Source organism: Peromyscus eremicus, chromosome 1 (assembly GCF_949786415.1).
Source record: "Peromyscus eremicus chromosome 1, PerEre_H2_v1, whole genome shotgun sequence".
Classification (NCBI taxonomy): domain Eukaryota; kingdom Metazoa; phylum Chordata; class Mammalia; order Rodentia; family Cricetidae; genus Peromyscus; species Peromyscus eremicus.
The window spans coordinates 174568534-174712712 of record NC_081416.1 but is presented as its reverse complement, the minus strand read 5'-3'; the positions used below and the strand labels follow the sequence as shown (position 1 = coordinate 174712712).

Here is a 144179-nt window from a genome sequence, read left to right as displayed (position 1 = left end):
TGTGTGCTAGGAGGATGGTATATATATATTTATATACATTAGAAGCCTTCCCCATTATTGAATAAATGAGTTTGCTGTTTGCCTTTCATCTGACTCTTGGTGTCTGTGCAATTGATGCTGCACCTTCACATCCCCTCCACTGAGGGAGTCATTAGGACCCAGAAAAAGAAATTTACAGTGCGATTGTGTAACAATTTTAATTGCATTCCTTTTTTAATATGTTTAAGTTTATTTTACTCTAATGTTTTAGTGTCTTACTTGCATGAATATCTGTGTACCTCTTTCATTTCTTGTACCTGTTGAGGCCAGGAGAGATCACTGGATTCCCTGGAATTGCAGTTATAGATGGTTGAAAGTAATATATGAGTGACAAGGATTGGACCTGGGTCCTCTGTAAGAGCAACAAGTGCTCTTAACCACTGAGCCATATTGTGCCTTTCACATTTTAGGGTCTGCTTATAAATAAGAAATCCAGTTTTCCAAAAAATGGAAATCTGTCTATGGAATCCTGACATCTCTCAGGTCTAATCTCTTATTTCTCATCACAAATAAAATTTGTGTATTAGTGTTTCTATTGCTTTGTAGAGACACCATGACCACAGCAACTTGTATAAAGGAAAACATTTAATGGAGTAGCTCACTTACATTTCAAAGTTTTAGTTCATTATTGTCATGGTGGGAAGCAAGGCAACATGCAGGCAGACATGGTGCTGAAGCTAAGAATCCTTATATCTTGACCCAAAGGCAATAAGAAATGGTCTGAGTCACTGGGAGTGGCTTAAGCATATATGAGACCTCAGAGCCCACCCCACAGTAAAACACTTCCTCCAACAAGGTCACACATATTCAAACAAAGCCATATCTGCTAATATTGGCACTTCCTTTCAGGGGGCATTTTCTTTCAAATGACCAAAATTTGGTAAAACAAATGAAGGTTAACAACTCAACTTTCATTTGTACCTGGTGGGAGAGGGAAAATCAGTTTTCTTCAATGCAGTGACACTGGATATATCAACCACTCTAATGCAGTCTTCATGTTCAGGAGGAGCTGAACAACGTATAATAGACTCCACAGTTTTATTTTGTGTTAGGGGGCATGCTTTTACTTGATTACAGTTCAGTGTTTTCATTGTTTTTCATTTTATGTATTGTTTTATTTTGTCTTCTTTCAGGGAGAATTCTGTTTTATTTGGATTTTGTTTATTTTTCTGAAAGAATTTAAGGTTGGGTGGGTAAGGAGGAGGATAAAATTTGAAAAAATTGTGAGAGGGAAAGAATATGACCAAAATATATTTAAATTGAAATTTTATTTTAAATGTTAAAAAATGTAATAAGAGAAATAAAATGAACAAAAATTAGTTACAACTCTCAATAACCTTCGTCATCACCAGAGTCTACTTCTAAAAGGTAAACAGTGGTTGTAACACTGCTTTTTTTCCTCCTTAACTAATATTTTGGATTGTTCTAAGGATGGGCAAGTGTTTTCTCTGACAGACTGCGTGCTCACTACAATTTTTTCTTGTTCAGTATAAAGTGAAATTGATATCTTTATCTGTAATATGTAAATGATGGATACCTTTCACTGATAACTTCTATGTAAATTATGTGTTACATTTGTTTATGCTGCATTTGTTTAAATATGTACTTATGTGTTGCATTTGTTTTACTTTGCCTTCATAATATACCTCATTGATCTAATAAAAAGCTGAAAAGCCAGTAGCTAGGCAGTAGAGGTATAGGTGGAGCTGGTGGGAAGAGAGAATAAATAGAAGTAGGATTCTAGAAAAAAAGAGTGGAGGGAATAAGGGAGAAAGAGAAGCAGGTGCCAAGGGCCAGCCAGTCAGACACAGAGCAATCAGGGAAAGTAAGATATACAAAATGAAAGAAAGGTAAAAAAAAAAAAAAGTCCTGAGGCAAAATGTAGCTGAAGAGAAACAGTATATAGAAACAAAGAGAACAATACAAAAAATTAATGAAACAAAGAGTTTCTTTGAGAAAATCAACAAGATAGACAAGCCCTTACCCAAACTAACCAAAAGACAGAGAAAGAACATTGAAATTAACAAAATCAGAAATGAAAAGGGAGACATGACAGCAGACAATGAGAAAATCCAGAGAACCATCAGGTCATACTTCAAAAACCTCTACTCCACAAAACTGGAAATCTAAAAGAAATGGATAATTTTCTAGATAGCTACGACATACCTAAGTTAAATCAAGACCAAAAAAACTATTTAAATAGTCCAATAACCCCTAAGGAAATAGAATCAGTCATTAAAAGTCTCCCAACCAAAAAAAGCCAAGGACCAGATGGTTTCAGCATAGAATTCTACCACATCTTCAAAGAAGATTTAATACCAATACTCTCTAAATTGTTCCACATAATAGAAACAGGAGGATCATTAACAAACTCCTTCTATGAGGCTACAATTACCCTGATTCCTAAACCAAACAAAGATGCAACAAAGAAAGAGAACTATAGACCAATCTCCCTCATGAACATTGATGCAAAAATACTCAATAAAATACTGTCAAACAGACTCCAAGAACACATCAAAACAATTATCTATGATCATCAACTCAGAAGTTTGAGTAGTATTATTTACCATGATCAAGTAGGCTTCAACCCAGGGATGCAAGGGTGGTTCAACATAAGAAAGTCCATCAATGTAATACGTCATATAAACAAACTCAAAAAAAAAAAACACATGATCGTCTCACTAGATGCAGAGAAGGCATTTGACAAAATCCAACACCCCTTCATGATAAAGGTCTTGGAGTGATGAGGAATACAGGGAACATACCTAAACATAATAAAGGCAAATTACAGCAAGCCAACAACCAACACCAAATTAAATGGAGAGAAACTAAAAGCAATTCCACTAAAATCAGGGATAAGGCAAGGCTGTCCACTCTCTCCATACTTATTCGATATAGTACTTGAAGTTCTAGCCAGAGCAATAAGACACCTCTTGGATATCCTACTATTGCTCAGAGTCATGAGTATCCTGTGACTAGGTTCTCAAGGACCAGCCCTTTTCACCTTCTCCACCAGCTCATACATAGGGTTAATGTTGGGGTGACCCAACTCAAAGCCCTAGATCTGAGTCTTGGTGGCTCCTGATTTTGATGTGTAACTTGATCTTTTTCCAGAGCCCTAAAGTGAACCATTAACTAAATAATTAGAAATCTCTTTGATTTCATAATGTAGGCATGTTGACCTTTAAACATCTCTCTTAGGACTATTTACATTGCATCTCACAGATTAAAGTACATTTGTTTTAATTTTCATTTTATTATAGGTATCTTTCTGCTTTTGATTTCTTCATGAAATCATTCATAATTAGGTTGTGAGTTGTTTAATCTCCTTGAGTTTGTTTACCTTTTAGAGTTTCTCTTATTTATTTGTAGTCATTTTATTGTTGTCAGGTAGAATATAAGGGAATACTTCAGTTTCCCCATATTTGCTTGAATGTTCTTTGTGTCCTAATATATGATGTATTTTAAAGAAAGTTTCATGGGCTGCCGAGAACAATTTATATTCTGCAGTGTTTGGATACAACATTCTGTAAATTGTCTTTTCAGGCCATTTTACCTTTGATTTCATTTAATTCTGTCTACTTTCTATTGGGATGAAGGGTTAATCGTTGGGAACAAAACTACTATGACACGTGGTGATAGCCAATGGCTTTACATCTAGTAATATTTTCTATGTAGAACTGGGTTCACATTCGTGTGGAATTGTACAGTTGTCTCCATGAATTGTTCCCTTAATCAGTAGGAAGTGATATTTATCATTTCTCATTAGATTTGATTACAAGTCTATTTTGTCAGATTGCATCAGCAACATTAGCTTGTTTTCAAGCTCCATTTGCCTAGAACATCTTTTTTCATCACTTCATTGTAAGGTTACATCTCTCTTTTATGATGGAGTACAGCAAAAGAATACTTCCTACTTTTTTATTCTAATCTCCTAACCTGTGTCTTTTGATTAAGGAATTGACACCATTAACAGTAAAATACTACTGAAAGGTGCCTATTGATTATTGTAATTTTGATGATTTTGCCAATGTGCTCGAGCTGTTTTCATTTTACTACTTGCTTAGCTGTTGTTCTAGTTTGCTTTATGGTTTCTGTGATAAAACATTCTTGCTAGAAGCAATGTAGGGGAAGAAAGTATTTATCTGGCTTACACTTTCAAGTCGCAATCTATCTATGGGAGAAGTCAGGGTAGTATTTCCAGATGGAACTGAAGCAGAAACCATTTTACTAATCTGCTTTGTTAACTTCCTCAGTGTTTCATGCTCAGTTAGCTTTCTCATACAAGCCAAACCCAGCTACCTTTGCTGTGGGCCCCAAAACTTCAATCGTCAATGAAGACAACAGCTGAAACACCTGGTAACATGTCAATCTGATGGGGACAATATCTTAACTGTGGCTTTCTCAGATAATTCTAGGTTGTGTCAAGTTGACTAGGGAAGCTAACTTACACTTGTTGCAGTCTTAAGGATACATCTATTTTCCTCTTCAGTATGGACACTCCTATAAATAAGTTTTGTGGAGCTGTGTTGGTGGTCATAAATTCATTTCACATATTTTTAGCATATAAACTTTTATTTCTCCTTGAGTTATGACAAATAGCTTTGATGGGTACAGTAGTCTAAGTTGTCATTGGTTGTCTTTTAGAACTTGAAATAAAGCTTTCCAGTCCCTTCTGGTTTTCAAAGTCTCTTCTAAAATCTTTTACTCTGACAGACCTTCCTTAACATTTAACTTGGTGTTTCTCTCTTTCCAATTTCAATATATTTTCTTTGTTTAAATACAATATTTTGAGAGGTGGTTCTTTTATGGTCTTGTCTATGTGGGATTCTAAATTCTTCCTGTATCTGAATTTGCATCCATTCTAACAAAAAGCAACTTAGAGAGAAAAGCACTTGTTTTGCTTACAACTCCAGAGTACAGTTTATTACTGATAATAAGTCTTGGTAGGAAGTTAAAGCACTGTATTTACAGTCAAAATCAGACAGACAATATGTTTACTCTTGCTTTCTTGCCTGCAACTAGCTTTCTCTTCCCTTATAATTTTCTGGACTCCCATGAGTAGGGAATAATGCTGCCCACAATGTTCTAAATCATCAACGAATTATCAGGACACCTTTTCAAAGACATGCCCAGAGCCAATGTAATCTAGATGATTCCTCATTGAAAATCTTTTCCAAGGTGGTTATAGGTTGTGCTAAGTTAAAACTAAAAGCTACTAAACACAACATCTCTTTTCCTAACTATAGGAAAAGATCATAAAAATGTTTTTTATACCTATGAACCTTAGATTTCATCTTTGCATAGAGTGACAGATATCTTGGTGACAGATATTCCACTCCTATCTTCTTATTAAATAATCTTTGTAAGATTGTCCCAAGTCGACCGGGTCCTGTGCTCATTGCATGAGTCGGCTGTTTGAAACCTGGGGCCTATGCAGGGTCGCTTGGCTCGGCCTAGGAGGAAGGGACTGGACCTATCTGGACTGAGTCTACCAGGTTGATCTCAGTCTGCGGAAAAGGCTTTGCCCTGGAGGAGATGGGAATGGGGGGCGGGCTGGGGGTAAGGTGAGGGGGGCGGGAGGGGGAGAACAAGGGAATCCGTGGCTGATATGTAGAACTGAATTGTATTGCAAAATAAAAGTTAAAAAAAAAATTCTCTAAGAATTAGTAAAACATACTATTTTAAAAAAAAAAAAAGATTGTCCCAAGTCTTCCATCTTGCCTTTGAACACTGATTTTTTCCTTAAAAATATCTTATTTATTATGATCTGGTGTGTATGTGTGCATGAGTGGCTATGTGGGTACACACATCTCAAAGAACATTTGTGAGAACTTGAGAACAATGTTGTGGAGTCATTTGTCTACATGTAATTTATGTGGATTACAGAGACAGTTTGGTCACCAGGTTTATATGATAAGTACTTTTTCTTTACCCACTTTTATCTCACAATGTCACCATTCCCTTTTGTATCTCTATTTCATTTGCAATTTATTTGTTTTTAGATCATTTTTGCTAGTTTCTACATTTCCTTATGCAATAAAGTTATTTTTATAACTTACTCTTCAAAATTATGTCATGAGGGGATGGATAGATACTTCAGTGGTCAAAAGTACTTGAAGATTTTCAGAAGAGTGGCATTTGTTTCCCAGCACTCACATTAAGTGACTCACAATTTTCTATGACTCTAGCTTCAGGGGAACTGACAATCTTCAAATTTCACTGGGCACACACACACACACACACAGAGAGAGAGAGAGAGAGAGAGAGAGAGAGAGAGAGAGAGAGAAACTCATACTCCTATGAAAATACACAAACATATACAAAAGTAAAAAAATAAATCTTTTAAAATAATTTTATTAACTATAAGTTTCTTTTGCCTTGCATATTATCTGATTGCCCATGTATAACATTCTCTCTCTCTCTCTCTCTCTCTCTCTCTCTCTCTCTCTCTCTCTCTCTCTTTCTCCCTCCCTTTCCCATTTCATCTCATCTTCTCCACCTCTCTCTCTACCAGATGACTTATTCCCCTCTCTCTGTTCATTGATGTGACTATTAACGATGTCATGCAACCTTGATTTATTCCATCCTTGGATTTTACTCAAGAGGTTTTTGCATTGATGGTAATCATTCTTCCCAACATCATACAAAATACCATTCTTCCCATCTCTGTTATTGAATCATTCTATCTTCATAGCACACTTCACCAGGAGGCAGGTACTTACTTGTCTGCTTATTGAACATTACTCCTGTTAACACTCAGATCTTGTGGTTATTTGTTGTTGGATACAGCCAGTAGGTCTCATCACTTGATACACATCAATTAAAATGTAACAAAATAATAAATATCCAAACTGATTATTATGGTGCAAGCCTGCAATTACAACATTCATGGGATCTATTCAAGTGGATCAATAGTTCAAGAGCAGCCTTGACTACATGCCAAGCCTGAGGCAGCCTCGTTGGCATATCCTTTGCAATCCCTGCCTCCAAATAAACAGATATATTTTAAAACGACTTCAAAGGCAGAACCACTGTTAATTATAAGCTATGTATATGTCATTGGCTTATTTTTAGTGCTCAAACCTACATGGTTTTGGCTTTTTGTTTCTTTTCAGACAGGATCTGTTGTATGCCATGGTGGCCACAAATTCTCTGTGTACTGGAAAATGACATTAAACCTCTGGTCTTCTCTTGTCTCTACCTCTCGAGTTTTAGTATTGCAGATGTATGCCACCATATTCAGCTTGTCTTTTAGCTTTTCTTTGGATTTGCATATGTGTGTGTGTTTACCATGGTGTGCATATCAATGTGAGAATGTGGCTGTTCTTGTGCCAAAGCTTGAGGGTGGAAGACAAACAACAACATCAGAGGTTGAGCCTTAATTTCTACCTTGTTTGAGACAGAGTCTCCTTCTTCTTGTTCAGCACTGTGTGTGCCAGCTTAGCTGGTCCCAAGCTTCTGGGCATTCTCCTGTCTCCACCTCCCATGTCATAGAAGGAGCACTAGGGTAAGAGATAGAGACTGCATCACCATCTTTGAGTCCTTCCAGAGGATTCAAACTCAGGTCCTCACACATGCAAGGCAAATGCTTTCCACTGAGCTATCTCCTGGGCACAGCTGTTAATCACATTAAGTGCCTTAACTCTGTTATGTGTTGTGCAATTCACTTTCTCTCTACTAATTCTCTGTAGATCATTCACCCCCTGCTTTCAATCAAATCTTGTATTCCTTGAATTCTCGTATCCTACTGCTCTGACCATGGTGTAACTCTTAATTTCTCTCCAGACTTTATTCAGTAAGTTCTACAAATAATGGTGAAGAATCCAAGTGTGCAATGGAGGCTGAGACATGTACAGAAAGTCTTAGACCAGGAACAGTGAAGACACTGTGACTGTTGAGAACACATCACAGTAGCCCTCGGAATGTAAATGGGGCTTTGAGGTGAAGCTCTTGGGCTATGCCTGGAAGGTCTTTAGTTGTCTGGGTCTTGGAAACTTGGGTGTTGAGGAGTCACTGTTGAGAAGTGGTGGAAGCTTAGAGATGGATAACAGAGTCAGGGGATCTCTGTCAAAAGGATTGAGATAGTTCTTTAGACTTGATGATAATAAAAAGTCCCAAACTAGCCATGCCAAGACCTCTCTGGCTTACTGTATTAGTATGACTGCTTTTCCCCAAGACATGTCTCTATCATTGCAGCCCACCAGGAGAATGACTCCATGTGGCATCGGGGGTAAAGCTGTGAGGTGATGAGTTTACTAATGAGCATGATTTACTCAGCATACTATTTGTATGTAAGTGTCAAATGTCACTTTGAATAGTGTAAATACTGGTTTGATTTTTCTTAGTAAAGCTATCTGCTATTTGCAGAAAAGTGACTAATATCAGGAAGACATGATTTTCCTTCTTTATAAATGACACGTTCCTCTTCCCTTCACACAGTGGCATATGGATCATGGTTTGAGCACACCCCTGCCTGGATATCCATGAGAGAAAGAGACAACTTCCTGCTACTGAGTTACGAAGATATGAAAAAGGTAATTGTCATTCTTACAGCAATCACAAAGCCTCTCAGAAACTCACCCCATACAGCAACCCATATTTCTCAGTATTGGCAAGTCAGTTTTAGGGTCACAAAGAGTCAATAAAAAGTGAAATTATGCCCTATGTCCTTTATTGACCTACAGCTGGCATTTTCTCTCCAGCCTCCTTATCCATCACCCCCATCTTTACCTTATTCACCCTGGGGTAGGGTGGGCTAGCTCACACTTGTGCTAATGGTTTTATTAATTCTGTCTATGCAACACATTTAATACACCTAATAACCCATTGTTCAGTGGGGAATGCATAAAGCAGTTTCATTCCACTGTTGTGCCCAAATGTATGTCACTCCCCTGTACTGTAAGAAGAGGAACAAGGGCGGGAAATCCATCAGTGAATTCTGGGAGAGCACAAGAAAGTGCTGAAGTCACATGAACAGCACTTAGTGATACTCACATCTGACCAGGCATGCATAGAATGCAGCCAGTCAGGGGGGATCATGTCCTGTGCTCTGAAGTACAGAGAGTTCTACATGGTGGGCTAGAATACACTAGAGATTTCAAAACTCTTGGTAAAGAATATCTAAAATGTTTCAACATTAAGTAATGACATATGTCTAAATAGACTGATAGGCCACACTCTTAATCAGATCATTGCAGGTTCCATTTCATTGAAATGTTCCCACTGAATGTTATAAACATGTTTAAGCACTATACATGTGTCTCAAATATCTCTTACTTTAAATTTTTTTTTAAAAATCTGGGCAGGGTGTCACATGGCATGACAGTTTCAGGGTTTCTAGATCATCCTTGTGTGTATGGTGGGTTTCAGGTCAATCTTGGCTACGAGAGACATTGTTTCAAAAAACCATTGAGGAAAATAATGTTAAGTTCATTTATGTATTTTATTTTCATTTAGTTAAAAAATACTCCCTCTACTAATGGGCACACACTAATGACACCAAGCATATAAACATAAAAATGTTCTCATATGATCAGCAACTCAAAAGTTTAAGTAGTTTGGAAATTATAAGTGAAAGATAACCATCATTTACATATTGCAGATAAAGATATAAATTGTACTTTATACTGAACAAGAGAAAATTGTACTGAGCATGCAGTCTGTCAGAGAAAACACTTGCTCATACTTAAAACAGTCTAAAATATTAGTTAAGGAGGAAAAGAAGCAGTGTTACAACCACTGTTTACCTTTTAGAAGTAGACTCTGGTGATGATGAAGGTTACTGAGAGTTGTAACTATTTTTTATTCATTTTATTTCTCTTATTACATTTTTTAACATTTAAAATAAAATTTCAATTTAAATATATTTTGGTCATATTCTTTCCCTCTCACAATTTCTTCCAAATTTTTTCCTCTTCCTTATCCACCCAACCTTAAATTCTTTCAGAAAAAACAAACAAAATCCAAATAAAACAAAATTCTCCCTGAAAGAAGACAAAATAAAACAATACATAAAATGAAAAACAATGAAAACACTGAACTGTAATCAAGTAAAAGCATGCCCCCTAACACAAAATAAAACTGTGGAGTCTATTATACGTTGTTCAGCTCCTCCTGAACATGAAGACTGCATTAGAGTGGTTGATATATGCAGTGTCACTGCATTGAAGAAAACTGATTTTCCCTCTCCCACCAGGTACAAATGAAAGTTGAGTTGTTAACCTTTAGCCTAGTGGCTAGATTTTGATTTATTTATTCATTCATTCAGTTTCTAAAAATATAACAAAATAAAGTACAATATGTTGAAATAATATTATCACCTCAAAGTTGGACAAGACAAACCAACAGAAGGAAAACAGCACAAGAGAAGGCCACATCCCCACATGTTTGCACATTTTAGAAGCCATAAAATCACTAAACTTATAAACAGAGGATTGGTGCAGACTGGTGTGGGACTATGCATGCTGCTCCAGTCTGTGGGTTCATATGAGCTTTTCTTATGTTGATGTGGAAGGCCTTGTTTTTGGTGTCAAGAAATTGCCATTTGGAACACCATCTCCCCCATTATTAGGTTATACTATTTAGATGGTCTTTATATGTATAAAGAAGTTCCCTCAAATGTCCATTAATTTTATCTATGCCTCTCCATATCCCCTCCTCAAGTCTCCTTTCCTCGTCCACACTTGGTCCTTCCATTCTAGTACTTAACTAGTCATCTATTATTTGCCTTATAAATTTAGATTTTTTTATAATTATTACAAACTGAGGGAACCTTCTTCCCTGACACAGTCTGTTTGGTGTTCTGTATGCATCATTTACTTTGATAGGCATCTCTTTCTTTAAGTTAGGGAAATATTCTTCTATGATTGTGTGGAAGGTATTTTCTGTGCCTTTGACCTGAGTTTTCTTCTTCTTCCTCTATTCTTATTATTAAACTTATTAATTTCATAGTGTCCCAGATATCCTGAATGTTTTGTGACAGGATTTTTAGATTTAACATTTTCTCTGACAAATGTCTACATTTCTTCTATGTTGTCTTCAATGCCTGAGATTCCCTCATCCATTTCTTGTATTCTATTCCTGAATACCATCTCTGAGGTTCCTGTTTGATTCCCAAGTTTTTCTTTTGCATTTCCTTCAATTTGGGTTTTCATGATTTCAACTTTCAGGTCTTGATGGTATTTATTTCCTTCCGTGGCTTGTGTTTTCACAGATTTCTTCATGGAATTTATTCCTTTTTTCTTTAAGGACCTCTATCATCTCCATACAGGCTTTCTAGGGTCCTTTTCTTCTTCTGCAATTATGTTGGAATATTCAGGGCCTGTTGTAGTATAGTTGCTGGTGAAGACATGCTGTCCTGGATGTTATTGGTTGTGCTTTTAGGCTGGCATCTATGAATCTGAGATTGAGAAAACTGTAATTCTACATGCTGATATCTAGTCTTGTCTTTGCTGGGTTGATGCTTCTTTCCTTATTTTCTCTTACTCTGTCAGGTACTTAGGAGAATGTGGTGGCTGTGCATTGCCTAGTAGGAACTTCTGGGATCCTGATAAGTGTGGCCACTGGGGATTTCAGGTAAAATGTTTCCAGATATAGAAAGCTGACATTTAGGAATGGAGATCATCTAGGAGGGGAGTATAAGCAGATCCACAGAAGAGAAGAGTACAGAGTATTTCACAGGAGCTGCTTAGTCACCTGGGAATGGGACCACTGAGTGAAGTCAGGCCACAGGAGAAGGTTTGATATGATGGTATGAATGAGACTGAAGACTGGACTTAGAAGAATGGAAGGAGAGATGAAGATCTGCAGTTAGCATACTTGCTTTCCTGGTTAGAGTGGCAAGCTGGTTCTTAGGAAGTGGCTTCTGGATTTCAGGATTTGCTAGGACAATAAAATGAGAAGGGAGAAGGGATTTTGTTTGTTAAAATCTGTGTTATCCACATGAGACAGGGGCATATAGGGGAGAGGACTGCACAGAGCTTGAAATGAGACTAGAAGACTGGACTTGGAGGAACAAATGGAGAGGTGAAGATTTGCATTTAGCCTAACTGTTTCCCTGCCCAGCTTGTTCTGTAGGTTCCTAGGGAATGCTTGAAGTAGTTCAGGTGTGGGATAAATCAATGCATTGTGGTATGGATGTTAGGAGGGATCTGGAAGATCCACTAGAAATTTGGGTGGCTAAGTTAGGTGTTCTGCTGCAGAGCTGGGAGCAAGACAGGGGATTGGACTCAAAGGAATGAGGAGGGTGAAGATCTGTAATTAGCTTACCTCTTCCCTGGCCACAGTAGTTTGTGGATTTGTAAGGAGGGCATATTGGAATTGGATGTTCAGATAGTATTATGAATTGGAGGAGTGGGGTTAGAAAACCTAGATGATGAGAAATGCCACAGATTATCTATGGCATAACTAGGGATGAGACAGGAGAATTGGATCTGAAGGAGCACAGGGGAAGGTAAAAATCTGAAGTCAGCCTACCTGCTTTCCTGGCAGGTATTGTTGGATTCTTAAAAGTCTTATTAATAGAAAACCCTGAGCCAGATGTTGAGGTAAATGCTGATATCAGAGAAGCAGAGCAATCCACAGCCTACCTCACCTCTCCAACTCCTCAGCTGTTCCTGAAGGCCTCTGAGTCATTAGCTGAAATGCCTCAGCCAAAAAGTGGCTTTAGTTCCTGTCTCTTTATGCCTTATATAACTTTCTTCACCCTGCCATATTACTCCTTGGGATTAAAGGAATGTGTGATTCCCAAGCAAAATCATGATATCTCGAGTGCTGGGATTAAAGGTGTGTGCCACCAATGTCTGGCTCTTTCCTAGACTGAGTCAATCTCATGTATGTAGTCCAGGGTGGCCTTGAACTCACAGAGATGCAGACAGATTTCTGCCTCCAGAGTGCTAGTATTAAAGGTGTGTGCCACCACTTCCTGACCTCTATGTCTGATCTAGTGGCTGGCTCTGTCCTCTGATCCTCAGGCGAATTTTATTGGGGTATACAATCTATCACGTTTTCCACTTTTGTCTAAAATAATAGATGATTATAACTAACATAAGAAAAAGTATATGCGAACTATGAACCAATGGCTGAGGGGTCACCAACTGGATCAGGCCCTCCGAATGGGTGAGACAGTTGATTGGCTTGATCTGTTTGGGAGGCATCCAGGCAGTGGGACCCGGTCCTGTGCTCATTGTATGAGTCGGCTGTTTGAAACCTGGGGCCTATGCAGGGGCCCTTGGCTCGACCTGGGAAGAGGGGACTGGACCTACCTGGACTGAGTCTACCAGGTTGATCTCAGTCTGCGGGGGAGGCTTTGCCCTGGAGGAGGTAGGAATGGGGTGTGGGCTGGGGGGAAGGTAAGGGGGGCAGGAGGGGGGAGAACAAGGGAATCCGTGGCTGATATGTAGAACTGAACTGTATTGCAAAATAAAAATTAAAAAATTTAAAAAAGAAAAAGTATATGCAATATGTACAATCAGTGTATATAATATATACAGTCAAGAATTACATTAACAATGTCTAGTCCATTAACATTTGACAGATTCAGAGAAAATATTCCATTATTTATCCTATTTTGGTGAGTTCAAAATGTTGTACCTAAGTCACTTTCTATCCTAACTTGTATTACCAAGCAAATACTATCTTTTGATATCTTTCAAACTTACATAATTTACAACTCTTTAGTGAGTTTCTTTTCTGAATTAGTTAACAAAAAAACTGTAACTATAACTACCTGGTCTTCAACTCCCTCAGAGACCCAAGAAGGAAATAATAGTACCTAAAGTAAACAGGAAGTACAAGCAACATCTAAAAAGTATGAGAAATGATAGAAACAGCTGATTGCCTGGCAGTCACCCAATGTTTCTCTTCAATGTTGTGGCATCTGTCTTCAACCTACAGACCTAGCATATTTGACAGACTCATCTGTAACTCAGGATTTTCAAAAGGGCCTTCCTACCTTGTCTTGGCAAGGTTCAGCAGTACTTTCTTTTGTGTCCTGCTTGTTCCTTTGGACATTGTACTGTCAGCAGCTGAAGCAAGGCCACTTTCTTGCCCAGTGGCTAACTTTTTGCCACAAAGAAAGTAATCTCCATAAGAGTTTCTTCCATGCCCCTCATCTTCTCTAAATTAGATTGGTGCTGTTAGGAGCAGACATATCTCATAGTCATAAAAAATCATCTATGTTATTAAAACATCTCAAATGACATATTCTGCAGATCTCTGAAGTGTTTGAAGATGACCCGTCTATCTAAAATATATTTCTGTTTGACCTTGAAAACATACCTACAAGTTCAATTGTAATAGGTGACTAGCTACTAACTTGCATTTTTTATATTATAATTGGTTGGTAACAATAAATTTCAAGGACTGGCAATTTGCACTGCATTGTTAAATGAATTGTATAGGTACTTGAACAAGATTAGAATTGTTATGTATAGTATGTTTCAACAAAATTAATCTCAAATTTGCATTAATATACAAAATTTGTGTACAATGTACAGAAATCCAATCCAATGTAAAATATTTAAAACTAGTAGTTGCTTTTTTAAAGTAGATTAAATAATCTACCCACTTATCCTATTATTTCTATGTCTTCATTTTTTAGAGAGGATTCAGTAACCTACCCCTTATCTATATCTTCTTTTTTTCCTGTTCAGAGTAGATTCAATAATCTACACTTTTATCTTATCATTTCTATACTTTTTAGAGTAGATTTAATAATGTAGCTTTTATCTTATCATTTCTGTATAATATGTTTCTATATCATATCCACCTTACTTCTTTTAGAAAGAAATTGACTATGACCAAAAACCATTTTTAACCAACCCCTAAACAGACAAACATCCATAATCCATTTTTTGTAATGTACCATTGTTTTCCAGGCTACTTCCTGCTGATTGGGAGCACTGGTAGTCTTGTGGAGGCACAAAGAAAATTTAGGATTATGGTCAAATCCTGATTGGAGTAGTCTGTGAGGCTGTATCATCTCAGCTAGCTATCTTGATATTGTCCTGAGCAGTTTTTAGTCCAAAGCCAGTCATCGGGTGGTGTTTGTCAGCTTGGTGGCATTATCATTGTCCTGACGAAATCGTCATTGTGCGGCCCCATCATCTTTTTAGAGACTTCAAAGTTGCTGTTAGGAATGGTCATGGTTCACTGCAGAAAACTGATGGAGACTAAAACCTGAAATCATGTACAGGAAGCTGCATGAAGCGTTTTTTATAGAATTAGTTAGTATTCTATATGACCATTAATGTCATGATAAAAATTTAAAATATATATATATATACTAATCTTATAAATTTTGATATAAAATTCATACCTTAAGAGGTTTTTCTTCTGTCCCATATCAGGTGGCCCTTGTGACATGATACACAGATTTTGCATTTTCTTTTAACAAGCATGCTTGGGTTTAGAGAAGGAGAGAAGCACATTCCAATTCCAAAACCAGCTTTGATTTTTAATTGAACTATGACTACATGAAGACCACTCATGTTATGTATCTGTAGAGAACAGCAAAAACAAACATTTAGAAAGACTAATGGAATTTTATCTTAGTAGATATGTGATATACCAATAGGCCAATTTACTCTTTTTCTTGGGACATTTTTTCTGGATGATTTGTCCTTTTTCTTCAGATGTCTCATTTGTTCAGTGTTCTTCAGATTCCTCAGCCTTCATTCTCCTGAATGACAAAAACAAAACCCTTCCTTAGTCCTAACTTTGGGGAGTTTCCATTTTCTAATGTTTATCAATTTTGATTTATGGTTTCTCCTTAAAGTTTTGTTTTATTTTCTAAAGCTGTAATTTTTATTCTCTTTTCTATGGCTATTCTATCACTCCAAGCAGTGTGGATTTTTACAATAAGCATTAGGTTCTTTAATTGCTCTAGAAAGGAGTTTACTACAGGATTTCAGGAAAGGATTCAATGGAATTTGACATGGGGGCCTGCAAGAGGCCCCTGAGGGAGTTTCCCAATGGCAAAGCCAAGGGATTACCTTGCCTGTCCCTTGTTGATGTATTCATTAGTCCAGTGTCTGTCTTTGCCACACTTTCTGCATAATCCAGAAGGGAGGGGTGTTGGGATTATTCCTTGAAAAAAAAACATTATTTCTAGGAATGCCCTGTTTACAGTCCCTTTTTAGGTGACCTTGTTTACCACAATTAAAACATTTGACATTACTATTTTTCTTCAAACCTCTGGAAATCACCTCTCCTACTAAGCATCATCATAATCATGAGATTTGATATTTATTGTATCTCAGATCCATTCCTCCAATGGTGCTGACCTTGTCTTTAACAGCCTAATTACCCTTTTTCATTGTGCATTAGCATTTTCAAGAGCCATGGATTTAATTATTACCTGTCTAGCTTCTGAATTTGGTATCATTCTCTTTACTATTGACATCAGTCTTTTTAAGAAATCAGTGAAGGTTTCTTTTGGGCGCTGTATAACTTTAGTAAATGATTCAATTTTCTTTCTTACTTTTTCAATTCTGTCCCAAACATTCAAGGCTGTCATTTGGCATAAAGCCAGGGTGTGGTCATCCTATAAACTTTGTCTTTGTATATAAGCATAATGACGATTATCTCCAAGAAGTTGATCTTGGAAAATTTCCATACCTCTATCCCTACTTCACCATTTAATGGTCTTAGTCCCATCTTTCTACCATGTCCTCCATTGTAATTAGGGACTGCCCTCTAAACTGCTGTAACCAAACCTCTCCAGTCTTGAGGGATAATTTTATTACAAGCTGATCACAAATTTAACATCTGCTTCATGAAAGACGAGTGGATACCATAAGAGAATGTTGCTTCTAAGAATTTCCTTAAGCCTAACATTTGCACAGGATTCAAGTCAGCTCTTACACAGCATTGAGGATATCTATCACTGAGTAGTTCCTGTAAGGTTACTAGATAGAATAAGGTTGGCTGTTTGAAAGCCCTAGGCTGTTTCTCTGTAACCTTATAATGCAATGTTGAGATTGGTTCTCCATTAAATTCTTTTGTCTGGGTCTGAATTTCTCTGTGATTTGTTTTAACAAGTTTTTCTAAAACTTATATCTTGGCACTCATATTAACCGACTTTATTAATGATAAAACAGAAATGATCAAAAAATAGTATTTATAATTGATGTTATGTAAATCCCATCAGCATTAATTACCCTTTCATTTAATTGGTCCATTTTCAGACTATCAATTGCATTATCAAATAGAGACCAAAATCCCTCCATTTTAAAAACGCTTCCCATTTTCTAATGTGAGAAAAAATTTCTATTAAGTAATTCCTCCTTAAGAAATCCCAATTGACTCACTAACTCTGCTGACAATGAAATTCAGATGATGGTGTGGCAGCAGCCTGAGGAGGAGGCCCAGAGAAAGCTAAAACCCACCAGGAGAGAAAAGGAGCAAATGATCCAACAGTCTGCATGGGGGAAGTCTTCCAAAGTGGCTAACTCCTATGGTTTTTGGAGCCCAAAAACTTGTGGAGTTTGCTGCACAGGTTGCAACAAAAACTTAGCCAGTTGGTTAGAGAGTCCCACCCACATAGGGTGGAGACTCTGGCCACGTGCAGCTGAGGCCTGAGCGGGGAACTGCAAGGCTTTTTCATGAATTCATGCCCCAAAAGTTGGATGCCAGATGTTACTCAAATTCTCAAAAATCTTTTAAAGAAAACCTGGAGCCAGAAATTGGGGTAAATACTGAAAGATCAGAGAGACAAAGGAACAAACCACCTCATACAGCTAGGACTCCTCAGCCTGAAAAGCTTTTCTCAGCCAAAATATTTTAGTTATTGTCTCCTCAAGCCCCATATACCTTTCTTTGCCATTACATATTACTTACTGGAATTAAATATGTATGTGCTTCCCAAGCAAAGGCATGAGATTTCAAGTGCTAGGATTAAAGGTGTGTGCCACCAATGTCTGGCTCTGTTTCTCTGCTAGACTGAGTCAATCTCATGTATGTAGTCCAGGGTGGCCTTGAACTCAGAGATGCAGACGGATCTCTGCCTCCAGAGTGCTAGTATTAAAGGTGTATGCCACCACTTCCTGAGCTCTATGTCTGATCTAGTGTCAGGCTCTGTCTTCTGATCTTCAGGTAAGCTTTATTAGGGTACACAATATATCAGCGCAGGTAGTAACAACAAAAAAATTCATTTTAATGAAAAATATTAAGGAGCATCAAAAACAGAAAAATTGGATCATTAAAAAAATGTGATCTCTTAACCTTATCATCCAGGAACAAAGAGTTTCCATGTAAGTAGCAACACCAAAGACTGTTTTGTATTTTGTAAAATATTTTACTTTCTCATTATAAAATTCAATATTCCCCAGGAAGCTTCCTTACACAGCTGTCTCTGTTGTATGGTATTGCAGTTTCTCAAAAGTCTCCTGTCCAACCTTTCAACACATCCTTTTCAGTTATTGCCATGGTTGTTTCCTTCCCATGAAACTCAACTTGTCATAAATATATAATAAAACTATTGAGCCAATAATACCTTTAGGGCTCAGGACAATGGCTAGAATTCAAAGAAAAGTCTTCAGTGTTCCAAAATTCTGCCTTCTTATGACTATCTTATTGGATAGCCAGTTGTGGCAGTCAACGGTTGTAATTCCAGAATACAGGCATCTGAACAGGAAGACTGTGAATATGATGTCTATCTTAGTTACACATGAGCTCATAAATCAAAACAAAATAAAACCTCCCAGAACTACCCCAAGTAATAATGACTGAGATCATTCTTATGAAAGTATCTTATGAAACTATATTATTCTCAGTTACCCACAGGAAACAATATTACATGGTGTAAACATTAACCACTCTTAAATTATTTGTGCACATTCCTTTCCTTCCCATTTATCACTGTCCAGAATTAATTTTCTAAGTCTTTTTAAACATCTCAGGGTAGTCTGGGTATGGTGGTGCACACCTTTAATGCCAGCACTTAGGAGGTAAAGTCAGGTAGGTGGATCTCTGACCTCTTTGAGTTTGAGGTCAGTCTAGTCTCCAGAGCAACTTCCATCCTACTAGTCGGAGCTCCATTGTGAGATGCTCTCTCAAGAAAAAACGTTGCAGTGCATTTAGTAGGTGGGTTGGCACACACCTGTGAACACAGCACTACAGAGATGGAAGCAGGAGGTTCAAATGTTCAATGACTTCATCCACTATGAAGTAAGTTTGAGAACACCATCAGTTATATGAGACCCTGTCTCAAATATCCTCTCCTACCTAGAAGAAATTCCAGTCTCTCTTTTATGGTCACAGATCAACCACATTTCAAGCCCACTCAATATACAAATGCTAGGTGGGACTCTTACCCTCTCAACATGGCCTGTTTCTGCAGGAGCTAGGTAGTAGTGATGCACGCCTTTAATCCCAGCACTCAGGAGGCAGAAGCAGGGGATCTCTGTGAGTTCAAGGCCAGCCTGGTCTACAGAGCAAGATCCAGGATAGGCACCAAAACTATGTGGAAAAATCCTGTCTCAAAAATCCAAACAATCCAAACAAAAAAAAAAAAGATGCTGCAGAAAATGCAGACCAGAGACATGGTCATTCCCATTCATCCACAGTTTAGTTGACAGAACTTTTTTTTTTTTTTTTGGTTTTTCGAGACAGGATTTCTCTGTGTAGCTTTGCGCCTTTCCTGGGACTCACTTGGTAGCCCAGGCTGGCCTCGAGCTCACAGAGATCCGCCTGGCTCTGCCTCCCGAGTGCTGGGATTAAAGGCGTGCGCCACCACCCGCCCGGCTGACAGAACTTTTTATAAAGACATTTTCTCAATGAAGACATGTGAAGGGAAACATCTTCCGACAAACTTCAAAAGATTTGGACTTCATTCCTTCACAGTGAATATTTCCTAAACAGAGTGCTTAAGCCATTAATCATTTTCACTGGTGTCCTGAGAAGGTATTAATCTGAGACACAGAGGGAGGAAGACCTAGAGAGATGCCCACTATCTGCAGGCCAGGGAAGACTGGACAACAACCTTTTGTGAGACCTGCAGCATAAAGAACTATGAGGAAGTTCCTTTCCAACAAGACAAACCACCAAGCATTAGGGTTATCCTGTCCCCTGACAAAATGGAGTTTGAGGTCTTTAGAAAGTACAAATGAACAGAAATATGCTTGTAAGGTGCACAGGATTTTGACATAATTTGACTTAAAACTTTATGTGTGTACCTGCAAAGACATGCTTCTCTTATCTGAACTGGTTCAATCTGTGAGCAGCCATATTGAATTTGCTGAGATTCTAGTAGCTTGACATGCATTCTGGCTTTCCAGTAGCCAGTAGTGCTGTGGGAAACAATAACAAAACTTGTTCTAATAATGAAGATAGTAATGAAGTTGACAGTAGCAATGGACACCTATAGGTTCCCATCTTAAGAGATGACACTTTTATACTTGTATCAATGGTATATTTTTTGAATATTGTGTATCAATAGTTACTATTTAATTATAAATATTTTGTATATTTTCTTTAATAATACAGCTGGAAATTTAAAGATAACTTATGTGATACATAAGGAATATAATGTGATAAGGAAAATATGACTTCTATTTTTAATCTTTGTTACATTAAATCCACATCCATCGTTATTATGCTGCATAACATCTCAAGGACTAATTTTTCCTCATCTCATTTCCTGCAAAATGAGAACAAGGCAAGTGCCATCCTCACTCATTCATGAATGTTTTCAACAATTCCACACTAAGTAAGTTCTATATGTCTGATATGCTTTGATAAAGGAAGCCTTTGGTGATACAAGAAATATTTTGCTTTTCAAATGCATTAGATACGTATTTCAGGTATCTTTACAAAAAGGAAATTCATCCAAGTGTCACACTATGAAATAAAAAGCAGCAAGTATGTGGCCTGCAGAGTTCTAAATGGGAGGAAGATATGAAGATGTGGCCATAGTGGCATAAATTAGGAAACTAAAGAACAAAAAGTGACTATATGGAAGACATCAGCAATCTAGGGTGAAGGAAAACACAATGCAATGTGAGCAGCTGGACAATTTGACATCTCTAACGTCAAAACTAAAGACAGCCGGGCGGTGGTGGTGCACGCCTTTAATTCCAGCACTCGGGAGGCAGAGGCAGGCGGATCTCTGCGAGTTCGAGGCCAGCCTGGGCTACCAAGTGAGTCCCAGGAAAGGCGCAAAGCTACACAGAGAAACCCTGTCTCGAAAAACCAAAAAAAAAAAACTAAAAACATATTAGAATGGAGTGATAAGAACCAAGAAATGGTAAAAATGTATGATTAAAAGATCATGTAGATCTTCATACATCTCTGAGCACCATACTGACTGAAAACAGAAATCTTGAGATGTTTCCAGCTGGCAGTTGCTGGGTCTCCTGTATCTGATGAAAGCATCAAGATGGTTGGCATGTAGCTCACAACAGTGTGTATCTCCAGCTCAAGGGGATCTGAAGCCTCAAAGCTCTGCAGGCACCTGCATTCATGTGCACCTATACACACACATAATTAAAATTAACATTAAAAGATGTTTTAAAAATTGCTTGCATGCTTTGCAGAACTTTTATAAGTAAATCCTAAAAGGTAGAACAAAGAATTGAAGACTGTTCGGGTAATTAAAATGAGAAACTCGGTTGGGTTGGACAGTGTGATGGAAGCAGGTGTAGTGAGAAGCAGGAATAATCTCAACATCTAAAAGGTAGAGCTAGTGTTAAAGCTGTTGATATGGTGTGATAGAAAAATGGGGGGCATTATTGCCACAGAGGTAGAAGTCTGATGGATATTACTTCAAGGCATAACGTGTGTTCTCCAGGAAGTCACTGGTTCTTCCACTTTATTAACTCTGTGGTCCTTGTCAAGCAGATGGTAAGAGTATGTTAAGGAAGGACTGAGAGCAGTGTAGTGTTGAGATCATCATTAAACCATCTATGTGTCTGTTTAACATTTTCCAGGTATGACTGGGGACTGGAAGAATCACTTTACAATAGCCCAAGCTGAAGCCGTTGATAAAGTATTCAGGTGAAAATGGCCGGTTTTCCCACAGGGCTTTTTCTGTGAGAATAAGTTCTTAATACTTTTAAATCATATATGGACAGAGGGGTTTATTTTCCTGTCCTTATACATGTGAATGTCTGGATTCAGTCATAAAATAAATCCTGTTATTGAAATGTGGAGTTATGCCGGGCGGTGGTGGCGCACGCCTTTAATCCCAGCACTTGGGAGGCAGAGCCAGGCGGATCTCTGTGAGTTCGAGGCCAGCTTGGACTACCAAGTGAGTTCTAGGAAAGGCGCAAAGCTACACAGAGAAACCCTGTCTCAAAAAACCAAAAAAAAAAAAAAAGAAAAAGAAATGTGGAGTTATTTTTAAGATATTATTAGTAGCAGCAGTGGTAGTGGTGGTAGTGCTCATTGTATTGTGTGTGTGTGTGTGTGTGTGTGTATGTGTGTGTGTGTGTGTGTGTTTCTGTATTTCTGTGTACAGTGCCTTCAGAGGACAAAAGAATGCATTGGTTCCCATGGAGTTGCAGTTACATGTGCTGTGCGCCTCCTGCTTTGTGTCTTGGAACTGCACTCAGGTCCACTACAAGGGCAGTAAAGTGCTCTTTACCTCTGAATCATATCTCCAGCCGTAAAATTTAGAGTCTTGAGTCATCAATATTTGCTTCTTTTATTACTAATTTGTTATACATTATCACTAACTCCAATATGCTTCATGGAATTCCAGCTTAAAACACTCACTGTAATATTTTAAACATAAAGAAACACTACAGGAAACTTTAAGAAATTACTACTCTGTGACACTGGGGCAAAGGAAATAAATTGTATTTAAAAGACATTTAAACCTCATTCCGATAGCCTATGGTATAAGACCTTTATAAACTTAACACTTCTGCTCAGTATTTCATACTTGTATTTCACTTTTTCTTCTTTGTCTTGGTAAATTTTTAGCATGTGTATAAAGTAATGAGTTAAGTTAGGGAACTTTGATATAAACATGCACATCATTGTAATTTACTCAGTATTTCTCCTCTACTGCCGTCTTGTCCTTATGCTCCTGTTTGTACTTTCTGTTCCCAAATGGTCCTCTCTCATTGTGTGTCATAGAGACACACTTATATTTAATTATATCTGTACAGATGGGAAAATAATGCATTATTTCTTTCTTCTTTTTATGGACTTAAACAGGGCTTAAATACCTTCTCCAAGGTGAAAATTCAAAAAGCTCCACCCATCCTTTGGCTCCTCCCACACTTCAGGCTATCTAATCCATTACTCACAACCACCAGTTTATGCTCCCTCAGTATCAGCCCCACTCCAGAGAGTCCTAATTTTACTGATTCAATCATAATTGGTTTTTTATGTCAAGGTCTTTCTATGACCACAACTGACCTATCATTCACAATGTTGACCAGCCCCTGGCCTCAAACTTACAGATATTAATTTTGATCATGCTCCTGAAGGCTAGCATTAAAGGAGTGGGTAACCAGGACCCTGGGAGGTTTAAACATTGTTTTCCAAATGATTATGGAGGGAGTGACAGCATTGTGTGAAAAATGGAAACAAAGAGAATATTGGTCCTACCATCTTGGTTCTGATATCTAGAATGAATTCGTGCTCCAATGTTGCCCTGTTTGGCAGCCTTTACCATACCTGCCAGATCAGGGAAAAAATTATGGAAGTTAGGACCAATTACTGCTCCTACTGTGAAACATGGTAAAAACAAGGTGGGACAGTCCTTCAGGGTTCCTGATTCATGAAAGAGTTGCCAGACATTCTGCAGGACACAAAAGAAAGTGACTGATGAATTTTGCCAAAATAGGTGAGACAGTCTTTCAAATTTCCTTCTTTGCTGAGAAATCTGCCAGACACTCTAGACCTGTAGGTTGAAGATGGATGCCTCAATATTACAGAACAATTTTTGGTGACTGTCCTGGCAGTCAAATGTCTCTTGTCATTTCTAGAGTTTTGGAAGTTGCTTGCAATGTACTTCCTGTTTACTCAGGCAATATTGTATCCTTCTGCAGTCTTTGATAGAGTTGAAGACTAGATAGTTATAATTAGAGTTTTCCTAGTTATGACAAAATTTACTCAATGGGACCTCATGAAACTGAAAATTTTTCTTATTCTTAATTTTAAAATTTATACAATATATTGTGATCTGTTTTACCCTCCAAACCACTCCCAGATTTACTCTCTAATTTTTCATTTACATTAGCAGCAATCCAAGAATGAATTTATCTTTCCCAATGGTATGAAGTAGGAAATTCAAACACATTAAATTACTCTCAAAAATATTTTACTCACTTGAAGAAAAAAAATAAATCACACAGGGTGATGGTTACAACAATTTAAAGCTAAAAGAAGTTTCTGGTGAATGCTGGAGTATTAGCTCCCACTTGGATCTCAGTATACAAGGGATAGAAAGAGAAGAAACAGACCAGGGGTTCCAGCTTGGTCTGCACAAAGAGACACTGTCTCAAAAAGAACTGAATGTCCTAATGGGATTGATAACAGAAAATAATAAAGCAGTCTGTCAATAATGGGAAAATAAATACATATATATATGCACAAATTCATAGAATTTACATTTTAAAACCTGAGGAATTTTCTAATTTGGGGGTTTGTTTCAAAACAGGGTTCATCTGAGTAGCCCTGGTTTCCCTAGACCTCACTCTGAAGAACAAGGTAGCCTCAAACTCAGAGAGATCCACCTGCCTTCCCAGTACTGGGATTAATGGCATGAGACACCACAACCAAGCAGAAATGTCTAATTCTAAAACTCATCTTCTCAGTCACCACATAGAAACTCAGCCTTCAGTGGATGAAATCAAGATCTGCAAATATTCCGAATAAGATGGACAAAGATTCGGACTGAAAGTGGGTGGGTGGGGGGCATTTTACCATTGAATGTTGCTCCAGAGCAGCTGTTCTGAAAAAAAAATGAAAAATGAGAATAAAACCACAAACAGGATTAAGTTGCCAGGTGAAAAACTTTAAAAACCCACTTGTGAGTGGAGCAACATCCACATCTGCGGAACTCCAGTCCAGGACCTGGTCGAGATGGAGGCAATGCTTTCTGCAGGAACACTCCTCTACTACTATTCCATTCCTCTCTCAGTGGCCAACTTCTCCACTGCATGTCCTAGAAATCCACTGTCTTTGTTGCTGTGACCATTGTCCCATATGACCAGTAGTGGCATTCATCTAGACTGCCTCAGTGAAAAAAAAATGTCCCCAGGCATCAGATCAAAGTTAATGCATTCAGAAAGTTCAAACCAACACCAGGATATGACGTGTAGTCCTTAGGAAACAGGAGCACTCCTCTCCCTGCCCCCTCTCCTTGCTACACACTGATTTCTTGCTATGAGCAAGATCCTTGGTACAGGGTTGAGATGTGCTGGGTGGGGTCAGGACTTAGCAGGAGGTCTAGAAGAGTATCCATGTCATGAAGAACTCTTGGCCAGAGCCCTCAGCAGATGGACCTGGGTCTTGAGCATTCTCTGGGATTCAGGATCAGCTGAGGTGGGAACTGGAGCTTCAGCTGAGGCTGAATCTTCAGCTTCTAATGGCCCAGTCTCTCCTTCAAGTGCTGGGGTTGACATGGGTCAGCAGCTACAGCTGGGGCTAGGCCACACAGCAGGTGTCCTTAAGGACTACACACAGCACACACAGGGGCCTGATCATCATGGTGAGGAACTTCTACAATGGGGATGAGTTTGGAATTGGAGCCCACTCAGGATATGCCCAGAGACTTGGAATCTACTTTGACAAAGACAAGGACAGTTAAGCAATCAAGAAAATGGGATGACTTAGAAAACACTTTCAGCTTGCACCTGTCATAGGCCCTTTTCTGGAACACCGTGAGAATTGTCCCCTATGTACTTACCACCACGGTTCTTGATCCAGATCTAGAAAGACAAAGGAGAAGTCAGAGGAAGATCTGAGTGTCCCCAACTGGGCCACATGGGAAAATCCTGGATGGAAAGCTTGGCTACAGCCACACACCCACACAAAGAGTTTTCAGGCTCTTGATACCAAAAATTAGGTAGGAAGGTAGGATGAGTAAGACTTAACACCAAAGGACTATGAAAGCATCATCTAAAACAGTGGTTCTAAAGCTGTGGATCAGGACATTTGGAGTTGATGACCCTTTCAAAAAGGTAGCCTAAGACCATGGGAAATATCAGACATTTATATTTATGATTCATAAACAGTAGTGAAATTACAGTTATGAAGAAGCAATGAAAAGAATTTTATGGTTGGCAGGGTAAACACAACATGAGTTAAAGGGTAACAGAATTGTGAACATTGAAATCCTCTGAGCTAAAAATCCAGGGATTTCCTAGAAGCCATGACATCTACATCTCTGAGACCCTGTGGGAAATAATGTGAATCCAATGTAGTAATCCACTTTAAATATAATGCAAGAAACAGCCCAAATGCATATATATATTCTCTAACTGTCTCAAGATGCCACAAACAGTAAAGTATCACAAAGACTAGAAGATTCTGATATGTGTACTGATGGTGAAGGAGAGAGCAATTCCAGCTGGAGGAGAGAAGGATAGGATAGGGTCAGACCTGGAACTGTCAATCATGAGCATTCTACAGGCCAATACCTTGCATTGCTTTAGGCAGGGATACACACGCTGAATATCAAAATATTCTTGCAGCACAGTTTTGTTCCTTGGTGTACACACTGTTACATTAGAGTCTTGGGACAAACTTGCCAGAGGCAGGATTAGACTGTGTGCATTAGAAGCCCAGGGAAGCCTACCAAACATAACTCTTTGGGGAACATGAGGACATTGGTGGACTTGGGACAACTGGGAACTTAACAGTGTTTAGGAACCTGGGAAAAGTATGGGACATACTTGCACATGAAAAGTGTGTTTCTCATGTGCTCCTGGGGGCACTTGGGGACCTTTTGATGTTTCAGGGTCTGGATGCCATTGGAAAATTGGCAGCATTTGGGTGCCTGGGAACACTGGAGGACTTTGAGCTATTAAAAGACATAAGTTCCTAATGTGCTCTTAAGGCATTTGGAAACTTGTTGCATTGAGTGCCTCTGAGGACATCTGGTAATATACAGGCATGGGGGGATCTTGAGGCATTTATGGAAAAAGGGTTCTTGGGTAAGATGGATCCATTGGGGAAAATTCAGGCAATGTTAGACAAGAAAGCATACTGGGATGTGAACCTACCGTGATACCTTCCTGTATCAGTGAAGCTGGAAGGAGAGAAATGGACCAGAGTAACTCCAAACTCCCTAGGTCTTCACCATGAATTTTAGCAGAAGATTTCTTTTGTAGCATGGATGACTGGGGTACTCATCGTTTGTCTCCAGCTGTTGTTCTGTCTACTGAGGAACTATGTTTTCTCAACAGCGGAATAATTATTCCTATGTTAATCATTCCTGTGTTAATGCATGACTTTAGCCCAATAACAGACTGGCTCACTGAGAGTTATGATTTTTTTTTTTTTTTGGTTTTTCAAGACAGGGTTTCTCTGTGTAGTTTTGTGCCTTTCCTGGAACTCATTTGGTAGCCCAGGATGGCCTCGAACTCATAGAGATCCACCTGGCTCTGCCCCCCGAGTGCTGGGATAAAAGGCGTGCCACCACCACCCGGCGAGAGTTATGATTCTTAAGTACTCTCTCCACACTCTGGTGACCTCTGTCTCTGATCAATGATTGAAGACATGCTGTTGGAGACAAGAACAAGGTCTCACACTCCAACTTTAAAAATCTATGCAGGAGTTTATTCTTTCTTCTGTTTTATTGAGACTGGGGGCTATCTACATAGTTCTGGCTGCCCTGCAATCACTATATAGACTAGGCTACATTCAAACCCAGATAAATCCTCCTAACTCTGCATCTTTTCTGCTGGGAATAAATGTTTAGTTCACACGGATCAGCTTAATGAACCCTTTGAAATACCCAAGGTCATTCTCAGTATTCCAATGTTTTAATTCTGTAGAAAAATGCAGTATGTGCACATGGCACTGTAGATGCCCACAAGGTCCAGGAGAGGGGGGGTCAGACCCCTGCAGTAGAAATGTGGGCCCACAGAACATGCATGCTGGGAATTAAAGTGTGTCCAAAGTACATGCTCTTTTCTTCTTAGCCATCTAACACACCCAAGATTTTAATTTTCTCAGTGTTGTAGCCCATTATAAACTAGTAAGAAATACATGTGGAATTTGATTAAAATCACTTTATTGATTGAAAGATAAGAAATGAAAAACAAAGTGGATTAATACAATTCACTAATTAGGAGAGAAGTTCACAGACCAGATATATTAGCCTACACCTGGAATATCATAACTCAAGGGGCAGAAAAGAGGAGAGCCAGAATATATAGTCCAAACTGATCTACATCAAGGAAAGCTCTCCCATGATATCTGCACAATTGTTACATATTGCATGGACATTAGACACAGTTAACTCCAAAATAAACAAAAACAACAAAAAATACTGTCACTGAAAAACTTCTAGTCTTATGTCCAAATTCTCAGCCATCAATTGTGATCACACACACACTCTGCAATAAAAGCAGGTGGATCCCTGACCATTAAAGGGCAGCCTGGGGAACACAGAGTTAGAATTTTGTCCCGGCAGAGGACAACAGTGTGTGGCAGCAGCAACCTGTGTTCACTTTACTCTGGAAGTTGAAGACGGGGTGTCAGGATGCTCAGGATCAAGAGTTCTTAAAAGAATTCAAGGAGAGAGAAGTTCTCAAAGAAGTCAGGTGGGGACAGTGGGACTATGGAGGCTTCCAAGTCACACAAATGCTGCAGAAACAGCTGGTCCTGGATGGCACTGGAGTCTTGATAATCCTTTGTTTCTGGAATGTTCTTGACTGATGGAGTCTCCTTTACTCTTTCAGCCACCTTGGTGGCTGTCTCTGGAGCTGGTTTTGAAGATGTCCTGGATTCCACAGGTTGTGTTGAGTCCGCATCATGGGCTGGAGTTGGGCTTGCAGAAAATGCACAGTCTGCTGACTGACCTGGGATTCTGTCTCCTGCTGCTGGGACTTCATTTAAGAGACACTCATTGGTCTGAGTAATGTAGGAGATGGATTGAGGTTCTGTGAAAAGAGTAGTGTTGAGTGGAGGAGAGCTGACATCCAATGGTCTCTCCTGCCTAGGCTGTGAGCTGCCAGGCCAAGGAAGAGGGACAGAAACTTTACCAAGGCCAGACCTACCACTTGATTGGTGGCCACTCTTCCCAGGTAGTTCACTATCCTTTTGGCTCTCCCTCTGCTCTCTGGCTGGACTCTTCGTGAAGCCAACCTGCTCAGGGACCTGACCAAGGGTGCAAGAGTTGGATTCCTTGTCTGGGGACTGCTGGTCAGGCTTCTGGAAGAGGGAATCTGCACTCATAGATGGGGCAAGACAGGCACAACTATCAGGGAGAGCTGGCCTATCAGGAGGTCCACAGCCAGGATTCACAAAAAGTTCTTGAGCATTCTTCTGTTTCCTCTTAGCTCTTCTGTTCTTGAACCACACCTGGAAATACAAGGGAGAGTGGAGATCAGGAGAGGCCAGGTGCCACATGGAGGTTCCTATCTGAAGGCACTAGATGAAAGCCTGGACCTTGGTCTACACCCAGCACCTAACCCAGATCTCTAAGGTTCCTGGAATCAAGAAGGAGGAAAACCAGATGATCTGAGCCTGAGATATGATGGAGCTTCTACTAGAAGCTTGGAGTTTGGAGTCTTCCCAATAAGACAATTTGGGAAATCATTATCCCTCTGCACCACATCATCAGACTGCACTAAGGGGCATTCCAACTCACCCTGGGATACAGCATCGTTACCCTGCTACAAAGTGTTTCTGTGTCAAGTAGCCCCAATAATGCAGGGCTACCAGAAATAGAGGATTCAGGGGTGTGTTGGTGGCTCCTCGGTGGGGGATATATGAGGGGGACATACCTTGATAGTGTTCCCCTTTAAGCCAAACCTTTGAGCCAGTGCCATGCATTGCTCCTTGCTCACATATATGCAGTTTTTAAATTGTTCCTCAAGGACAAGTTTCTGTTCCTGGGTGAACACAGTGTGTTTCTTCTGTTGCTTCCTAGGTTCACCAGATGAATCTTGTGACCTTGGTGTGACTTGAGATGCCAGGAAACCCTGTTGAAATGGTGGAACTGAGGCACTTGTAGAACCTTGGGTATCTGAGTTCACTGGAGAACTACAGCATTTGTTTCTGGGAAGTACACTGGGGCATCCACACTCTCCAGGTGGCAAGGGAGATCCTTGGGGGACTTGAGAGCCACTGATTGCAGGAGAATTTGATCCCATTGTGAGATCTTCCTACACTCGGGAACCTGGGATTAAAAAACAGACATCAGAGAAGCCCCACAGTCACTAACTCCTACACTAATTCTTTCCCATCAGCTGCTACAGGCTTGTTGTGAACTTCAAACTCCAAACACCCATATTAGCTCCACATGCTACCAAGCCAGCTTCAATAGCTCCCACTCTCACCCATCAAGGTACCCCCCAACCTACATTGAGGCCTCACCTCACCAGGAAATCAGTAGGTTGCTGCAACTTGCTAAGAGCCCTCTCAGTGTGTGAACACTAGTCTAAGAAGCAGGGCTTAAATACCTTCTCCAAGGTGAAAATTCAAAAAGCTCCACCCATCTTTTGGCTCCTCCCACACTACAGGCTATCTAATCCATTACTCACAACCACCAGTTTATACCCCTCAGTATGTGCCCCACTCCAGAGACTCCTAATCTTACTGATTCAATCTTAATTTTTTTTTAATTCAAGGTCTTTCTATTATCCCAAGAGACCTGCCATTCACAATGTTGACCAGCCTGGCCTCAAACTTATAGATAACAATTTTGATCATGCTCCTGAAGGCTAGCATTAAAAGAGGGAGTAACCAGGACCCTGGGAGGTTTTTTTTTTTTTTTTTTTTTTTTTTTGGTTTTTCGAGACAGGGTTTCTCTGTGTAGCTTTGCGCCTTTCCTGGGACTCACTTGGTAGCCCAGGCTGGCCTCGAACTCACAGAGATCCACCAGCCTCTGCCTCCCGAGTGCTGGGATTAAAGGCGTGTGCCACCACCGCCCTGCCCTGGGAGGTTTAATGATTGTTTTCCAAACAGTTATGAAGGGAGTGACAGCAATGTGTGAAAAATGGAAACTAAGAGAATATTGGTCCTACCATCTTGGTTCTGATGTCGAGAATGAATCTGTGCTCAAATGTTGCACTGTTTGGCAGCCTTTACCTTAACTGTTATATCTTGGAAAAGTATGGAAGTTAGGGCCATTTATTGCTTCTACATGCCAGTTTGGGACACCAGACCTGTTTGTATTGGAGATAGGGAAACAAATTTCAGGAGTTGATGGCTAGCCTATACCAACGACATAGTAGCTCCAAATCCCGCCTGGGCTACATGAGATCCTGTCTCAATAGGAAAAAGTGCATGTAACAACAACAGACAAAACACTCTCCATGTGTCTCTAGATTTTCACAAGAGAAAAAAAATTCTGAACCATTACTGTTACCAAGGGCAAAATCTGAGGACATAGACCTGTAATTCCAGCTACTTATGAAGCACCAGAAGAATTGCCAGTTCAAGGACAGCCTGGGCTACAAAGTGACTTTGGGGTCAACCAGGGGTATGTGGCTTGAACTTTTCATTTGAAAAAAAATGGGATGAACATTTGAAATTTATCTCAGTGAAACAGATGCCTCTTTGCATTTTCATTATGTATAGGACCCTAATTCAATCACCAGTCTTTAGAAGATCAGGAAAGGAAGGAGAAGAGAAAGCAAGGTGTTATTATGTTTTGTGAGGAAGGCCTGACAAGAGACAAATGGGATGGAATGTCTGAGGTGGCTTGAGATGAAACTTCCAACCTTTGCTCCTCTGCCAGCACCCCAATTCTCAGTGATACACCCAGTCCAAGAAGATTTCTTTTAAAGTCTTTATATAACTTTTAAAAATTATATTTTATGTAGTATAAAGGTTCTGGAGTCACATGGGGAGGTCAGTGGACAAGTTTCAAGAATCTCTTTTTGGCAAATGCCTTTTCATAGTGAGCCAACTTGGTGGACTCAGAAAAATAATTACTGGTTTTTATTTTTAGGAGAAAAGTGTATTAAATATATTTAAATTACCTTGGCATAGGATCTACCTTTAATCCCAAGAATCAAGAAGCAAGATGATCCCTGTGAGTTGGGAAGTCTGATCTACATAAGACTTTCTAGGAGAGCTTGGAGCTCCACAGAAAGACATTCTCAAGCAAAAAAAAAATGTATAGATAGAAATAAAGCTAGCCTGAAGATCAGAGGACACACCTAGCCACTAGATTAAACATAGAGGCCATGCAGTGGTGGCACACACCTTTAATCCTAGCACTCTGGAGGCAGAGATGGATCTAGATCTCTGTAAGTTCAAATCTAACCTAGATTACATGTGATTGAGTCAGTCTAGGAGAGAAACAGAGAAAAAAAGCCAAGCAGTGGTGGCACCCACCTTTAATCCCAGTACTTGGGAGTCACATGCCTTTAATCCCTGCACTTGAGATTTAATGCCTTTGCTACTAGTATTTCGGAAGCACACATGCCTTTAAGCCCAGCACTCAGAAGGAAGTGATATGGCTGGGTGGAGAAAGGTATATAAGGCCTGAGGAGACAGGAAATTGAAGCTTTGGCTGAGGACTCATAGGCTTGCAGTCTGAGGACTTGTGGACACAGGATCTCCCACCCTTTAGGCCTGAGGATTAGTGGTGAGAATTTTCTCTAGTGAGTGGTTCCTTTGTCTTTCATCTTTCACCATTTACCCCATTATCTGGATCCGGATAATGTATTGTAAGAACATTTAGAATTTGGGCAATAGCTTCCTGTAAATAAAAATCACCTTTCCCACATTCTGAAGCTCCTCTCAGCCCACTTACAGTTTCCCTGCTGTCAAGATGCCTTGGATTATCAACAAAGGGGGCATGTGGAGAAATACCGAGGATGAAATTCTGAAAGCAGCAGTAATGACATATGAGAAAAACCAGTGGTCTAGGATTGCCTCATTGTTGCATAGGAAATCAGTAAAGCAGTGCAAAGCCAGACTATATGAATGGCTGGATCCAAGTATTAAAAAAGTCGAATGGTCTAGAGAAGAGGAGGAAAAACTCTTATACTTGGCCAAGCTGATGCCAACACAGACACTACCTCTGATAAAATCTGGGTAAAGACTTTCAAATCAAATGGACTTACAAAGTAAGCTGGTATAGCTATCCTAATATCTAATAAAGTAGACTTCAAACTAAAATCATTCGAAAGAGTTCAGGAAGGACATTTCATATTTATCACTGCGAAAATCTACCAAGATGAAATTTCAATTATGAACATTTATGCCCCAAATAAAATGGCACCCACATTTGTAAAAGAAACATTACTAAAACATGAATCACACATCAAACCCCACTAGTAGTGGGAGACTTCAGAACCCCACCCTCACCAAATTACAGATCTGCCAGATAGTTCCCTTATTTCTCTGTTAAGTTTCTAACAGATACTATGACAAAAATGGATTTAATAGATATCTAAATCTCATGGAAACTGAATGATACCCAACTGAATCACCAAGAGGTCAAGGAAGAAATAAAGAAAAAATTAAAGATTTCCTAGAATTCAATGAAAATGAAAGTACAACATAACTAAACTTATGGGACACTATGAAAGCAGTACTAAGAGGAAGATTCATAGCACTAAATGCCTACATAAAGAACTTGGAGAGAGACCAACTCCCAGCTCCCATCTGGCACAGTGCTCCCACCTGACACAGAGGTGAGTGACTGGGTTCATACCCAGGGAGGCCTGACCCTAGATCCCATACCTGGGCCCCAGCCATTCCTGGGGAAGACCCGCTCAACTTGGCACCAGTTGCCAGCCAGGGGCAGGGCTCTCATGGGAAGGTTCCTTTTCTCCAAGACTCCCCAGTGGAACCTACAATCTACATACCCTACCCCCACACCCATCCGCCTGAGACCCCCGCCACTTCCTGAGACTTGGAGACCAGACCGCAGTCCCATCCAGACCAAAGCTCCCATCCAGCAACCCAGAGAGCTCCCATCCAGCCCAGAGAGCTCCCACCCAGCCCAGACAAAGAGAGAGCTCTCATTGGACAAAGAGCCCTCATTGGACCAAGAGTAAACTCAGGAGACATTGAATCTGCCAGCCCTGATTAGACCAAGAGTGGCTTTCTGAGAAGTAGAATCTGCCACTTTTCATTGGACCAAGAGAGGCTTTTTGAAACGCTGAGTCTGTAAGCTCTGACTGGACCAAGAGCCCTGATAAGACCAAGAATGAATCTATGAATCACAGAATCAGATAGCTTGGGTTGACCCAAGAGCAGCTCGCTGAGACACAGAAGCTGCCTGCTCCAATCAGACCAAGAGCTAAGATTAGACCCAGAAGGGCCCCCTGAGACACAGACACAACAAACACAGAGTGGACCAAAAGCAACTCACTCAGACACAGGCACCTCTTATATCTATTAGACAAAGAGATGGGCAGACGTCAAGGCAGAAGTACATACAACAACATAAAGAGCAATAGCGCATCACCAGAACCAGACCCTCCTCCAACAGCAAGATCTGAACATCACAAGGTGGAAGAAGCAGAAGAAAGCAACCTTAAGAAGAACATCATGAAGATACTAGAGGCCTTTCAAGAAAAAATAAAGAAATGAAATTGAGGAAAAGATAAACAAAAAAGTGGAGGAAATCAATAAAGAAAATGAGAAAAGGTCAAACAAAAAATGGGAAAAATCTATAAAGAACTAGAGGAAAAGACAAAAAGTGGAAGTAAACAATAAATCCCTTAAAGAAAACCATGAAAAAGCAATGAAACAGGTGAGGGAAACAGTTCAAGACCTGAAAAGGGAAATAGAAAAATGAAGACACAAACAGGAGGAATGCTGGAAATAGAAAATCTGAGTAAACAAACAGGAAACACAGATGTAAGCATAACCAACAGAATACTAGAGATGGAACAGAGGATCTCTGGTATAAAGGATACAATAGAGGAAATGGATTCATCAGTCAAAGAAAATACCAATGCCAAAAATATCATAACACAAAATGTCCAAGAAATCTGGGACACCATGAAAAGACCAAACCTATGAAAAATAGGTATAGAGGAAGGAGAAGAATAAAAACGCAAAGGCACAGAAAATATATTCAACAAGATCATAGAAGAAAACTTTCCCAACTTAAAGAAGGAAATGCCTATGAAGATACAAGAAGCCGATAGAACATCAAACAGACTAGACCCCCAAAAAAAGTCCCCTTGCCACATAATAATTAAACAACTAAATGTACAGAATTAAGAAAGAATATTAAGAGCAGCAGAGGAAAAAAGCCAAGTGACTTATAAAGGCAAACCCATCAGAATAATACCCAATTTCTCAATGGAGACTTTGAAAGCTAGAAGGGCCTGGACAGATGTAATGGAGACACTAAGAGACCATGGATGTCAGCCTAGACTAATATACCCAGCAAAACTTTCAATCATCATAGACGGAGTGAACAAGACATTCCAAGACAAAGCCAGATTTAAAAAATACTTATCCACAAACATAGCCCTACAGAAAGCACTAGAAGGAAAATTCCAACCTAAGGAAGTCAGATACACCCTCAAAAACACAAGCAATAGATAACACCACTGCAGTAAACCCCAACGAAGAGAAGTACACACACACTACCACCAAAAGATAACAGGAATGAACAATCACTGGTCATTAATATCCCTTAATATCAATGGACATAATTCAGCTATAAAAAGACACAGGCTAACAGAATTGATACAAAAGCAGAACCCACCTTTCTGCTGCATACAAAAAACATACCTCAAATTCAAAGGCAGACACTACCTAAGAATAAAAGGCTGGGAAAAGTGTTTTCAATCAAATGGTCTTAAGAAACAAGCTGGTGTAGCTATCCTAATATCCAGCAAAATAGACTTCAAACTAAAATCAATCAAAAGAGAACAAGAAGGGCATTGCATACTAATCATAGGAAAGATCCACAAAGATTGTTTCAATTATGAACATTTATGCCCCAAACACAAGGGCACCCACATATGTAAAAGAAACATTACTAAAGCTTAAATCACATATAAAACCCCACACATTAATAATGGGAAACTTCAACACCCCACATTCACCACAGGAGAGATCTGCCAAATTGAAACTTAAGACAGAAATAAAGGACTTAACTGATGTTATGACTCAAATGGATTTAATTGATATCTACAGAACATTCCATCCTAACAAAAAAGAATATACCTTCTTCTCAGCACCCCATAGAACCTTCTCTAAAATCAACCACATACTTTGCCACAAAGAAAATCTCAAAAGATAAAAAAAAATTGGAATAATTTTGTGTGTTCTATCAGACCACCATGGTTTAAAGTTAGATTTCAACAACAACAAAAACTATAGAAAACCTACAATCTCATGGAAACTGAATAATTCTCAACTGAATCACCAATGGGTCAAGGAAGAAATAAAGAAAGAAATTAAAGACTTCTTAGAGATCAATGAAAATGAATATACCACACACCCAAACTTATGGGACACTATGACAGCAGTGCTAAGATAGCACTAAATGTCCACATATAGAAGTTGGAGAAATCTCACACTAGTGACTTAACAGCACATCTGAAAGCTATAGAACAAGAAGAAGCAAAGTCACCCAGGAGAAATAGACACCAGAAAATAATCAAATTGAGAGCTGAAATCAATAAAATAGAAACAAAGAGAACAGTATAAAAAATTAATGAAACAAAGAGTTGGTTCTTTGAGAAAATCAACAAGATAGACAAGCCCTTATCCAAACTAACCAAAAGGCAGAAAGAGAGCATCCAAATTAGCAAAATCAGAAATGAAAAGGGAGACATAACAACTAACTCTGAGAAAATCTAGAGAATCATCAGGTCATACTTCAAAAACCTCTACTCCACAAAACTGGAAAATCTAAAAGAAATGGATAATTTTCTGGATAGATACCACATACCTAAGTTAAATCAAGACCAGATAAACTATTTAAATATTCCAATAACCCCTAAGGAAATAGAATCAATCATTAAAAGTCTCCCAACCAAAAAAAAGCCAAGGACCAGATGGTTTCAGCGCAGATTTCTACCAGATCTTCAAAAAAGTGTTAATACCAATACTCTTTAAATTGTTCCACACAATAGAAACAGAAGGAACATTACCAAACTCCTTCTATGAGGCTACAATTACCCTGATTCCCAAACCAAACAAAGACACAACAAAGAAAGAGAACTACAGACCAATCTCCCTCATGAACATTGATGCAAAAATACTCAATAAAATACTGGCAAACAGATACCAAGAACATCAAAACAATTATCCACCATGATGAAGTAGGCTTCATCCCAGGGATGCAAGGGTGGTTCAACATATGAAAGTCTGTCAATGTAATACACCATATAAACAAACTGAAAGAAAACAACCACATGATCATCTCACTAGATGCTGAAAAGGCATTTAACAAAATCCAGCACCTCTTCATGATAAATATCCTGGAGAGATCAGGAATACGAGGAACATACCTAAACATAATAAAGGCAATTTACAGCAAGCCAACATCAAATTAAATGGAGAGAAACTCAAAGCGATTTCACTAAAATCAGGAATGAGGCAAGGCTGTCCACTCTCCCCATACTTAGACAATATAGTGCTTGAAGTTCTAGCCAGAGCAATAAGACAACATAAGGAGATCAAGGAGATAAAAATTGGAAAGGAAGAAGTCAAGCTTCTGCTATTTGCAGATGACATGATAGTATACATAAGTGACCCCAAAAATTCTACCGGGGAACTCCTACAACTGATAAACTTCTTCAGTAAAGTGGAAGGATACAAGATCAACTCAAAAAAATCAGTAGCCTTCCTATGCACAAATGATAAAAGGGCTGAGAAAGAAGTCAGAGAAACATCACCCTTTACAATAGCCACAAATAATATAAAATAACTTGGGGTAACTCTAACTAAGCAAGTGAAGGACCTATATGACAAGAACTTTAAGTCCCTGGAAAAAGAAACTGAAGAAGATGTCAGAAAATGGAAAGATCTCTCATGCTCATGGATAGGCAGGATTAACATAGTAAAAATGGCAATCTTACCAAAAGCAATCTACAGATTCAATGCAATCCCCATCAAATACCAACACAATTCTTCACAGACCTGGAAAGAATAATACTCAACTTCATATGGAAAAACAAAAAACCCAGGATAGCCAAAAGAATCCTGTACAATAAAACAACCTCTGGAGGCATCACGATCCCTGACCTCAAGCTCTACTATAGAGCTACAGTAATAAAAACAGCTTGGTACTGGCATAAAAACTGACATGTGGACCAATGGAATCAAATTGAAGACCCTGGCATTAATCCACACACCTATGAACACCTGATTTTTTATAAAGAAGCTAAAACTGTGCAATGAAAAAAAGAAAGCATCTTCAACAAGGGTGCTTGGCAAAACTGGATGTCAACATGTAGAAGGCTGCAAATAGATCCATATCTGTCACCGTGCACAAAACTCAAGTCCAAGGGAATCAAAGACCTCAACATAAATCCAGCTACTCTGAACCTGCTAGAAGAGAAAGTAGGAAGTAGCCTTGAATGCATTGGCACAGAAGACCACTTCCTAAATATAACAGCAGTAGCACAGACACTGAGAGCAACAATTAATAAATGGGACCTCTTGAAACTGAGAAGCTTTTGTAGGGCAAAGGACACAATCAGTAAGACAAAATAAAAGCCTACAAAATGGGAAAAGATCACCACCAACCCGACATCTGACAGAGGCATGATCTCCAAAATGTATAAAAAATTCAAGAAACTAGACATCAAAATGCCCAACAGGCCAATTAAGAAATGGGCTATAGAGCTAAACAGAAAAGTCTCCACAGAAGAATCTCAAATGGCCAAAAGACTTCTAAGGAATTGCTTCACATCCTCAGTCATCAGAGAAATGCAGATCAAAACAACTCTGAGATAACATCTTACACCCGTCAGAATGGCTATGATCAAAATCACTGATGACAGCTTATGTTGGAGAGGATGTGGAGCAAGGAGAATATTCCTTCACTGTTGGTAGGAGTGCAAATTTGTGCAGCCACTCAAGAAATCAGTATGGCTTTTTCTCAAAATATTGGGAGTCAATCTACCTGGAGACCCAGCTATACCACTCTTGGGCATATACCCAAGGAATGCACAATCATACCACAAGGACACATGCTCAATTGTGTTCATAGCAGCGTTATTTGTAATAGCAAGAACCTGGAAATACCTAATACCCCTCAACCAAAGAGTGGAAGGATAAAGAAAATGTGGCACATAACACAATGGAGTACTACTCAGTAGTAAAAAACAATGACATCATGAAAATTGCAGGTAAATAGATGGAACTAGAAAATATCATCCTGAGTGAGGTAACCTACACAGAAGGACAAATATGGTACTCACTCACTCATAAGAGGAGACTAGATGTAAAGTAAAGGATAACCACACTACAACCCCGAGCTCTAGAGAAGCTAGCTAACAAGGAGTATCCTAAGAAGGATGCATGCATTGCCCTTTGAAGGAGAAATAGATGAGATCTCTATGAGCAAACTGGAGGTAAAGGGGGGCAATTTAGAGTAGGGGTTGGGGGATGAGAACACAAGGTAATGACAGGTTTGAGCTGGAACAAGGACAGAATGGGAGAGCAAGGAAAGAGATACCATGATAGATGGATATATCATGGGAATAGGGAGAAACAGAGTGCTAGGGAAGTTCCCAGGAATCCACAAGGATGACCCCACCTTAAACACTAACAATAGTGAAGAGGATGCCTTAACTGGCCTACTCCAGTAATCAGATTGGTGAATACCCTAACTGTCATCATAGAGCCTTCATCCAGTAACTTATGGAAGCAGATGCAGAGATCCACAGACAAGCACCAGGCCAAGCTCCAGGAGTCGAGTTGATGAGAGAGAAGAGGGATTCTATGAGCAAGGGACATCAAGATCATGATGGGGAAACCTACAGAGACAACCAAACCAAACTATTGGGAACTCATTAACTATGGACCAATAGCTTTAGAGCCCCCATGGGACGGGACTATGCCCTCTGCATAGGCAAGACAGTTGTTTTGCTTAAACTGTTTAGGGGGCCCCCTGGCAGCAGGATCAGGATCCATCCTGATCTTTTTGGAGCCCAGTGCCAATGGTTGAACAGCTTATACAGCCTTGAGATGCAGGTGGAGGGGCTTTGACCTGCCTCAACTGAATGTACCAGGCTCTGCTGATTCCCCATGGGAGTTCTTGCCCTGGAGGAGGTGGAAATAGGGGGTGGGTTGGGGGAATGCTGGGCGGAGGGGAGAGAGGGAAATCTGTGGTTCATATGTAAAATAAATAGAAATTTTCTTAATAATAAAAAAGAAAGAAAAAAAGAAACTAGAAAACCAACTGCATTATTGTCATACACATCTTAACATATTTTTACATCTTTGATGGTGAGTGGAGGACAAAGTGATTGTCATTGATTTTGATGGCTTAAAATTACTAATTCTTTAGAATTACCTTTATATTCCACAACTCAACTTTAGATGAAGCCTTTTTTAATCTACAAAATGCATATTGGCTGTGATTACTCTACAGAATAATCCAAACCTATCCCTCAAATGTGGGAAGTAATTCTATTTTGTAAATATATTAGATTTATTAAATCTGAAACTGGAAATTCTACATTTCATACCAGGTGATCTTCATATGAGCACGATAAATCACCATGGCTTTGTAATCCTCTGAATGAGGTCTGCATTAAGCTAAGTGATCTATAAATATTTAATGAGTTATTTTAAATTTTGTATGATATTTGATGAAATTTTGCAAAAATAAAATGTAGATTAGTTTTACACATAAAAAATTTTCTTAAAAACTATGTTTATGTGTTATATGTTGAGTTCTTTATAGTATGATTCCTTATGATATTTTTATACATACTCTTAATTTATCATTCTTTTTCCTTCTTCTATATAGATCTACATCCCCTCTGTAGTTAGTACACAGACTTGTTTTCCCCATTTAGCTTTAGATTACTTGTAACATGGTATTTATATTAATATTAATTTAAAAGAAGTATGTTTAATCATCCAATACTGATACAATAATAATAACACCAATATGAGGAAAAGTTTGCCAGTATTTTCAGATTCCACTTCTTGTATATTATGTCACTATTTCCAGGGATTCTCAAAAACATAAAATTTTGTGTCATTTTAAACATATTTCTAACAGGCTTCATGCTTTATTGTTTTAATAGATAAAATTGTTTAAGGAATAAAATATACTGAGACTGGATATATGACTAGAGGTTAAGATTGCTTGCTGCTCTTCCAGTGGACCAGAGCTCAATATCCAGAACCCAGGCTGGGCAGTTCACTACCTTCTATAAGAACAGCTTGAGGGTGCTGTGGGATGGGTGTATATCAAGTGTGTTGCTTATTGGTCAATAAATAAATCACTGATTGGCCAATGGCCAGGCAGGAAGTATAGGCAGGACAAGGAGGAAAATAAAGCTGGGAAGTGGAAGACTGAGTCAGAGACACTGCCAGCCGCCACGATGACAAACAACATGTGAAGATGCCGGTAAGCTTTGTGGCAAGGTACAGATTTATAGAAATGGTTTAATTTAAGCTGTAAGAACAGTTAGCAAGAAGCCTGCCACGGCCATACAGTTTGTAAGCAATATAAGTCTCTGTGTTTACTTGGTTGGGTCTGAGTGGCTGTGGGACTGGCAGGTGAGAGAGATTTGTCCTGACTGTGGGCCAGGCAGGAAAACTCTAGCTACAGGGTATATGAGGGCTTCTTCTGGTCTGCTTGTGTAAATGTACTCATGTGTACAAACCTTCCTCCAAAACCCCCTCAGCCCTGTAGCTATAATTTAAAAATAGCCAGGTATGGTCACCCAATACCTAGAATGTTGAGGCAGGAGGATCTTTATGAATTCAAGAGCAGCCTGCTCTTCATTGAGGTTTGACAACGAGCCAGGGTTATATAGTTTGTCCTGGTCTCAAAAATCATTTAACAAAAAAAAAATCCCTAGATGATGTAATGAAGAGAATATATCGAATTATAATATATAAAATTAAAAGGAACTACTAGACTAAGAATAATGGAAAGATCAGACCTAAGCTTAGGGTTCTGGATAAAGAGAATATTTATGTTATGGATGTTTAGTAAGAAATGGGTTAAGGGTCAGAGGTTATAGGGAAACCAAGAAGAAACCATTTGTTGAACAATTAATTTCCAAAAGTGCTCATAGTATATCTTCATGTGTTCATCATGATGTAGGAAATGTGAAATCACAAAAGCTGTAGACACCTGCAGGAGGTCAAGCAGCAGAAGTCTGTCATCGATGGGGCACATGATCTCTAGGACAAGTCCCATATTGAACAGCTCTAACTGCTTGGAAGGGATAATTATTCCCTTTTGGAGTTGTGACTAAATTAGGACATCCATGCTACAGTGCATAGCCCCCCCATGCTATTTCACAGGCAACATCACTCAGCTGGTAAAGGCGGTTGTAGCCAATTGTGAGGATCCGAGTTTGACCCCCTGAACCTATGTGGAAGGAGAGAACTGATCCTGCAAACTGTCTTCTGACTTCTACTCATGTACATGCTTTATAATCACACTCAGATATACAAATAAAAGTAATTCAGTGTAAATAATTTAAAGTCTGAAGGATCCCTCTCACTTCTTTCCATGAGAGATCATTATGTGTTTGTCAAAAACATTTCATATTTAATTGTGTGTGTGTGTGTGTGTGTGTGTGTGTGTGTGTGTTTGTGTAGTTCCCAAGGAAGAGTGATTTGGCATGCTACATTGGAGTGTAAGCCATAAGTATGCCCTCACATGAAACAAGAAGAACACAAGATCAGGGTAGAAGACATTCAGTGTGTCCCTCTAAATATATCTTTTCTATAAATATTTTATTTAGCTGGGTGATGGTGGCACATGCCTTAAATTACAGAACTTGAGAGGCAGGAGCAGGTGGATCTCTGAGACTGAGGACAACCTGGTCTACAGAGCAAGTTCCAAAACAGCCAGGCCTACTCAGAGAAATCCTGTCATAAAAAACAAACAAAAATTTTAGTTTTTAAATATGTATATGTATTTATTTATACACATATTATATACATATAGATATATTTAGTTTTCAATTATGTATGAATATATGTGTGAGTGTGGGTTTGCACATGAAAATTTAACACATGAAATTTACAGTTGTAATGTACATTATATTTGACCCTAAAGATGTTAATGTGTTGATTTAGGGGATTTTATATTTATGAAATTAATGTACAAAATATGTACTGTATTGATTTAACATATTGGGGCCAAATGACACCAAGAATGAGTTAACTATGAAGGCTTGTTTTTAGGGCCTTGTCATTTTTATGCTTAATATGGCTATCTTATAGTCAACTGCAATTTTTGTATACATTTTGATTTTTGTTTTCTTTATTGGATTAAGTTTAACATTTTATTATTAAACTTGCACATTTCTTTTTATCATAACATTTCTCCCTCAAGGATCTTGGACACAGCTGCTTGGAACATGATATGACTTCCATTGTTGGCCGATTTGAAGCTAGATAAAGGTATTATTTGTGTATGCTCAAGCTATACCCAGCATAGGAGACAGTTTAATTCCTGTTCTCTGCAGATCAAGATGATAAATTCTCTGGGTGAGACAGTTGATTGGCTTGATCTGTTTGGGAGGCATCCAGGCAGTGGGACTGGGTCCTGTGCTCATTGCATGAGTTGGCTGTTTGAAACCTGGGGCCTATGCAGGATCGCTTGGCTCGGCCTGGGAGGAGGGGACTGGACCTACCTGGACTGAGTCTACCAGGTTGATCTCAGTCCTCGGGGGGAGGCTTTGCCCTGGAGGAGGTGGGAATGGGGAATGGGCTGGGAGGAAGGTGAGGGGGGCTGGAGGGGGGAGAGCAAGGGAATCCGTGGCTGATATGTAGAACTGAATTGTATTGCAAAATAAAAATAAAAAAAATTTTAAAAAAAGATGATGAATTCTCAGCTCCTTCTCCAGCACCATGTCTTCCTACACACCTCCATGCTTCCCATCCTGATGATAATTGACTAAACATTTGAAACTGTAAATGCTTTCCTTTAGAAGAGTTAATGTGGACATGGTATCTCGTCATAGCAGTAGAAACCATAACTGAGAAAGACGGTCTAAGAAAGTAATTGTAAGTGTGTAAATGCAAGTTGTAAAGGTCTGAGGATATGAATGCTTAAGTTGTAAGGGTCTCAGAAAGTGATTCAATGCACACGAAGGGTATTGGGGAAAAAAATGAGAAATGTTTCATATTTTTCATTCTTTTATGCTATTGTTTTACTAAGATTTTAAATGTTAAGATGTTTAACATTAATTGATGGAGTTCTGATAAACTGTTAATCTCTTCCTGGTAAAGTACTGACTACTATCATCATAGTCATAAGCTCAAAATTTAAAATTCCTTTGATTGTTTTCTAGGTATAGACTTAAAAGTGCTTCTCATTGTGCTGAAAACATCTCATTCTAATCTTTTTATATCCATCCCTCTCGATAGAGAAAAAAAGTGTTGAAGCTTTTACCCCAAAACCACAGCTTTTGGTATGACTCTAAGACATGAGTGTACTCTAGCTGTTTTACAGACACCTGTTAACTGCTTTCTCTACAGTGAGAATTTCAGTACAGATTTTAATCAGAGGCAATGATAATATATCAAAAAAACTTTCATCTCTTTTTGTAAACTTTAAAAATTCATGTAAGCTTCAATGAGTCATGACTTGGATCCCCCTGTCACAGGTCAAACAGACTCCAGGTGTGTACTCCTCTCAATCAACAGCTTAAGCTTCCCCACTTACCTACTGTCTATACTTAATTGTTCTCTCTCTCTCTCTCTTTCTCTCTCTCTCTCTCTCTCTCTCTCTCTCTCTCTCTCTCTCTCTCTCTCTCTCTCTCTCAGTTCCTCTATGTTGGTCCTGCTTTCTTGCTCCCCACCCTATGGCCTGGCCTATTCTACTGGCCATGTTCAGTCTACTACTTTCTCTCCCTGCTCTGGACTCTTCCAGGTGCCCCTGGCTGTATTCTCCATCATGTCTATCAGAAAAACCTCCCACTTAACCATAAAAGTAAAGAGAATAATGCGTTCTTTTCCAGTCTGCACATCTAGATTTAAATATAAGTGTGTCTCTATGACATTCAAACAGAGGGGACCATGTGGAAGCAGAAAGTACTAACAGGAGAAAAAGGACAGGACTCGACAGTAGAGGAGAAATACTGAGTAAATTACTTGATGCTCATGTCTGTTTCAAGATTTCCTAACGTAACCCATTATTTTATACATCCACTAAAATTACAAAAAAATGAAAAAGTGAAATACAAGTATAAAATGCTGAGCAGAAATGTAAGTTTATAAAGGTCTTACTAAACCTTAGGCTATTTGAATGAAGTCTCTATAAAAACATTTTTATTTCTTTTGCACAAATGTCCCAGAATAAAAATTACTTAAAGTTTCTTGTAGTGTTTTATGTTTAAAATGTTACAAGGATTGCTTTAATTTGAGATTCCATGAAGCATATTGGAGTTAATTTATAATGTATAACAAACCACTAATAAAAAAAGGAAATATTTGTTGACTCATTTCTCCAAGATTCAGAGCTGGAGAGATGACGCTGAGGTCAAGAGCACTGTACTACCCTTGTAGAGGACCTGAGTTCAGTTCCAAGACACAAAGCAGGGGGCTTACAGCACATGTAACTGGAACTGCTTGGAAACCAATGCACTCTTCTGACCTCGAAGGAACTGTACACAGAAATATGGACACACACACACACACACACACACACACACACACACACACACACACATACACACACACACTCACACTCACACTTCAACTACCTCCACTACTATTACCACTACTAATACTTCTATCACTTAATACCTAAAAAAACAAAACTCTGCAATTCAATAACAGAATTTATTCTGTACAAAAACAGGAAAATAAACCCCACTCTCCACAATTTTTTTAAGTTTTAAGAATTTATTCCCATGGAAACAGCCCTGGAGGGAAACCGGCCATTTTCTCCTGGAATACTTTATCAAAGGCTTCAGCTTGGGCTACTGTAAAGTGCTTCTTCCAGTCCCCAGCCATGCCTGGAAAATGTTAAGCAGACACATAGATGGGTTAATGATGATCTCAACACTGATCTCAGTCCTTCCTTCACATGCTCTTACCATCTGCTTGACAAGGACCACACAGTTAATAAAGTGGAAGTACCATTGACTTCCTGGAGAACACATCTTATTCCCTTGACATAATTTACATCAGTCCTCTACCTCTGTGGCGATAATGTCCCCTCTTCTCCTATCTCATCATATCAGCTACACACTCTAAGAGCTTCCACACTAGCTCTACCCTTTAGATGTTGAAATTATTCCTGCTTTCCACTACACCTGCTTCCATCACACTGTCCAACCCAACAGAGTTTCTTATCTCAATTATCCAAACAGGTTTCAATTCTTCTTTCTAAATTTTAGTGTTTACTTATAAAAGTTCTGCAAAACATGCAAGCAACTTTTAAAAGATCTCTTAAAATTAAGTTTAATTATATGTGTGTAGGTACACATGAATGCAGGTGCCTGCAGAGCTTTGAGGCATCAGATCCCCTTGATCTGAAGATGCACAATGTTGTGAGCTACATGCCAATCATCTTGATGCTTTCATCAGGTGCAGGAGACCTAGATAATACCAGCTGAGAACATCCCAAGATTTCTGTTTTCAATCAGCATGGTGTCTGGTGATGCATCAAGACCTCCATGATCATTTTCCCATATCTTTTTACCAGACTTTGGTTCTCATCACTCCATTTCATATGTCTTTAGGTTTGACATTAGAGATGACAAATTGTGCAACTGCTCTCATTGAACTGTGTGTCCCTTCTTTCTAGAGTGCTGATGTCTTCCATGTACTCACTTCTTATTCTTTTATTTCCTAGTTTATGCCACTGTGACCACCTCTTCCTAACTTCCCTCCATGTAGAACTCTGCAGGCCCATCCTTGCAGTCTTTTATTTCATAACTGTGACACTTTGATGAATTTCCTTTTTGTAAAGAAGCCTGAAACATGTATCTAATATATTTAAAAAGTAAAATGTTTCTTTCATCACCAAAGGCTTCATTCATCAAATCATATCAGACAAATATACCATATTCAGTATGGAATTGTTGAAAGCATTCATGAATGAGTGAGGGAGGTACTGGCCTTGTTTCCATTTTGCTGATGAGAGAAAATTAGTCTTGAGATGTTACCCAGCATGATGGTGATGGATGTGTACTTTAAGCCAAAAATACTAACAGTAGAAGTCATGGTTTTCCTTATTACTTTGTATTCCTTATGTATCATATAAGTTAACTTTAAATCCCAGTGGTATTATTAAAGAAAATATATGCTGTTCAGAATTAAATGGTAATTATTGATACACCATATTCAAATAATATGCCATTAATTGATATGACTATAAGAGTGTCATCTGTTAAGATGGGAATCTATTGGTATCCATTGCTACTCTCAGCTTTGTTATTTTCTTCATTATTAGAACAAGTTTCTTTATTATTTTCCCACAGCACACCTGGCTCTTGATCAGCCAGACTGGACGCTGAGCTAACAGAATCTCAGTATATTCAATATCACTGCCCACTTGGATTGAATCAGTCCAGATGGGAGAAGTGCATCTTCTAAGCCTATATTTCTCTTCATTTGTTCTTTCTAAAAATCTCCTCAAAGTCTGGCATGTCGCCGGGCGGTGGTGGCGCACGCCTTTAATCTCAGCACTCGGGAGGCAGAGCCAGGCGGATCTCTGTGAGTTCGAGGCCAGCCTGGGCTACCAAGTGAGTTCCAGGAAAGGCGCAAAGCTACACGGAGAAACCCTGTCTCGAAAAACCAAAAAAAAAAAAAGTCTGGCGAGTCAGGGGACAAGATAACCCTAATTCTTGGTGGCTTAACTCTTGTTGGAAAGGAACATCCTCATAGTTCTAGAGGTTGCAGTTCTCACAATAGTTTCTTGTCCAGTCTCCTATGGTTTTTATTGGCCTGCAGATAGTGGGCTTCTCTCTAGGTCTTCTTTCCTATATGTCTCAGACTAATGCCTTCTAAGAACACCAGTAAAAAATGATTCATGGCTCAAGCACTCTGTTTAGAAAACATCCACTGTGAAGAAATGAGGTCCAAAACCTTTGAAGTTTGTCAGAAGACGTTTCCTTTCTCATGTCTTGATTGTGACAATGTCTTTATGAAAGTTCTGTCAACTAAACAGTGGATGAATGGAAATGACCATCTCTCCAGTCTGTAGTTCATGCAGTATATAATATGGAATCATAAGGACCAAAATTGTTTGTAGATAATTATTGCTTGAAGCTTAAACCAGATTCATCCCAACTAGCCAGATGATTGAGTCTCCCAGGTAAAGAGTAGCTCTTCAAGCGGGGTGGTGGTGGTGCATGACTTTAATCTCAGCACTTGGGAGGCAGAGGCAGGCGAATCTTTGTGAGTTCAAGGCCAGCCTGGTCTACAGAGCGAGATCCAGGAAAGGTGCAAAGCTACACAGATAAAACCTGTCTCACTAGAACAACAAGCCCTCCACATGTTCTGACATAATTTAAAGCTCAAAAATTTCTTCACCTTTTCTCAAGAGAACCAAATCATTAGAAGCGATATCTTCAGGGACCAGACTATAATTGGACATGTTATTATCTTTCATGACTTGGAAGGAGCTGTACTTGAGGACCATATCCAGCTCATCTGGCTCTAATTTCTTCCCTAGGAAGTCACAGATCTTCTTTATGGAGCTCTTTGTGTCCTAAAAGAAGAAGAAACAAAAATGAAGGTAATCAATAGAAAGTTCTGAGAGAACAGATGCAGAGATGGGAACTATGGATGGAGGATTAAAAGGGGATATAAAGAAAGAAATGGCAACATAAAATGAGAAAGCATTGAAAGGGGTTTAGGAAAGGTACAGGGAATGTTGAGAGGGTGGGAGTCCCACACCATTTGTATATTGAGTGGGCTTGAAATGTGACTGATCTATAGCCCTAAAAGACAGAGGCTGGAATTTATTCTAGGGAGGAAAGAATATTAGAGACAAGGTCTCATAAAATTGATGCTGTTCTCAAACTTACTTCCTAATGGACAAATTCATTGAATGGCTGATCCTCCTGCTTCCATCTCTGTAGTGATGTGTCCACATGTGTGTGACAACCCACCTACTAAATATACTTGGGATGTTTTTTCTTGAGAGATGATCTGACAATGGAGCCCTGTCTGGTGGGATGGAAGTTGCTCTGGAGACCAGACTGACCTCAAGCTCAAAGAGGTCAGAGATCCACCTACATGCCTTTGCTACCTAAGTGCTGGCATTAAAGGTGTGCACCACCATACCCAACCTGCCCTGTGATGTTCAAAGAGACTTGGAAGAACAATTCTAGACAATGATCCACAGGAAAGAAGGCAATGTGTACTAAGAATTTGAGAAAAGTTAATGTTTACATCATGTAATACTATATCCTATGGGTAAATGAGAATAATACAGTTTTACACTTTCATGAGACTGATCTCAATAATTATTACTTGGGGATACTTCTGGGAGATATTAGTTTGTTTCAAGTTTTACCTCATGCTGTAACTCAGATGGGCATCACATTCACAGTTTTCCTCTTTCAGATACCTGTATTCTGGAATTACAAATGTACACTGCCACAACTGGGTTAATACTATGAAATAGTCACAAGAAGGCACAGTCTTGGATTTGCTTTGAATTCCAGCTCTTTTTCTGGAAGCCTAAAGGTATTATTGTCTGAAAACTTTTATTACATATTTTATCACAGATTCAGTTAATATTTCATGGGAAGGTAAAATCCATGGTAATAACAGAAAAAAATGTGTTGAATGGTTGGACAGAAAACTCATAGGAAACTGCACTACCATGCAACAGAGACATCTTAGTAAGGAAGCTTCCTGGGGAATATTGAATTTTTTGATGAGAAAGTAAAAGATTTTACAGAAGACAAGAGCCTTTTGTATTGCTACTTATATGGAAACTTTCTGTTCCTGCATGATACCATTAAGAGATCAAATTCCTTTTAAATAATTCAATTTTCCTGTTTTTGATGCTTCTTAATATTTTTCATTAAAAATTATTTTTTGACTCCTGCCAGGGAAGCAGATAGGCTGATTGTAGACATTTACCTTTCACTGTGCTCCTCCAGATCCAATTCCTCAGTCTCATGCCCAGTTGTGCCACAGAAAATCTGTGGCAACCCCCCCACACACCTAGAGTGGATTCCACAGATCTTCTAACCTTAGTGCTGCAATTCATTGTACTATCCCAACATCCAACTCCAACAGGCCCTCATTGTGAAACCAGAGACCATTCTGGCTGGGGTGGAGGTAAGCCAACTACAGATCTTCACCTCCCCCTCATTCCTTTAAGTACAATCCCCCAGGGTTACCCCCAGCTCTGTAGCAGAACACCTGCCTCAGCCACCCACATCCCTAGTGGATCTTCCAGACCCCTCCTAACATCCCAACAACAATGCATTGATTTGTTACACACCTCAACTCCATCAAGCATTCCCTGGGAACCCAAAGACCAAGCTGGGCATGGAAGCAGTTGGGCTAAATGCAGATCGTCACATCTCTATTTGTTCGTTCAAATCCAGTCTCCTAGTCTCTTTCTCAGCTCTGTGTAGAACGCCTGCTACAGTCTCCCTTCACCAAATGCTCTTGTTTCATATGGATTACACAAGTCTCAAGTTCCAAAGTTCATTCTCCCTACTCACTGTTTTGTCCTAGCAAATCCTGAAATCCAGAAGACACTCCCTAAGCACCTGCAGGCCACTCTTACCAGGAAAGCAAATAGGCTAACTGCAGATCTTCATCTCTTCCTCCATTCTTCCAAGTCCACTCCTCAGTCTCATTCACAGCTTTATATTGAACCTTCTGCTGTGGCCTGACCTCACTCAGTGTCCCCATTCTCAGGTGACTAACTAAGCAGCTCCTGTGGAAAACTCTGCTCCCTTGCCTCCTGTGGACCTTCTTATGACCCGCTCCTAGACCATCCCCATTCCTAAGTTTTAGCTTTCTATGTCTGGAAACATTTTACCTAGATTCCCCAGTGGCCACACTTATCAGGATCCCAGAAGAATTTCCTACTTGGCAACACACGGCCACCACACTCCTATGTACCAGATAGAGCAACAAAAAATAAGGAAGGAAGCATGAACCCAACAAAGACAAGACTAGATATCAGCATGTAGAATTACAATTTTCCCAATCCCAGATGCCTAGATGCCAACCTAAAAGCACAGTCAATAACATCCAGGACAGTATGTTTTCACTAGATCCCAGTAACCATACTACAACAGGCCCTGAATATTCCACCATAGATACAGAATAAGAAACTGACACTAAATTAGCATATATGAAGATGATAGAGTTCCTTAAAGAGGAAAAGAGTAAATATCATAAAGAAATCTACGAAAACACAGTGGAAGGAAAGGAATAAACCATTCAAGACCTGACAGTAGAAATAAAATCAATCAAGAAAACTCAAATTGAAGGAAATCTGCAAAAGAAAAACTTAGAAACTCAAACAGAAACCTCAGATGTGAGCTTCATGAGTACAATACAAGAAATGGATGAGAAAATCTAAGGCATTGAAGACAAAATAGAAGAAATGGATACCTTTGTCAAAGAAAAGGTTAAATCTAAAAAATACCCATCACAAAACATTCAGGATATCTGGGAAAGTACAAAAAGAACAAGTGTAATAATAAGAATAGAGGAAGAAGATGAAAACCCAGATCAAAGGCACAGAAAATATTTTCAACAAAATCATACAAAAAAATTATCTAACCTAAAGAAGGAGATGTCTATCAGAGTAAAAGAAGCATGCAGAACACCAAATAGGCTGAATCATGGAAGGAAGTGCCTACAGCATGTAAAAATTATAAAAAAAAATCTAAACATAGAGGGCAAGTAATGGATGAATAGTTAAGTGCTGGAATGGTAGGATCAAGTGGGGAGGATGAAAGGAGAGAGACTGGGAGGAGGGACTATGAGGAGATACAGCTAAAATTAAGGGACATTTGAGGGAACATATGCAACCTAATACAGTAGTAACTTTTTTATTTATATGAATGAATACACATAGATATATATGTATGTATATATCTACATATATGTGTGTGTGTTTGTGTGTGTGTGTGTGTGTGTGTGTGTGTGTGTGTATACAAGGACTATCTAAACAATATAACGTAATAATGGGGCATATGGTATCACAAATGGCCATCTCTTGTCACCAAAGGAATTTTCTATTACTGAGATTAGTTTACACCTCATTGAGTTGTTGGCCAAAGAGATCTCATGGGAACTCCTAACAACACAGGCTATAGGTTGCTCTTTACAAACTGATGACAAAATACTGTTGCTGAAGACAACACCTTCATAACTCACTGAACGTGGAGATGCTTGGCTGGTGACTACAACGAGTTTTCATCCCTACTTTCCAGCATCTTTGTTACAAGAATGTACTTTGCACACTATCAAAAAAGAAATGGAAACATGAAGCCAGCCACAAATCCTTTGATCTACAATGGTGTTTGCTGTGGAGCAAACCTTTTCTACACTATGAATATGTATTACTCACATTGGTTAATAAAAAGCTGACGGGCAAGTATCTGGGCAGCAAGTTACATGGGAAAGAGAAACTGAGAATGATAGGATGAAGGAGAGTGGAGTCAGGAGAGATGCCAGCCAGCTACCCAGGAAGCAAGACATGCTAGAAGACAGGTAGAGCCACAAGCCACATGGCATTACATAGATTAATAGAAATGGGTTAATTTAAATGTAAGATTGAATTGATAACAAGCGTAAACTATCAGTTAAACATTTATAATTCATATTCAGCCTCTAAGTCGGTTCTTTGGGACTAGGCAGTTGGGACAGGTAATGTCCCTTTACATATGGTATTCCAAGGTGTGGCCAAAATTTCTCCATAAAACCTGACAAACCTTAAAAAAAGGATCCTAGAGCCCCACCCTCTCACCAAGACAACCATCCCCTGTGGCACTAGTGACCACTGGAGGCATAAGCCCACCCTGGACCAATTGGAAACAGGTAAGGCCCCATCTTAGACTGGGTAGACTAGGTCCCTACCCCTTAAGCCACTGAGGCACACTCTGTGCCCCTCCCCCAAGCCACTGGAGCCCTAGAGACCATCCAGATGCCTCTTCCCCTGCCCCTCACCAAGAAAACACACCCCTGTGACACCAGTGAAAAACAGAGACATAAGCCCACCATGCACCAATTGGGAACAGGAAGCAGGTCCCACTCTGTCAACAATTGGGAATAGCTGTTCCCTGAGACAGAGCCCACTGGTGCTCACTGGACTAAGATCTGCTCCCTGAGACACAGAATCCATCAGAACAGATTGGACCAAGAGCCCAGATTAGATCAAGAGCTCCCATTAGACCAAGAGTATCAATTGGACCAAAAGACGATCCCTCAGACATAGACAAAACTTGCACAGAGTGAAGCAAGATATGGGTAGATGCCAATGCAAAAATACATTTAACAACATAAAAAAAATGTGGCACCAACAGAACCTAGTGGTGCTACATCTGCAAGACCTGAGCATCACAAAGCAGAAGAAACAGAAGAAATCGACCTTAAAAATGACCCTAAGATGACTAGACTGCTACTCACAACTCCAGAGAGGCTACCTAGTAAAGAAGACCCTAAGAAAGACACAGGGATCGCCCAATGACAGAGAAATGGATGAGATCTACATGAGCAAACTGGACATGGTGGGGGGGGATGAAGGGCAAGGGTCAGGGGAAAGAGAGCTTAGGGGAGCGGGAGAACCAGCTGGATCAGAACAGAAAGGGAGAACAAGGAAAGAGATACCATGATAAATGAAGACCCCATGGGAATAAGAAGAAGCAAAGTGCTAAAGGGGTCCCCAGAAATCCAAAGATACCTCCACAATAGACTACTGGCAATGGTCAAGAGAAAGCCCGAACTGACCTACTCTGGTGATCAGATGGCCAAACACCCTAACTGTCATGATAGAACACTCATCCAATGACTGATGGAAGCAGATGCAGAGATCCATGGCCAGGCCCCAGGTGGAGCTCCAGATGTCCAATCAGCGAGAGAGAGAAGGGATTGTATGAGCAAGAATTGTGGAGACCATGATTGGAAAAAGCACAGGGACAAATAGCCAAACTAGTGGAAATACATGAACTATGAACCAAGAGCTGAGGAGCCCCCATGGAACTGGATCAGGCCCTCTGGATAAGCGAGACTGTCAATTAGCTTGAACTATTTAGGAGGCCCCCCAGGCAGTAGGACCAGAACCTGTCCCTAGTGCATGAGCTGGCTTTTGGGAACCTAGGGCCTCTGCTGAGACACTTTGCTCGGCCTGGGTGAAGGGAGGAGGAGACTGGACCTGCCTGGACTGAATCTACCAGGCTGAGCTGAATCCCCAGGAGAGTCATTGCCTTGGAGGAGGTAGGAATGGGGGGTGGGTTGGGGGAGGAGGGAGGACAGGGGAATCCATGACTGATATGTAAAATTAAATTAATTATAATATTTTTAAATTACACGTTTAAAGAGGAAATGAAAAATTCCATTAAAGAATTCAAAGAAAAGACAAACAAAAAATTGGAAGAAATCAATAAATCCCTTAAAGAAAGGCAAAAAAAAAGCAATTAAACAGGTGAACAAAAAAGTCCAAGATTTGAAACCTGAAATAGAGGCAATAAAGAAGATGCAAAGTGAGGGAAGGCTGGAAATGGAAAATCCAAGTAAACAAACAGGAACTACAGATGCAAGCATAACCAACAGAATGCAAGAGATGGAAGAGAGAACCTCTGATGTTGAAGATACAATAGAAGAAATAGATTCATCTGTCAAAGAAAACACTAAAGCCAAAAAAGTCATAACACAAAATATCCAAGAAATTTGGGACACCATGAAAAGACAGAACCTAAGAATAATAGGGATAGAAGAAGGAGAAGAATATCAATTCAAAAGCACAGAAAATATATTCAACAAAATCATAGAAGAAAAACTTTCACAACTTAAGGAAGGAAATGCCTATGAAGATACAAGAATCTTACAGAACACCAAATAGACTGGGTCAAAAAAAAAAAAAAAGAACCCTCATCACATAATAATCAAACCACTAAAAATACAGAATAAAGAAAAAATATTAAGAGCTGCAATGGAAAAAGGCCAAGTAAAATATAGAGGTAGACCCATCAAAATACCACCTTACTTCTCAGTGGAGACTCTGAAAGCCAGAAGATCTGGGACAGACGTTATGCAGACACTAAGAGACCATGGATGTCAACCTAGACTATTATATCCAGCAAAACTCTCAATCACCATACATGGAGTAAACAAAATATTCTTTGATAAATACCTATCCACAAATCCAGCCCTACAGAAAGCACTAGAAGGAAAAATCCATCCTAAGGAAGTTAGACACACCCATGAAAACACAGGCAATAGATAATCCCACACCAACAAATACCAAAGAAGAGAAACACACAACACTACCCACAAAAAATAACAGGAATTAACAATCACTGGTCATTAATATCCATTAATATCAATAGTCTTAATTCGCCTATAAGAAGACATAGGCTAATAGAATGGATATGAAAACAGGATCCATCTTTCTGCTGCAAACAAAAAACACGCCTCAACTTTAAAGACAGACATTACCTCAGAGGAAAAGTCTGGGGAAAGACTTTCCAATCAAATGGACTTAAGAAGCAAGATGGAATAGCTATTCTAAGATCTAATAAAATAGTCTTCAAACTAAAATCAATCGAAAGAGGTCAGGAAGGACATTACATATTTATCACAGGGAAAATCCAACAAGATGAAGTCTCAATTCTGAACATTTATGCCCCAAATAAAAGGGCACCCACATTTGTAAAAGAAACATTAATAAGGCTTGAATTACACATCAAATCTCACACACTAGTAGTGGGAAATTTCAACACCCCACTCTCACCAATGGATAGATCTGCCAGACTGAAACTTAACAGAGAAATAAGGGACCCAACAGAAGTTATGACTAAAATGAACTTAATAGATATCTACAGAACATTCCACCTTAACACAAAAGAATATACCTTATTCTCAGGACCCCATGGAACCTTCTCTAAAATTGACCATATGCTCGGCCACAAAGCAAATCTCAACAGATACAAAAACATTGAAATAACCTCCTGTATTTTATCGGACCACGATGGCTTAAAGTTAGAATTCAACAACATTTACGGAAAGCCTACAATCTCATGGAAACTGAACAATGCCCAAAAGAATCACCACTGGGTCAAGGAAGAAATAAAGAAAGAGCTGGGTGGTAGTGGTGCACGCCTTTAATCGCAGCACTCAGGAGGCAGAGGCAGGTGGATCTCTGGGAGTTCGAGGCCAGCCTGGGCTACAGAGAGGGTTCCAGGAAAGGCGCAAAGCTACACAGAGAAACCCTGTCTCGAAAAACCAAAAAAAAAGAAAGAAAGAAAGAGAGAGAGAGAGAGAGAGAGAGAGAGAGAGAGAGAGAGAGAGAGAGAAATTAAAGATTTCCTAGAATTCAATGAAAGTGAAAGTACAACATACCCAAACTTATGGGACACTTTGAAAGCAGAGCAAAGAGGAAAATTCATAGCACTAAAAACCCACACAAAGAAGATGGAGAAATTTCACACTAGTGACTTAACAGCACACCTGAAAGCTCTAGAACAAGAAGAAGCAAACTCACCCAGGAGGAATCAACAACAGGAAATAATCAAATTGAGGGCTAAAATCAATAAAATAAAAACAAAGAGAACACTACAAAGAACCAATAAAACAAAGAGTTGGTTCCTTGAGAAAATCAACAAGATAGACAAGCCCTTATCCAAATTAACCAAAAGGCAGAGAAAAAGTATCCAAATCAACAAAATCAGAAATGAAAAGGGAGATATCACAACAGACAATGAGGAATCATCAGGTCATACTTCAAAAATCTGTACTCCACCTGAAAGAAATGGGCAATTTTCTGGATAGGTAGCACATACCAAAGTTAAATCAGGACCAGATAAATAATTTAAATAGACCAATAACCCCTAAGGAAATAGAAACAATCATTAAAAGTCTCCTAACCAAAAAAAAAAAAAAAAAAAGCCCAGGACCAGATGGTTTCAGAGCAGAATTCTATCAGATTTTCAAAGAAGAGCTAATACCAATACTCTCTGAATTGTTCCACACAATAGAAACAGAAGGAACATTACCAAATTCTTTTTATGAGGATACAGTTACCTGATACCTGAACCACACAAAGATGCAACAAAGAAAGAAAATTACAGACCAATATCCCTCATGAACATTGATGCAAAAATATTCAATAAAATACTGGCAAACCAAATCTAAGAACACATCAAAAAATTTATCCACCACAACCAAGTAGGTTTCATCCCAGAGATGCAACATATGAAAATCTGTCAATGTGATATACCATGGAAACAAACTGGAAAAAAACCACATGATCATCTCATTAGATGCTGAAAACGCCTGGCACAAAATCCATCAGCCCTTCATGATAAAGGTTCTAGAGAGATCAGGAATACAAGGAACATACCTAAACATAATAAAGGCAATTTACAGCAAGCCAACAGGCAACATCAAAGCACCAAAAATGGACTCAAAGTGAGTCCACTAAAATCAGGAAAAAGACAAGGCTGTCCATTCTCCCAATATTTATTCAATATAATACTTGAAGTTTTAGTAAGAGCAGTAAGACAACAAAAGGAGATGAAAGGGATAGAAATTGGAAATGGAGAAGTCAAACTTTCAATATTTGAATACAATATGATAGAATACATAAGTGACCCCAAAAATTGTACCAGAGAACTCCTACAGCTGATAAACTCCTTCAGTAATGTGGCAGGGTACAAAGTTAACTCAAAAAAAAATCAGTAACCTTCCTATGTACAAATGATAAAGGAGCTGAGAAAGAAATCAAAGAAACATCACCGTTTTCAATAGTCACAAATAATATAAAATATTTTGGGGTAACTCTAACTACAAAAGGGAAGGACCTGTATGATAAGAACTTTAAGTCTCTGAAGAATAAAAATGAAGAAGATATCAGAAAATGGAAAGATCTCCCATGCTCATGGATAGGTAAGATTAACATAGTAAAAATGACAATCTTACCAAAAGCAATCTACAGATTCAATGCAATCCCCATCAAAATTCCTGCACAATCCTTCATAGATTTGGAAAGAACAATACTCAACTTCATATAGAAAATCAGAAAACCCAGGATAGCCAAAAGAATCTTGTACAATAAAACAACCTCTGGAGGCATCACGATCCCTGACTTCAAGCTCTACTATAGAGCTACAGTAAGAAAAACAGCTTGGTACTGGCATAAAAACTGACATGTGGACCAATGGAATCAAATTGAAGACCCTGACATTAATCCACACACCTATGAACACCTGATTTTTGACAAAGAAGCCAAAACTGTACAATGGAGAAAAGACGGTGTCTTCAACAAATGGTGCTGGCATAACTGGATGTCAAAATGTAGAACAATGCAAATACATCCATATCTTTTGCCATGCACAAAACTCAAGTCCAAGTGGATCAAAGACCTCAATATAAAATCTAGTTACACTGAACTTGATAGAAGAGAAAGTAGGAAGTAGTCTTGACTGCACAGGAAACCACTTCCTAAATAGAACACCAGTAGCACAGACACTGAGAGCAACAAATAATAAATGGGACCTTTTGAAACTGAGAAGCTTTTGTAGGTTAAAGTACATAGTCAATAAGACAAAATGACAGCCTACCAAGTGGTAAAAGATCTCCCACATCTGACAGACAGCTGATCTCCAAAATATGTAAAGAACTCAGGAAACTAGACACTAAAATACAAAACAATCCAATTAGAAAATGGACTACAGTGCTAAACAGAGAATTCTCAAAAGAAGAATCTCAAATGGCTGAAAGACATTAAAAGAATTTCTCAACATTCTTACTCATCAGGGAAATGCAAATCAAAACGACTATGAAATATCATCTTATACCCATCACAATGGCTAAGATCAAAAACATTGATGACAGCTTATGTTGGAGAGGATTGGAGCAAAAAGAACACTACTCCACTGTTGGTGGGAGTGCAAACTTGTACAGCCACTCTGGAAATCAGTATGTCATTTTCTCAGAAAATTGGGACTCGATCTTCCTCAAGACCCAGTTATACCACTCTTGGACATATACCCAAGGAATGTTCAATCATACCACAAGGACACATGTTCAACTATGTTCATAGCAGCATTATTCATAATAGCCAGAACCTGGAAACAACCCTGATGGCCTTCAACCAAAGAATGGATAAAGAAAATGTGGCACATATACACAATGGAGTACTACTCAGCACTAAAAACCAATGACATCATGAGGTTTGCAGGCAAATGGATGGAACTAGAAAATATCATCCTGAGCAAGGTAACCCAGACTCAGAAGGACAAAGAGGGTGTGTACTCACTCATAAGTAGATACTAGATGTAAAGCAAAGGATAACCTGACTGCAACCTACAACTTCAGGGAGGCTAGCTAGCAGGGAGTAGCCTAGGAGGGATGCATGGATCACCAAGTGAAGAAGAAATAGATGAGCAAACTAGAGCTGAGGCGGGTAATGGAGGGCAACAGATGTGAGGTGAGAACATAGGGGAACAGAGGGTTCGAGCTGGAACAGGGACAGAGTGGGAGAGCAATGAAAGAGATACCATGATATATGAAGACATCATGGGAATAGGGAGAAACAGGGTGCTTGGGAAGTTCCCAGTAATCCACAAGGATGACCCCACCTTAGACTACTGGCATAATTGATAGGGTACCTGAACTGGCCTACTCTGGTGATCAGATGGGTGATTACCCTAACTGTCATCACAGAGCCTTCATCCAGTGACTGATGGAAGCAGATGCAGATATCCATGGCCAGCAGCCAGGCCAAGCTCCAGGAGTCCAACTGATGAGAGAGAAAAGAGATTCTATGAGCAAGGGACATCAAGATCACGATGGGGAGACATACAGAGATGGCCAGCCAAACTAGTGAAAACACATGAACTGTGGACCAATAGCTGAGGAGTGTAGGGAAAAGGGGCTGGCTAAAGCAACCCACCATGACCCTGGAGCCAAGAATTAGGGAAGAATGGCTCAGACAAGGCCAGTGAGACAAACACAGTTTAGCTCAGATCAGAGCCATCTCTGCCCCTGTCCAACTGACTTGTGAAACCAACCAATCACAGAGCAGGACAGCAGAATCCTGGCCCTATGGCCCAGGACCAGGGAAAGAAACACAGCCTGTGTTTGGGACCTGAGCCAGAGAAATGAACACTTTATCCCCAAACCCAGAACCCAGGAAATATGTTCTGACTCTGAAACTAGTACCAAAATAACACTCTTGGCCCCTAGAATCAGATTCAGTGAAAGAAATGTGCCCTGGCCTTAGAGGTGGTGTCAAAAATCCAATAAGGCCAGTGAAAGCAATACAGTTTGGCCCTGATATCAGGGCCATCTCTGCCCCTTGCCCACAAAACTGGCCAATCCTGGGCAGAAAAAAATCACAGTTGACTCCGCCCCCTGGACATCCTATATAAACCGGCCTGCCCGGTCAATTGTACACCATTCTCTCCACCCTGGTAGAGGAGGCTACTCTCCTGAACTCCTCCTTCCCAAATAAATCTCTTTCTCAAAAGAGTTTTGGGTAAAGACCTTCATTCACTGGTACACAGAAGAACCTTGCTGGGACATCCTGTAGAGGATTGAGCAAGGGGGGAGCTGAACAGAAGAACCTTGCTGGGGCGTCCCATAGTGGACTGAGCAAGAGAGAGCTGGTAACACTGAGCCAGAGATTGCAGCTCTCCAGGAGAGGATCCTAGACACACAAGAATGTAGTCAAGCATGACTTCTTGATAGTGACTTTTTCTCCACTGGGCTGTTTGCTGGCAGTGAGCACATGCATGGCTCCTTTATGAGGTAGCTTTCAGGCTTAGTGCTAGCAGCAAACATGGACGGTGGCTCTTTTAAGAGACCCCACTACCAAACATTTATATGGGGCTTGTGAGCAGCTGGCAGCATGCTACTCTATGGCAGCATGAACCTAGAAACTTCCCAGAGATCAGAAAGTAAACATGGTTCCCAAAGCTGGTGGTAAACATGCCTCTGCCGTGAGACTAGACTCTCAGGAAACCAAAGGGGATGAACAAGCACCAGAATTCTGTGATCTAAGTTACATAGCAATTTTTTGGTTCATGCACACAGAAAAGGTTACTGATGTGCAGTAAGGACAGATTTTTTAAAAAGATCTTCTAAACAGGTCACAGTGTGTCTAATATGCATTGGCTTGGGAGAGAGAAAAAAAGAATATATATGGTCCTAGATTAAAAAATATAGTTTTAGCCGGGCAGTGGTGGCGCGCGCCTTTAATCCCAGCCCTCGGGAGGCAGAGGCAGGAGGATCTCTGTGAGTTCGAGGCCAGCCTGGGCTACCAAGTGAGTTCCAGGAAAGGCGCAAAGCTACACATAGAAACCCTGTCTCGAAAAACAAAAATATATATATATATATATATATATATATATATATATATAGTTTTAAAATAAAGTAAATTCCTTAAATAATAAGCCACATAAATATGGAAAACACACAGAGAGTCTAGATACTGTATGTTATTATGTTGTCTTTAAATTTTTTGTATACTTATCAACAAGTGAGAACTGCAAAGAAACATTTGATATGAAAGCTGCTAGATTAAATCAAACTATATATTTTGAAAATATCTTGACATCAAAATTTAAGTCAAAAGATATGTTACTTTGGGAAAGAGATTCTGCTTTTATTCCACAGGAAATGAGAGGCTCTGGATTCATTTGGAGTTAAGAAAAATCAGGTTTGAATGAGAAAGACCGTCTGAAAAATCTCTAGTGGAAAAGGATTACCCAACTGATGCAAAATTTGAGAGTGCCTCTGTTGCAGTTCCCTCTGAGTTCTGCAACAGAACAACTTCAAGGCTGCTGGCTGAGATGATCCAGCCTCACAGAATACTTCAGTCAGGACTTGACCATAATACTAAATTTTCGCAGGATCCCCAAAACATTACCAGGACACAAAATCAACCAGAAATAGTCTAGAGAACTACACCCACATTCCCAAAAACACATTATGATTGTCATTATTTGGAGGGTTGGCTACAAGTTGTTATATATAATGGTCAGAAAAAAATGCTAAACAGTGAGATTAGATTCAGGAATCTTGTTCGGAAAAGAAAAAGGAGGATAGAGAGGCCGGCCCCCAGCTCCCATCCTGCCCCAGACTTCCCTTCTGGAGCACAAGTGAGTGCCCTAGCTCGTCTTGGACACCATCCCTGGGCACCAGCCACTCTGGGGAAGACCTGCCCAACTTGGCCCCAGGTTCTGGCCACTGGGCAGGTTCCCTTCTAGCCCCACCGGAAAGGATCCCCTTCTCCAGACCCCCGGGAGACCCTGCAATCTCCACACCCTGCCCCCATGCCCATCCGCCCAAGACCCCAGCCACTTCCTGAGACTTAGAGGTCGGCCCCCAGTTCCCATCCTGCCCCAGACTTCCCTTCTGAAGCACAGGTGAGTGCCCTAGCTCGGCCAGGACCCCATCGCTGGGCACCAGCCACTCCGGGGAAGACCTGCCCAACTTGGCCCCAGGTTCTGGCAACCGGGCAGGTTCCCTTCTAGCCCCACCGGGAAGGATCCCTTTCTCCAAGACCCCCGACAGACCCTGCAATCTCCATGCCCTGCCCCCAAGCCCATCCACCCTAGCCCCCAGCCTCTTCCTCAGACTTAGAGGCTGGCCCCCAGCTCCCATCTTGCCGAGGACCTCCCTTCTGGAGGAGAGAGAGAGAGAGAGAGAGAGAGAGAGAGAGAGAGAGAGAGGGAGGGAGAGGGAGAGAGAGAGAGAGAGAAGAGCTCCCATCCTGCCCTGGACTTCCATTCTGGACAAGAGCTCTCATCCTGCCCCGGAGTTCCCATTTGGACAAGAGAGCTCCCATCTGGACAAGAGAGAGAGACTTCCTGAATCTGTCAGCTTTATCTGAACCAAGTGTGCAGATAAGGCCAAGAACGAACCACAAGGAGATGGGCAGACATCAAGGCAGAAACACATACAACAAAATGAATAGCAATACAGCATCACCAGGACCTAGCCCTCCTCCAACACCTAGACCTGAACATCAGAAATTGGAAGAAGCAGAAGAAAACAGCTTTATGAATGACATCATGAGGAAGCTAGAGGCTTGTGTAGAGGAAAAAAACAAAAAAAAATGGGAAGAATGCTGTAAACAACTAGAGGAAAGGGCAAACAAATTAGAAGAAATCAATAAAGTCCTGGAAGAAAACAATAAAGTACTGAAAGAAAATCAAGAAAAAGCAATGAAACAAATGAAGGAAACAGTCCAAGACCTGAAAAGGGAAATAGAAAAAATGAAGAAGACACAAACACAGGGAATGCTGGAAATAGAAAATCTGAGTAAATGATCTGGAACTTCAGATGCAAGTATAACCTACAGAATGCAAAAGATGGAAGAGAGGATCTCTGGTGTTGAAGATAGAGTAGAAGAAATAGATTCATCAGTCAAAGAAAACACTAAAGCCAACAAAGTCATGAACCAAAATGTCCAAGAAATTTGGGACACCATGAAAAGACCAAACCTATAAATAATAGGGGTAGAAGAAGGAGAAGAATACCAACTCAAGGGCACAGAAAATATATTCAACAAGATTGTAGAAGAAAACTTTCCCAACTTAAAGAAGGAAATGCCTATGAAGATACAAGAAGCCTATAGAACACCAAACAGACTAGACACCCCCAAAAAAAGTCCCCTCGCCACATAATAATTAAACAACTAAACGTACAGAATAAAGAAAGAATATTAAGAGCAGCAAAGGAAAAAGGCTAAGTGACTTATAAAGGCAAACCCATCAGAATAACACCCGATTTCTCAATGGAGACTTTGAAAGCCAGAAGGACCTGGACAGATGTAATGCAGACACTAAGAGACCATGGATGCCAGCCTAGACTAATATACCCAACAAAAGTTTCAATCACCATAGATGGAGCGAACAAGACATTCCATGACAAATCCAGATTTAAACAATACTTATCCACAAACCCAGCTCTACAGAAAGCACTAGAAGGAAAATTCCAACCTAAGGAAGTCAGATACACCCTCGAAAACACAGGCAATAGATAAAGCCACAACGGTAAACCCCAATGAACAGAAGTACACACACATCACCACCAAAAAATAAAAGGAATGAACAATCACTGGTCATTAATATCCCTCAATATCAATGGACTTAATTCACCTATAAAAAGACATAGGCTTACAGAATGGATACGAAAGCAGGACCCATCTTTCTGCTGCATACAAGAAACACATCTCAAATTCAAAGATAGACACTACCTAAAAATAAAAGGCTGGGAAAAGACTTTCCAATCAAACAGTCTTAAGAAACAAGTGGGTGTAGCCATCCTGATATCCAGCAAAATAGACTTCAAACTAAAATCAATCAAAAGAGATCAAGAAGGGCATTACATACTCATCACAGGAAAGATCCACCAAGATGAAGTCTCAATTCTGAACATTTATGCTCCAAACACAAGGGCACCCACATATGTAAAAGAAACATTACTAAACCTTAAATCACATATAAAACCCCACACATTAATAGTGGGAGACCTCAACACCCCACTTTCACCACTGGAGAGATCTCCCAAATCGAAACTTAACAGAGAAATAAAAGACTAAACTGATGTCATGACTCAAATGGACTTAATCGATATCTACAGAACATTCCATCCTAACAAAAAAGAATATACCTTCTTCTCAGCAAACCATGGAACCTTCTCTAAAATCAACCACATACTTGGCCACAAAATAAATCCCAACACATACAAAGCAATTGGAATAACCTCCTGTGTTCTATCAGACCACCATGGTCTAAAGTTGGATTTCAACAACAACAAAAACTACAGAAAATCTACAATCTCATGGAAACTGAATAATACTCAACTGAATCACCAATGGGTTAAGGAAGAAATAAAGAAAGAAATTAAAGACTTCCTAGAGATTAATGAAAATGAAGACACCACATATCCGAACCTATGGGACACTATGAAAGCAGTACTAAGAGGGAAATTCATAGCACTAAATGCCCACATAAATAGCTTGGAGAAATCTCACACTAGTGACTTAACAGCACACCTGAAAGCTCTAGAACAAGAAGAAGCAAAGTCTCCCAGGAAAAATAGACACCAGGAAATTATCAAAGTGAGAGCTGAAATCAATAAAATAGAAACAAAGAGAACAATACAAAAAATTAATGAAACAAAGAGTTGGTTCTTTGAGAAAATCAACAAGATAGACAAGCCCTTATCCAAAATAACCAAAGGACAGAGAGAGAGCATCCAAATCAACAAAATCAGAAATGAAAAGGGGGACATAACAACAGACATTGAGGAAATCCAGAGAATCATCAGGTCATACTTCAAAAACCTCTACTCCACAAAACTGGAAAACCTAAAAGAAATGAATAACTTTCTGGATAGGTACCACATACCTAAGTTAAATCAAGACCAGATAAACTATTTAAATAGTCCAATAACCCCTAATGAAATAGAAAGAGTCATTAAAAGTCTCCCAACCAAAAAAAAGCACAGGACCAGATGGTTTCAGTGCAGAATTCTACCAGATCTTCAAAGAAGAGTTAATACCAATACTCTCTAAATTGTTCCACACAATAGAAACAGAAGGAACATTACCAAACTCCTTCTATGAGGCTAAAATTACCCTGATTCCTAAACCAAACAAGGACACAACAAAGAAAGAGAACTACAGACCGATCTCCCTCATGAACATTGATGCAAAAATACTCAATAAAATACTGGCAAACAGACTCCAAGAACACATCAAAACAATTATCCACCATGATCAAGTAGGCTTCATTCCAGGGATGCAAGGGTGGTTCAACATACAAAAGTCCGTCAATGTAATACACCATATAAACAAACTCAAAGAAAAAAACCACATGATCATCTCACTAGATGCAGAAAAGGCATTTGACAAAATCCAACACCCCTTCATGATAAAGGTCTTGGAGTGATCAGGAATACAGGGAACATACCTAAACATAATACAGGCAATTTACAGCAAGCCAACAGCCAACATTAAATTAAATGGAGAGAAACTCAAAGCAATTCCACTAAAATCAGGAACGAGGCAAGGCTGTCCGCTCTCCCCATACTTATTCAATATAGTACTTGAAGTTCTAACCAGAGCAATAAGACAACATAAGGAGATTAAGGGGATACAAATTGGAAAGGAAGAAGTCAAGCTTTCCCTATTTGCAGATGACATGAGAGTATACTTGAGCAACCCCAAAGATTCCACCAAGGAACTGATACAGCTTATAAACACCTTCAGCAACATAGCAGGATACAAGATCAACTCAAAAAATCAGTAGCCCTCCTATATACAACAGACAAAGAAGCTGAGAAGGAAATCAGAGATACATCACCCTTTACAACAGCCACAAATGACATAAAATACCTTGAGGTAACACTAACCAAGCAAGTGAAGGACCTATATGACAAGAACTTTAAGTCCCTGAAAAAAGAAATTGAAGAAGATGTCAGGAAATGGAAAGATCTCCCATGCTCATGGATAGGCAGGACTAACATAGTAAAAATGGCAATCTTACCAAAAGCAATCTACAGATTCAATGCAATCCCCATCAAATACCAACACAATTCTTCACAGACCTGGAAAGAATAATACTCAACTTCATATGGAAAAACAAAAAACCCAGGATAGCCAAAAGAATCCTGTATAATAACACAACCTCTGGAAGCATCATGATCCCTGACTTCAAGCTCTACTATAGAGCTACAGTAAGAAAAACAGCTTGGTACTGGCATAAAAATTGACATGTGGACCAACGGAATCCAATTGAAGACCCTGACATTAATCCGCACACCTATGAACATATAATTTTTGACAAAGAAGCCAAAAGTGCACAATGGAAAAAAGAAAGCATCTTCAACAAATGGTGCTGGCAAAACTGGATATCAACATGTAGAAGGCTGCAAATAGATCCATATCTATCACCGTGCACAAAACTTAAGTCCAAGTGGATCAAGGACCTCAACATAAATCCAGCTACTCTGAACCTGCTAGAAGAGTAAGTAGGAAGTAGTCTTGAACACATTGGCATAAATGATCACTTCCTAAATAGAACACCAGTAGCACAGACACTGAGAGAAACAATCAATCAATGGGACCTCTTTAAACTGGGAAGCTTTTGTAGAGCAAAAGATATGGTCAACAAGGCAAAGTGACAGCCTACAGAATGGGAAAAGATTTTCACCAACCCCTCATCTGACAGAGGACTGATATCCAGAATATATAAGGAACTCAAGAAATTAGACAGCAAAATGCCCAACAGTCCAATTAAGAAATGGGCTATAGAACTAAACAGAGAATTCTCAACAGAGGAAACTCAAATGGCTGAAAGACATTTAAGGAATTGCTCAACATTCCTAATCATCAGGGAAATGCAAATCAAAACAACTCTGAGATACCACCTTATGCCTGTCAGAATGGCTAAGATCAAAAACACTGAAGACACCTTGTGCTGGAGAGGATGTGGAGCAAGGGCAACTCTCCTCCACTGCTGGTGGGAATGCAAGCTTGTACAGCCATTTGGAAATCAATATGGCGCTTTCTTAGAAAAATTGGGAATCCATCTCCCCCAAGATCCAGCTATACCACTCTTGGGCAAGTGGTGCTCAACACCCAAGGAATGCTCAACCACACCACAAGAGCACTTGTTCAGCTATGTTCATATCAGCATTGTTTGTAATAGTCAGAACATGGAAACAACCTAGATGCCCTTCAACTGAAGAATGGATAAACAAAATGTGGTACATATACACAATGGAATACTACTCAGCAGAGAAAAACAATGACATCATGAGGTTTGCAGACAAATGGATGGATCTAGAAAAAATCATCCTGAGTGAGGTAACCCAGACTCAGAAAGACAAACATGGTATGTACTCACTCAAAGGAGGATACTATATGTGGAACAAGGATGACTGCACTGCTACTCACATCACCAGGGAGGCTACCTGGAAAACAGGACCCTAAGAAAGACACGGGGATCACCCAATGACAGAAAAATGGAAGAGATCAACATGAACAGCCTGGACATGAGTGGGGGTAATGAAGGATGAGGGTCGAGGGAAGGAGAGCTTGGGGGAGTGGGAGATCCCAGCTGGATCAACAACAGAGAGGGAGAACAAGGAATAGGAGACCATGGTAAATGAAGACCACATGAGAATAGGAAGAAGCAAAGTGCTAGAGAGGCCCACAGAAATCCACAAAGATACACCCACAACAGACTGCTGGCAATGGTCGAGAGACAGCCCGAACTGACCTACTCTGGTGATGGGATGGCCAAACACCCTAATTGTCGTGCTAGAAACCCCATCCAACTACTGAGGGATCTGGATGCAGAGATCCATGACTAGGCCCTGGGTGGATCTCTGGGAGTCCAATTAGCGAGAATGAGGAGGGTTTATATGAGCGAGAATTGTTGAGAACAAGGTTGGATAAAGCACAGGGACAAAAAGCCAAACGAATGGAAACACATGAACTATGAACCAATGGCTGAGGGGTCACCGCTGGATCAGGCCCTCTGAATGGGTGAGACGGTTGATTGGCTTGATCTGTTTGGGAGGCATCCAGGCAGTGCGACCGGGTCCTGTGCTCATTGCATGAGTTGGCTGTTTGAAACCTGGGCCCTATACAGGATCACTTGGCTCGGCCTGGGAGGAGGGGACTGGACCTACCTGGACTGAGTCTACCAGGTTTATCTCAGTCCTCGGGGGAGGCTTTGCCCTGGAGGAGGTGGGAATGGAGGGTGGGCTGGGGGAAAGGTAAGGGGGGCTGGAGGGGGGAGAACAAGGGAATCCGTGGCTGATATGTAGAACTGAATTGGGTTGCAAAATAAAAATAAAAAATTTTTAAAAAAAAAGAAAAGAAAAAGGAGGATATAGAAATGATAGGAAAAATGGTAGACTATTAAATCTACTTTAATCCAAAAACAAAGTACTAATCTTATGTATTTTACATTGATATGGATTTTGGTTTATTGATACAAATTTAAAGTCAATTTTGTTATAGTGTGTATATTTCTACTCTTGTCTCTGGTATTATGGTTATGCAGCTAATTTTAAAATGTAATATATAGTTAAGAAACACAGATTAATAGTCATCTATAATAGCAAACGTATAGAGGTGTTAGTGAGGTCTTCTAGGTATACATAGGTATATTTCAGATAGATAGGCAATCTTCAAACACTTCAAAGACCTACAGAATACAGCATTTGAAATGTTTTAAGAATATAGACTTTTCTTGACAGTGAGATATGTCTGCTCCTGGCATCACCAACTACTTCAGAGAGGATGACGGGCATCAAAGAAATTCCATATGGAGTTGGTTTTCATTATGGCAAAAGCTAGCAACAGAGGTAAAGTAATTGCCCTTGCCTCAATTACTGACAGTTACTTTCTAAACTGGACCAGCAGGATGCAAGAAAGGTAACTGCTGGACTTTGCCAAGATAGTGTAGGACAGTCCTTCAATATTCTCTGTTTAACAGGAAAGTCTGTCAGATATGCTTGGCCTGTAGGCCAGAGTTGGATGCCCCAGTGTTACAGATGAACTTTGGGTGACTGTCCAGGCAAACTGATGTCCCTGCCATTAGGTAACTTTTCACCCTTCTGGAGTCTTTGATGGAGCTGAAGATTAAATAGTTATAGTTATAGTTTTCCTTAGTTATAATAGAAAATAAATTAGATACAAAATTTAGACAAACCAAGATAAGGTAGATAATTAAGTATTTTCTCCACTTTTGCAAATATAAATGGATCAGATACTGTTACTGTAATTCTTACGTAATAACTGTTTTAGTTGTTCAGAGATTTACTATATTAAGGATAAAACCTTCCTTTTTAATTAGACAAAATGGAAAAATTTATCTGTCACAATCCTTTCTACACTATGAATATGTATTACTCATATTGGTTAATAAAATGCTGACTGGCTGATAGCTGGACAGGAAGTTAGTCTGTAAAATCAAATTGAGAAGGATGGGAAGAAAGAACAGATTCAGGAGAGATGCCAACCAGCTGATCAGGAAGAAAGACATGTTAGAGGACATGTAAAGCCATGAGACACCTGACAATACATAGATTAAGAGAAATGGGTAATCTAAAGGTAAGAATTAGCTAGTAACAAGCCTGAGCTATCAGCTAAGCATTTATAGTTCACATTCAGCCTCTGAGTTGGTTATTTGGGACCAGGTGGTTGGGACAGGAAACTTCCAATTACATAGTCCTACCTGCAAGATACACTAAAACAATGCCACAAAACTCACAAGAGTAACCAACCAATAACAGATTTTACTTAAGGCCTACTCTATGAAATGGAACACATAGCTGACACTGCTTTTTGACCAGAGACTAGATAGCCTAGGGACGTAGGGTAAAACCAAATAATACTGGTCTGAAAAATTAGTGAAAAATGATTCCAGATGATATTCTGCTCTACTCAGATTAGCACCTTGTACAGTCATCATCAGAGAAATTTTCTCCCAAAGCAGCTGAGAAGAAATACAGAGATCCACAGATGGAGAATACACAGAGATTGAGATACTTTTGAACAATCAGCCCTAATGGTATGTCTCCACCAAATCTCTCACTTTAGAGCTCAGATAACTCTTCAGAAGGAGAAGAAAGTGTGTTAGAGACAGAGAAAAGGGAGGACACTAAGAAAACATGACCATCCACATCAACGTAAGAAAAGCTCATATGAGCCCACAGACTGGAGCAATATGCACAGTACCACACCAGTCTGCATCAATCCTCTGCTTATGTGTTAGGGTCTAGAGTTTAGTGATTTTGTGGTCTTCCTGGATGTTCAAACATGTGGGTCTCTGCTTGTGCCTTCTCTTGTGCTGTTTTCTTTCTGTTGGTTTGTCTTGTCCAACTTTGAAGGAATAATATTATTTCATCAGATTGTACTTTATGTTGTTATACTTTTTTAAAAAAATGAATGCATGAAAATGTAGCCACTAGGGTAAAGGTTAACAACTAAACTGTCATTTATACCTGCTGGGAAAGGGAAAATCCATTGTCTAATGAAATGGCACTGGATATATCAACCACCGCAGGAAAGTCTTCATGTGAAGGAGTAGTTGACCAATATGTAATAGAATCCAAGTTTTGTTTTGTTTTTGTTTTTCTTTTGTTTTGGTTTTGGTTTTGGTTTTGTTTTATGAGTGTGTATGCTTTTGTTTGGTTGCAGTTCAGTGGGTTTTTTTTTCTTTTTGGTTATTGTTTTATTTTGTTTTCTTTCAGGGGGAATTTTGTTTTATTTGGATTTTGTTTGTTTTTTTCAGAAAGAATTTAAGGTTGTGTGGGTAAGGAGGAGGAGAAAACTTGGAAGAAATTGTGGGAGAGAAAGAATATGATCAAAATATATTTAAATTTAAAAATTGTTTTAAGTAATAAAATTTTCATAAGAGAAATAAAAATGAAAACAAAGTTACAGCTATCAGTAACCTTCATCATCACCAGAGTCTACTTCTGAAAGGTACACAGTGGCTTTAAGACTGCTTCTTTTCAGCCTTAACTAAATTTTTGAACTATTCTAAGGATGGGCAAGTGTTTTTTCTCTGATAGACTGCACAATTCTTTTCTTGTTCAGTAAAAAAGTACAATTGATACTTTTACCTGTGATATATAAATGATGATCACCTTTCACTGATAACTTCCAAACTACTTAAACTTTTGAGTTGGTGGTCAAATGTGAATATTTTTGTGCTTATATGCTTGGTGTCATTATTATGTGTCCATCAGTAGAGGGAGAATTTTTTAACTAAATAAAAATAAAATATACAAATGAACTTAAAATTATTTTTAATTAATGATCTTTTGAATCAATGTCTCTTTTGGCCAAGGTTGACCTCAAACCCACCATACAAACAAGGATAACCTAGAACCCCTGATTCTTACTCTCTCTCTCTCTTCTCTCTCTCTCTCTCTCTCTCTCTCTCTCTCTCTCTCTCTCTCTCTCTCTCTCTCTCTCCCAGTGCTAGTTTTAGTCATGTGATGACTTGCCAAGACATATTTTTTTAATTTTTTAATTTTTAAAATAAGAGATATTTTAGACACATACACAGTACTTCAACATGTTGCTGTCTGTGGGGCATTTCAATGAAATGAAACCTGCAATGAGCTGCTAAGGATATGGCCTAAGAGTTTATTTAGACATATGTCATTACTAAATGTTGAAATATTTCAGATATTCTCTACTAAGAGTTTTAAAATCTCCAGCATATTCTAGCCCACATGCAGAATCCTCTGTACTGCAGAGCACAGAACACAATCATCCCTGACTGGCTGCATCCTGAACATGCCTAGTCAGTTGTATCACTCATGCTTTTCATATAACTTCAGGACTTGTGCTTTCCCAGGATTCACAGATGGATTTCCTGCCTTTGTCTCTCTTCTTGCCTTCAAGGGGGGATGACATACATTTGGAAACAACAGTGGAATGGCACTGCTTTACCCATTCCCCAATGACCACTGGGTTATTAGGTGTATGGAATGTGTTGCATAGACAGGATTAAAAACCATATAGCGCAAGTGTGAGCTACCCCACCCTACCCCAGGGTGGAGTAGGGTAAAGAAGTTGTGGATGATTGACAAGGAGACTGAAGAGAAAATGTCAGATGCAGCTCAATAAAGGACATAGGGCATAATCTCACTTTTACTGACTCTTCATTGACCTAACACTAACACGGGGATACAGAAGAATATGAGGTGCTGCATGGGGAAAGTTTGTGAGAGACTTTGTGATTGCTGTAACAGTTACCTTTTTCATGTCTTCATAGTTCAGTATCAGGAAGTTGTCCCTTTTTCTCATGGATAGCCAGGCACGGGTGTGCTCAAACCATGATCCAAATGTCACTGTGTTAAGGGAAGAGGAAAGCACTGATTATAGAGAAAGAAAGTGAGGTCTTCCTGATATTTTCTGGAAATGGCAGACAGCTTTACTAAGAAAAATCAAACCAGTATTTATAGTATACAATGTGACATTTAACAAATACACACAGATATTGAGCTGATTAAATCAAGTTCATTAGTAAACTCATCATCTCACAGATTTACCCCTGATGCCTCATGGAAACATCCTCCTCTTGGGCTTTAGTGATGGAGTCATGTTTGGGGGAAAAGCAATCATACCAATACAGTAAGCCAGAGTGGTCTTGGCATGGCCATGGTTGGACTTTATATTACTATCATGTCTAAAGAACTATCTTAATCCTTTCTAAGGGAGATCTCCTCACCCTGGCATCTACTTCTAAGCTTCTACCACTTCTCAATAGTGATTCTTCAATAGCCTAGCCTCCTAAACACAGACTACTAGAGACCTTCCAGGCATAGAATTATACCTTCACCCCTGTGGGATGACTCATCCCTAATAAGCTTGAGAGCCAGCTGGCCCAAATCAGTTTTTAAAAAAAAGATACTTTCTGAGAACCAATCTGAGTCTGGCTAAGGGCCTTAGCAACAGCAGCTGAGACATGATCTGGAGATAATCTGGACCAATGAGAGGCAACCATGTCACACCAGCAGATGCATATTCTTAAGACCTTCTCCCAGGGTGGGGTGGAGGAGTATGTAAGACTTGCCTCTTCCTGAATAAACCAGGCTTGTTTCAACATTCTCCCATAATCTGTGTCATTGACTCTGTGTCTACTTGGCTCCTCCCCCAAAGGGAAAAACAGCACCGAACCCTGATACACACCTCAAAGATTCATTTACATTCCTAGGGCTATTGTGATGTTTTCTCAACAGTCACAGTGTCTTCACTATTCCTGGTTTAGGCCTCTCTCTATATTTCTCAGTTTCCTTTACACATTTGCATTGTTCAACCATTATCTGACAAACTAACTAAATCAAGTCAGGAGTAAAGTTAAGAGTTAAACAAGGGTCAGAGCAGTAGGATACATGAATTCAAGGAATCTAAAATTTGATTGAAAGCTGGGGGTAAATGATCTACAGAGAAGTAGTAGAGAGAAATAAACTGCACAATACATGACAGAACTAAGCCACTTAACGAGATTGAAAGCTGGGCTCAGGAGATGGCTCAGTGGAAAGCATTTGCCTTGCATGTGTGAGGGCCTGAGTTTGAATCCTCAAGAACCATTCAAAGATGGTGATTCAGTCTCTTTTTATTATCCTAGTGCTCCTTCTATGACATGGGAGGTGGAGACAGGAGAATGCCCAGAAGCTTGGGACCAGCTAAGCTGGCACACACAGTGCTGAACAAGAAGAAAGAGATTTTGCCTCAGACAAGGTAGAAATTAAGGCTCAACGCCTGATGTTGTTGTTTGTCTTCCACCCTCAAGCTTTGGCACAAGAACAGCCACATTCACACATTTGTAACCACATCAGCATAAACACACATACCTATTCACATTCAAAGAAAAGCTAAAAGCCAAGCCAAATGTGGCATACATGTGCAATACTAAAACTCGGGAGGTCAAGACAAGAGAAGACCAGAGGTTCAATGTCATTTTCAAGTACATAGAGAATTTGTGGCCAATCTGGGATATAACAGATCCTGTATGAAAACAAACAAAAAGCCAAAAGCATTTTAGGGAGAGCACCAAGAATAAGGTAATGACATATATGTAGCTGATAATTAACAGTGGTTCTGCCTTGGAAGTCATTTTAAAAGATAAGTGTTTATTTGGAAGCAGGTATTAAAAAGAATATCTCGACAAGGCTGCCTCCATCTTGGTATGTAGACAAGGGTGTTCTTGAACTGTTGATTCACTTGAACCCATCCCATGAATGTTGTGATTGCACGCTTGCACCATACTAATCAGCCTGGATATTTATATTTTGTTACATTTTAATTGATGTGTATCAAGTGATGAGACCTAGTGGCTGTATCCAAAAACAAACAACCTCAAGATCTGAGTCTTAGTGGGGAGTAATGTTCAATTATCAGGCAAGTAAGTACCTATATCTTGGTCCTATAAAAACAAAAAGATTCAAAGACAGAGATGAGAAGAATGGCATTTTGTATGACATTGAGAAGAATGATTCTCATCAATACAACAAGCAGTTGAGTGAAACCAAATGAATGAATCAAGGTTGTATGGCATCATTAATAATAACAATTAAAAGAATGAAGGGAATAAGTCATCAAGGAGAGAGAGAGAGGTGGGGAAAGGGTAGAGGGAGTGGGAAAGGGAGAACGAGACAGAGAGAGGGAGAAAAAGAGAGAGAGAGAGAGAGAGAGAGAGAGAGAGAGAGAGAGATGAGTGTTCAGAGAATGTGCAATGCCCTAGAAACTTGTAGCTAAAGAAATAATTTTTGAAAGATTTATCTTAATTTTTTCTTTTAGTATGTTTGTGTGTTTTCATATGAGTGTGAGTCTGTGTATTTCTGTGTCTGCAGAGATGAGAAGAGTGCCAGTTCCCCTGAAGCTAGAGCTATGGAAATTTGTGAGCCACTTGAAGTGGGTACTGGGAAACAAACTCCCCTCCCCTAAAAAGCACCAAGTTCTTTTGAGCACCAAAGCATCTCTGCAGTGCCTAATGACATAATTTTTAAAAGTAAGTTATGAAAACAACTTTATTGCACAAGGAAGAGTAGAAATTAGCACAAGAGATCTACACAACTACTAAATAGTAAATGAAGTAAATAGAGATACAAAAGGGAATGGTGGCATTGTGAAATAATAATGGATAAACCAAGTGCTTATCATATAAACCCAATGACCAAACTGTCTCTGTAACCCACATAAATCAGAAGTACAACTGACTCCACAAAGTTGTCCTCAGGTTCTCACAAATGTTCTGTGAGATGTGTGTGCCCAAACAGACACTCATGCACACATACACACAAGATCACAATAAATAGGATATTTTTAAAGGAAAAAAATCACAGTGTGAAGGTAAGGTGAAGGACTTGGGAAAATCCAATAAGAACAAAGATAATATAATAAGAAGACAGGAGTTGGAATTCCAAGATATATTAGGACACAAAGAACGTCTCAGCAAATATGGGGAAACTGAAATATTTCTTTATACTCTGTCCAACACCAATAAAATGACTATAAATAAACAAGAGAAACTCTAGAAGTAAACAAACTCATGGAGATTAAACAACTCACAACATAATCATGAATGGTTTCTTAAAGAATCCAAGAGTAGAAAGACTCCTTCAATAAAATGAAAATTAAACACAACATCCTTTAATCTGTGAGATGCGATGTAAACAGTCCTAACAGAGATGTTTAAAGGTCAGTGTTCCTATATTAAGAAATCTCTAATAATTTAGTTAATGGTTCACCTTAGGGCTGTAGAAAAGGAACAAGTCAAACACCAAAATCATTAGCTGGAAAGAAAACACTGACATTAGTGCAATCAGTGGAACAAAAAGAGCTCAACAACAAAACAAACCACAGAGTCAATGAAACTGATTTGGTTCTTTCACATATTGACAAACTTTAGATAAAATAACCAAGAGGAATAATGAATGCCAAAGTTCATACAGTAAGACATGAAAATGGAGTCATTATGACAAGCTCCAGTGAAATTCAGAAAATTATTATAGTTTACCTTAAGAGCATTCCACTAAACTGGAAAATCTAAAACATATGGATGAATTTCTACATAGATTAAAAACTACCAAAATTAAACTAAGATGACATTTAAACAACTAAACAAGTAGGGATGGGGAGAAGGCTAAGCAGTTAAAAGCATTCACTGTTCTTTTAGAGAACCAGGACTCAATTTCTACTACCCACAATGCCTTCTTCCTGCCCCTCTGGACCCAGACACATATTCAACAAACACATACATGCAAGAAAAATACTTCTATAAATAAAATGAAATGAACCGTAAAAGTAATCAGAACTGGACCTACCCCTTTCCTGCCACCTCTGGGGCAGGAGAAGGCAGAGCAAAGAGCAGTGCTGAATAACTCAGCAACCACAGACGCCCAGACATAGGGCTTTGAGTTGGTTCACCCCAACATTTATTGTATCTCTGATCTGGTGGAGAAGGTGGAAAGGGCCAGTCCTGCAGAAGCATAGCCACAGGATCTCCATGACTCTGAGCAACAGTAGGATATCTGAGAGGAGTCTAGAGGAGTCAGTATTGATGGTGTAGCAGAAGCCAGAGGCCCTGAACCAGACCAACAGCTCACTGCAATGAACATTGGCAAGTAAAGCTGTCTGGGCAAAAGGGTATACTGCATGACACACCTCAGCTCCCAATGCGATTATGATGAATAAATATGCGATGGACAGGTGGAAAAGATGGAGTAGCAAAATGGTACAAATAGGTTGGAATAGGAGACAGAACATGTTTGACTGGTATGAGAAAAGACTGCCATTGATAGAGGAGCATGTCAATGCCCAGAGGGTCTGCAACATGGTTTGATTGTTTTTTCCTTTTCTTTTTAAAATAAATGTATTTGTGTACTTATTTTACTTTACAGCCATAGTTTTCCCTTGTGTCCTCTCCTCCCAGTATCTCCCCCAGGCGAACCCCCCTCTCTTACCACCTCCCAAATTCCTCCTCCTCCATTTCTGTTTAGGAAACGGCAGGTCTCTTATGAGTATCAACATGGCATATCAAGTCACAATAAGACCAAGTACTTCCCCATGAATTAAAGCTGGGCAAGGTGACCAAGCATGTGAAGTAAGGTCTCAACACCAGTAAAAGAATTGGAGATAGCCCCTGTTCTCACTCTTTGAAGTCCTACAAGAGCACCGATCTACAAAGCTATAACAGCATATACAGAGGGTCTACATCAGTCCCATGTAGGCACCCTGGTTGGCATTTCAGACTCTGTGAGCCTCTATGAGCCCAGGTTGGGTCTGTGAGTATTCTTGTGGTGTCCTTGACCCTTGTAGCTCCAAGTATTCTTTCTCCCCCTCTTGTGCAGGCTTCGCTGAACTCCACCTAATATTTGCCTGTTGGTCTGCATCTGTTTCCATCAGTTACTGGATGAAGTCTCTCTGATGACAATTAGGCTAGGCGCAAATCTGGTCACAGGAGATGGACTGTTCAGACTATATATCTGCTGTTGCTAGGAGTCTAATCGGAGTCTTCCTTGGAGATTCTTGGCAATGTTTTTACCTGACCCAAAAATGTTCCCCTTTCCAGTAGTCTCTTTCAGAACTCTCCCACTTCATCCCCTCCCTCAACCTGACCACTCACATTCCCATGCCCACCTGTTCCCTGTTCACTCACAAAAATCACTTCTTTTTTCCTTTCACAAGGATATCTGCGTGTCCCCACCATGAATCCTCCTTGTTACCTAGTCTTTCTGGGTCTGTGGATCATAGCACTATTATCCTTTATTTTATAGCTAATATCCTCATATGAGCGAGTACATACCATGATTGTCTTTCTCTGTCTGCGTTACCTCACTCGGGATTTTTTTTTTTAGTTCTATCCATGTGCTTTCAAATTTCCTGGTGTTCTTAAACAGCTGAGTAATATTCCACGTTTTCTTAATCCATTCCTTGGTTGATGACATCTGGGTTTCCAGGTTCTATCTATTACAAATAATGTTGCTATGAACATAGTTGAGCAAATATCCATATTGTACGATCGAACATTCTTTGGCTATGTGCCCAAGAGTGGTATAGTTGGGTCTTGGGGTAGATTGATTCCCAGTTTTCTGAGAAACCTCCACACTGACTTTGAAAATGGCTGTACCAGTTTGCACTCCCACCAGCAATGGAGGAGTGTTCCCCTCACACTACCTCCTCTCCAGCATGAGCTGTTACTTGTGTTTTTTATCTTAGCCATTCTGACAGGTTGAAGTGGAATCTGAGAGTCATTTTAAGTTGCATTTCCCTGATGGCTAAGGATGTTGAACATTTTGTTAAGTGTTTCTTAGCCATTTTGGTTTTCTCCAAATATAAGGGGATGAGAAAGGACTAGATGCAGATAATGGATGAGAGTGTTGAAAGACAATATAAGGTTACAGTGTTCTAGTTATAAATTTGTCACAGTGATGGAAAATTGAGTGCAATATAAGTGATATTAAAAGTATAACATGTAATGTGACTCGTAGCAGCTTCTCTTTTTAATATCAAATCTAACTGTATTTTATATATAATTTGTATTCATCAAGTTATAGGCTTAGAGTCTCATTAATTTGGGTGTATCTTGTTTTTCCTTATTTAAAAGTTTCTTTATAATAAAGTTTAGTTTTTAAAATTTATGAAGAAAATGTGGGGAAAGAGAAATGTTGGTGGGAGTGCAAACTGATACAACCCTTACTAAAATCACTGTGGAGTTTACTAAAAAAAAGCTGAAAAGAGAACTTCCATATGACCCAGCTATCAATTCTTAGGTATATACTCAAATTATTTAGGTATAGTCTACTATATACTTAGATATGTACAACTATGCAGGAACTCAAAAATCTGTGTTCATTGCACCTCTACTCACAATAGCTAGGAAATAGGTTCACCCTACCTGCCCATCAACTGAAAAGTAGATAATAAAATTGTAATGTATATACACAATTAAATTTCCTTCAGCTATAAAGATGAAATTATAAAATTCTCAGTAAAATAGATGGAACTGGAAAATATGCCTAATGAGATAAGCCCAGCACAGACAGACAACCATTGCATGTGCTCTCTCATATAAGGATCCTAGACAAGTTCTTAGTGTGTTTAACTTGAAGTGCATTATAAGTACAGGAAACTGGAAAGGGCCCTTAGATTGGGAACATGAAAAAGAGACCTCAAGAAAAGAGAAATTCCAGAATACCTCTGGTATGAATGTGAAGGGAGTGAATATGAGACTGAATGGGTTAATGTGAAGATGGGGTGAGAGAATGAGGAATAAAATTAATCAAAACCACCAGGCGGTGGTGGTGCATGCCTTAAATCCCAGCACTACGGAGGCAGAGGCAGGCGGATCTCTGTGAATTCAAGGCCAGTCTAGGCTACATAGTGTGTTCCAGGAATGGCACAAAGCTACACAGAGAAACCTTTTCTCAAAAAAAAAAATAAAATTAACCAAATCCAAGAATATATGACAATGCCTTATGGAAACTCATTGGTTTGTAAGCTCATTAAAAAGTATAAGTCAAGCTACAGTACTGCTCCCAGAAGTCATAGGTTATTAAATAAAAACTCCATTGCTAGTGGTGGGATACCTCCCTAGGATTTGTTGCCTAGAAAGGCCCAACGAACCAAATAATATAGGCAATTGTCACTGTTGTCAGTGCCCCCTAAAACTAGTTGTTAAGACCCTATTTCTAAACATATCCTCATATTCTTATCAAAATACATAAAGAAAGCAAGCTGGGAATTGCCTGAAATATGCCTTCCTGTGCAATAGCTCTCATAGTGCCGGAAAGTGTTGTGCAGTCTGATAGCAGGAGACTCTCATCAATAGTCATGGTATTCAGCTGTGGACACTGTGATGGATACTTCAACCAGCCTTATAAGGCATGTCCAGTAGTGCAATCATGGAAATTGTGGTATCAGGGTAACCAATCCTTTTCTGATTGAGAAGAGTTCAAATGTGGTGCACTCAATGTGGTTGAATATACATGCTGTGGAGGGAATAGGTCCTAGGGTTGAAGCTATCACTGTTGTTCTGCTGAATGGACTTGATGTACACATCCAATTCTCTTCTAAATAGCTATGTATCTCCTTATATATCACTACTGTCAGCTTGGTTTAAAAAAAAAAGATTCTTCTTGAAGTGAGGAGTTTTGGAGACATAAAATTGGCCAAAATGCTGAGAATAAGGTCTTTTTCAGTGCTCACCAAATGAGATGATCTAGACACCCCCACCCCATGAAGCCTTAAGAAACATGGAGGAAGAAGGTATGGAAATGATGTAAAAGCTTAAATATGGGGTAGAATGATGTGGAATATTATCTTCTAGACATGACAAGGCCACAGCACATTTTAACTCTTAGTAGCTGGGATTACTGTACAAGACTGGGCCCTAAAATACTCTATCAAGGAGAGAGAAAGTACTCCCAAGTATCCACCACTTTCCTGTGGCTTTATGAGCAGTCAAGTGTAGTTAGGGGGCAGGGCTCATGAGACCCCTCCTTCCACGGTCTATAGGCAGTTAGTGGTTGCTAGTGGAAGGAGAGGTATTTTTTTCAGTATTGGAGCTACTGGTAAGGTACCCATGCTCCTGTAAATGACTCTTTTCCTGTGCTTCAGTAAGCAACCCCAATGGACCTCATTGCGTCACAAACAAACACATGCAGAAAAGGGACATGGAAGTAGAAAGCAGAGTTACTCAGGAAGAGGAAAAGGATCAGCAAAAGTGGAAATAGCAGAAGAGAGGATAGTGGGCCATTAATTTGATCAAAAATACCTGCATATATATATGAAAATGTCATAATAATTATATATAATTGTTGTAAGTCAATAAAAGTTAAACACATTTAAAAAGTGTTAAGAATCCATGCCTCTTAAAATACTTTTAAGACAATAAAGAAAATAGAATTTATAATATTTGGAAAGATGCATCTTAACAAAATAATAGACAGTCAGGACAAAGTATGGGAAGCCAAAGAAAAAAGACTAAGAGAATCCACAAATGAGTGGTGTGGTAGGAAGACCAAAATTTTTGTTAGTTTTCTGTTGCTGTGATAAAACATCATGAACAAAGGCAACTTAAGTAAGCAGAGAGAACTTAATTTTGGCTTATTATTCTAGATGGATATGAATAAATGATGGGAGAAAGGAGGGAATGGCAAAAAGTGGCAGGCAGGGCTATAGCAGCATGAAGCTGAGAGATCATCTCAACTACAAGCTGGAAGCAGAGACAAGAAACTAGAAGTGACTTAAGAACTTAACTTTTTCATGTGGATCTAGGGGAACACTCCTCCAATGCTAGTGGTAGTCTAGACTTGTACAGCAACTTTGGAAATCAATATGGAAGTTTCTCAGAAAACTGAAAATCAATCTACCTCAAGACCCAGCGATACCATTCTTGGGCATATACCCAAAGGATGCTCAATCTTTCCATAAGAACAGTTGTTCAACTATGTTCATGGCAGGGTTTTTCACAATAGCCAGAACATGGAGGCAGCCTAGGGGCTCCTCAGCCACACAATGGACAAAGGAAATGTGGTACATTTCCACAATGGAGTATTACTCAACTGTTAAAATCAATTACATCAGGAAATTTGAGGGAACTGGAGGAACTAGAAAAAATCATCCTGAGTGAGGTATCCCAGACACAGAAAGACAAACATGGTATGTACTCACTCAAGAGTGGATATTAGCTGTAAAGTAAAGGATAACCATGATACAATCCACAGCTCCACAGAGACTAGGTAACCAGGAGGGCCCAAAGGGGATGGTGATGCACAGATTTCCCTGGAAGGGAAAATAGAAGAGAACTCCTGGGTTGGCTGGGATGGAAACATGAAGATTAGGTTGGAGGCATAGTTGGGGTGGGAGAGTAATGAAAGAGACATCTTGAGGGCAGGCATTTGGGGTCAGGTAGAAACCTGGTAAGAGAAACTCCCATGAATCTACAAGGATGACTCGAGCTAAGACTATTAGCAATAGTGGATAGGTAGCCTGAACTGGCCATCTCCTGTAAGCAGGGTGGTAACTCACCACATTGTAATCAGAGAGCCTTCATCCAGTGACCTAAAGAAACAGATAGAGAGACCCAGAGCCAAGCACTGGGCCTAGCTCAGGGAATCCTATTGAAGAGACAGAGGAAGGATTGGATGAGCCAAGTAGGTCAAAGTCATCCCAAAGGTACCAACAGAAACAAATGACATGGGCTCATAGGAGCTCACAGACTCTGGACTGACATCTAAAGATCATGCATGGAACTGACCTAGGTCCTCTACACATGTATGGCAATTGTGTACCTTGATCTGCTTGTGGGACTCCTAGTGATGAAAGCAGTGCCCATCCCTGTTTCTTTGGCTGACTTTTAGAAACCTATTCCTCATAGTGGGTTGCCTTGCCCAGCCTTAATACAAGAAGAGTTTAGCCCTACCTGAACTTGATATGCCATGCTTTGTTGACACCCATGCTGAGGCCTGCACCTTTATGAACAGAAACAGAGGAGGAGTGGAGTGGGGGTTGGGGGTGGAGAAGGATTGGAGGAAAGGAGGGAGGCTAAACTGGTCAGGATATAGAATAAATGAAAATTTTAATTTAAAAAAGAATTTAAAAACCTCTCAAAGCCCACACTCAGTGATGGACCTCCTGCAATTGTGCCTCATAAATCTTCTGAAACAGTTCCATCAAGTGGGAAACAAGTGTTCAAACGTCAAGGTCTGTTTGAGGCATTTCTTATTCAATACCACAAATTATAACACCTACCTTAGTACTAGAAAGACCAGACACTCCAAATGTTAACAGGATGGTGTGTTATGGGTCAAGCTGTAGTTGTGCCCTATTATGCAGTGGTGTGTGAAAACAGGAAGACTTCACAATTAGGTTCAAAATGGTGATGAGATTTAGAACCACAGATTTGTTGAATATAGAGGGATAAGATGGAGACAAGTGAAGACTACAGAATACACTAAATGTTAGGGACATAACCAAATTAGGTAAAATACATAATCTTGTGGGTGTGAGCCCCAGTATTAAATTGAGGGAACATGGTAATAGGTGCTTTTAGTGCTAAAACTCAAGAACTAGATGCAGGAGGAGCAGAGCTTCAACATTGTCCCTGGCTATATAGAGTTCAAGACCAACCTGAGCTATATCTCACCTTGTCATTAAAAATGGATCTGAGGCTCACCGAAGCCCTGTATGTAATAGGACACTCACCATTTCCTTTGAGGAACCATTCAAAATAAGTTCTCAGTGACTCCGGATTCTTAACAGATTTCATCTTACTCCAGAAAAAATAACCAGACACAAGAACATCTCTGGGATTTCTGATTAAATAGATCACCTTAAACAGAAAAACATGTACATGAAGGTCAACATAGTCATTTGAAACCATTTAACTTGCACAATTTATATGAAATGTCAATCAAATCTCCATGAGGTTTCTAAAAACATTAATTATTTTTATTTGACAAAATATTTACATAAGTGCAAAATATCTATAGTGAGAATCCTCTTTTATAATTTTATTTCATTTACAAACATGTAACAGCAAAATTACTCAGGCCACTAATACTTTAAAAAACAAAGCAACAATAACAAAATCCAAGACTGATTCTCTAGTTGTAAAGATCAATATCTTACAATGTGAAAAATCACTCATCCACTGTGAAAGAACATCTTATATATTCAGAGATGAGTACTGTGCTAAATCTATCTACAATATGAGAAACTAATTCTTTTCCACAACTTTAACTACCAAATATAACTTTCAAAAGAATCATGATGCAGAGCTCAAAGCCAGTGTGTCATTGCACAATAGTGAACACAAAGACCTATAGGCAACTCAGATATGCAGAGGGTTGGAGAAATAGACTTTCCCTGGGAAAAGCATAACAGCTGGTTGGTTATGCAATTCCCAGTGCTCAGCCCTGAAAACATGCATACAAGTAATATTTTATAGACTGAGCAGGTTACATTTAAATATTGAGAAATACGTAGATACATATAGAGATGTAACAACAATTAAAGAAAAAAGAGACCACAAAATTGAAAGAGAGAAAGAAGGAAAGCCTGGAGGGAGGAAGAGGGAATGATGTATGTAATTATAATTACAAACAATGAAAGAAACAAATTAAAAATAAATAATTTTAATAAAAGGAAATTTATATTTTGTGCCAACACTCTTTGTGACATTATTCTAGAATTCAACTCTTTAGGCCTCAATTTTTCTAGCTAAGTATGTGTCAAATCCCAATAATGCACATGCATATGAGTAAATGGTCAAAGTTCCCTACGATATTTTCAAGAGAGGAAATTTTTCTAAGTTTGTCTGTGCAGTTAAAGCACAAAATATTTTTAGGCTCCATGGTGCAAGGAATTCCAAAAACTTTCTTACTAACAAGAAACTATGATAGGTCAGAATCTGGATATTTTTGATCCCTTCTAGAGATCCTCTATCAGTGATGAGGGTGATTCTTGTGGCTAATCACATCAGTGGACACCTAGATAGAGCAACACACGGTGGGTACAGATGAGCCGTGACTGCTGATCAATCTCCATGATTACAGCACTGATGCCTAGTCAGGCTGCTTTTCTATGAGCAACTCTGTCTGGGGTGATTCACACACTGCTCATGGGATTTATGTAGAATCAAGATTAGCTAATTGACTTTGATGACAGCAAAACAGTAATGTCCACTGTACACTAGAGTGTGCCCTCTGCTTGACCTGTATCTGTAGTTCCTAAATGCTCTAGTTGATATTTCACTTTCTCTCATTTATCTGCCCAGGATCACTGTGTAGTACTTGACATTCTGGTACTCTGATATAGTCTGAGGTGGAGACACATCTGCACCACTTAGTGCATGAGAATCTCATGTTCCCACCCACAACCTACACAATCCGAGTGCATTTCAGCAAGAGCTCCAGGGCCCATCAAGGTAGATGAAGTTCAAAGAGCATTTGGTCAAAGATTTCTCAACCACTGGACACTGACCTTGGCCTTGGAATTGAAGAAAGACTTGGGGAAAAGATGGAAGGGAAGGTGGGAGCTGATGAGGCGTGGTCCTTCCTTATTGATTAATAGTGGATATCCACCTTGTGACTCTATCCAGGGTGAGCGGTCCCAGATAGGCACAGATTGGATCCAAGTGGGATCCCCCTTGGTCTGAATCAGGCAGACAATCTCAATCAGCCAGTTAGTTCCTGAAGAAGGAAACATAATGGTCACTCAATTCAACAGCACTTGTGAAAAAGCCTCAAGAAGAAAATTGTACACCTGTACAACTTACAGTGCAGCTGTTTCCAAGCACACAGACCTGTGGGGTTCACAATGTCCACATGCTCTAAGTACAAAGTATATTCATCCAGCACATTACCAATGCTTCACATGGAGAAACTGAGACTATACTCAATTAACTCCACCTGAAAGTCCCCTCAAGTCCTGGGCCATCATCATTCTACATTCTGGTGCTGTGAGTTCAACTTTCCCAGATACTCCACAGGGATGTAATTGTGGACTCTGTCCTTGAGACTGGCTCCTTTCTTTTAATGCAAAGCAATTGAGATGCATCCATGCTGCAGTATGTGTGTGAGTACTGTTTCTCTTTAGGTGAATAAATCCCCTTCTGTCTATTTACCACTCACACTTGTATTTATGTTTACATGTTCACTTGTCCTTGGGTATTTCTCTAGCTCTCTTCTCTGGGCCATTGTATAATTCTTCTTCATGCATTCCACTGCCCTTGGCTTTTCCATGTTCTTTCACTGTCAGTGTCAGCAACCCAAAACTTACCTGTGTTCAGTGCTTCTGCCACCCAGCAAACAACCCTCCCCAAAGTCCATGCTGCTTCTTTTTGGTTCTTGAGTTTTGAGACTGTTTTTACTCCTTGGACAAGGTCCACAATAATTCTTCTACCTGACATTGTCCTCTCCTCCATATATTCTTACATGCCTTTATATATATATGCCTTTATACCTTGGTGCTATTTCTTCTGTTTGTTTTCCTCATTTCCCTCTTCAACTCTCCTCCACACAGAGACAGAACAATGCCAGAGACTGCCTTAGGATCCACTGGCATTGCTCACATGGCCTGGATGAGCCTCTGCCCACACAGACCAGGCTGGAGTTCTTTCTCTGAGTGAAAATGCACTCACACACAGCTCTCCACACCCACAAAACATTTTAAACATCAGATATATAGAGCACTCCACTCATCACCCAAATGAATGATGATCAAAGCCCTATCCTTCTTCATACACTTCAGGATCATTCTCACTCACAGTTCTTACCTGATTTAGGGTAAGTCAGTATGACTGTGTCTTCATCTCTGATCACAAACTTATCACGAGATTCTTCAATTATTTCTTTTTTATACTCTACAGAAGGAAGAGGTATCCCTTCAAACCAAAGGTAGTCTGACATGGCAAAGAGCTCTTTGTGGGTGCTGTTAGGATTACAGCTTTAGCCACCTTTTCAGCTTCTAGCAAATGGTGAGGGTAATATTTATAGTGCAGGCAAAGAAATCAGTAACATCCCACAGTTCATTGTGAAACTAACTACTGAGAGGAGGAAATGATATAATAACCAGTCAAAGGTTGTTGTGTTAAGCAATTGTGAACTCATTCAGAGATCATTCTGCAGCAACTGTGAGCCTGAGTTCACGACCCCAAACAAGAAACTCAATAACAAGTATTAGGACATAGAAATGGGGCTTAATTTAAAGTGTTTTCTAATACAATTCAGTTTTCAGAATAGTTTCAAATGTGCATAAAAGTTACAGAGATCATACAAAATGTTACCACATGCAATTCTTTTTTTAAAAATTAGTGGTTGTTTTTGAGAAACTCAATTCCTTAGCTGTGCTCTATGGCTCTCACCCACACTCTCCCCCTCCAGTACCTCACTCCCTTCCCATATTTAGGATTTCTTCTTTACTTTTCAGTTTATATTTACGTATATGTATATGATCACATGTACATATAACCTACTGAGTCCAATTAGTTCTGTTTGTATGTGAATGTATGCTGAGCTGAGCACTTGTGATTGGAAAACCAATATGGGATTTCCCTACTGAGGCAGCTGATTCTCTCTCTTTCAGCAGCCGTTGGACTCCTGTATTCCCTCATCTAGAGGTAAGACCATGTAGAATTTCCCTGTCCTTATTTCTATACCAACTGGTGTGATTATGATGGTACCTTTCACTAAATATACTACTGAGAGTTCATAGGTATATTTTCCTGTCATGGCTAGGGTATATATACTATCAGCAGGGATCCTTAGCCTCTAGGGGCCATTCTGTCCCCTCTTCTGTGTTTTTTCCAAGTGTTAGGTTGAATGGATTCACTGCAGATGTATCAGATGTGCCTGGACACCTTACAGTCAGTTATTCTCTCTGGGCTCTTGCTGCACCAGAAACTTAGGTTACCTCTGAAGAGGTGACCTGGACTGAGGAAAGGTAAGTGTGCTGCTTGCCCATTTCCCAGCCTTCCTCTTACCAGGAGACAATGAGATACAGCGGGGAGTCAAGCCAAGCAAGAATTCCTTTATTATTAGGCAGTAAGCCCCTTTTATAGCAGAAAACCTCAGAACCCTAGGAGCAGGTGGAAGGAACCAACCAATCGTTTTAAAGGTCACCCTATGCTCATTTCCTTGTTAACGAGCTGTTTATGCACTGACATCATCTCCTCATCTTTGTATCTAAGCTCAGCATAAACAACTTGGGCTAACTTCCTCTCGGCACCATCTTGTAGCTCATGTCATCCTGAATGCCCCACAATTCTCTGCATTTTGACCAGATGTGGGACTTTGTAATAGTTTCCATATGTTACAAAAGCTTCTTTGATGAGGGTGGGAACTATATTTATCTGTGTGTAAAAGACAGGTATTAAGAAAACAGGTAGCAAGTATACTGGATTCTGAAACTTACAGCAGCAGTTTCACCTCTTAGATCGATGCCCTTTCCAGGCCCAAGTGGTTGTCTATGTGTGGGGCAGCATTTCCTATCTGCAGGTGGGGTGAGCCCAGGGCACATTTTCTCCCTAACTACCTAAAGACTGAGAATCAACAAATTCCGACACGTTGCAATTCTATGTCCTTGGGTGTCTGTAAATGTCTCAAATGAGATACTTTTGCCTGGACACTTAACACTTACCAAATGTCTGCCAATGAAGATAACTGCAAGAAAGCAGATGTCTAAGTTTATATTGGAGAAAGGAACAAAGACCTGGTTGTGGGAAACAAGTATCAACTGTGTGACTGTTTCCATACACAGCTGGGGATGTTATCCAAATACCCTAATTGTATAGGGGAAGTTGTGCCCAATAAATGATCAATCACACTGTTAGAAATTCTTGGGGAAGAATCAGATGGGAAGGCTACAATAGCACACAAGAAATTCACTTCAGGAAACAGCTAATACATTCAAAAGCCAATATCACCAAAACTCCTTAAGTTTGGCTTTAACCAGGGGCTCTGCTGGGTTAGCCTTGTCAGTGCCAGCTGAGTAATTACTTCATATTTCTGTGGCTCGAAGCATTAGTCCCATTACGTTTTAAGCTATTGTGAACAGCACTTTTTCTTATTTCTTTCTCAACATGTTCATTGTTGTCATTTGAAAGTGCTGCCTTGCAGAAAGTACTTATCAGGTCTAAGTGTTTTCTTGGAGGAGTCTTTAGGATTTGTGACATGTGGGGCAGTATCATCTGTGAGGGAGGATCATCTCACTACTTTCCTACTCATATCATATTTCTATATTTATCTTTTCTTTTAATCAAGACCTTGAAGTGTATATAAAATAAAGCATAATCAATGAGGAATGAACATATATATATATATATATATATATATGTACACAAACATATGCAGTCATATACATGCACTTATACATGCACTTATACATGCATATATGCATGCACACATACTCTCACACAAAAAATCAAGTATTGTTAAATAAAAGACCAAAAAATAATCCTGGAGCAAAACAATAAACTGCAGCAATTAAATTTGTCGGACAAAAGGTCCTAGTACAAGGAAAGTCTGAGTGAAATCGCTAGGCAGATGCTTAGGACCTTCCACTCCCATATCTCCAAGCCCACACCCAGGCATCACCAGCCCTGGTGACAGTCAGTGCTCTTCTTTAATGTCTCAGCACAAGGTATGAAAGCCATTCCATCTGTGTAGCCAGTACATGTAACCTATGTAGTCTCTGAACACAAACTGTTTATGAGCAGGCACTGGAACAGAAGCTTCCATTGCATGGTATTCAGAGAACCACCATTCTGAAAAGATGGCAGGTTAATGCCCTAAATCCTGTCTTCCATCTCATCTCCCCCCAGCTAACTTTCTGTATGACTGGAGGAATAGCAGCAAACAGCCGTTTCACAGATCAGGTTCTCTCCCCTCTGTCAGTACATTTCTGATGTCTGTGTTCCTCTTTGTCATCACAAGCACTCTTCTCTCTTTTTCTGGGTTATGGTGATATTTTATTTGTACTTAAATATGATTTTATTTGTATGTTAATAAATAAAGTTGCCTGGGCATCAGAGCTAATAGTAAGCCATAGCAGAGCTGGGCATTCTTGGTGCCTGCCTTTAATCCCAGCACTTGGTAGGCAGAGCTAGGTAGATCGCTGTGTGGTCAAGGATACAGCCAGCATTGGAGACACACGCCTTTAATCTCAATACCAACCATAGAAAACCTGGAGGTCTGTACAGATAGGCAGTGACAAGGCAGTCATGTGGTTCGGTTTACAACCAATGAGAAGGCAGAACAGAAAGTCTATATAAAGACAAACACACAGGAAGTAGGTCTCTCTTGGCTGAAGAGGATCACTGAAGCAGGAAGGGTAAGGCTCTTAGCTCTGACCTCTTGGGCTTTTATCTTTACATTGGCTCATGTTTCTATTTAATAAGATGGATATTTCTAAACTGGGTGTCTGAACTGAGGTCCTTTTGGAAGTACTCTTTGTAGCTGGTGTCTGGCAGCATCAGTCTTATATTCCTCCAGGTCCTGTAGGATGAGGAATTAACTCAGATTAAGCAACCTGCCTTAGTTTCACTTCCTGTGCTGTGATAATTCACCCTGAGAAAAGGAACTTAAAGGAGGTAGGGTTTGTTTGGCTTGTAGTTCCAGGATACGATACAGCCCATCGTTGTGGGGAAGTCAAGGCACAGAACCTTGAGATAGCTAGTCACATCACAGCAGACACACAGGCTACTGTGGGAAATACATTAGAGCCATTGTACCTGACATAAACTCAAGAGTGATGGCACAACCAGGCTCTGAAATAATTATTTGCAATAAGCAATGACTGTTATCTGAGATTTATACAGGTGCTTTTTCTGTAGGATCTTAGATTCTTTGCATGAATTCGGTCACAAAATATTCATGGCAAACCAGAAGGTCTTGTAATGGCTGAGAATGGCTTGAGTAATATGTTCTTTCTGACTACTCCTAGATCAGATCAAAGGATATGGCATTTGGAATTTGACTTGTTAAAAATACCTTTTGTGCAATAACTAATGAAATGTTTTTTTAAGGCTGTTAAGGGTTCAATCCACTATGATTCCCAAGGCTTCAGTGAATCCTCGAGTATCTCTCTTTTTTTTCCAGTCATCTCACATGAAACAGTTACTGACATTTGGTACCCAACCTGTGGTGCTCAAGGAAATGAGGGGTCCAGATGCTCCAGGACTTCAGGTTAAGTACAGTCACAGGCAAATGAGACTCTGAGATTGGGAAGGGACATAAGGAATTCTCCATTTCAGAAGCAGCAATATGTGCAGTTGCTAAAAATCCTTGTCAGAAGGAAATGGAAAGGGAAGGGAAACAGCTTACCAAGGTTTTAGAACTAATTAAGTGGCTTTGTATTGGTTCCAGGAAACTCTTCATGTTCCATTAAAATGACAGTGTCAAAGTATTAAGAGCTTTGAGGAGAGTTCATCAAAGAGAAGAAGCTATACTCTTTCAGATTTGGCCTTTATGTAAATTAATTCCCAATGCTTTAAAGCATCTGCAGAATGAAGAGTCAGAAAAGGCCTCATCAGCCCATGAACTGTAGACTACTGGCTGTGGAGCCGCCATGGGACAGGGCTCTCTGGATATGGAGGATGATTGTTTGGCTCGAACTGTTTGGGGGACACCCAGGCAGGGGGAGTCGGGGATCCATCCTGGTGCATGGGCAGGCTTTTGGGAGTCCGGTGCCTGTGGTGTGATGCCTTGCACAGCCTTGGTGCAGTGGGAAGGGGCTTGGAACTGCCTAGGATCTGTGTGCCGGGCTCTGCTGACTCTCCATTGGAGACCTTGATTTGGGGATGTGGGGATGTGGAGTGGCTTGGGAGGGTGGGATGGGGGTGGGAGGAGGCAGAAGGTGGGATCTGTGGGTGGTGTGTGGAGTGAGTAGAAAATTTCTTAATAGAGAAAAATGAAAAAAAGAAAAAGAAACGTCTTCATCAGATGTGAAAAAGGGAAGTAAGAAGGAGGATATTCTGGCCAGGAATTGTCAGTTAGCAGAGGAGAATGTTGTCTCAGAGGAAAATAAAAACATTTTTTGGAGTAAGATGAAGGTGTGGCGGTTCAAGATGCTGGAGAGGAATCTCCTCTTCCTCCTTTAGATGAAACTCAGATTAATTGCATTCAATTAATAAATCAGTGAGAAATGTGCATTTTGATCTCTTACCACAGGAAAACCTGTTTAGTAAGAAATGGGTTAAGGGTCAGAAGTTATAGGAAAACCAAGAAGAAACCATTTGTTGAACAATTAATTTCCAAAAGTTCTCATAGTATATCTTCATGTGTTCATCATGATGGAGCAAATATCAAATCACAGCAGCTGTGGACACCTGCAGAGGGTCAAGCAGCAGAAGTCTGTCATCGATGGGGCACATGATCTCTAAGACAAGTCCTATACTGAAGAGCTCTAATGGCTTGGGAGGTAGAATTGTTCCCTTTGGGGGGTTGTGACAACTATTAGGACTTCCATGCTACAGTGCATGTCCCCCATCCTATTTTATGGGCAATATTGCTCAGCTGGTATAGGCAGTTGTGGCCAATTATGAGGATCAGAGTTTGACCCCTGAACCTATGTGGAAGGAGAGAACTGATCCTGCAAACTGTCTTCTGACTTCTACTCATGCACATGCTTTATACTCACACTCAGATATGCAAATAAGAGTAATTCAGTGTAAATAAAACATTTAAAGTCTGAAGGATCCCTCTCACCTCTTTCCATGAGAGATCATTATGTGTTTGTCAAAAACATTTCATATTTAATTGTGGGTTTTTGGGGGTTTTTTTTTGTGTGTGTGTGTGTAGTTCCCAAGGAAGAGTGATTTGGCATGCAACATTAGAGTGTAAGCTCCATAAGTATGCCCTCACATGAAACAAGAAGAACAAAAGGATAAGGGTAGAAGATATTCAGTGTGTCCCTCTAAATATATCTTTTCTATAAATATTTTATTTTAGCTGGGTGATGGTGGCACATGCCTTAAATTACAGAACTTGAGAGGCAGAAGCAGGTGGATCTCTGAGACTGAGCACAACCTGGTCTACAGAGCACGTTCCAAAACAGCCAGGGCTACTCAGAGAAATCCTGTCATAAAAAACAAACAAAAATTTTAGTTTTTAAATATGTATATATATATATATGTATTCATACACATATATATTTATATATATTTATATTTAGTTTTCAATTATGTATGAATATATGTGTGAGTGTGGGTTTGCACATGAAAATTTAACATATGAAATTTACCAGTGTAATGTACATTATATTTGACCCTAAAGATGTTCATGTGTTGATTTAGGGTTTTTTATTTTTATGAAATTAATGTACAAAATATGAACTGTATTGATTCAACATATTTGAACCAAATGACACCAAGAATGAGTTAACTATGAAAGCTTGTTTTTAGAGCCTTGTCATTTTTATGGTTAATATGTCTGTCTTATAGTCAACTGCAATTTTTGTTTACATTTTGATTTTTTGTTTTCCTTATTGGATTAAGTTTAACATTTTATTATTAAACTTGCACTTTTCTTTCTGTCATAACATTTCTCCCTCAAGGATTTTGGACACAGCTGCATGGAACATGGTATGACTTCCACTGTTGGCCGATTTGAAGCTAGATAAAGGTATTATTTGTGTATGCTCAAGCTATACCCAGCATGGGAGACAGTTTAATTCCTGTTCTCTGCAGATCAAGATGATGAATTCTCAGCTCCTTCTCCAGCACCATGTCTTTCTACACACCTCCATACTTCCCACCCTGATGATAACTGACTAAACATTTGAAACTGTAAATGCTTTCCTTTAGAAGAGTTGATGTGGCCATGGTATCTCGTCATAGCAGTAGAAACCATAATTGAGAAAGAGGGTCTAAGAAAGTAATTGTAAGTGTGTAAATGCAAATTGTAAAGGTCTAAGAATGTGAATACTTAAGTTGTAAGGGTCTCAGAAAGTGATTTAATGTACGTGAAGGGTATTGGGAAAATAATGAGAAATGTTTCACATTTTTCACTCTTTTTTATGCTATTGTTTTACTAAGATTTTAAATGGTAAGACATTTAACATTAATCAATGGAGTTCTGATAAACTGTTAATCTTTCCCTGGTAAAGTACTAATTACTATCATCATAGTCATAAGCTCAGAATTTAGCATTCTTTTGGTTGTTTTCTAGGCATAGACTTAAAAGTGCTTCTCCTTGTGATGAAAATATCTCATTCTAATCTTTATATATCCATCTCTATGGACAGAGGAAAAAATGTTCATGGTTTTAACCCAAAACCACACCTTTTGCTATGACTCTAAGGCATGAGTCTACTCTAGCTGTTTTACAGACACTTGTTAACTGTTTTCTCTACAGTGAGAATTTCAGGACTGATTATAAGCAGTGGCAATGCTAATACATCAAAAAACTTTTATCTCTTTTTGTAAACTTAAAAAATTCATGTAAGCTTCAGTGAGTCAAGACCTGGATCCCCCTGTCACAGGTCAAACAGACTCCAGGTGTGGACTCCTCTCAATCAACAGCTTAAGCTTCCCCACTTACCTACTGTCTATACTTAATTGTTCTCTCTCTCTCTCTCTCTCTCTCTCTCTCTCTCTCTCTCTCTCTCTCTCTCTCTTTCTCTCTCTCTCTCTCTCTCTCTCTCTCTCTCTCTCTCTCTCTCTCTCTCTCTCTCTCAGTTCCTCTATGTTGGTCCTGCTTTCTTGCTCCCCACCCTATGGCCTGGCCTATTCTACTGGCCATGTTCAGTCTACTACTTTCTCTCCCTGCTCTGGACTCTTCCAGGTGCCCCTGGCTGTATTCTCCATCATGTCTATCAGAAAAACCTCCCACTTAACCATAAAAGTAAAGAGAATAATGCGTTCTTTTCCAGTCTGCACATCTAGATTTAAATATAAGTGTGTCTCTATGACATTCAAACAGAGGGGACCATGTGGAAGCAGAAAGTACTAACAGGAGAAAAAGGACAGGACTCGACAGTAGAGGAGAAATACTGAGTAAATTACTTGATGCTCATGTCTGTTTCAAGATTTCCTAACGTAACCCATTATTTTATACATCCACTAAAATTACAAAAAAATGAAAAAGTGAAATACAAGTATAAAATGCTGAGCAGAAATGTAAGTTTATAAAGGTCTTACTAAACCTTAGGCTATTTGAATGAAGTCTCTATAAAAACATTTTTATTTCTTTTGCACAAATGTCCCAGAATAAAAATTACTTAAAGTTTCTTGTAGTGTTTTATGTTTAAAATGTTACAAGGATTGCTTTAATTTGAGATTCCATGAAGCATATTGGAGTTAATTTATAATGTATAACAAACCACTAATAAAAAAAGGAAATATTTGTTGACTCATTTCTCCAAGATTCAGAGCTGGAGAGATGACGCTGAGGTCAAGAGCACTGTACTACCCTTGTAGAGGACCTGAGTTCAGTTCCAAGACACAAAGCAGGGGGCTTACAGCACATGTAACTGGAACTGCTTGGAAACCAATGCACTCTTCTGACCTCGAAGGAACTGTACACAGAAATATGGACACACACACACACACACACACACACACACACACACACAAACACACACACACACTCACACTTCAACTACCTCCACTACTATTACCACTACTAAAACTTCTATCACTTAATACATAAAAAAACAAAACTCTGCAGTTCAATAACAGGATTTATTCTGTACAAAAACAGGAAAATAAACCCCACTCTCCATATATTATTTTAAAGTTTAAGAATTTATTCCCACGGAAACAGCCCTGGAGGGAAACCGGCCATTTTCTCCTGGAATACTCTATCAAAGGCTTCAGCTTGGGCTACTATAAAGTGCTTCTTCCAGTCCCCAGCCATGCCTGGAAAATGTTAAGCAGACACATAGATGGGTTAATGATGATCTCAACACTGATCTCAGTCCTTCCTTCACATGCTCTTACCATCTGCTTGACAAGGACCACACAGTTAATAAAGTGGAAGTACCATTGACTTCCTGGAGAACACATCTTATTCCCTTGACATAATTTACATCAGTCTTCTACCTCTGTGGCAATAACGTCCCCTCTTCTCCTATCTCATCATATCAGCTACACACTCTAAGAGCTTCCACACTATCTCTACCTTTTCGACGTTGAAATTATTCCTGCTTTCCACTACACCTGCTTCCATCACACTGTCCAACCCAACAGAGTTTCTTATCTCAATTATCCAAACAGGTTTCAATTCTTCTTTCTAAATTTTAGTGTTTACTTATAAAAGTTCTGCAAAACATGCAAGCAACTTTTAAAAGATCTCTTAAAATTAAGTTTAATTATATGTGTGTAGGTACACATGAATGCAGGTGCCTGCAGAGCTTTGAGGCATCAGATCCCCTTGATCTGAAGATGCACAATGTTGTGAGCTACATGCCAATCATCTTGATGCTTTCATCAGGTGCAGGAGACCTAGATAATACCAGCTGAGAACATCCCAAGATTTCTGTTTTCAATCAGCATGGTGTCTAGTGATGCATCAAGACCTCCATGATCATTTTTCCATATCTTTTTACCAGACTTTGGTTCTCATCACTCCATTTCATATGTCTTTAGGTTTGGCATTAGAGATGACAAATTGTGCAACTGCTCTCATTGAACTGTGTGTCCCTTCTTTCTAGAGTGCTGATGTCTTCCATGTACTCACTTCTTATTCTTTTATTTCCTAGTTTATGCCACTGTGACCACCTCTTCCTAACTTCCCTCCATGTAGAACTCTGCAGGCCCATCCTTGCAGTCTTTTATTTCATAACTGTGACACTTTGATGAATTTCCTTTTTGTAAAGAAGCCTGAAACATGTATCTAATATATTTAAAAAGTAAAATGTTTCTTTCATCACCAAAGGCTTCATTCATCAAATCATATCAGTCAAATATACCATACTCAGTATGGAATTGTTGAAAGCATTCATGAATGAGTGAGGGAGGTACTGGCCTTGTTTCCATTTTGCTGATGAGAGAAAATTAGTCTTGAGATGTTACCCAGCATGATGGTGATGGATGTGTACTTTAAGCCAAAAATACTAACAGTAGATGTCATGGTTTTCCTTATTACTTTGTATTCCTTATGTATCATATAAGTTAACTTTAAATTCCCAGTGGTATTATTAAAGAAAATATATGCTGTTCAGAATTAAATGGTAATTATTGATACACCATATTCAAATAATATGCCACTAATTGATATGACTATAAGAGTGTCATCTGTTAAGATGGGAATCTATCGGTATCCATTGCTACTCTCAGCTTTGTTATTTTCTTCATTATTAGAACAAGTTTCTTTATTGTTTTCCCACAGCACACCTGGCTCTTGATCAGCCAGACTGGACGCTGAGCTAACAGAATCTCAGTATATTCAATATGACTGCCCACTTGGATTGAATCAGTCCAGATGGGAGAAGTGCATCTTCTAAGCCTATATTTCTCTTCATTTGTTCTTTCTAAAAATCTCCTCAAAGTCTGGCGTGTCAGGGGACAAGATAACCCTAATTCTTGGTGGCTTAACTCTTGTTGGAAAGGAACATCCTCATAGTTCTAGAGGTTGCAGTTCTCACAAAAGTTTCTTGTCCAGTCTCCTATGGTTTTTATTGGCCTGCACATAGTGGGCTTCTCTCTAGGTCTTCTTTCCTATATGTCTCAGATTAATGCCTTCTAAGAACACCAGTAAAAAATGATTCATGGCTCAAGCACTCTGTTTAGAAAACATCCACTGTGAAGTAATGAGGTCCAAAACCTTTGAAGTTTGTCAGAAGACGTTTCCTTTCTCATGTCTTGATTGTGACAATGTCTTTATGAAAGTTCTGTCAACTAAACAGTGGATGAATGGAAATGACCATCTCTCCAGTCTGTAGTTCATGCAGTATATAATATGGAATCATAAGGACCAAAATTGTTTGTAGATAATTATTGCTTGAAGCTTAAACCAGATTCATCCCAACTAGCCAGATGATTGAGTCTCCCAGGTAAAGAGTAGCTCTTCAAGCGGGGTGGTGGTGGTGCACGACTTTAATCTCAGCACTTGGGAGGCAGAGGCAGGCGAATCTTTGTGAGTTCAAGGCCAGCCTGGTCTACAGAGCGAGATCCAGGAAAGGTGCAAAGCTACACAGGGAAACCCTGTCTCACTAGAACAACAAGCCCTCCACATGTTCTGACATAATTTAAAGCTCAAAAACTTCTTCACCTTTTCTCAAGAGAACCAAATCATTAGAAGCGATATCTTCAGGGACCAGACTATAATTGGACATGTTATTATCTTTCATGACTTGGAAGGAGCTGTACTTGAGGACCATATCCAGCTCATCTGGCTCTAATTTCTTCCCTAGGAAGTCACAGATCTTCTTTATGGAGCTCTTTGTGTCCTAAAAGAAGAAGAAACAAAAATGAAGGTAATCAATAGAAAGTTCTGAGAGAACAGATGCAGAGATGGGAACTATGGATGGAGGATTAAAAGGGGATATAAAGAAAGAAATGGCAACATAAAATGAGAAAGCATTGAAAGGGGTTTAGGAAAGGTACAGGGAATGTTGAGAGGGTGGGAGTCCCACACCATTTGTATATTGAGTGGGCTTGAAATGTGACTGATCTATAGCCCTAAAAGACAGAGGCTGGAATTTCTTCTAGGGAGGAGAGGATATTAGAGACAAGGTCTCATAAAATTGGTGCTGTTCTCAAACTTACTTCCTAGTGGACAAATTCATTGAATGGCTGATCCTCCTGCTTCCATCTCTGTAGTGATGTGTCCACATGTGTGTGACAACCCACCTACTAAATATACTTGGGATGTTTTTTCTTGAGAGATGATCTGACAATGGAGCCCTGTCTGGTGGGATGGAAGTTGCTCTGGAGACCAGACTGACCTCAAGCTCAAAGAGGTCAGAGATCCACCTACATGCCTTTGCTACCTAAGTGCTGGCATTAAAGGTGTGCACTACCGTACCCAACCTGCCCTGTGATGTTCAAAGAGACTTGTAAGAATAATTCTAGACAATGATCCACAGGAAAGAAGGCAATCTGTACGAAGAATTTGAGAGAAGTTAATGTTTACATCATGTAATACTATATCCTATGGGTAAATGAGAATAATACAGTTTTACACTTTCATGAGACTGTTCTCAATAATTATTACTTGGGGATACTTCTGGGAGATATTAGTTTGTTTCAAGTTTTACCTCATGCTGTAACTCAGATGGGCATCGCATTCACAGTTTTCCTGTTTCAGATACCGTATTCTGGAATTACAAATGTACACTGCCACAACTGGGTTAATACTATGAAATAGTCACAAGAAGGCACAGTCTTGGATTTGCTTTGAATTCCAGCTCTTTTTCTGGAGGCCTAAATGTATTATTGTCTGAAAACTTTTATTACATATTTTATCACAGATTCAGTTAATATTTCATGGGAAGGTAAAATCCATGGTAATAACAGAAAAAAATGTGTTGAATGGTTGGACAGAAAACTCATAGGAAACTGCACTACCATGCAACAGAGACATCTTAGTAAGGAAGCTTCCTGGGGAATATTGAATTTTTTGATGAGAAAGTAAAAGATTTTACAGAAGACAAGAGCCTTTTGTATTGCTACTTATATGGAAACTTTCTGTTCCTGCATGATACCATTAAGAGATCAAATTCCTTTTAAATAATTCAATTTTCCTGTTTTTGATGCTTCTTAATATTTTTCATTAAAAATTATTTTTTGACTCCTGCCAGGGAAGCAGATAGGCTGATTGTAGACATTTACCTTTCACTGTGCTCCTCCAGATCCAATTCCTCAGTCTCATGCCCAGTTGTGCCACAGAAAATCTGTGGCAACCCCCCCACACACCTAGAGTGGATTCCACAGATCTTCTAACCTTAGTGCTGCAATTCATTGTACTATCCCAACATCCAACTCCAACAGGCCCTCATTGTGAAACCAGAGACCATTCTGGCTGGGGTGGAGGTAAGCCAACTACAGATCTTCACCTCCCCCTCATTCCTTTAAGTACAATCCCCCAGGGTTACCCCCAGCTCTGTAGCAGAACACCTGCCTCAGCCACCCACATCCCTAGTGGATCTTCCAGACCCCTCCTAACATCCCAACAACAATGCATTGATTTGTTACACACCTCAACTCCATCAAGCATTCCCTGGGAACCCAAAGACCAAGCTGGGCATGGAAGCAGTTGGGCTAAATGCAGATCGTCACATCTCTATTTGTTCGTTCAAATCCAGTCTCCTAGTCTCTTTCTCAGCTCTGTGTAGAACGCCTGCTACAGTCTCCCTTCACCAAATGCTCTTGTTTCATATGGATTACACAAGTCTCAAGTTCCAAAGTTCATTCTCCCTACTCACTGTTTTGTCCTAGCAAATCCTGAAATCCAGAAGACACTCCCTAAGCACCTGCAGGCCACTCTTACCAGGAAAGCAAATAGGCTAACTGCAGATCTTCATCTCTTCCTCCATTCTTCCAAGTCCACTCCTCAGTCTCATTCACAGCTTTATATTGAACCTTCTGCTGTGGCCTGACCTCACTCAGTGTCCCCATTCTCAGGTGACTAACTAAGCAGCTCCTGTGGAAAACTCTGCTCCCTTGCCTCCTGTGGACCTTCTTATGACCCACTCCTAGACCATCCCCATTCCTAAGTTTTAGCTTTCTATGTCTGGAAACATTTTACCTAGAATCCCCAGTGGCCACACTTATCAGGATCCCAGAAGAATTTCCTACTTGGCAACACACGGCCACCACACTCCTATGTACCAGATAGAGCAACAAAAAATAAGGAAGGAAGCATGAACCCAACAAAGACAAGACTAGATGTCAGCATGTAGAATTACAATTTTCCCAATCCCAGATGCCTAGATGCCAACCTAAAAGCACAGTCAATAACATCCAGGACAGTATGTTTTCACTAGATCCCAGTAACCATACTACAACAGGCCCTGAATATTCCACCATAGATACAGAATAAGAAACTGACACTAAATTAGCATATATGAAGATGATAGAGTTCCTTAAAGAGGAAAAGAGTAAATATCATAAAGAAATCTACGAAAACACAGTGGAAGGAAAGGAATAAACCATTCAAGACCTGACAGTAGAAATAAAATCAATCAAGAAAACTCAAATTGAAGGAAATCTGCAAAAGAAAAACTTAGAAACTCAAACAGAAACCTCAGATGTGAGCTTCATGAGTACAATACAAGAAATGGATGAGAAAATCTAAGGCATTGAAGACAAAATAGAAGAAATGGATACCTTTGTCAAAGAAAAGGTTAAATCTAAAAAATACCCATCACAAAACATTCAGGATATCTGGGAAAGTACAAAAAGAACAAGTGTAATAATAAGAATAGAGGAAGAAGATGAAAACCCAGATCAAAGGCACAGAAAATATTTTCAACAAAATCATACAAAAAAATTATCTAACCTAAAGAAGGAGATGTCTATCAGAGTAAAAGAAGCATGCAGAACACCAAATAGGCTGAATCATGGAAGGAAGTGCCTACAGCATGTAAAAATTATAAAAAAAAATCTAAACATAGAGGGCAAGTAATGGATGAATAGTTAAGTGCTGGAATGGTAGGATCAAGTGGGGAGGATGAAAGGAGAGAGACTGGGAGGAGGGACTATGAGGAGATACAGCTAAAATTAAGGGACATTTGAGGGAACATATGCAACCTAATACAGTAGTAACTTTTTTATTTATATGAATGAATACACATAGATATATATGTATGTATATATCTACATATATGTGTGTGTGTTTGTGTGTGTGTGTGTGTGTGTGTGTGTGTGTGTGTATACAAGGACTATCTAAACAATATAACGTAATAATGGGGCATATGGTATCACAAATGGCCATCTCTTGTCACCAAAGGAATTTTCTATTACTGAGATTAGTTTACACCTCATTGAGTTGTTGGCCAAAGAGATCTCATGGGAACTCCTAACAACACAGGCTATAGGTTGCTCTTTACAAACTGATGACAAAATACTGTTGCTGAAGACAACACCTTCATAACTCACTGAACGTGGAGATGCTTGGCTGGTGACTACAACGAGTTTTCATCCCTACTTTCCAGCATCTTTGTTACAAGAATGTACTTTGCACACTATCAAAAAAGAAATGGAAACATGAAGCCAGCCACAAATCCTTTGATCTACAATGGTGTTTGCTGTGGAGCAAACCTTTTCTACACTATGAATATGTATTACTCACATTGGTTAATAAAAAGCTGACGGGCAAGTATCTGGGCAGCAAGTTACATGGGAAAGAGAAACTGAGAATGATAGGATGAAGGAGAGTGGAGTCAGGAGAGATGCCAGCCAGCTACCCAGGAAGCAAGACATGCTAGAAGACAGGTAGAGCCACAAGCCACATGGCATTACATAGATTAATAGAAATGGGTTAATTTAAATGTAAGATTGAATTGATAACAAGCGTAAACTATCAGTTAAACATTTATAATTCATATTCAGCCTCTAAGTCGGTTCTTTGGGACTAGGCAGTTGGGACAGGTAATGTCCCTTTACATATGGTATTCCAAGGTGTGGCCAAAATTTCTCCATAAAACCTGACAAACCTTAAAAAAAGGATCCTAGAGCCCCACCCTCTCACCAAGACAACCATCCCCTGTGGCACTAGTGACCACTGGAGGCATAAGCCCACCCTGGACCAATTGGAAACAGGTAAGGCCCCATCTTAGACTGGGTAGACTAGGTCCCTACCCCTTAAGCCACTGAGGCACACTCTGTGCCCCTCCCCCAAGCCACTGGAGCCCTAGAGACCATCCAGATGCCTCTTCCCCTGCCCCTCACCAAGAAAACACACCCCTGTGACACCAGTGAAAAACAGAGACATAAGCCCACCATGCACCAATTGGGAACAGGAAGCAGGTCCCACTCTGTCAACAATTGGGAATAGCTGTTCCCTGAGACAGAGCCCACTGGTGCTCACTGGACTAAGATCTGCTCCCTGAGACACAGAATCCATCAGAACAGATTGGACCAAGAGCCCAGATTAGATCAAGAGCTCCCATTAGACCAAGAGTATCAATTGGACCAAAAGACGATCCCTCAGACATAGACAAAACTTGCACAGAGTGAAGCAAGATATGGGTAGATGCCAATGCAAAAATACATTTAACAACATAAAAAAAATGTGGCACCAACAGAACCTAGTGGTGCTACATCTGCAAGACCTGAGCATCACAAAGCAGAAGAAACAGAAGAAATCGACCTTAAAAATGACCCTAAGATGACTAGACTGCTACTCACAACTCCAGAGAGGCTACCTAGTAAAGAAGACCCTAAGAAAGACACAGGGATCGCCCAATGACAGAGAAATGGATGAGATCTACATGAGCAAACTGGACATGGTGGGGGGGGATGAAGGGCAAGGGTCAGGGGAAAGAGAGCTTAGGGGAGCGGGAGAACCAGCTGGATCAGAACAGAAAGGGAGAACAAGGAAAGAGATACCATGATAAATGAAGACCCCATGGGAATAAGAAGAAGCAAAGTGCTAAAGGGGTCCCCAGAAATCCAAAGATACCTCCACAATAGACTACTGGCAATGGTCAAGAGAAAGCCCGAACTGACCTACTCTGGTGATCAGATGGCCAAACACCCTAACTGTCATGATAGAACACTCATCCAATGACTGATGGAAGCAGATGCAGAGATCCATGGCCAGGCCCCAGGTGGAGCTCCAGATGTCCAATCAGCGAGAGAGAGAAGGGATTGTATGAGCAAGAATTGTGGAGACCATGATTGGAAAAAGCACAGGGACAAATAGCCAAACTAGTGGAAATACATGAACTATGAACCAAGAGCTGAGGAGCCCCCATGGAACTGGATCAGGCCCTCTGGATAAGCGAGACTGTCAATTAGCTTGAACTATTTAGGAGGCCCCCCAGGCAGTAGGACCAGAACCTGTCCCTAGTGCATGAGCTGGCTTTTGGGAACCTAGGGCCTCTGCTGAGACACTTTGCTCGGCCTGGGTGAAGGGAGGAGGAGACTGGACCTGCCTGGACTGAATCTACCAGGCTGAGCTGAATCCCCAGGAGAGTCATTGCCTTGGAGGAGGTAGGAATGGGGGGTGGGTTGGGGGAGGAGGGAGGACAGGGGAATCCATGACTGATATGTAAAATTAAATTAATTATAATATTTTTAAATTACACGTTTAAAGAGGAAATGAAAAATTCCATTAAAGAATTCAAAGAAAAGACAAACAAAAAATTGGAAGAAATCAATAAATCCCTTAAAGAAAGGCAAAAAAAAAGCAATTAAACAGGTGAACAAAAAAGTCCAAGATTTGAAACCTGAAATAGAGGCAATAAAGAAGATGCAAAGTGAGGGAAGGCTGGAAATGGAAAATCCAAGTAAACAAACAGGAACTACAGATGCAAGCATAACCAACAGAATGCAAGAGATGGAAGAGAGAACCTCTGATGTTGAAGATACAATAGAAGAAATAGATTCATCTGTCAAAGAAAACACTAAAGCCAAAAAAGTCATAACACAAAATATCCAAGAAATTTGGGACACCATGAAAAGACAGAACCTAAGAATAATAGGGATAGAAGAAGGAGAAGAATATCAATTCAAAAGCACAGAAAATATATTCAACAAAATCATAGAAGAAAAACTTTCACAACTTAAGGAAGGAAATGCCTATGAAGATACAAGAATCTTACAGAACACCAAATAGACTGGGTCAAAAAAAAAAAAAAGAACCCTCATCACATAATAATCAAACCACTAAAAATACAGAATAAAGAAAAAATATTAAGAGCTGCAATGGAAAAAGGCCAAGTAAAATATAGAGGTAGACCCATCAAAATACCACCTTACTTCTCAGTGGAGACTCTGAAAGCCAGAAGATCTGGGACAGACGTTATGCAGACACTAAGAGACCATGGATGTCAACCTAGACTATTATATCCAGCAAAACTCTCAATCACCATACATGGAGTAAACAAAATATTCTTTGATAAATACCTATCCACAAATCCAGCCCTACAGAAAGCACTAGAAGGAAAAATCCATCCTAAGGAAGTTAGACACACCCATGAAAACACAGGCAATAGATAATCCCACACCAACAAATACCAAAGAAGAGAAACACACAACACTACCCACAAAAAATAACAGGAATTAACAATCACTGGTCATTAATATCCATTAATATCAATAGTCTTAATTCGCCTATAAGAAGACATAGGCTAATAGAATGGATATGAAAACAGGATCCATCTTTCTGCTGCAAACAAAAAACACGCCTCAACTTTAAAGACAGACATTACCTCAGAGGAAAAGTCTGGGGAAAGACTTTCCAATCAAATGGACTTAAGAAGCAAGATGGAATAGCTATTCTAAGATCTAATAAAATAGTCTTCAAACTAAAATCAATCGAAAGAGGTCAGGAAGGACATTACATATTTATCACAGGGAAAATCCAACAAGATGAAGTCTCAATTCTGAACATTTATGCCCCAAATAAAAGGGCACCCACATTTGTAAAAGAAACATTAATAAGGCTTGAATTACACATCAAATCTCACACACTAGTAGTGGGAGATTTCAACACCCCACTCTCACCAATGGATAGATCTGCCAGACTGAAACTTAACAGAGAAATAAGGGACCCAACAGAAGTTATGACTAAAATGAACTTAATAGATATCTACAGAACATTCCACCTTAACACAAAAGAATATACCTTATTCTCAGGACCCCATGGAACCTTCTCTAAAATTGACCATATGCTCGGCCACAAAGCAAATCTCAACAGATACAAAAACATTGAAATAACCTCCTGTATTTTATCGGACCACGATGGCTTAAAGTTAGAATTCAACAACATTTACGGAAAGCCTACAATCTCATGGAAACTGAACAATGCCCAAAAGAATCACCACTGGGTCAAGGAAGAAATAAAGAAAGAGCTGGGTGGTAGTGGTGCACGCCTTTAATCGCAGCACTCAGGAGGCAGAGGCAGGTGGATCTCTGGGAGTTCGAGGCCAGCCTGGGCTACAGAGAGGGTTCCAGGAAAGGCGCAAAGCTACACAGAGAAACCCTGTCTCGAAAAACCAAAAAAAAAGAAAGAAAGAAAGAAAGAGAGAGAGAGAGAGAGAGAGAGAGAGAGAGAGAGAGAGAGAAATTAAAGATTTCCTAGAATTCAATGAAAGTGAAAGTACAACATACCCAAACTTATGGGACACTTTGAAAGCAGAGCAAAGAGGAAAATTCATAGCACTAAAAACCCACACAAAGAAGATGGAGAAATTTCACACTAGTGACTTAACAGCACACCTGAAAGCTCTAGAACAAGAAGAAGCAAACTCACCCAGGAGGAATCAACAACAGGAAATAATCAAATTGAGGGCTAAAATCAATAAAATAAAAACAAAGAGAACACTACAAAGAACCAATAAAACAAAGAGTTGGTTCCTTGAGAAAATCAACAAGATAGACAAGCCCTTATCCAAATTAACCAAAAGGCAGAGAAAAAGTATCCAAATCAACAAAATCAGAAATGAAAAGGGAGATATCACAACAGACAATGAGGAATCATCAGGTCATACTTCAAAAATCTGTACTCCACCTGAAAGAAATGGGCAATTTTCTGGATAGGTAGCACATACCAAAGTTAAATCAGGACCAGATAAATAATTTAAATAGACCAATAACCCCTAAGGAAATAGAAACAATCATTAAAAGTCTCCTAACCAAAAAAAAAAAAAAAAAAAGCCCAGGACCAGATGGTTTCAGAGCAGAATTCTATCAGATTTTCAAAGAAGAGCTAATACCAATACTCTCTGAATTGTTCCACACAATAGAAACAGAAGGAACATTACCAAATTCTTTTTATGAGGATACAGTTACCTGATACCTGAACCACACAAAGATGCAACAAAGAAAGAAAATTACAGACCAATATCCCTCATGAACATTGATGCAAAAATATTCAATAAAATACTGGCAAACCAAATCTAAGAACACATCAAAAAATTTATCCACCACAACCAAGTAGGTTTCATCCCAGAGATGCAACATATGAAAATCTGTCAATGTGATATACCATGGAAACAAACTGGAAAAAAACCACATGATCATCTCATTAGATGCTGAAAACGCCTGGCACAAAATCCATCAGCCCTTCATGATAAAGGTTCTAGAGAGATCAGGAATACAAGGAACATACCTAAACATAATAAAGGCAATTTACAGCAAGCCAACAGGCAACATCAAAGCACCAAAAATGGACTCAAAGTGAGTCCACTAAAATCAGGAAAAAGACAAGGCTGTCCATTCTCCCAATATTTATTCAATATAATACTTGAAGTTTTAGTAAGAGCAGTAAGACAACAAAAGGAGATGAAAGGGATAGAAATTGGAAATGGAGAAGTCAAACTTTCAATATTTGAATACAATATGATAGAATACATAAGTGACCCCAAAAATTGTACCAGAGAACTCCTACAGCTGATAAACTCCTTCAGTAATGTGGCAGGGTACAAAGTTAACTCAAAAAAAAATCAGTAACCTTCCTATGTACAAATGATAAAGGAGCTGAGAAAGAAATCAAAGAAACATCACCGTTTTCAATAGTCACAAATAATATAAAATATTTTGGGGTAACTCTAACTACAAAAGGGAAGGACCTGTATGATAAGAACTTTAAGTCTCTGAAGAATAAAAATGAAGAAGATATCAGAAAATGGAAAGATCTCCCATGCTCATGGATAGGTAAGATTAACATAGTAAAAATGACAATCTTACCAAAAGCAATCTACAGATTCAATGCAATCCCCATCAAAATTCCTGCACAATCCTTCATAGATTTGGAAAGAACAATACTCAACTTCATATAGAAAATCAGAAAACCCAGGATAGCCAAAAGAATCTTGTACAATAAAACAACCTCTGGAGGCATCACGATCCCTGACTTCAAGCTCTACTATAGAGCTACAGTAAGAAAAACAGCTTGGTACTGGCATAAAAACTGACATGTGGACCAATGGAATCAAATTGAAGACCCTGACATTAATCCACACACCTATGAACACCTGATTTTTGACAAAGAAGCCAAAACTGTACAATGGAGAAAAGACGGTGTCTTCAACAAATGGTGCTGGCATAACTGGATGTCAAAATGTAGAACAATGCAAATACATCCATATCTTTTGCCATGCACAAAACTCAAGTCCAAGTGGATCAAAGACCTCAATATAAAATCTAGTTACACTGAACTTGATAGAAGAGAAAGTAGGAAGTAGTCTTGACTGCACAGGAAACCACTTCCTAAATAGAACACCAGTAGCACAGACACTGAGAGCAACAAATAATAAATGGGACCTTTTGAAACTGAGAAGCTTTTGTAGGTTAAAGTACATAGTCAATAAGACAAAATGACAGCCTACCAAGTGGTAAAAGATCTCCCACATCTGACAGACAGCTGATCTCCAAAATATGTAAAGAACTCAGGAAACTAGACACTAAAATACAAAACAATCCAATTAGAAAATGGACTACAGTGCTAAACAGAGAATTCTCAAAAGAAGAATCTCAAATGGCTGAAAGACATTAAAAGAATTTCTCAACATTCTTACTCATCAGGGAAATGCAAATCAAAACGACTATGAAATATCATCTTATACCCATCACAATGGCTAAGATCAAAAACATTGATGACAGCTTATGTTGGAGAGGATTGGAGCAAAAAGAACACTACTCCACTGTTGGTGGGAGTGCAAACTTGTACAGCCACTCTGGAAATCAGTATGTCATTTTCTCAGAAAATTGGGACTCGATCTTCCTCAAGACCCAGTTATACCACTCTTGGACATATACCCAAGGAATGTTCAATCATACCACAAGGACACATGTTCAACTATGTTCATAGCAGCATTATTCATAATAGCCAGAACCTGGAAACAACCCTGATGGCCTTCAACCAAAGAATGGATAAAGAAAATGTGGCACATATACACAATGGAGTACTACTCAGCACTAAAAACCAATGACATCATGAGGTTTGCAGGCAAATGGATGGAACTAGAAAATATCATCCTGAGCAAGGTAACCCAGACTCAGAAGGACAAAGAGGGTGTGTACTCACTCATAAGTAGATACTAGATGTAAAGCAAAGGATAACCTGACTGCAACCTACAACTTCAGGGAGGCTAGCTAGCAGGGAGTAGCCTAGGAGGGATGCATGGATCACCAAGTGAAGAAGAAATAGATGAGCAAACTAGAGCTGAGGCGGGTAATGGAGGGCAACAGATGTGAGGTGAGAACATAGGGGAACAGAGGGTTCGAGCTGGAACAGGGACAGAGTGGGAGAGCAATGAAAGAGATACCATGATATATGAAGACATCATGGGAATAGGGAGAAACAGGGTGCTTGGGAAGTTCCCAGTAATCCACAAGGATGACCCCACCTTAGACTACTGGCATAATTGATAGGGTACCTGAACTGGCCTACTCTGGTGATCAGATGGGTGATTACCCTAACTGTCATCACAGAGCCTTCATCCAGTGACTGATGGAAGCAGATGCAGATATCCATGGCCAGCAGCCAGGCCAAGCTCCAGGAGTCCAACTGATGAGAGAGAAAAGAGATTCTATGAGCAAGGGACATCAAGATCACGATGGGGAGACATACAGAGATGGCCAGCCAAACTAGTGAAAACACATGAACTGTGGACCAATAGCTGAGGAGTGTAGGGAAAAGGGGCTGGCTAAAGCAACCCACCATGACCCTGGAGCCAAGAATTAGGGAAGAATGGCTCAGACAAGGCCAGTGAGACAAACACAGTTTAGCTCAGATCAGAGCCATCTCTGCCCCTGTCCAACTGACTTGTGAAACCAACCAATCACAGAGCAGGACAGCAGAATCCTGGCCCTATGGCCCAGGACCAGGGAAAGAAACACAGCCTGTGTTTGGGACCTGAGCCAGAGAAATGAACACTTTATCCCCAAACCCAGAACCCAGGAAATATGTTCTGACTCTGAAACTAGTACCAAAATAACACTCTTGGCCCCTAGAATCAGATTCAGTGAAAGAAATGTGCCCTGGCCTTAGAGGTGGTGTCAAAAATCCAATAAGGCCAGTGAAAGCAATACAGTTTGGCCCTGATATCAGGGCCATCTCTGCCCCTTGCCCACAAAACTGGCCAATCCTGGGCAGAAAAAAATCACAGTTGACTCCGCCCCCTGGACATCCTATATAAACCGGCCTGCCCGGTCAATTGTACACCATTCTCTCCACCCTGGTAGAGGAGGCTACTCTCCTGAACTCCTCCTTCCCAAATAAATCTCTTTCTCAAAAGAGTTTTGGGTAAAGACCTTCATTCACTGGTACACAGAAGAACCTTGCTGGGACATCCTGTAGAGGATTGAGCAAGGGGGGAGCTGAACAGAAGAACCTTGCTGGGGCGTCCCATAGTGGACTGAGCAAGAGAGAGCTGGTAACACTGAGCCAGAGATTGCAGCTCTCCAGGAGAGGATCCTAGACACACAAGAATGTAGTCAAGCATGACTTCTTGATAGTGACTTTTTCTCCACTGGGCTGTTTGCTGGCAGTGAGCACATGCATGGCTCCTTTATGAGGTAGCTTTCAGGCTTAGTGCTAGCAGCAAACATGGACGGTGGCTCTTTTAAGAGACCCCACTACCAAACATTTATATGGGGCTTGAGAGCAGCTGGCAGCATGCTACTCTATGGAAGCATGAACCTAGAAACTTCCCAGAGATCAGAAAGTAAACATGGTTCCCAAAGCTGGTGGTAAACATGCCTCTGCCGTGAGACTAGACTCTCAGGAAACCAAGGGGGATGAACAAGCACCAGCATTCTGTGATCTAAGTTACATAGCAATTTTTTGGTTCATGCACACAGAAAAGGTTACTGATGTGCAATAAGGACAGATTTTTTAAAAAGATCTTCTAAACAGGTCACAGTGTGTCTAATATGCATTGGCTTGGGAGAGAGAAAAAAGAATATATATAGTCCTATATTAAAAAATATAGTTTTAAAATAAAGCAAATTCCTTAAATAATAAGCCACATAAATATGGAAAACACACAGAGAGTCTAGATACTGTATGTTATTATTTTGTCTTTAAATTTTTTGTATACTTATCAACAAATGAGAACTGCAAAGAAACATTTGATTATGAAAGCTGCTAGATTAAATCAAACTATATATTTTGAAAATATCTTGACATCAAAATTTAAGTCAAAAGATATGTTACTTTGGGAAAGAGATTCTGCTTTTATTCCACAGGAAATGAGAGGCTCTGGATTCATTTGGAGTTAAGAAAAATCAGGTTTGAATGAGAAAGACCGTCTGAAAAATCTCTAGTGGAAAAGGATTACCCAACTGATGCAAAATTTGAGAGTGCCTCTGTTGCAGTTCCCTCTGAGTTCTGCAACAGAACAACTTCAAGGCTGCTGGCTGAGATGATCCAGCCTCACAGAATACTTCAGTCAGGACTTGACCATAATACTAAATTTTCGCAGGATCCCCAAAACATTACCAGGACACAAAATCAACCAGAAATAGTCTAGAGAACTACACCCACATTCCCAAAAACACATTATGATTGTCATTATTTGAGGGTTGGCTACAAGTTGTTATATATAATGGACAGAAAAAAAATGCTAAACAGTGAGATTAGATTCAGGAATCTTGTTCGGAAAAGAAAAAGGAGGATAGAGAGGCCGGCCCCCAGTTCCCATCCTGCCCCAGACTTCCCTTCTGAAGCACAGGTTAGTGCCCTAGCTCAGCCAGGACCCCATCGCTGGGCACCAGCCACTCCGGGGAAGACCTGCCCAACTTGGCCCCAGGTTCTGGCCACTGGGCAGGTTCCCTTCTAGCCCCACCGGGAAGGATCCCCTTCTCCAGATCCCCGGGAGACCCTGCAATCTCCACGCCCTGCCCCCACGCCCATCCGCCCAAGACTCCAGCCACTTCCTGAGACTTAGAGGCCGGCCCCCAGTTCCCATCCTGCCCCAGACTTCCCTTCTGAAGCACAGGTGAGTGCCCTAGCTCGGCCAGGACCCCATCGCTGGGCACCAGCCACTCCGGGGAAGACCTGCCCAACTTGGCCCCAGGTTCTGGCAACCAGGCAGGTTCCCTTCTAGCCCCACCGGGAAGGATCCCCTTCTCCAAGACCCCCGACAGACCCTGCAATCTCCATGCCCTGCCCCCAAGCCCATCCACCCTAGCCCCCAGCCTCTTCCTCAGACTTAGAGGCTGGCCCCCAGCTCCCATCTTGCCCAGGACCTCCCTTCTGGAGGGGAGAGAGAGAGAGAGAGAGAGAGAGAGAGAGAGAGAGAGAGAGAGGGAGGGAGAGGGAGAGAGAGAGAGAGAGAAGAGCTCCCATCCTGCCCTGGACTTCCATTCTGGACAAGAGCTCTCATCCTGCCCCGGAGTTCCCATTTGGACAAGAGAGCTCCCATCTGGACAAGAGAGAGAGACTTCCTGAATCTGTCAGCTTTATCTGAACCAAGTATGCAGATAAGGCCAAGAACGAACCACAAAAAATTTGGGACACCATGAAAAGACCAAACCTACGAATAATAGGGGTAGAAGAAGGAGAAGAATACCAACTCAAGGGCACAGAAAATATATTCAACAATATCATAGAAGAAAACTTTCCCAACTTAAAGAAGGACATGCCTATGAAGATACAAGAAGCCTATAGAACACCAAACAGACTAGACCCCCGCCAAAAAAAGTCCCCTCGCCACATAATAATTAAACAACTAAACGTACAGAATAAAGAAAGAATATTAAGAGCAGCAAAGGAAAAAGGCTAAGTGACTTATAAAGGCAAACCCATCAGAATAACACCCGATTTCTCAATGGAGACTTTGAAAGCCAGAAGGACCTGGACAGATGTAATGCAGACACTAAGAGACCATGGATGCCAGCCTAGACTAATATACCCAACAAAACTTTCAATCATCATAGATGGAGCGAACAAGACATTCCATGACAAAGCCAAATTTAAAAAATACTTATACACAAACCCAGCCCTACAGAAAGCACTAGAAGGAAAATTCCAACCTAAGGAAGTCAGATACACCCTCGAAAACACAGGCAATAGATAAAGCCACAACGGTAAACCCCAATGAACAGAAGTACACACACATCACCACCAAAAAATAACAGGAATGAACAATCACTGGTCATTAATATCCCTCAATATCAATGGACTTAATTCACCTATAAAAAGACATAGGCTTACAGAATGAATACAAAAGCAGGACCCATCTTAATGCTGCATACAAGAAACACATCTCAAATTCAAAGATAGACACTACCTAAAAATAAAAGGCTGGGAAAAGACTTTCCAATCAAATGGTCTTAAGAAACAAGTGGGTGTAACCATCCTGACATCCAGCAAAATAGACTTCAAACTAAAATCAATCAAAAGAGATCAAGAAGGGCATTACATACTCATCACAGGAAAGATCCACCAAGATGAAGTCTCAATTCTGAACATTTATGCCCCAAACACAAGGGCACCCACATATGTAAAAGAAACATTACTAAACCTTAAATCACATATAAAACCCCACACATTAATAGTGGGAGACCTCAACACCCTACTTTCACCACTGGACAAATCTCCCAAATCGAAACTTAACAGAGAAATAAAGGACTAAACTGATGTCATGACTCAAATGGACTTAATCGATATCTACAGAACATTCCATCCTAACAAAAAAGAATATACCTTCTTCTCAGCAAACCATGGAACCTTCTCTAAAATCGACCACATACTTGGCCACAAAACAAATTTCAACACATACAAAACAATTGGAATAACCTCCTGTGTTCTATCAGACCAACATGGTCTAAAGTTGGATTTCAACAACAACAAAAACTACAGAAAATCTACAATCTCATGGATTGTAACTGAATAATACTCAACTGAATCACCAATGGGTTAAGGAAGAAATAAAGAAAGAAATTAAAGACTTCCTAGAGAACAACGAAAATGAAGACATCACATATCCAAACCTATGGGACACCATGAAAACAGTACTAAGAGGGAAATTCATAGCACTAAATGCCCACATAAATAGCTTGGAGAAATCTCACACTAGTGACTTAACAACACACCTGAAAGCTCTAGAACAAGAAGAAGCAAAGTCTCCCAGGAAAAATAGACACCAGGAAATTATCAAAGTGAGAGCTGAAATCAATAAAATAGAAACAAAGAGGACAATACAAAAAATTAATGAAACAAAGAGTTGATTCTTTGAGAAAATCAACAAGACAGACAAGCCCTTATCCAAAATAACCAAAAGACAGAGAGAGAGCACCCAAATCAACAAAATCAGAAATGAAAAGAAGGACATAACAACAGACATTGAGGAAATCCAGAGAATCATCAGGTCATATTTCAAAAACCTCTACTCCACAAAACTGGAAAACCTAAAAGAAATGAATAACTTTCTGGATAGGTACCACATATCTAAGTTAAATTGAGACCAGATAAACTATTTAAATAGTCCAATAACCCCTAAGGAAATAGAAACAGTCATTAGAAGCCTCCCAACCAAAAAAAGCACAGGACCAGATGGTTTCAGTGCAGAATTCTACCAGATCTTCAAAGAACAGTTAATACCAATACTCTCTAAATTGTTCCACACAATAGAAACAGAAGGAACATTACCAAACTCCTTCTATGAGGCTACAATTACCCTGATTCCCAAACCAAACAAAGATACAACAAAGAAAGAGAAGTACAGACCGATCTCCCTCATGAACATTGATGCAAAAATACTCAATAAAATACTGGCAAACAGACTCCAAGAACACATCAAAACAATTATCCACCATGATCAAGTAGGCTTCATTCCAGGGATGCAAGGGTGGTTCAACATACAAAAGTCCATCAATGTACTACACCATATAAACAAACTCAAAGAAAAAAACCACATGATCATCTCACTAGATGCAGAAAAGGCATTTGACAAAATCCAGCACCCCTTCATGATAAAGGTCTTGGAGTGATCAGGAATACAGGGAACATACCTAAACATAATAAAGGCAATTTACAGCAAGCCAACAGCCAACATCAAATTAAATGGAGAGAAACTCAAAGCAATTCCACTAAAATCAGGAACGAGGCAAGGCTGTCCACTCTCCCCATACTTATTCAATATAGTACTTGAAGTTCTAACTAGAGCAATAAGACAACATAAGGAGATTAAGGGGATACAAATTGGAAAGGAAGAAGTCAAGCTTTCCCTATTGCAGATGACATGAGAGTATACTTGAGCAACCCCAAAGATTCCACCAAGGAACTGATACAGCTTATAAACACCTTCAGCAACATAGCAGGATACAAGATCAACTCAAAAAATCAGTAGCCCTCCTATATACAATAGACAAAGAAGCTTGCCCCCGACCCCATCCCTGGGCACCAGCCACTCCGGGGAAGACCTGCCCAACTTGGGCCCAGGTTCTGGTCCCCGGGCAGATGCCCTTCTACCACAACCGGGAAGGATCCCCTTCTCCAAGACCCCTGGCAGACCCTGCAGTCTCCACGCCCTGCCCCCACGCCCATCTGCCTGAGCCCCAAGTCTCTTCCTGAGACTTAGAGGCCGGCCCCCAGCTCCCATCTTGCCCAGGACTTCCCTTCTGAAGCACAGGTGAGTGCCCTAGCTTGCCCCCGACCCCATCCCTGGGCACCAGCCACTCCGGGGAAGACCTGCCCAACTTGGCCCCAGGTTCTGGTCCCCGGGCAGGTGCCCTTCTACCACAACCGGGAAGGATCCCCTTCTCCAAGACCCTTGGCAGACCCTGCAGTCTCCACGCCCTGCCCCCACGCCCATCTGCCTGAGCCCCAAGCCTCTTCCTGAGACTTAGAGGCCGGCCCCCAGCTCCCATCTTGCCCAGGACTTCCCTTCTGAAGCACAGGTGAGTGCCCTAGCTTGCCCCCGACCCCATCCCTGGGCACCAGCCACTCCGGGGAAGACCTGCCCAACTTGGGCCCAGGTTCTGGTCCCCGGGCAGGTGCCCTTCTACCACAACCGGGAAGGATCTCCTTCTCCAAGACCCTTGGCAGACCCTGCAGTCTCCACGCCCTGCCCCCACGCCCATCTGCCTGAGCCCCAAGCCTCTTCCTGAGACTTAGAGGCCGGCCCCCAGCTCCCATCTTGCCCAGGACTTCCCTTCTGAAGCACAGGTGAGTGCCCTAGCTTGCCCCCGACCCCATCCCTGGGCACCAGCCACTCCGGGGAAGACCTGCCCAACTTGGGCCCAGGTTCTGGTCCCCGGGCAGGTGCCCTTCTACCACAACCGGGAAGGATCCCCTTCTCCAAGACCCTTGGCAGACCCTGCAGTCTCCACGCCCTGCCCCCACGCCCATCCGCCTGAGCCCCAAGCCTCTTCCTGAGACTTAGAGGCCAGGCCCCCCAGCTCCCATCTTGCCCAGGACTTCCCTTCTGAAGCACAGGTGAGTGCCCTAGCTTGCCCCAGACCCCATCCCTGTTACTGTAATTCTTACATAATAACTGTTTTAGTTGTTCAGAGATTTACTATATTAAGGATAAAACCTTCCTTTTTAATTAGACAAAATGGAAAAAATTATCTGTCACAATCCTTTCTACACTATGAATATGTATTACTCATATTGGTTAATAAAATGCTGACTGGCTGGTAGCGGGACAGGAAGTTAGTCTGTAAAATCAAATTGAGAAGGATGGGAAGAAAGAACAGATTCAGGAGAGATGCCAACCAGCTGATCAGGAAGAAAGACATGTTAGAGGACATGTAAAGCCATGAGACACCTGACAATACATAGATTAAGAGAAATGGGTAATCTAAAGGTAAGAATTAGCTAGTAACAAGCCTGAGCTATCAGCTAAGCATTTATAGTTCACATTCAGTCTCTGAGTTGGTTATTTGGGACCAGGTGGTTGGGACAGGAAACTTCCAATTACATAGTCCTACCTGCAAGATACACTAAAACAATGCCACAAAACTCACAAGAGTAACCAACCAATAACAGATTTTACTTAAGGCCTACTCTATGAAATGGAACACATAGCTGACACTGCTTTGGTGACCAGAGACTAGATAGCCTAGGGACGTAGGGTAAAACCAAATAATACTGGTCTGAAAAATTAGTGAAAAATGATTCCAGATGATATTCTGCTCTACTCAGATTAGCACCTTGTACAGTCATCATCAGAGAAGTTTTCTCCCAAAGCAGCTGAGAAGAAATACAGAGATCCACAGATGGAGAATACACAGAGATTGAGATACTTTTGAACAATCAGCCCTAATGGTATGTCTCCACCAAATCTCTCACTTTAGAGCTCAGATAACTCTTCAGAAGGAGAAGAAAGTGTGTTAGAGACAGAGAATAGGGAGGACACTAAGAAAACATGACCATCCACATCAACGTAAGAAAAGCTCATATGAGCCCACAGACTGGAGCAATATGCACAGTACCACACCAGTCTGCATCAATCCTCTGCTTATGTGTTAGGGTCTAGAGTTTAGTGATTTTGTGGTCTTCCTGGATGTTCAAACATGTGGGTCTCTGCTTGTGCCTTCTCTTGTGCTGTTTTCTTTCTGTTGGTTTGTCTTGTCCAACTTTGAGGGAATAATATTATTTCATCAGATTGTACTTTATGTTGTTATATTTTTTTAAAAAAAATGAATGCATGAAAATGTAGCCACTAGGGTAAAGGTTAACAACTAAACTGTCATTTATACCTGCTGGGAAAGGGAAAATCCATTGTCTCTAATGAAATGACACTGGATATATCAACCACCGCAGGAAAGTCTTCATGTGAAGGAGTAGTTGACCAATATGTAATAGAATCCAAGTTTTGTTTTGTTTTTGTTTTTCTTTTGTTTTGGTTTTGGTTTTGGTTTTGTTTTATGAGTGTGTATGCTTTTGTTTGGTTGCAGTTCAGTGGGTTTTTTTTTTCTTTTTGGTTATTGTTTTATTTTGTTTTCTTTCAGGGGGAATTTTGTTTTATTGGGATTTTGTTTGTTTTTTTCAGAAAGAATTTAAGGTTGTGTGGGTAAGGAGGAGGAGAAAACTTGGAAGAAATTGTGGGAGAGAAAGAATATGATCAAAATATATTTAAATTTAAAAATTGTTTTAAGTAATAAAATTTTCATAAGAGAAATAAAAATGAAAACAAAGTTACAGCTATCAGTAACCTTCATCATCACCAGAGTCTACTTCTGAAAGGTACACAGTGGCTTTAAGACTGCTTCTTTTCAGCCTTAACTAAATTTTTGAACTATTCTAAGGATGGGCAAGTGTTTTTTCTCTGATAGACTGCACAATTCTTTTCTTGTTCAGTAAAAAAGTACAATTGATACTTTTACCTGTGATATATAAATGATGATCACCTTTCACTGATAACTTCCAAACTACTTAAACTTTTGAGTTGGTGGTCAAATGTGAATATTTTTGTGCTTATATGCTTGGTGTCATTATTATGTGTCCATCAGTAGAGGGAGAATTTTTTAACTAAATAAAAATAAAATATACAAATGAACTTAAAATTATTTTTAATGAATGATCTTTTGAATCAATGTCTCTTTTGGCCAAGGTTGACCTCAAACCCACCATACAAACAAGGATAACCTAGAACCCCTGATTCTTTCTCTCTCTCTCTCTCTCTCTCTCTCTCTCTCTCTCTCTCTCTCTCTCTCTCTCTCCCAGTGCTAGTTTTAGTCATGTGATGACTTGCCAAGACATATTTTTTTAATTTTTTTAATTTTTAAAATAAGAGATATTTTAGACACATACACAGTACTTCAACATGTTGCTGTCTGAGGGGCATTTCAATGAAATGAAACCTGCAATGAGCTGCTAAGGATATGGCCTAAGAGTTTATTTAGACATATGTCATTACTAAATGTTGAAATATTTCAGATATTCTCTACTAAGAGTTTTAAAATCTCCAGCATATTCTAGCCCACATGCAGAAACCTCTGTACTGCAGAGCACAGAACACAATCATCCCTGACTGGCTGCATCCTGAACATGCCTAGTCAGTTGTATCACTCATGCTTTTCATATAACTTCAGGACTTGTGCTTTCCCAGGATTCACAGATGGATTTCCTGCCTTTGTCTCTCTTCTTGCCTTCAAGGGGGGATGACATACATTTGGAAACAACAGTGGAATGGCACTGCTTTACCCATTCCCCAATGACCACTGGGTTATTAGGTGTATGGAATGTGTTGCATAGACAGGATTAAAAACCCTATAGCGCAAGTGTGAGCTACCCCACCCTACCCCAGGGTGGAGTAGGGTAAAGAAGTTGTGGATGATTGACAAGGAGACTGCAGAGAAAATGTCAGATGCAGCTCAATAAAGGATATAGGGCATAATCTCACTTTTACAGACTCTTCATTGACCTAACACTAACATGGGGATACAGAAGAATATGAGGTGCTGCATGGGGAAAGTTTGTGAGAGACTTTGTGATTGCTGTAACAGTTACCTTTTTCATGTCTTCATAGCTCAGTATCAGGAAGTTGTCCCTTTTTCTCATGGATAGCCAGGCACGGGTGTGTTCAAACCATGATCCAAATGGCACTGTGTTAAGGGAAGAGGAAAGCACTGATTATAGAGAAAGAAAGTGAGGTCTTCCTGATATTTTCTGGAAATGGCAGACAGCTTTACTAAGAAAAATCAAACCAGTATTTATAGTATACAATGTGACATTTAACAAATACACACAGATATTGAGCTGATTAAATCAAGTTCATTTGTAAACTCATCATCTCACAGATTTACCCCTGATGCCTCATGGAAACATCCTCCTCTTGGGCTTTAGTGATGGAGTCATGTTTGGGGGAAAAGCAATCATACCAATACAGTAAGCCAGAGTGGTCTTGGCATGGCCATGGTTGGACTTTATATTACTATCATGTCTAAAGAACTATCTTAGCCGGGCGGTGGTGGCGCATGCCTTTAATCCCAGCACTCAGGAGGCAGAGGCAGGCGGATCTCTGTGAGTTTGAGGCCAGCCTGGACTACCAAGTGAGTTCCAGGAAAGGCGCAAAGCTACACAGAGAAACCCTGTCTTGAAAAACCAAAAAATAAAAAAAATAAAAGAAATTAAAAAAAATAAAAAAAAAGAACTATCTTAATCCTTTCTAAGGGAGATCTCCTCACCCTGGCATCTACTTCTAAGCTTCTACCACTTCTCAATAGTGATTCTTCAATAGCCTAGCCTCCTAAACACAGACTACTAGAGACCTTCCAGGCATAGAATTATACCTTCACCCCTGTGGGATGACTCATCCCTAATAAGCTTGAGAGCCAGCTGGCCCAAATCAGTTTTTTAAAAAAAGATACTTTCTGAGAACCAATCTGAGTCTGGCTAAGGGCCTTAGCAACAGCAGCTGAGACATGATCTGGAGATAATCTAGACCAATGAGAGGCAACCATGTCACACCAGCAGATGCATATTCTTAAAACCTTCTCCCAGGGTGGGGTGGAGGAGTATGTAAGACTTGCCTCTTCCTGAATAAACCAGGCTTGTTTCAACATTCTCCCATAATCTGTGTCATTGACTCTGTGTCTACTTGGCTCCTCCCCCAAAAGGAAAAACATCACTGAACCCTGATACACACCTCAAAGCTTCATTTACATTCCTAGGGCTATTGTGATGTTTTCTCAACAGTCACAGTGTCTTCACTATTCCTGGTTTAGGCCTCTCTCTATATTTCTCAGCTTCCTTTACACATTTGCATTGTTCAACCATTATCTGACAAACTAACTAAATCAAGTCAGGAGTAAAGTTAAGAGTTAAACAAGGGTCAGAGCAGTAGGACACATGAATTCAAAGAATTTAAAATTTGATTGAAAGCTGGGGGTAAATGATCTACAGAGAAGTAGTAGAGAGAAATAAACTGCACAATACATGACAGAACTAAGCCACTTAACGAGATTGAAAGCTGGGCTCAGGTGATGGCTCAGTGGAAAGCATTTGCCTTGCATGTGTGAGGGCCTGAGTTTGAATCCTCAAGAACCATTCAAAGATGGTGATTCAGTCTCTTTTTATTATCCTAGTGCTCCTTCTATGACATGGGAGGTGGAGACAGGAGAATGCCCAGAAGCTTGGGACCAGCTAAGCTGGCACACACAGTGCTGAACAAGAAGAAAGAGATTTTGCCTCAGACAAGGTAGAAATTAAGGCTCAACGCCTGATGTTGTTGTTTGTCTTCCACCCTCAAGCTTTGGCACAAGAACAGCCACATTCACACATTTGTAACCACACCAGCATAAACACACATACCTATTCACATTCAAAGAAAAGCTAAAAGCCAAGCCAAATGTGGCATACATGTGCAATACTAAAACTTGGGAGGTCAAGACAAGAGAAGACCAGAGGTTCAATGTCATTTTCAAGTACATAGAGAATTTGTGGCCAATCTGGGATATAACAGATCCTGTATGAAAACAAACAAAAAGCCAAAAGCATTTTAGGGAGAGCACCAAGAATAAGGTAATGACATATATGTAGCTGATAATTAACAGTGGTTCTGCCTTGGAAGTCATTTTAAAAGATAAGTGTTTATTTGGAAGCAGGTATTAAAAAGAATATCTCGACAAGGCTGCCTCCATCTTGGTATGTAGACAAGGGTGTTCTTGAACTGTTGATTCACTTGAACCCATCCCATGAATGTTGTGATTGCACGCTTGCACCATACTAATCAGCCTGGATATTTATATTTTGTTACATTTTAATTGATGTGTATCAAGTGATGAGACCTAGTGGCTGTATCCAAAAACAAACAACCTCAAGATCTGAGTCTTAGTGGGGAGTAATGTTCAATTATCAGGCAAGTAAGTACCTATATCTTGGTCCTATAAAAACAAAAAGATTCAAAGACAGAGATGAGAAGAATGGCATTTTGTATGACATTGAGAAGAATGATTCTCATCAATACAACAAGCAGTTGAGTGAAACCAAATGAATGAATCAAGGTTGTATGGCATCATTAATAATAACAATTAAAAGAATGAAGGAAATAAGTCATCAAGGAGAGAGAGAGAGGTGGGGAAAGGGTAGAGGGAGTGGGAAAGGGAGAAAGAGACAGAGAGAGGGAGGAGAGAGAGAGAGAGAGAGAGAGATTGAGAGAGAGAGAGAGAGAGAGAGAGAGAGAGAGAGATGAGTGTTCAGAGAATGTGCAATGCCCTAGAAACTTGTAGTTAAAGAAATAATTTTTGAAAGATTTATCTTAATTTTTTCTTTTAGTATGTTTGTGTGTTTTCATATGAGTGTGAGTCTGTGTATTTCTGTGTCTGCAGAGATGAGAAGAGTGCCAGTTCCCCTGAAGCTAGAGCTATGGAAATTTGTGAGCCACTTGAAGTGGGTACTGGGAAACAAACTCCCCTCCCCTAAAAAGCACCAAGTTCTTTTGAGCACCAAAGCATCTCTGCAGTGCCTAATGACATAATTTTTAAAAGTAAGTTATGAAAACAACTTTATTGCACAAGGAAGAGTAGAAATTAGCACAAGAGATCTACACAACTACTAAATAGTAAATGAAGTAAATAGAGATACAAAAGGGAATGGTGGCATTGTGAAATAATAATGGATAAACCAAGTGCTTATCATATAAACCCAATGACCAAACTGTCTCTGTAACCCACATAAATCAGAAGTACAACTGACTCCACAAAGTTGTCCTCAGGTTCTCACAAATGTTCTGTGAGATGTGTGTGCCCAAACAGACACTCATGCACACATACACACAAGATCACAATAAATAGGATATTTTTAAAGGAAAAAATCACAGTGTGAAGGTAAGGTGGAGTACTTGGGAAAATCCAATAAGAACAAAGATAATATAATAAGAAGACAGGAGTTGGAATTCCAAGATATATTAGGACACAAAGAACGTCTCAGCAAATATGGGGAAACTGAAATATTTCTTTATACTCTGTCCAACACCAATAAAATGACTATAAATAAACAAGAGAAACTCTAAAAGTAAACAAACTCATGGAGATTAAACAACTCACAACATAATCACGAATGGTTTCTTAAAGAATCCAAGAGTAGAAAGACTCCTTCAATAAAATGAAAATTAAACACAACATCCTTTAATCTGTGAGATGCGATGTAAACAGTCCTAACAGAGATGTTTAAAGGTCAGTGTTCCTATATTAAGAAATCAAAGAAATCTCTAATAATTTAGTTAATGGTTCACCTTAGGGCTGTAGAAAAGGAACAAGTCAAACACCAAAATCATTAGCTGGAAAGAAAACACTGACATTAGTGCAATCAGTGGAACAAAAAGAGCTCAACAACAAAACAAACCATAGAGTCAATGAACTGATTTGGTTCTTTCACATATTGACTAACTTTAGATAAATTAACCAAGAGGAATAATGAATGCCAAAGTTCATACAGTAAGACATGAAAATGGAGTCATTATGACAAGCTCCAGTGAAATTCAGAAAATTATTATAGTTTACCTTAAGAGCATTCCACTAAACTGGAAAATATAAAAACATATGGATGAATTTCTACATAGATTAAAAACTACCAAAATTAAACTAAGATGACATTTTAAACAAATAAACAAGTAGGGATGTGGAGAAGGCTGAGCAGTTAAAAGCATTCACTGTTCTTTTAGAGAACCAGGACTCAATTTCTACTACCCACAATGCCTTCTTCCTGCCCCTCTGGGCCCCCGACACATATTCAACAAACACATACATGCAAGAAAAATATTTCTATAAATAAAATGAAATGAACCTTAAAAGTAATCAGAACTGCACCTACCCTTTTCCTGCCACCTCTGGGGCAGGAGAAGGCAGAGCAAAGAGCAGTGCTGAATAACTCAGCAACCACAGACGCCCAGACATAGGGCTTTGAGTTGGTTCACCCCAACATTTATTGTATCTCTGATCTGGTGGAGAAGGTGGAAAGGGCCAGTCCTGCAGAAGCATAGCCACAGGATCTCCATGACTCTGAGCAACAGTAGGATATCTGAGAGGAGTCTAGAGGAGTCAGTATTGATGGTGTAGCAGAAGCCAGAGGCCCTGAACCAGACCAACAGCTCACTGCAATGAACATTGGCAAGTAAAGCTGTCTGGGCAAAAGGGTATACTGCATGACACACCTCAGCTCCCAATGCGATTATGATGAATAAATATGCGATGGACAGGTGGAAAAGATGGAGTAGCAAAATGGTACAAATAGGTTGGAATAGGAGACAGAACATGTTTGACTGGTATGAGAAAAGACTGCCATTGATAGAGGAGCATGTCAATGCCCAGAGGGTCTGCAACATGGTTCGATTGTTTTTTCCTTTTCTTTTTAAAATAAATGTATTTGTGTACTTATTTTACTTTACAGCCATAGTTTTCCCTTGTGTCCTCTCCTCCCAGTATCTCCCCCAGGCGAACCCCCCTCTCTTACCACCTCCCAAATTCCTCCTCCTCCATTTCTGTTTAGGAAACGGCAGGTCTCTTATGAGTATCAACATGGCATATCAAGTCACAATAAGACCAAGTACTTCCCCATGAATTAAAGCTGGGCAAGGTGACCAAGCATGTGAAGTAAGGTCTCAACACCAGTAAAAGAATTGGAGATAGCCCCTGTTCTCACTCTTTGAAGTCCTACAAGAGCACCGATCTACAAAGCTATAACAGCATATACAGAGGGTCTACATCAGTCCCATGTAGGCACCCTGGTTGGCATTTCAGACTCTGTGAGCCTCTATGAGCCCAGGTTGGGTCTGTGAGTATTCTTGTGGTGTCCTTGACCCTTGTAGCTCCAAGTATTCTTTCTCCCCCTCTTGTGCAGGCTTCGCTGAACTCCACCTAATATTTGCCTGTTGGTCTGCATCTGTTTCCATCAGTTGCTGGATGAAGTCTCTCTGATGACAATTAGGCTAGGCACAAATCTGGTCACAGGAGATGGACTGTTCAGACTATATATCTGCTGTTGCTAGGAGTCTAATCGAAGTCTTCCTTGGAGATTCTTGGCAATGTTTTTACCTGACCCAAAAATGTTCCCCTTTCCAGTAGTCTCTTTCAGAACTTTCCCACTTCATCCCCTCCCTCAACCTGACCACTCACATTCCCATGCCCACCTGTTCCCTGTTCACTCACAAAAATCACTTCTTTTTTCCTTTCACAAGGATATCTGCGTGTCCCCACCATGAATCCTCCTTGTTACCTAGTCTTTCTGGGTCTGTGGATCATAGCACTATTATCCTTTATTTTATAGCTAATATCCTCATATGAGCAAGTACATACCATGATTGTCTTTCTCTGTCTGCGTTACCTCACTCGGGATTTTTTTTTTTTTTAGTTCTATCCATTTGCTTTCAAATTTCCTGGTGTTCTTAAACAGCTGAGTAATATTCCATGTTTTCTTAATCCATTCCTTGGTTGATGACATCTGGGTTTCCAGGTTCTATCTATTACAAATAATGTTGCTATGAACATAGTTGAGCAAATATCCATATTGTACGATCGAACATTCTTTGGCTATGTGCCCAAGAGTGGTATAGTTGGGTCTTGGGGTAGATTGATTCCCAGTTTTCTGAGAAACCTCCACACTGACTTTGAAAGTGGCTGTACCAGTTTGCACTCCCACCAGCAATGGAGGAGTGTTCCCCTCACACTACCTCCTCTCCAGCATGAGCTGTTACTTGTGTTTTTTATCTTAGCCATTCTGACAGGTTGAAGTGGATTCTGAGAGTCATTTTAAGTTGCATTTCCCTGATGGCTAAGGATGTTGAACATTTTGTTAAGTGTTTCTTAGCCATTTTGGTTTTCTCCAAATATAAGGGGATGAGAAAGGACTAGATGCAGATAATGGATGAGAGTGTTGAAAGACAATATAAGGTTACAGTGTTCTAGTTATAAATTTGTCACAGTGATGGAAAATTGAGTGCAATATAAGTGATATTGAAAGTATAACATGTAATGTGACTCGTAGCAGCTTCTCTTTTTAATATCAAATCTAACTGTATTTTATATATAATTTGTATTCATCAAGTTATAGGCTTAGAGTCTCATTAATTTGGGTGTATCTTGTTTTTCCTTATTTAAAAGTTTCTTTATAATAAAGCTTAGTTTTTAAAATTTATGAAGAAAATGTGGGGAAAGAGAAATGTTGGTGGGAGTGCAAACTGATACAACCCTTACTAAAATCACTGTGGAGTTTACTAAAAAAAAGCTGAAAAGAGAACTTCCATATGACCCAGCTATCAATTCTTAGGTATATACTCAAATTATTTAGGTATAGTCTACTATATACTTAGATATGTACAACTATGCAGGAACTCAAAAGTCTGTGTTCATTGCAGCTCTACTCACAATAGCTAGGAAATAGGTTCACCCTACCTGCCCATCAACTGAAAAGTAGATAATAAAATTGTAATGTATATACACAATTAAATTTCCTTCAGCTATAAAGATGAAATTATAAAATTCTCAGTAAAATAGATGGAACTGGAAAATATGCCTAATGAGGTAAGCCCAGCACAGACAGACAACCATTGCATGTGCTCTCTCATATAAGGATCCTAGACAAGTTCTTAGTGTGTTTAACTTGAAGTGCATTATAAGTACAGGAAACTGGAAAGGGCCCTTAGATTGGGAACATGAAAAAGAGACCTCAAGAAAAGAGAAATTCCAGAATACCTCTGGTATGAATGTGAAGGGAGTGAATATGAGACTGAATGGGTTAATGTGAAGATGGGGTGAGAGAATGAGGAATAAAATTAATCAAAACCACCAGGCGGTGGTGGTGCATGCCTTAAATCCCAGCACTACGGAGGCAGAGGCAGGCGGATCTCTGTGAATTCAAGGCCAGTCTAGGCTACATAGTGTGTTCCAGGAATGGCACAAAGCTACACAGAGAAACCTTTTCTCAAAAAAATAAAATTAAATTAACCAAATCCAAGAATATATGACAATGCCTTATGGAAACTCATTGGTTTGTAAGCTCATTAAAAAGTATAAGTCAAGCTACAGTACTGCTCCCAGAAGTCATAGGTTATTAAATAAAAACTCCATTGCTAGTGGTGGGATACCTCCCTAGGATTTGTTGCCTAGAAAGGCCCAACGAACCAAATAATATAGGCAATTGTCACTGTTGTCAGTGCCCCCTAAAACTAGTTGTTAAGACCCTATTTCTAAACATATCCTCATATTCTTATCAAAATACATAAAGAAAGCAAGCTGGGAATTGCCTGAAATATGCCTTCCTGTGCAATAGCTCTCATAGTGCCGGAAAGTGTTGTGCAGTCTGATAGCAGGAGACTCTCATCAATAGTCATGGTATTCAGCTGTGGACACTGTGATGGATACTTCAACCAGCCTTATAAGGCATGTCCAGTAGTGCAATCATGGAAATTGTGGTATCAGGGTAACCAATCCTTTTCTGATTGAGAAGAGTTCAAATGTGGTGCACTCAATGTGGTTGAATATACATGCTGTGGAGGGAATAGGTCCTAGGGTTGAAGCTATCACTGTTGTTCTGCTGAATGGACTTGATGTACACATCCAATTCTCTTCTAAATAGCTATGTATCTCCTTATATATCACTACTGTCAGCTTGGTTTAAAAAAAAAAAAAGATTCTTCTTGAAGTGAGGAGTTTTGGAGACATAAAATTGGCCAAAATGCTGAGAATAAGGTCTTTTTCAGTGCTCACCAAATGAGATGATCTAGACACCCCCCCCCATGAAGCCTTAAGAAACATGGAGGAAGAAGGTATGGAAATGATGTAAAAGCTTAAATATGGGGTAGAATGATGTGGAATATTATCTTCTAGACATGACAAGGCCACAGCACATTTTAACTCTTAGTAGCTGGGATTACTGTACAAGACTGGGCCCTAAAATACTCTATCAAGGAGAGAGAAAGTACTCCCAAGTATCCACCACTTTCCTGTGGCTTTATGAGCAGTCAAGTGTAGTTAGGGGCCAGGGCTCATGAGACCCCCTCCTTCCACGGTCTATAGGCAGTTAGTGGTTGCTAGTGGAAGGAGAGGTATTTTTTTCAGTATTGGAGCTACTGGTAAGGTACCCATGCTCCTGTAAATGACTCTTTCCCTGTGCTTCAGTAAGCGACCCCAATGGACCTCATTGCGTCACAAACAGACACATGCAGAACAGGGACATGGAAGTAGAAAGCAGAGTTACTCAGGAAGAGGAAAAGGATCAGCAAAAGTGGAAATAGCAGAAGAGAGGATAGTGGGCCATTAATTTGATCAAAAATACCTGCATATATATATGAAAATGTCATAATAATTATATATAATTGTTGTAAGTCAATAAAAGTTAAACACATTTAAAAAGTGTTAAGAATCCATGCCTCTGAAAATACTTTTAAGACAATAAAGAAAATAGAATTTATAATATTTGGAAAGATGCATCTTAACAAAATAATAGACAGTCAGGACAAAGTATGGGAAGCCAAAGAAAAAAAGACTAAGAGAATCCACAAATGAGTGGTGTGGTAGGAAGACCAAAATTTTTGTTAGTTTTCTGTTGCTGTGATAAAACATCATGAACAAAGGCAACTTAAGTAAGCAGAGAGAACTTAATTTTGGCTTATTATTCTAGATGGATATGAATAAATGATGGGAGAAAGGAGGGAATGGCAAAAAGTGGCAGGCAGGGCTACAGCAGCATGAAGCTGAGAGATCATCTCAACTACAAGCTGGAAGCAGAGACAAGAAACTGGAAGTGACTTAAGAACTTAACCTTTTCATATGGATCTAGGGGAACACTCCTCCAATGCTAGTGGTAGTCTAGACTTGTACAGCAACTTTGGAAATCAATATGGAAGTTTCTCAGAAAACTGAAAATCAATCTACCTCAAGACCCAGCGATACCATTCTTGGGCATATACCCAAAGGATGCTCAATCTTTCCATAAGAACAGTTGTTCAACTATGTTCATGGCAGGGTTTTTCACAATAGCCAGAACATGGAGGCAGCCTAGGGGCTCCTCAGCCACACAATAGACAAAGGAAATGTGGTACACTTCCACAATGGAGTATTACTCAACTGTTAAAATCAATTACATCAGGAAATTTGAGGGAACTGGAGGAACTAGAAAAAATCATCCTGAGTGAGGTATCCCAGACACAGAAAGACAAACATGGTATGTACTCACTCAAGAGTGGATATTAGCTGTAAAGTAAAGGATAACCATGATACAATCCACAGCTCCATAGAGACTAGGTAACCAGGAGGGCCCAAAGGGGATGGTGATGCACAGATTTCCCTGGAAGGGAAAATAGAAGAGAACTCCTGGGTTGGCTGGGATGGAAACATGAAGATTAGGTTGGAGGCATAGTTGGGGTGGGAGAGTAATGAAAGAGACATCTTGAGGGCAGGCATTTGGGGTCAGGTAGAAACCTGGTAAGAGAAACTCCCATGAATCTACAAGGATGACTCGAGCTAAGACTATTAGCAATAGTGGATAGGTAGCCTGAACTGGCCATCTCCTGTAAGCAGGGTGGTAACTCACCACATTGTAATCAGAGAGCCTTCATCCAGTGACCTAAAGAAACAGATAGAGAAACCCAGAGCCAAGCACTGGGCCTAGCTCAGGGAATCCTATTGAAGAGACAGAGGAAGGATTGGATGAGCCAAGTAGGTCAAAGTCATCCCAAAGGTACCAACAGAAACAAATGACATGGGCTCATAGGAGCTCACAGACTCTGGACTGACATCTAAAGATCATGCATGGAACTGACCTAGATCCTCTACACATGTATGGCAATTGTGTACCTTGATCTGCTTGTGGGACTCCTAGTGATGAAAGCAGTGCCCATCCCTATTTCTTTGGCTGACTTTTAGAAACCTATTCCTCATAGTGGGTTGCCTTGCCCAGCCTTAATACAAGAAGAGTTTAGCCCTACCTGAACTTGATATGCCATGCTTTGTTGACACCCATGCTGAGGCCTGCACTATTTTGAACAGAAACAGAGGAGGAGTGGAGTGGGGGTTGGGGGTGGAGAAGAATTGGAGGAAAGGAGGGAGGCTAAACTGGTCAGGATATAGAATAAATGAAAAATTTAATTTAAAAAAGAATTTAAAAACCTCTCAAAGCCCACACTCAGTGATGGACCTCCTGCAATTGTGCCTCATAAATCTTCTGAAACAGTTCCATCAAGTGGGAAACAAGTGTTCAAATGTCAAAGTCTATTTGAGGCATTTCTTATTCAATACCACAAATTATAACACCTACCTTAGTACTGGAAAGACCAGACACTCCAAATGTTGACAGGATGGTGTGTTATGGGTCAAGCTGTAGTTGTGCCCTATTATGCAGTGGTGTGTGAAAACAGGAAGACTTCACAATTAGGTTCAAAATGGTGATGAGATTTAGAACCACAGATTTGTTGAATATAGAGGGATAAGATGGAGACAAGACTACAGAATACACTAAATGTTAGGGACATAACCAAATTAGATAAAATACATAATCTTGTGGGCGTGAGCCCTAGCATTAAATTGAGGGAACATGGTAATAGGTGCTTTTAGTACTAGAACTCAAGAACTAGATGCAGGAGGAGCAGAGCTTCAACATTGTCCCTGGCTATATAGAGTTCAAGACCAACCTGAGCTATATCTCACCTTGTCATTAAAAATGGATCTGAGGCTCACTGAAGCCCTATATTTAATAGGACACTCACCATTTCCTTTGAGGAACCATTCAAAATAAGTTCTCAGTGACTCCGGATTCTTAACAAATTTCATCTTACTCCAGAAAAAATAACCAGACACAAGAACATCTCTGGGATTTCTGATTAAATAGATCACCTTAGACAGAAAAACATGTACATGAAGGTCAACATAATCATTTGAAACCATTTAACTTGCACAACTTATATGAAATGTCAATCAAATCTCCATGAGGTTTCTAAAAACATTAATTATTTTTATTTGACAAAATATTTACATAAGTGCAAAATATCTATAGTGAGAATCCTCTTTTATAATTTTATTTCATTTACAAACATGTAACAGCAAAATTACTCAGGCCACTAATACTTTAAAAAACAAAGCAACAATAACAAAATCCAAGACTGATTCTCTAGTTATAAATATCAGTATCTTACAATGTGAAAAATCACTCATCCACTGTGAAAGAACATCGTATATATTCAGAGATGAGTACTGTACTAAATCTATCTACAATATGAGAAACTAATTCTTTTCCACAACTTTAACTACCAAATATAACTTTCAAAAGAATCATGATGCAGAGCTCAAAGCCAGTGTGTCATTGTACAATAGTGAACAAAAAGACCTACAGGCAACTCAGATATGCAGAGGGTTGGAGAAATAGACTTTCCCTGGGAAAAGCATAACAGCTGGTTGGTTATGCAATTCCCAGTGCTCAGCCCTGAAAACATGCATACAAGTAACATTTTATAGACTGAGCAGGTTACATTTAAATATTGAGAAATACGTAGATACATATAGAGATGTAACAACAATTAAAGAAAAAAGAGACCACAAAATTGAAAGAGAGAAAGAAGGAAAGCCTGGAGGGAGAAAGAGGGAATGATGTATGTAATTATAATTACAAACAATGAAAGAAACAAATTAAAAATAAATAATTTTAATAAAAGGAAATTTATATTTTGTGCCAACACTCTTTGTGACATTATTCTAGAATTCAACTCTTTAGGCCTCAATTTTTCTAGCTAAGTATGTGTCAAATCCCAATAATGCACATGCATATGAGTAAATGGTCAAAGTTCCCTACGATATTTTCAAGAGAGGAAATTTTTCTAAGTTTGTCTTTGCAATTTAAGCATAAAATATTTTTAGGCTCCATGGTGCAAGGACTTCCAAAAACTTTCTTACTAACAAGAAACTATGATAGGTCAGAATCTGGATATTTCTGATCCCTTCTAGAGATCCTCTATCAATGATGTGGGTGATTCTTGTGGCTAATCACATCAATGGACACCTAGATAGAGCAACACACGGTGGGTACAGATGAGCCATGACTGCTGCTCAATCTCCATGATTACAGCACTGATGCCTGGTCAGGCTGCTTTTCTATGAGCAACTCTGTCTGGGGTGATTCACACACTGCTCATGGGATTTATGTAGAATCAAGATTAGCTAATTGACTTTGATGACAGCAAAACAGTAATGTCCACTGTACACTAGAGTGTGCCCTCTGCTTGACCTGTATCTGTAGTTCCTAAATGCTCTAGTTGATATTTCACTTTCTCTCATTTATCTGCCCAGGATCACTGTGTAGTACTTGACATTCTGGTACTCTGATGTAGTCTGAGGTGGAGACACATCTGCACCACTTAGTGCATGAGAATCTCATGTTCCCACCCACAACCTACACAATCCGAGTGCATTTCAGCAAGAGCTCCAGGGCCCATCAAGGTAGATGAAGTTCAAAGAGCATTTGGTCAAAGATTTCTCAACCACTGGACACTGACCTTGGCCTTGGAACTGAAGAAAGACTTGGGGAAAAGATGGAAGGGAAGGTGGGAGCTGATGAGGCGTGGTCCTTCCTTATTGATTAATAGTGGATATCCATATTGTGACTCTATCCAGGGTGAGCGGTCCCAGATAGGCACAGATTGGATCCAAGTGGGATCCCCCTTGGTCTGAATCAGGCAGACAATCTCAATCAGCCAGTTAGTTCCTGAAGAAGGTAACATAATGGTCACTCATTTCAACAGTACTTGTGAAAAAGCCTCAAGAAGAAAATTGTACATCTGTACAATTTACAGTGCAGCTGTTTCCAAGCACATAGACCTGTGGGGTTCACAATGTCCACATGCTCTAAGTACAAAGTATATTCATCCAGCACATTACCAATGCTTCACATGGAGAAACTGAGACTATACTCAATTAACTCCACCTGAAAGTCCCCTCAAGTCCTGGGCCATCATCATTCTACATTCTGGTGCTGTGAGTTCGACTTTCCCAGATACTTCACAGGAATGTAATTGTGGACTCTGTCCTTGAGACTGGCTCCTTTCTTTTAATGCAAAGCAATTGAGATGTATCCATGCTGCAGTATGTGTGTGAGTACTGTTTCTCTTTAGGTGAATAAATCCCCTTCTGTCTATTTACCACTCACACTTGTATTTATGTTTACATGTTCACTTGTCCTTGGGTATTTCTCTAGCTCTCTTCTCTGGGCCATTGTATAATTCTTCTTCATGCATTCCACCCACCACCCTTGGCTTTTCCATGTTCTTTCACTGTCAGTGTCAGCAACCCAAAACTTACCTGTGTTCAGTGCTTCTGCAACCCAGCAAACAACCCTCCCCAAAGCCCATGATGCTTCTTTTTGGTTCTTGAGTTTTGAGACTGTTTTTACTCCTTGGACAAGGTCCACAATAATTCTTCTACCTGACATTGTCCTCTCCTCCATATATTCTTACATCCATGCCTTTATACCTTGGTGCTATTTCTTCTGTTTGTTTTCCTCATTTCCCTCTTCAACTCTCCTCCACACAGAGACAGAACAATGCCAGAGACTGCCTTAGGATCCACTGGCATTGCTCACATGGCCTGGATGAGCCTCTGCCCACACAGACCAGGCTGGAGTTCTTTCTCTGAGTGAAAATGCACTCACACACAGCTCTCCACACCCACAAAACATTTTAAACATCAGATATATAGAGCACTCCACTTATCACTCAAATGAATGATGATCAAAGCCCTATCCTTCTTCATACACTTCAGGATCATTCTCACTCACAGTTCTTACCTGATTTAGGGTAAGTCAGTATGACTGTGTCTTCATCTCTGATCACAAACTTATCATGAGATTCTTCAATTATTTCTTTTTTATACTCTCCAGTAGGGAAAGGTATCCCTTCAAACCAAAGGTAGTCTGACATGGCAAAGAGCTCTTTGTGGGTGCTGTTAGGATTACAGCCTTAGCCACCTTTTCAGCTTCTAGCAAATGGTGAGGGTAATATTTACAGTGCAGGCAAAGAAATCAGTAACACTCCACAGTTCATTGTGAAACTAACTACTGACGGGAAGAAATAATGTAATAACCAGTCAAAGGTTGTTGTGTTAAGCAATTGTGAACTCATTCAGAGATCATTCTGGAGCAACTGTGAGCCTGAGTTCACGACCCCAAACAAGAAACTCAATAACACTATTTTCTTCTGCTTCTTCCAATTTCTGATGTTCAGGTCTAGGTGTTGGAGGAGGGCTAGGGCCTGGTGATTGTGTATTGCTATTCATTTTGTTGTATGTGTTTCTGCCTTGACGTCTGCCCATCTCCTTGTGGTTTGTTCTTGGCCTTATCCGCACACTTGGTTCAGACAGAGCTGACAGATTCAGGAAGTCTCTCTCTCTTGTCCAGATGGGAGCTCTCTTGTCCAATTTGGAAGTCCGGGGCAGGATGGGAGCTCTTGTTCAGAAGGGAAGTCCGGGGGAGGATGGGTGCTCTTCTCTCTCTCTCTCTCTCTCTCTCTCTCTCTCTCTCTCTCTCTCCTCCAGATGGGAAATTCGGGGCAAGATTGGAGCTGGGGGCCAGTCTCTAAGTCTCAAGAAGAGGCTTGGGGCTCTGGCGGATGGGCGTGGGGTCAGGGCGTGGAGACTGCAGGGTCTGCCAGGGGTCTTGGAGAAGGGGATCCTTCCCGGTGGGGCTAGAAGGGAACCTGCCCTGTGACCAGAACCTGGGGCCAAGTTGGACAGGTCTTCCCGAGTGGCTGGTGCCCAGGGATGGGGTTGGGGGCAAGTTAGGGGACTCACCTGTGCTTCAGAAGGGAAGTCCGGGGCAAGATGGGAGCTGGGAGCTGGGGGCTGGCCTCTAAGTCTCAGGAAGAGGCTTGGGGCTCAGGCGGATGGGGGTGGGGGCAGGGCGTGGAGACTCCAGGGTCCAGCTATACCACTCTTGGGCATATACCCAAGGAATGCTCAACCACACCAAAAGAGCACTTGTTCAGCTATGTTCATATCAGCATTGTTTGTAATAGCCAGAACATGGAAACAACCTACATGCCCTTCAACTGAAGAATGGATAAACAAAATGTGGTACATATACACAATGGAATACTACTCAGCAGAGAAAAACAATGACATCATGAGGTTTGCAGACAAATGGATGGATCTAGAAAAAAATCATCCTGAGTGAGGTATCCCAGACTCAGAAAGACAAACATGGTATGTACTCACTCATAACAGGATACTAGATGTGGAACAAGGATGACTGGACTGCTACTCACATCACCAGGGAGGCTACCAGGAAAACAGGACCCCAAGAAAGACACAGGGATCGCCCAATGACAGAGAAATTGAATGAGATCTACATGAACAGCCTGGACATGAGTGGGGGTAGTGAAGGGCGAGGGTCGAGGGAAAGAGAGCTTGGGTGAGTGGGAGATCCCAGCTGGATCAACAACAGAGAGGGAGAACAAGGAATAGGAGACCATGGTAAATGAAGACCACATGAGAATAGGAAGAAACAAAGTCCTAGAGAGGCCCACAGAAATCCACAAAGATACCCCCACAACAGACTGCTGGCAATGGTCGAGAGACAGTCCGAACTGACCTACTCTGGTGATGGGATGGCCAAACACCCTAATTGTCATGCTAGAAACCTCATCCAACTACTGAGGGATCTGGATGCAGAGATCCATGACTAGGCCCCAGGTGGATCTCTGGGAGTCCAATTAGCGAGAATGAGGAGGGTTTATATGAGCGAGAATTGTTGAGACCAAGGTCAGATAAAGCACAGAGACAAATAGCCAAACAAATGGAAACACATGAAATATGAACCAATGGCTGAGGGGTCACCAACTGGATCAGGCCCTCTGAGTGGGTGAGACAGTTGATTGGCCTGATCTGTTTGGGAGGCATCCAGGCAGTGGCACCGGGTCCTGTGCTCATTGCATGAGTCGGCTGTTTGAAACCTGGGGCCTATGCAGGGTCCATTGGCTCGGCCTGGGAGGAGGGGACTGGACCTACCTGGACTGAGTCCACCAGGCTGATCTCAGTCTGTGGGGAAGGCTTTGTCCTGGAGGAGATTGGAATGGGGGGCGGGCTGGGGGGAAGGTGAGGGGGGAAGGAGGGGGGAGAACAAGGGAATCTGTGGCTGATATGTAGAACTGAATTGTATTGCAAAATAAAAATTTTTAAAAAAAAAGAAACTCAATAACAAGTATTAGGACATAGAAATGGGGCTTAATTTAAAGTGTTTTCTAATACAATTCAGTTTTCAGAATAGTTTCAAATGTGCATAAAAGTTACAGAGATCATACAAAATGTTACCACATGCAATTCTTTTTTAAAAAAAGTAGTGGTTGTTTTTGAGAAACTCAATTCCTTAGCGTGCTGTATGGCTATCACCCACACTCTCCCCCTCCAGTACCTCACTCCCTTCCCATATTTAGGATTTCTTCTTTACTTTTCAGTCTATATTTACGTATATGTATATGATCACATGTACATATAACCTACTGAGTCTAATTAGTTCTGTTTGTATGTGAATGTATGCTGAGCTGAGCACTTGTGATTGGAAAACCAATATGGGATTTCCCTACTGAGGCAGCTGATTCTCTCTCTTTCAGCAGCCATTGGACTCCTGTATTCCCTCATCTAGAGGTAAAACCATGTAGAATTTCCCTGTCCTTATTTCTATACCAACTGGTGTGATTATGATGGTACCTTTCACTAAATATACTACTGAGAGTTCATAGGTGTATTTTCCTGTCATGGCTAGGGTATATATACTATCAACAGGGATCCTTAGCCTCTGGGGCCATTCTGTCCCCTCTTCTGTGTTTTTTCCAAGTGTTAGGTTGAATGGATTCACTGCAGATGTATCAGATGTGCCTGGACACCTTACAGTCAGTTATTCTCTGTGGGCTCTTGCTGCACCAGAAACTTAGGTTACCTCTGGAGAGGTGACCTGGACTGAGGAAAGGTAAGTGTGCTGCTTGCCCATTTCCCAGCCTTCCTCTTACCAGGAGACAATGAGATACAGCGGGGAGTCAAGCCAAGCAAGAATTCCTTTATTATTAGGCAGTAAGCCTCTTTTATAGCAGAAAACCTCAGAACCCTAGGAGCAGGTGGAAGGAACCAACCAATCGTTTTAAAGGTCACCCTATGCTCATTTCCTTGTTAACGAGCTGTTTATGCACTGACATCATCTCCTCATCTTTGTATCTAAGTTCAGCATAAACAACTTGGGCTAACTTCCTCTCGGCACCATCTTGTAGCTCATGTCATCCTGAATGCCCCACAATTCTCTGCATTTTGACTAGATGTGGGACTTTGTAATAGTTTCCATATGTTACAAAAGCTTCTTTGATGAGGGTGGGAACTATATTTATCTGTGTGTAAAAGACAGGTATAAAGAAAACAGGTAGCAAGTATACTGGATTCTGAAACTTACAGCAGCAGTTTCACCTCTTAGATCGATGCCCTTTCCAGGCCCAAGTGGTTGTCTATGTGTGGGGCAGCATTTCCTATCTGCAGGTAGGGTGAGCCTAGGGCACATTTTCTCCCTAACTACCTAAAGACTGAGAATCAACAAATTCCGACACGTTGCAATTCTATGTCCTTGGGTGTCTGTAAATGTCTCAAATGAGATACTTTTGCCTGGACACTTAACATTTACCAAATGTCTGCCAATGAAGATAACTGCAAGAAAGCAGATGTCTAAGTTTATATTGGAGAAAGGAACAAAGAACTGGTTGTGGGAAACAAGTATCAACTGTGTGACTGTTTCCATACACAGCTGGGGATGTTATCCAAATACCCTAATTGTATAGGGGAAGTTGTGCCCAATAAATGATCAATCACACTGTTAGAAATTCTTGGGGAAGAATCAGATGGGAAGGCTACAATAGCACACAAGAAATTCACTTCAGGAAACAGCTAATACATTCAAAAGCCAATATCACCAAAACTCCTTAAGTTTGGCTTTAACCAGGGGCTCTGCTGGGTTAGCCTTGTCAGTGCCAGCTGAGTAATTACTTCATATTTCTGTGGCTCGAAGCATTAGTCCCATTACGTTTTAAGCTATTGTGAACAGCACTTTTTCTTATTTCTTTCTCAACATGTTCATTGTTGTCATTTGAAAGTGCTGCCTTGCAGAAAGTACTTATCAGGTCTAAGTGTTTTCTTGGAGGAGTCTTTAGGATTTGTGACATGTGGGGCAGTATCATCTGTGAGGGAGGATCATCTCACTACTTTCCTACTCATATCATATTTCTATATTTATCTTTTCTTTTAATCAAGACCTTGAAGTGTATATAAAATAAAGCATAATCAATGAGGAATGAACATATATATATATACATATATATATATGTACACATACATATGCAGTCATATACATGCACTTATACATGCATATATGCATGCACACATACTCTCACACAAAAAATCAAGTATTGTTAAATAAAAGACCAAAAAATAATCCTGGAGCAAAACAATAAACTGCAGCAATTAAATTTGTCGGACAAAAGGTCCTAGTACAAGGAAAGTCTGAGTGAAATCGCTAGGCAGATGCTTAGGACCTTCCACTCCCATATCTCCAAGCCCACACCCAGGCATCACCAGCCCTGGTGACAGTCAGTGCTCTTCTTTAATGTCTCAGCACAAGGTATGAAAGCCATTCCATCTGTGTAGCCAGTACATGTAACCTATGTAGTCTCTGAACACAAACTGTGTATGAGCAGGCACTGGAACAGAAGCTTCCATTGCATAGTATTCAGAGAACCACCATTCTGAAAAGATGGCAGGTTAATGCCCTAAATCCTGTCTTCCATCTCATCTCCCCCCAGCTAACTTTCTGTATGACTGGAGGAATAGCAGCAAACAGCCGTTTCACAGATCAGGTTCTCTCCCCTCTGTCAGTACATTTCTGATGTCTGTGTTCCTCTTTATCATCACAAGCTCTCTTCTCTCTTTTTCTGGGTTATGGTGATATTTTATTTGTACTTAAATATGATTTTATTTGTATGTTAATAAATAAAGTTGCCTGGGCATCAGAGCTAATAGTAAGCCATAGCAGAGCTGGGCATTCTTGGTGCCTGCCTTTAATCCCAGCACTTGGTAGGCAGAGCTAGGTAGATCGCTGTGTGGTCAAGGATACAGCCAGCATTGGAGACACACGCCTTTAATCTCAATACCAACCATAGAAAACCTGGAGGTCTGTACAGATAGGCAGTGACAAGGCAGTCATGTGGTTCGGTTTACAACCAATGAGAAGGCAGAACAGAAAGTCTATATAAAGACAAACACACAGGAAGTAGGTCTCTCTTGGCTGAAGGGGATCACTGAAGCAGGAAGGGTAAGGCTCTTAGCTCTGACCTCTTGGGCTTTTATCTTTACATTGGCTCATGTTTCTATTTAATAAGATGGATATTTCTACACTGGGTATCTGAGCTGAGGTCCTTTTGGAAGTACTCTTTGTAGCTGGTGTCTGGCAGCATCAGTCTTATATTCCTCCAGGTCCTGTAGGATGAGGAATTAACTCAGATTAAGCAACCTGCCTTAGTTTCACTTCCTGTGCTGTGATAATTCACCCTGAGAAAAGGAACTTAAAGGAGGTAGGGTTTGTTTGGCTTGTAGTTCCAGGATACAGCCCATCGTTGTGGGGAAGTCAAGGCACAGAACCTTGAGATAGCTAGTCACATCACAGCAGACACACAGGCTACTGTGGGAAATACATTAGAGCCATTGTACCTGACATAAACTCAAGAGTGATGGCACAACCAGGCTCTGAAATAATTATTTGCAATAAGCAATGACTGTTATCTGAGATTTATACAGGTGCTTTTTCTGTAGGATCTTAGATTCTTTGCATGAATTCGGTCACAAAATATTCATGGCAAACCAGAAGGTCTTGTAATGGCTGAGAATGGCTTGAGTAATATGTTCTTTCTGACTACTCCTAGATCAGATCAAAGGATATGGCATTTGGAATTTGACTTGTTAAAAATACCTTTTGTGCAATAACTAATGAAATGTTTTTTTAAGGCTGTTAAGGGTTCAATCCACTATGATTCCCAAGGCTTCAGTGAATCCTCGAGTATCTCTCTTTTTTTTCCAGTCATCTCACATGAAACAGTTACTGACATTTGGTACCCAACCTGTGGTGCTCAAGGAAATGAGGGGTCCAGATGCTCCAGGACTTCAGGTTAAGTACAGTCACAGGCAAATGAGACTCTGAGATTGGGAAGGGACATAAGGAATTCTCCATTTCAGAAGCAGCAATATGTGCAGTTGCTAAAAATCCTTGTCAGAAGGAAATGGAAAGGGAAGGGAAACAGCTTACCAAGGTTTTAGAACTAATTAAGTGGCTTTGTATTGGTTCCAGGAAACTCTTCATGTTCCATTAAAATGACAGTGTCAAAGTATTAAGAGCTTTGAGGAGAGTTCATCAAAGAGAAGAAGCTATACTCTTTCAGATTTGGCCTTTATGTAAATTAATTCCCAATGCTTTAAAGCATCTGCAGAATGAAGAGTCAGAAAAGGCCTCATCAGCCCATGAACTGTAGACTACTGGCTGTGGAGCTGCCATGGGACAGGGCTCTCTGGATATGGAGGATGATTGTTTGGCTCGAACTGTTTGGGGGACACCCAGGCAGGGGGAATCGGGGATCCATCCTGGTGCATGGGCAGGCTTTTGGGAGTCCGGTGCCTGTGGTGTGATGCCTTGCACAGCCTTGGTGCAGTGGGAAGGGGCTTGGAACTGCCTAGGATCTGTGTGCCGGGCTCTGCTGACTCTCCATTGGAGACCTTGATTTGGGGATGTGGGGATGTGGAGTGGCTTGGGAGGGTGGGATGGGGGTGGGAGGAGGCAGAAGGTGGGATCTGTGGGTGGTGTGTGGAGTGAGTAGAAAATTTCTTAATAGAGAAAAATGAAAAAAAGAAAAAGAAACGTCTTCATCAGATGTGAAAAAGGGAAGTAAGAAGGAGGATATTCTGGCCAGGAATTGTCAGTTAGCAGAGGAGAATGTTGTCTCAGAGGAAAGTAAAAACATTTTTTGGAGTAAGATGAAGGTGTGGAGGTTCAAGATGCTGGAGAGGAATCTCCTCTTCCTCCTTTAGATGAAACTCAGATTAATTGCATTCAATTAATAAATCAGTGAGAAATGTGCATTTTGATCTCTTACCACAGGAAAACTTGTTTAGTAAGATATGGGTTAAGGGTCAGAAGTTATAGGGAAACCAAGAAGAAACCATTTGTTGAACAATTAATTTCCAAAAGTCCTCATAGTATATCTTCATGTGTTCATCATGATGGAGCAAATATCAAATCACAGCAGCTGTGGACACCTGCAGTGGGTCAGGCAGCAGAAGTCTGTCATCGATGGGGCACATGATCTCTAAGACAAGTCCTATACTGAAGAGCTCTAATGGCTTGGGAGGTAGAATTGTTCCCTTTGGGGGGTTGTGACAACTATTAGGACTTCCATGCTACAGTGCATGTCCCCCATCCTATTTTATGGGCAATATTGCTCAGCTGGTATAGGCAGTTGTAGCCAATTATGAGGATCAGAATTTGACCCCCTGAACCTATGTGGAAGGAGAAAACTGATCCTGCAAACTGTCTTCTGACTTCTACTCATGCACATGCTTTATACTCACACTCAGATATGCAAATAAGAGTAATTCAGTGTAAATAAAACATTTAAAGTCTGAAGGATCCCTCTCACCTCTTTCCATGAGAGATCATTATGTGTTTGTCAAAAACATTTCATATTTAATTTTGGGGTTTTTTTTGTGTGTGTGTGTGTGTGTCTGTGTGTGTCTGTGTGTGTAGTTCCCAAGGAAGAGTGATTTGGCATGCAACATTAGAGTGTAAGCTCCATAAGTATGCCCTCACATGAAACAAGAAGAACAAAAGGATAAGGGTAGAAGACATTCAGTGTGTCCCTCTAAATATATCTTTTCTATAAATATTTTATTTTAGCTGGGTGATGGTGGCACATGCCTTAAATTACAGAACTTGAGAGGCAGAAGCAGGTGGATCTCTGAGAGTGAGCACAACCTGGTCTACAGAACAAGTTCCAAAACAGCCAGGGCTACTCAGAGAAATCCTGTCATAAAAAACAAACAAAAATTTTAGTTTTTAAATATGTATATATATATATATATAGTATTTATACACATATATATTTATATTTAGTTTTCAATTATGTATGAATATATGTGTGAGTGTGGGTTTGCACATGAAAATTTAACATATGAAATTTACCAGTGTAATGTACATTATATTTGACCCTAAAGATGTTCATGTGTTGATTTAGGGTTTTTTATTTTTATGAAATTAATGTACAAAATATGAACTGTATTGATTCAACATATTTGGACCAAATGACACCAAGAATGAGTTAACTATGAAAGCTTGTTTTTAGAGCCTTGTCATTTTTATGGTTAATATGTCTGTCTTATAGTCAACTGCAATTTTTGTTTACATTTTGATTTTTTGTTTTCCTTATTGGATTAAGTTTAACATTTTATTATTAAACTTGCACTTTTCTTTCTATCATAACATTTCTCCCTCAAGGATTTTGGACACAGCTGCTTGGAACATGGTATGACTTCCACTGTTGGCCGATTTGAAGCTAGATAAAGGTATTATTTGTGTATGCTCAAGCTATACCCAGCATGGGAGACAGTTTAATTCCTGTTCTCTGCAGATCAAGATGATGAATTCTCAGCTCCTTCTCCAGCACCATGTCTTTCTACACACCTCCATACTTCCCACCCTGATGATAACTGACTAAACATTTGAAACTGTAAATGCTTTCCTTTAGAAGAGTTGATGTGGCCATGGTATCTCGTCATAGCAGTAGAAACCATAATTGAGAAAGAGGGTCTAAGAAAGTAATTGTAAGTGTGTAAATGCAAATTGTAAAGGTCTAAGAATGTGAATACTTAAGTTGTAAGGGTCTCAGAAAGTGATTTAATGTACGTGAAGGGTATTGGGAAAATAATGAGAAATGTTTCACATTTTTCACTCTTTTTTATGCTATTGTTTTACTAAGATTTTAAATGGTAAGACATTTAACATTAATCAATGGAGTTCTGATAAACTGTTAATCTTTCCCTGGTAAAGTACTAATTACTATCATCATAGTCATAAGCTCAGAATTTAGCATTCTTTTGGTTGTTTTCTAGGCATAGACTTAAAAGTGCTTCTCCTTGTGATGAAAATATCTCATTCTAATCTTTATATATCCATCTCTATGGACAGAGGAAAAAATGTTCATGGTTTTAACCCAAAACCACACCTTTTGCTATGACTCTAAGGCATGAGTCTACTCTAGCTGTTTTACAGACACTTGTTAACTGTTTTCTCTACAGTGAGAATTTCAGGACTGATTATAAGCAGTGGCAATGCTAATACATCAAAAAACTTTTATCTCTTTTTGTAAACTTAAAAAATTCATGTAAGCTTCAGTGAGTCAAGACCTGGATCCCCCTGTCACAGGTCAAACAGACTCCAGGTGTGGACTCCTCTCAATCAACAGCTTAAGCTTCCCCACTTACCTACTGTCTATACTTAAGTGTCCTCTCTCTCTCTCTCTCTCTCTCTCTCTCTCTCTCTCTCTCTCTCTCTCTCTCTCTCCCTCCATCTCTGCTAACCCTAGTCTTCAGACTATTTCCACATTCTAACTACCAGGAGCACAGATCTGGAAGACTCAATGGTACACCAAAGAAAAACATTTTTCCACT

At 39.9% G+C, this 144179-nt stretch overlaps 2 protein-coding genes across 3 annotated transcripts; both read right to left on the bottom strand.

Annotated features, from left to right (window-relative positions):
* Window positions 1–46137: 46137 nt before the first annotated feature.
* On the bottom strand, window positions 46138–87419 carry LOC131902563 (sulfotransferase 2A1-like). 2 transcript variants are annotated; one of them, XM_059253587.1, is made up of 4 exons: window positions 87240–87419; window positions 85946–86154; window positions 84167–84293; window positions 46138–46271 (listed from the first exon to the last, which is right to left on the bottom strand). In XM_059253587.1, exons 1-4 carry the CDS (start codon window positions 87370–87372, stop codon window positions 46159–46161), a joined length of 582 nt encoding a protein of 193 aa, XP_059109570.1. In that variant the 5' UTR covers window positions 87373–87419; the 3' UTR covers window positions 46138–46158. The 2 variants fall into 2 exon arrangements, 1 of the variants encoding a protein (XP_059109570.1); XR_009377092.1 differs by lacking the exons at window positions 46138–46271; window positions 85946–86154; window positions 87240–87419 and adding an exon at window positions 73210–73305 and having other exon boundaries at window positions 84167–84280.
* Window positions 87420–96188: 8769 nt separating this feature from the next.
* Window positions 96189–134365, bottom strand: LOC131902562 (probable alcohol sulfotransferase). The gene is made up of 6 exons (XM_059253586.1): window positions 134233–134365; window positions 132947–133155; window positions 131168–131294; window positions 119980–120074; window positions 98674–98851; window positions 96189–96320 (listed from the first exon to the last, which is right to left on the bottom strand). The coding sequence occupies exons 1-6, from the start codon at window positions 134363–134365 to the stop codon at window positions 96208–96210; spliced, it is 855 nt and encodes a 284-aa protein (XP_059109569.1). The 3' UTR covers window positions 96189–96207.
* Between the last annotated feature and the right edge of the window lie 9814 nt (window positions 134366–144179).

Coding starts and splice junctions, on each gene's coding strand:
- LOC131902563 (XM_059253587.1), bottom strand. CDS start 87,372: ATGTCAGACTACCTTTGGTTTGAAGGGATACCTCTTCCTTCTGTAGAG. Junction 86,155..87,239: donor ACTGACTTACCCTAAATCAG/GTAAGAACTGTG, acceptor TTCCTTCTTCAG/GAACTAACTGGCTGATTGAG. Junction 46,272..84,166: donor ATGGTTCCTCAAAGGAAATG/GTGAGTGTCCTA, acceptor AACATTTTCCAG/GCATGGCTGGGGACTGGAAG.
- LOC131902562 (XM_059253586.1), bottom strand. CDS start 134,365: ATGTCAGACTACCTTTGGTTTGAAGGGATACCTTTCCCTACTGGAGAG. Junction 120,075..131,167: donor ATGGTTCCTCAAAGGAAATG/GTGAGTGTCCTA, acceptor CCCTTAACACAG/TGCCATTTGGATCATGGTTT. Junction 98,852..119,979: donor GCTATGAAGACATGAAAAAG/GTAACTGTTACA, acceptor TTCTTCTTTTAG/GACACAAAGAGCTCCATAAA.